Source organism: Dermochelys coriacea, chromosome 2 (genome assembly GCF_009764565.3).
Source record: "Dermochelys coriacea isolate rDerCor1 chromosome 2, rDerCor1.pri.v4, whole genome shotgun sequence".
Taxonomy (NCBI): domain Eukaryota; kingdom Metazoa; phylum Chordata; order Testudines; family Dermochelyidae; genus Dermochelys; species Dermochelys coriacea.
In genome coordinates this window covers 171,586,205-171,730,383 of record NC_050069.1, presented here as the reverse complement: position 1 = coordinate 171,730,383, position 144,179 = coordinate 171,586,205, and the positions used below count along the sequence as shown (strand labels likewise).

The following is a 144,179-nucleotide window of genomic DNA, read 5'->3' as shown; positions in this document are numbered from 1 at the left end:
AAGGCATCAGTTGGCAAAAGCAAATGGGACAAATGCCCAGTTTTGCCAAAAAAAGTCGTGACATCCAGGACAGAACTTAAAAAGGGGATTGTCTCAGCCAAAATGGGACATATGATCACCTAATCTTTATGGCCAGCTTCATCACTGGCCTACATCCCATTTACACCAGCACTAAAGGGGTCACAGGGCAGGTGTTAAGCCCACCCTCAAATAGCACTGGTTCAGTCTGTGTTTAGACCAGACACACACTGGACCCCCAGAATCTGAGAAGCAGCCACAAGCCAAGCATCCTAGCATCCATAGAGCGGGGAAATCAGAGTGGAGGGATGGGCAGAATGTGTGTGTTTGGTGGCCTACACTAGGCCTGGAGATGGATCAAACAGATGGAAGCAGGGGAAGGAGAGGGGCAGATAAGCAAAATCAGGGACTTGGGGGGAGGTCTAGGAGTCAGGGTTAAGAACTGTGGCAATACAGTGCTAGACAGTGGCAGAAAGGGGAGAAAACTTCAGGATAGGAAGGGGCAGAGGGCATAAAGTTACCATAAATAGGAAAAAATTATGTTAATGATGTACATAGTTGTGATGTTCAATTTTAATGCACATTTGAGTGAACAATAAAAAAGCTAATAATTGCATTTCTAGAAATATATTTAGATGCTTGTTTTTGAAGCAATGTTGAAATGTACCCAGAAATATTCCTTTTCTTACACCTTGTTACATTAACATTTTCTAAATTAGAAAAACTTGTTTTATTTATGTCCTTTGTTTATGTCATCTCCATTGTTATCCCTGGACCAGGAGACGGAGAAGTGTAGGTACAGCAAATTGTGATAGGCCAGCAAAAAAGTACCTAGATGCGGGTATGAAATTGTGATGGGAAGCAGTTTGTAACCCTATGCCCTAACCCTGCCCCTTGCCTTGTCATCAAAATCTGCTTCTAGGTAATAAGTGGAGGAAGTGGGGACATAGGGTAAAAATCAAAGGAGAGGTATGGGCAGAATTTGTGTAGGAGGCCAGAATTGCTCCACGAAGATAAAATCGGTGGAGGGAGGAGAAAGAAAGTGGTAGATAATTAATACGGGGCAGGGGATTCCAGAATAGCAGCAGAGGGAGAGAAAAATATCCCCAGACTTGATAGGTGCAGTGGGGCTAAAAATGATCAAACATACAGTGAGAAATATGCAACAGCTGACACAATAGGGTGCGGGTGGCAGAGGGGCTTGTGTTCCTCATTGGATGGCATGTCTCAATGCCTTCTCCTAAGGGTTATGGAGCTGAAGCTCCTCTATATCCGAAATGATGTACTGAGCTGCCCATGAAGACTTGTGAGATCTTCAAGGTTTGCTATAAATTAGGGTGAGACTCTTCAGGGGTCTAACATGGACCCAAAGAATTGACCCTGAAACAGGTTTATTAGAATTTGCTTTCAGGTGTCAGGTTGGGAATAAACTTTGACACTTTATACAAATCACTGGTTCTTAGTCTTTTTTTTTTTTTTGCATCTGTTCATTGCTTTAATGTTTTCCATATTTGCCTTGAGTCTGTGTTGCCCAGACTGAATTTAGTTACTTTTAAAAAGGTTGGCCCACACTCTCCAACTTGAGAGTACAGTTGGGAATCATTTTCCTGTAGTTTACACTTAGGGTAAAACATTCATTATGTATTTGCTGTTATGTTTTCAGGCCTTTTAGAAATTAAGAGTGATATATCCAAACCAAAGCACTACATCCAAACACCCCTAACCTATGATGAAGTCTGCACCTAGGTCCAAATGTCTTAGTTGAATCAGGACCTGGTCTCCTGAACTTTTGCAAACTGTGGATCTGAACTCAAACTTTATCATGTGGTTCCATCTCTAAAAATAAATACTTGTAAGATGTTTGTATCAACATCTTCAGCCTTTCATTTAGTGGCCTTTCAGCTTTCTCCCATATGAAGGTGTCATTATCTTATCACTCTGTTTTGAAAAATTGCTGATATTCCCTCTTGTAGTACTTCTGACACATATTATGTTCAATTTGTGCCATCCAAGTAATGTATTATAAGTAGCTTTCAGAGCTGGATTCTACAAATGTGACATACTAGCATCTAGTTTTATATAATATGGTAATTTGGCTCTTCATAAGGTCTTTTTACTCAGTGTTAGTAGTTGTATACATATATGGTCAGCTGTTGGTCACACTGAAACCTGGAATTGTGTGAAATAGAATGTCTTCCTAGCAATAGTGCAGGAACAAGAAAATGCAATAGCAGTGTATGTGCATATTTTATAGTTCTATCCACTAGTGTAGCATGTTGGTAGATTCTCTACAGCTACTGTTTTCCTGAAACTTGTGATGCTGTATGATTGTGCAATAGTAATGATAAAAATGGTCATATTCAGTTTCCATAAATCTTGTACAAAGTGTGTCATGTAAGGTGTCAATGGAAAAGTTATGATTTTCTAAGTATGATTATCATGTTTATATGCATGTATCATCTTTGTATCTCAAGATATGAATATTGGCTACGTATTGGTATCTTATACATGTGTTGTAATCTTGGGTAACGCTCCGCAGATAGCTGTCTGGCCCTAATGTAAATTCTATGTGTTGATATCCCTTTAAGAACACTCAGCTCACAATGAGCCACTGAAAAAATTTATCCTGCCCAGTAAGCCTTTCCTTTGGAGGCCTCAGAAGGAATATGGGCAATGGTTGCCTCTGTGAGTCATCAAAGCACATAAGGGCATGTGATATGCTCATGTGTCCATGGACTCCATCTTAGCCCAGTACTTTTCCAGGCACCTGAGCTGTGGACTTTGTTTGGGACAGTAAAATTCCATGCACATGGCAGAAGATATAAAAGGACCACTGGGATATCTCCATTTTGTCTTCATTTCCTGCTTCATTTCTCTGGACTGGATTTTTAAAAAGGAAAATTTGAACAAGGACTGATGACCTTTAATTGGTTTGGGTAATTCCAGAGAGACTTTTCCAAGCTCACAGTTTATTCCATCACTGCTTCAAATTCAATATAATGATTTTGCAATTGTTTGTATGTATATGATCTATTAACCATTTATAACTTTCTTCCTTTTTTTGTTATAAAACCTTTAGTTTGTACATACTAAAGGATTGGCATCAGTATGATTATTGGATAAGATCTGAGTTAAATATTGACCTAGCTAAGTGGCTGATATCTTGGGATTGGAAGGACCCTAGATCTGATTAAATTGGTTTTTAGTAACCACTCATCATAAAGTCTAGTGTCTGGGTGGTGAGCCAAGGCCTAGACTGTCTAAGGGCACTGCATTTTTGACTTCTTAATCAGTGTGGTGATATAGAAGTTCACTTTTGTTACTGGCTTGGTATAATAGAATAACCACCAGTTTGGGGTGTCTGCCCTGAATTTGGTATTCTTAGCTGTTACCCACTGAGGCACAGTTACAGAACTACAGTCTCTTTTTATGTCTTTAGGTTATTTTGATCTGAACAGATTCTTTTTTTTCCCTAATAAAACTGAACTGAGGCCAATGGACAACAAATAGCCCACAGGTTTGGGGTTCAAAGGAGTTAATTAGAGAGGGCTTCCTGCAGCAAGAGTCCACTAAATTAAAGCATAAGAATTGCATAGCAGGTTTCTCCTCATCACAGGGTGGCTCTATGTCTCAGAACTATGGTTCAAGGACCATAGATAGGTTGCTGGTACTCCCTTGGTTCCAGCTGTCCTTGTTTCCAGCTGCTATATCACACTAAAGAGAGGTAAAAGCACATTACTTTTACTTTTCCACACAAACAATTACAGTAGCTGCCACAGAGAGGTGAGGGAAAGTGATGAGGCAATATTTATTGAAATGTGATCAACATCATGAAAAAGTTTGAGAACCCAAGTCTAGCTTGTAACTCAGTCCAAGAACCCAGAGAAATGAACTGCATTTCACTAATTTGTTGTGCCAACACTACAAACTGGGCCAGCTTTAAGAAATCATTTTCAAGAACCAGTTTTGAAAGTGGTTTCTGGTAAGATGGAGGTATCTGGTCAGTGTGGGCAGGACAATAAAATTGTGCTTGAAATTGAATTTAACTCCTTATAGTTTTCTGGGATACTATAATTCCTTCCAGCTGGTCTCAGCCACATTTTCCTCATGAACCTTCATGGGTTCCCTGGCCATCCCTGTAATGAAACAAAACTTTCTGGCAGCTTTTCTACTAAGGGAAAGAATGTTAACTTGTCGATCAGGGTAAGAGGTCTATGATACCTGTAAAAGTTTTGGTTTTTCTTTCAGTACTATAGGAACTAAATTGTCTCCAATTTTTTTTGAGGGGCCTGATGATTCCATGTTCTTCCATACAGTCTAGTTCAACCTTTACTTAAAAAATAAACAAACAAACAAAAAACACCCCAGTCTCAATAGTATTTTTAAGTGTAAGTATATTTGCCCTTCATGGGGGGATGAAGGGGGAGGAGGAAGACTGGAGGAGCAGATTCACACTTGAACACATGCCCTGAGAAACTATTCCAGATCCTGAGTCTGGGATGATAGAGGAGGTTCATTTTCCTACTGCGAGTCATGGAAAGACTCTTGGTATTTCCTTGTTATCAGTTTTATTCATCATATGTAAACAAGTCCTGTCCACCTTGGACAAGAGAGGTCAAGAACAGTGGCAAATCTACACACTACACAAGGTAGTTCCACTTGCGGAACCCCAGATGAGATAGCATGTGTTGACCTCCTTTTTATCAGAAGCCTTATGTCCGATTTTTCCTTTGCATTGTCCTTGTACTCTGGCCCGGAAGTTCCTCCACCCAATGACATACCTTTCCCCACCACATGGTCCCTTTGGTTCTAAGTAATGAACATGGTTAAGCCCTGTGTCCAGTTCCTTTCCAATGCAAAGCAGCTCTTCAGTAAGGCCCAACCAATCCCCATCTCTAAGGCTATGTCTACACTAAGCAGCGTTTAGTGACACGGCTGTGCCGCTATAGTCGTGCTGCTAAAAGGTGCATAGTGTAGCTGCTGTTTGTTGGCAGGAGAGAGCTCTCCTGCCGACAAAAAATTCCACCCCTAATGAGCAGCAGAAGCTTTGTTGGCAGGCAAGCACTGCTGCCACCAAAGCACTGTTCACACTGGTGCTTTTTGTCGGTAAAACTTTTGTCGCTTGGGGTGTGTGTTTTAACACTCCTGAACGACAAAAGTTTTGCCGATGAAGTTACAGTGTAGACAAAGCTTTAGAAATGGGATTCTCCAGCCAATTAAAAGAGAGTGCCTTTTAAGGATTGTGATTGGATGTACCTGCAGAAGCCAGGTCATATATATTAAAATTTATTTTGCTTGGGTCCTTTGTTTTTATAGTGTTTCATGTAAAATACTCATTTCTGAATTTAGCAACATGCATTTCACTACCACCTTCACCACAGCAATAAAGTGAATTTGACACTTTTGGGTTGTGGCAGGGGGAAGAGGGAGGTGCACATGTGGTGGAAAGGGATTGGATATAATGGTAAAATTTGAACAAACTTTGCAGATTTCAGAGTAGCAGCCGTGTTAGTCTGTATTCGCAAAAAGAAAAGGAGTACTTGTGGCACCTTAGAGACTAACAAATTTATTAGAGCATAAGCTTTCGTGAGCTATAGCTCACTTCATAGCTCACGAAAGCTTATGCTCTAATAAATTTGTTAGTCTCTAAGGTGCCACAAGTACTCCTTTCCTTTTTGCAAACTTTGCAGAGAGTTCCAAAATTGACACTAGCAGCTAATGGGAAATAAGAGCTCACTCAACATTGTAGTTCGCCAAAGACCAGTGGCCTTTGTAGCGGGATGGACACCCGCTCGGGCTCAGAGGGGTTTAAGATAGCCCTGGGAGAGGGCTGGGGCAGGGGAAGAGCTGGGCTGATTGGCAGAGCAGCCACAGCTGGGGGCCACACCCCAAACACACCCAGCGGGCCTTATAAAAGCCAGGAGCAGAAGAGTACTTTCTCTCTAGCTCTGAGAGGGAGGGACCTGGCTGCAAACTGAATAGAGGACCTAGTTTAGAGCAGGGCTGGGGAAAGGCCAAGGGAACCGGGGAGCTCTGGGCTAGGAAAGCCCCAGGCTGCAGGCCTGGGAAGGCCTATTAGGTACGGGGGTTGTAGGGGCAGCCACGGGTAGGCAGAGGCAGCAGGTCCAAACCCAACCTTGCCGGTGATGAGTGGCTCATACTGCAGTTTACCCCAGGGCGTGGAGCTAGCTGGTGACTGGCAGGAGCGTAGCCTATGACTGAGGCAATGTAGGAATAGTGGGTTGGGGGTCCCCTGGGAGGGGGAGACCCAGAACTGTGGGGTACTGCTGGGGGCAGCACCCAGTGAAAGGGGTCCTGGGATCCTGGGAGGGACATGGGAGCCAGCAGCAAGTCGAGACACCGGCCTGAAGAGGGCGCTATGGAGGCTGGAATGCTAATTCCCTGAGAAGACCAGTAGGAGGCGCTGCCAGGGAGTTATTGCCTGGTTACACCTTTCATTGAAAATGTGAATTCTCCAAAGGAACATAAAAACTTTTGGCTCCTAAGTGAAAAAAGACTGGGTGTGTGTAAATAAACTGGGGGAGATAGGAAGAGTTTATCAAGGAAGGCTCTCATCAAAATTTAGTGGATGAGCTCAAGGGTTCCTGGTCATTAATGAATATCCCTATATTCATAGGTTTTACAGCTGTCTGGACTGAATGCTCACATTGTTGTTCTCCAGTGCATAATAGACTGATTACTTAATTGGTTCCAAACATTTTTGCAGAGTCTGAGACAGATCTGGTAAAAATTGGGTACTTTTTCCTACTATACCAGCCTCAGAATGGTACTGAATGGTTCTGGCATTCATCACTTTGACAGCTATTCCTTTGTTAGAGTAAGTAAGTATCAGTTGGACCTCCAGGCTCTTCACACAAAATGGTATTTGTATTCTGTGACATGATTATTTCTTCCTCTGTTATTCAGTCTAAATAGATTTTTCCAATTCTTGAATCTCCTGGTAATTCATTTTTTTTCTGCTCCTACCAGTTAGATTTACTGTGGAGTTACCCAGCGTGCATGCATTGCTTGACTTTTTTCTTACGGTTTCTATCTTTTTGTTAATGTATCAGTATGTTTTTCATTTGATACTTCTCTAGTCCTGCTCCAAATTCTTAGTTTCAATTTTTGTAATTATTTTTTTGTTGATTTTCATGAAGCAGCAGACAATGAAAAGTAAAAAAAGGTAAATGATTGTATATGTTTCCAAATACTACACACTTCACAGGATTTCCAATAGAACTGTGCAAATATCCAATTTTACAACTTTTCAAATCTAGAAGATCAGAAAATTTAAAAAAAAGCCCACCCTACAGAAATGTAGAACATAATTTGTCTTTTCTGGCAGTATCCTAGACAACAGTTCCACTGAGTGTCAAGATACCTGTATGGAACATCATTTCCATGTGAGTTAAACAGAAGTTGCATGATTTTTCTGTATAACTAATGCAAAATTTAGGATACCTGTGGCATAAACAGTTCATGAGAGAAGAAATGGTCACATTCATTTTAAGTAAAATGAGCCATTGCTCCTACTTCACTTCATCAATAGCTCATTATTGTTTATTTTAAGTGCCAAAAATATCCTCAGTGCCCACAGTTTATTGCAAGCCCAAAATTGTTCCCTCTGGATGGAAGATTCACTAATAAATACCAATAACCTTCAATTTAAAAAAAACAAACCTTTAAAAGTGAAGGGGCAAAATATAGTACAACCCCATTTATCTGATCTAATTGGGACCAGGATCAGATCGGATAATCAAAAATTTGGATAATCAGGAGAATGGGCAAAGAGCTTTCTATCCGTAATCTTAAGACATGGAGTTGCTTTTAAACTAACTGAACCTCCCTGTCCTCTCCAAAAGCTTTAAAACTAACTGATCCCCTCCCTCCCTTTCTTATCTAAGAACATACAAACGATTAGTTCTTGCAAACAATGTTTTGTTCATTTATTAACAGAAAAAACAGATGTGAATTTTTAACAAGTATTATCATTTTTACACTCTTTACTGTTTTAACAGTGAACATTATAGGGACCATCTACCAAGTCTGTTTAATGTTGTACAAAGCACCATCTCTATTTAGCTTGTTTACACATACCATCACAAACAGTACATTTTTGCATTTAAAAAAATGCTTTGTAAGGATTATCATTTTTGCATTAAAACAGCTCCCTTCTTTATTTACAGCACATACAAACCATTACTAGTAAACAGTACTAGTTTTTAAAAATGCAGAAATGATCACTTTAAGTTGCAACAGCAATACTAATGTAACAACAATAACAATATGTAATACGCATAAAGTATCAAATTAAAATCAGTCCTGTATACAGAACAGTGGTAGGTACAGCAACACTCACGTTTATCATGGCTGGAAAAAAATCTGACAGTTTGTGTTGTTTTTAGATGAGAAGTTCTCTTCTTCACTGCATGATCATGTAATGGCTTGAACAACTGTTCAGTGAGGTCGTTATCAGCCTGTTGCTCCAAGTACTGAAGGAAGACGTTTCTTGCTGTTGCAGCATCACAATAAGAAATTTTTTCCCGTCCTTCTTCCTTGGCAGAATCTTCACCTTCTTCATCGCTGTCAGCATGTAGTACCGTCTGTATGATTTCAGCATCTTCCAGTAAATGATGGCCAGGGACAGTACTATGTGTTTTCACTTTGTAGTCAGTCATTTTACAAGGCTGAAAGGACAGTGGTTACAGTACAGCTGCGATGGAGGTGATGTCAATTTCCCATATTCCTATGTGTGCGCTGGTTGTTCAGTTAATACGGAGAGCCGGATAATGGAGGCTCAGATAAACAAGGTTCTACTCTATGAGAAAATGTCTAATTTTGCTGTTTCTTTTCAGGTTTCAGAGTAGCAGCCGTGTTAGTCTGTATTCGCAAAAAGAAAAGGAGTACTTGTGGCACCTTAGAGACTAACAAATTTATTAGAGCATAAGCTTTCGTGAGCTACAGCTCACTTCATCGGATGCATTTGGTCCACCAAATGCATCCGATGAAGTGAGCTGTAGCTCACGAAAGCTTATGCTCTAATAAATTTGTTAGTCTCTAAGGTGCCACAAGTACTCCTTTTCTTTTTGTTTCTTTTCAGTTTGCCAAATTAAAATTGAAATGTATAATTTCTGTGCTTAAAATATGAACTGTTGATGATTCAAGTTGGGAGAGTGATTTAAAACCATATCTCTTGAGATCTTACTGCAATTTATTCTGTAGCCTTGTTTTATCTTTAGTTTTTGTTTATAATCTTTGGGCCAAACTTGGTTGTGCCAGTTTTGAAAAGCAGTCATTCTTACTGTGACTTGCTACACTCTCCTGGCTCTGCTATATTGATTTAGAAAATACAAAACAATTTTTCCCCTGTACTAAAGAGTTCCTCCTTAGTCTTCAGTAATTTGTATAAAGAAAAGGAGTACTTGTGGCACCTTAGAGACTAACAAATTTATTAGAGCATAAGCTTTCGTGAGCTACAGCTCACTTCATCGGATGCATTTGGTGGAAAAAACAGAGGAGAGATTTATATACACACACACAGAGAACATGAAACAATGGGTTTATCATACACACTGTAAGGAGAGTGATCACTTAAGATAAGCCATCACCAACAGCAGGGGGGGGAAGGAGGAAAACCTTTCATGGTGACAAGCAGGTAGGCTAATTCCAGCAGTTAACAAGAATATCAGAGGAACAGTGGGGGGTGGGGTGGGAGGGAGAAATACCATGGGGAAATAGTTTTACTTTGTGTAATGACTCATCCATTCCCAGTCTCTATTCAAGCCTAAGTTAATTGTATCCAGTTTGCAAATTAATTCCAATTCAGCAGTCTCTCGTTGGAGTCTGTTTTTGAAGCTCTTTTGTTGAAGTATAGCCACTCTTAGGTCTGTGATCGAGTGACCAGAGAGATTGAAGTGTTCTCCAACTGGTTTTTGAATGTTATAATTCTTGACGTCTGATTTGTGTCCATTCATTCTTTTACGTAGAGACTGTCCAGTTTGGCCAATGTACATGGCAGAGGGGCATTGCTGGCACATGATGGCATATATCACATTGGTAGATGCGCAGGTGAACGAGCCTCTGATAGTGTGGCTGATGTGATTAGGCCCTATGATGGTATCCCCTGAATAGATATGTGGACAGAGTTGGCAACGGGCTTTGTTGCAAGGATAGGTTCCTGGGTTAGTGGTTCTGTTGTGTGGTGTGTGGTTGCTGGTGAGTATTTGCTTCAGATTGGGGGGCTGTCTGTAAGCAAGGACTGGTCTGTCTCCCAAGATCTGAGAGAGCGATGGCTCGTCCTTCAGGATAGGTTGTAGATCCTTGATGATGCGTTGGAGGGGTTTTAGTTGGGGGCTGAAGGTGATGGCTAGTGGCGTTCTGTTGTTTTCTTTGTTGGGCCTGTCCTGTAGTAGGTGACTTCTGGGTACTCTTCTGGCTCTGTCAATCTGTTTCTTCACTTCAGCAGGTGGGTACTGTAGTTGTAGGAATGCATGATAGAGATCTTGTAGGTGTTTGTCTCTGTCTGAGGGGTTGGAGCAAATGCGGTTATATCGTAGCGCTTGGCTGTAGACAATGGATCGAGTGGTATGATCTGGATGAAAGCTAGAGGCATGTAGGTAGGAATAGCGGTCAGTAGGTTTCCGATATAGGGTGGTGTTTATGTGACCATCGCTTATTAGCACCGTAGTGTCCAGGAAGTGGATCTCTTGTGTGGACTGGTCCAGGCTGAGGTTGATGGTGGGATGGAAATTGTTGAAATCATGGTGGAATTCCTCAAGAGCTTCTTTTCCATGGGTCCAGATGATGAAGATGTCATCAATGTAGCGCAAGTAGAGTAGGGGCATTAGGGAACGAGAGCTGAGGAAGCGTTGTTCTAAGTCAGCCATAAATAAACCCATTGTTTCATGTTCTCTGTGTGTGTGTATATAAATCTCTCCTCTGTTTTTTCCACCAAATGCATCCGATGAAGTGAGCTGTAGCTCACGAAAGCTTATGCTCTAATAAATTTGTTAGTCTCTAAGGTGCCACAAGTACTCCTTTTCTTTTTGCGAATACAGACTAACACGGCTGCTACTCTGAAACCAGTAATTTGTATGAAATCATTTTTAAAAAGATCAGGGCAGGGTCCTTGTATTCAGATATTGAGCCACTTGGCTTTTATCTCCAGTATCTTTTATGTTCTTCCTGTTGAGTTCTTTGTCCTGTTGTTCAGAGATTCATCATTAAACTGCATATCCTAAAATCATAGAAGTAAGAAATGGAAAAGACCCAGTCAGTCATGTAGCCCATCTCCCATATCGGTGCAGGATTGTTCCCTACACTATGTTCTCCAGTATTTTGTTCAGACTATTTTTAAATGTCTGAACAGGTGAGGGTCTCACCCATTTCCCTTTAGAAGATTATTCAACAGCTTTATAGATCCCACTGTTATGATTTCTTCCTGATATTCAACCTTTAATGTTCTTAATTTTATCTCATTAATGCTATTTATATGCAGTACTTCCAAAAATGTCCTTCTTTTCTAGTGAACTTAAGTGTTGCCTCTTCAAACTTTAACTAAAATCTTGAATATAGGCTTTCCTTTTATTAATCATTTTCTTTTAATCTTGTATGTTTTCTCATCTAATATTTGTCTTTCAGCCTGTCTGTTTAGGGCACTGTCTCTGTTAATTATGATTGATTTTGAACAATCCTTTTACCTTGGCAAACTTAATTGTTGTCTCTAATGCCTTTATCTTTATTGTACCAAAGACAAATGCAGCCTATTTAGCAACCCAGCTGGTCTTTTATCTGTGTTAGTATTTGTAGTTGAAACTACTGTCTGTTCATTCTATGTCAGCTAGGAAAATATTTGGAAAAAAATATTTTCCCCTTCCTAGTCAGTGTCATTTAAGCATGTTGTAATTTTACATCCTCTCATAGGATGGACACACCATTCAAAAAAAGCAAAACTCAGCACAATATGGTTGCGGGGGAGGGGGAGGGGGAGGGGGAAGAGTTGGAATAATTCTTTCCTAGCTCTTGTTGCTGCAGCCTGTGACTCCCCCTATGGTGGTATCGCTCACAAGCTAAGCTGTGTTGGACAGGGTCAGTACTTGGACAAAGGAATGTAGGTTCAGAAGGATGTGGTTTTGATGATTCACTAGTAGGTGGAACTCTTCCTTTTCAATCAGTAGTTGAGCCAGTGCCCAGAGTGATGCTGAGGATCAGTGTGCTACTGGAAGGGGTCCTCTTTCAAAATAGGTTGCTGAATTTTTATTGAAATGTGAAACCGAGTTCCTGCTAACTTGTGATAGGTGAAAATCCTGCCCAAATTCCAAAATAAGTAATTATGTAATGCCCATATAACTTCCCCTTGAAGTTTCAGTTGTATTTGGTATTCTTCTTTACTTCCTTCTCCAAATTAGTGGTATTGTTTAGTGAGATTAAACAACTGCTGTATTCCATTATAGCGGAGGCTGGATTTCAGTGACGCAGAAAACAGATCCCCATATATTCTTAACCTACATTGCAGGAATGTGGATGGAGCTTCATTAGTAAATATTCATATCATGCTTTGAGATCCTTGGATGAAAGGGGCTATGACAGTGTAAAGTAGGTGGATTGCCTACCTCTGTGTGGGGAGAATAACTCTCCTCCCCAACCTAACAACACAGGAGGGAGAAAACTCTTTGATGTTCCCCTCTGTGTGGCATTTCCTCTACATTCTTCTGTTATAGGGTCAGGAGTTCAGTCCTCAGATTCCATGGATCTTGCAAGATCTAGCTTCCTGCTGACAGAGCTTCATCTGCCAGCAGCTGACTCTGGATTCCCCAGCATAACAGGATTTTACTGTGTAAAGGTGGCTCCACACCATAATTCATACACCTTTGGGCTTTGTGAACCCTTGAGGAGATTCCTCATGGGGTCAGTTATAGCTTTCTCCACACGATGAGCCTTTCCACTCCTGAGTAGAGCTGGTTGAAAAACATTTTATTTTTTTTTTCATAAAAGCAAAACTCCAAATTTTGGAGAAGAGAGGCCTCTCTCATAGATTATGAACTCCACTGAGACTCCTCTGTGGGATCTGGAGAAGGGGGAAAAGCAGTGTTCTGGGGGCTGCTGACCCTCCCCTTCCACATAGACCAGAAATATATCCATGTGCAATAGGTCCCCTTCCAGGTGCTGATCTGGAGGAACACGTGGGCCTATATTTTAGTATGATCTTTGCTGAAATCTGTATTTTTCTGTAAGTCTGTCAAACTTTGCGGAACTGGCTAAAGCCTCTAAATTTCACATGAACTGGAGCTTCAAAGAGAAGGCAATGAATTCTAGGTTCTGTATATCCTGGGAGAGCACATCATTTAATGAGACTTAGATAGAACAGCTTGCTAGAGCCCAGAATATATTGCAAGATGTGGGAACATGCCCCCATCATGAAGGCATGCCATTAAGATAGAGTTGAGTGCCGGGGGTATGTTGTTGAAGGTGAAGGAGAAAGCTGAGTGCAGTATAAATACCTAGAGATATATTGATTAGATAGAGCTGGGTAATCTGGTGAGCCTTTTGGAAATAGCCAAACTTAGAGTTGATGAGTTTCTATTTCTAAGGGGCAAGGAGGTGTAAGTTATTCACTGGCAAATGGGTGAGTCCAAGGGAACATATCCTTTGTTGGTAGCACACATGTTGATGGGACAGGAAATAGGCGTAAGCCATACCAACTTAGACTCCCTCTATATCTTAGAATCCTAGAATACCAGGGTTGGAAGGGACCTCAGGAGGTCATCTAGTCCAACCCCCTGCTCAGAGCAGGACCAATCCCCAATTTTTGCCTCAGATCCCAAATGGCCCCCTCAAGGATTGAACTCACAATCCTGGGTTTAGCAGGCCAGTGCACAAACCACTGAGTTATCCTTCCCACCAGAGAGCATCTTCAGATACTTTCTGATTCGGAATTTGTGGGTCAGTCTGAAAAGAATGTATGATAGGATCTGGTTGAGCCGGAATGATAGAAGGTGGAGACAAGTAGAAAGGGAGACCTTTCAGGGTTCAGATTGGCATTTGGACGTATTCAAAGCTTTTTTCATCGTTCGTAGTTTCCCTGTTTTTTTTTTTTTTTAAACATTTCCTGCATTTTAACAACAGCAGGATCTGCCTGACTTTTCTCTTTCATGTTGTGTACAGCTGGTACAGTTTAGTTTGATCACTTATTGATCTCCCTGACTCACCACCTTTCTCTCTGCATTTGTCTACACTGCAGTAAAAAACCCTTCGCATCAACTCTCAAAGCCCAGGTCAGCTGACTCAGGCTCATTACGTTCTGGTTGCGGTGCTGTAAAACTACCATGGAGCCCAGCCTCTGAGACCTTCCCACCTTTCGAGGACTGGGAGCCCAGGCTCTGCTGGAGCCTGAATGTCTACACTGCTGTTTTATATCCCTGCAACCTGAGCCTCATGAGTCTGAGTCCGCTAACCCAGGCCAGCCTTGGCCATGCTGCGGGTCTTTTATTGCCGTGTAGACACAGGCTCTACGACAATCATTGGTATGGCTTTCCTCCCAACCCCCTTCAAATAACAGAGAATAGAAGATGGCTTTCAGCCAACTCTAACTTCACACTCTTCACTCATCAGCTTTTCCAACTAGTGCATGCTCTCTGCATAGTCCTTGTACTCCTGTGAAGCTGTAATTTGAACACAGATTCTCTGGCTTTTCACTTCAGAAGCAATGATGTGCTGTTAATTAACAGACAGTCTGTCACCTCTGAAGTGCTCATTTCACCCTGAGACCAGGAGCGGTGGAAGCTTCCTAAAAGGGGGGGGGGAATCACTGATGCCCAAACCGTGGTCCTACCCTTGCACTGCCCCTTCTCCCTGAGGCGCCACTCCTGGCTGCCTCTTTCCCCTTCCCCTCCCCCCCCCCCAAGACCCTGCCCCTGCTTGCTCCTCTCTGCCCCTTCTCCCCCATTGCTTGCCCTTAAGGCCGGTAAAAAGAAGGAGGGCATAGCCCTCCCACTTTTAAAAGTGGTGGGGACATGACCTCCTGGCCCCTGTATGAAACTATACCCTTTCTGGAAACTGATTTCCTGCAAGAGAAAGTAAATCCAGCTTCTCCATCCCCATGCTTAATTTATTTGCCCCCCAGTACAGTATTTGTTACTTTTGAAAGAAAACTTCATGAAATGCTCCTTTGTGGTCTGGGATACCACTGCAATACTACAAAAGCAAGCAGCTGCATCACCTGAGGATTAGTGCCTTTGTGAATTTGTATTGCAAAAAACCTACAGATTATTCCACTCTGGAACCAATGTTATGAGACTGTGTGCAGTAATATCACAAGCATGAAGAGCAGTGCCATTGCCCTACAGGACAGGGATGGGTTAAAGATGTGGCTTGCATGAAACAGGAACCAATCTCCTTTTTTTTAATTTTAATTTTTATTTTTTTTAACCCCCAACTTAAACTTTTTTTTTTAGAATTGAGATATTTTGGTTACTTCTAAAGTACAGTTCTGCTCCAAGAAATGATGGTGGAAATGGCCCTGTAGGGTTCTGCTTCAGTGGTTTTTAGATTAAATGTAATCAAATGACGACTGATTTTTTTTCTAATGGCTCTGCCAGTGACCTGCCGTGTGATCTTGTGCCAATCACTTCACATCTCTGTTCCCTGTTCCTCTCCTTTGTTTTGTCTGTTTAGGACTTTAAGCATTTCAGGGTAGGGATTGTTTCTTACTGTAGGAACTGAGATTCAAGCTGAGGTTTTATTTCTCATTGATTATCACCAATAAGATATTCTATAGGCCCAAGTTTGCCCTTGATTTTTATATTTTTCCCTTACCAGTGCCTCTTACTGATGGGAACCTAGTTAACAATTTTAATGCCCAAAGAGGGGCTGATCTCGTAGTATTTCAGACCTAAATGGAAGGCGCAAGCAACTGAAATCTCACAACAGCCTGTTTTTGTGAGAGTTCAGGCCCAGTTTTATAGGTTTGAATAGTCATCCTTACTTCTGAGTATTCATTCTAGCTGAACCTCCAAACTATTCAACGATCACTCATTCTTGTTCAGTAATTGCATCTTGCTTTGGCCCAATTCATCTTTGATGGGTTGTATGACATTTTTCCACTATAGAGGAGATGAAGAACTAATTTCATTTGCCCTTGACATAACAAACCCTCCAAATAAAATGAGACACATGCATCTGATGAAGTGGGTATTCACCCGCGAAAGCTTATGCTCCGATACGTCTGTTAGTCTATAAGGTGCCACAGGACTCATTGCTGCTTTTACAGATCCAGACTAACATAGCTCCCCCTCTGATGCTTGACAAGATGATTGTGTGGAGATTGTGTGTAATATCTGTTTAAATGCTGAAATACTTAGGATTTTGTTTCAATATTGTGACTATCTTTTGTATTCTTTTCATGAACAAATTTAGTGAAGTTTAAACACATTCAATATCAGTTCTTGCACTTCATAATTCATTTTATGTTCCTGATGTGGTGGCTGAAAGAGATGGGAAAAATTTATTCTATCCCAAGTAATCCCAAAATTGATAGCTACTACCAGTGAAGCAGAGATGACTTGAAATGAGGTGTGTTTTATGCAAATAGGAGAAAGGAGAATAGTTTAATCTGCTCACCTAGGCAACAAATAGTGATTGATCTTGTATATTTATAGTATAAAGTGCTGCTCATCCTGAAGGATACTGAAGTGTTTTACAAATACAAAGAGGTAGATACATTTTCTAGATAATTGATATCAAAGCTGTGATTCACAGAACACTTGGAGGTGGTCTTTGGGGAGCTGGCTGGTCACTAGGCAGTGACTTTCCTATTTGTTTCCAGCTGCTAATTCACAAGATGTAGTCTGAGGAAGTTAACATTTTTATTTTTTCATATTAACTGCAACAAAGCTGTTATGTGGTCTTGATGGAGGGGACGGAGATGGTCTGCGCAAGCTGGAATTCGTAAGACACTAAGATGTGGCCCATGCCATGAAAATCTTTGAGAAGCCCTGCATAGGATAATATATTTGATTTTTAATTGGTGCTTAGATCCTATATTAAGGGGTGCCTTAGAAATTCCTGGAACAACAGAAATTTTGATGATTGTATCCTTTAAATAGTCCCTACGGGGCACAGGACCTATTTTATCAGTCTTCTCTTAGAGGCAGACAGATCTGCTCTGGATTTCAGATGTCTCCAAGAGAACTCCAAGCAAATGGAGATCTACATTATTAATATCCTGGTAGAAGGCCTAATCACTTTCACCATTAATACAGCAGCTTTTATGAGTGCCTGCCATTCACATTTTTGGTATAGATTTGACCTGAGGCAAGTAAAATGAAGGGGGTGTAGGCACAGCCAGCTCCAGGCACCAGCGTTCCAAGCAGGTGCTTGGGGCGGCAGTTAGAAAGGGGCAGCAGTGTTTCCGCGGTGCCGGCAATTCGGCGGCAGCTTCTCCCTTTTGCCGTCTGCAGCGGCAGGTTTTTTTTTTGTTTTGTTTTGTTTTTTCACTGCTTGGGGCAGCAAAAACTGTAGAGCCAGCCCGGGGTGCAGGCTATAGTATCAGTGATGGAGGTCATCACCGTCTGAGTCTGACCAATTCTGGTATAGTTTTTGAAGTCCTATGCTATTGCTCTTGTGCAGGCTTAAAATAAATAAATTAACCTGAGAGCAGCTGAACTCTGCAGAGTGGGTAAACAGCCTGATGATTCTGATCAGTGTTTGATCAAAGCCCACTGATAATTACTCACTTTGGAGACTATCCCCTTCACTGATATTGAGATCTGCAGAAGTCAAAGATTCTGTTTACTACCCAGCTATTTTGACTTTCTGCTGCTGCGTATCCAACTCCCTTAGGCTGATGAAGAGGAGGCAGCTTCGCCTATGTCTGGTCTTCCCTACAACACGTGTCCTAATCTGAACAGCTTCATACTTTAGGGAGTTTTAAATATAGAGCTGAATTTTACAGTTTGGAGCCAGTAAAACCCGGGATCCAAACATGAACTTCAGCAAGTGTGTATCTGTATCTCCCTTTGTAATTGAGTTCCATCTCTGCAGGATAGGACATGTGACATTGTTTCTGGTCCAAGATCCATGCCCCCCCACTCTATGCACACCAGTGGAGAGAGTGACGTTGAACCAAGAAAAGGGAGGCCTAGGAAGCAGCTTGTGAGACCAGGTATGTGGAGGTGGGTGATTATATTGTGGCTGCGTCACAGATTTTAGTAATTTTTTTTTTTGCAAAATTTTCCATCACTAACTTCCCTGAATTAAAAAAGCAATGTGAATCAAAAGCATTGCACACCAAAAGGACTCACTTTCCAAATTTTTACAATCATTTCTAATAGTTTATTAAGCATCATTAGCTTTTTTTTTTTTTTTTAAAAGTAAAATGTTTAGATGTTCAAGAGTGGGTTTGAAAGACAAATGAGAAGCCAGGGAATTGTATAGTCCTAATGAGTAGCTGCTGTGTAACGAGTGCAAAGACCACTTCAACTTAATGAAATTTTACTCTGACTACCCTGCACTAAAGGTTTGATAAAAATGTACCAAATTACTGTGGGGCAAAATAAAATTAAAAGGACCAAAAAAGTCAAAGCTCTGACATCACTGAAAGAACGTGCTCTATATACATGAAGCATATTGTACTAAGAGTAAGGGGAAGAATTTTTACTGTGGCTGTTTCCATTAACACCATAAATGTGTTTCCTAGATGAGAAATATATTAGCTCAAGTACTCAGGAATGCTTATTTCAGAGAGAAAAAAAAGCCACATCCACAATAACGAGAGCAAGAGCTTTTTTTCTCCATTTGGACCATTTTGATGTTACACCCCATAATGCTTTATGGGAATATGCTTATGAATGTGTATATGACATAACTGGAGTATGTCTTATGCTACCTATACCATGTAACATATCTCTGTAAAGGTTATGATCTACTGAATATATTCATCCTATTTGTAAGCATGTGTCATTTTTGTACTCGAAGTAATGAATACTGGCTGTGTACTTGCTTGATTTTAAGTAACCTTAGTAAAGCATTTGGTCAGCTTCTTGAGAAAGGAATATGCAAGTTAAGTGCCCAGTCAAGAAAAACTTAATGGACAATGGATCTTGGAAGGCTCCAATCCATGTAAGAAGTCTACTTGAGGACTTTCAAGATAGCATGTGAACTATGGCTGCTACCGGTAAGTTCTGAGTCATGCATGGACATGTGACTTGCCTTTGTGACTCCAACACTCCATCTTGGAGCTGGAATTCTACACGGGGAGGGGTATCCACCCACAAGATAGTCTATTTATAACCCCTGGGAGATCCCTCCATTTTGTCTTCAGCTGGCTCAAGAGAGAGCCTCTCCACCCCCAAGGAGACCTGTAAGAAACTGGAACAAAGGACAGTAACTATAGGGGGTATGAATGATTGCTGGACCCAGACTAGAAGGAGGCTAGTCTGTAAAAGAAGCTTACTGGAACATCTGTGAGGGTGATATTTTATCTGTATGCAGTTTCTTACTGTATTAGGCATAGACTTGAGTGTTTTGTTTTATTGTTTGGTAATTTACTTTGTTCTGTCTGTTACAACTTGGAACCACTTAAATCCTACTTTCTGTATTTAATAAAATAACTTTTTACTTATTATTTAATCCAGAGTATGTATTAATACTTGTGGGGAACAGCTGTGCATCTCTCTGTGTGTTAGAGGGCAAGCAATTTATGAGTTTACCCTGTATGAAGCTTATACAGGGTAAAATGGATTTATTTGGGGTTTGGACCTCCATTGGGAGATGGACATCTGAGTGTTAAAGACAGGAACACTGCTTAAACTGCTTTCAATTAAACCTGCAGTTTGTGGGATGTGGTTCAGACCTGGGTCTGGGTTTGCAGCAGATTAGGGTGTCTGGCTCAAACCAGGCAGGGCACTGAAGTTGCAAGCTGCCAGGGTAAGAAAGCAGGGGCAGAAGTAGTCTCAACACATCATTTGGCAGTTCTCAAGGGGTTTTCTGTGATACAACCTGTCACAACCATATCACAGATTAACAATGGGGAGAAAAATCAACCATCCCCCTACAGTTGAAGGAGTGAATCAGCTTGCCAGATTGATTATTATTTTTTTTTTTGAGGAGGGGGGTATCATATATTTATACCGCCGCTGGCATTTAGCTACATCTTAAAGGCTATACCATGACCTTTGCATATATGGTATTTAACTCAGATTTTCAAGTATTTTATGATTGAGCCAGATACTTTTCTGTCTGTATTAAAGATAATTTGCAAAGGAAAAATGAGCTTTGACTCCTTTTGTTACTTTATGATGCATAAAAAAGCCATAAAAATGTTGACTTTTTAAAAAGTGTGCATAATGTTTACCTTAAATACTTGTCTTGTCTACTCTCAAGATTTTATGGATGGTGACGAACTAGTAGGACTTCCTTTCTGGCTTTGAAGGAAGTTAAACATAATTGAGAGGACCACGGATTAGTGCTCAGAGCTCTTTAAAACTTTTTTGTTCACACTTATTTGATTAAACCATTTTGGAGAAAAGCTCTTTTTTTTTTTTAAAGATTAAAAGTTCTCCTACTCCTGTAATTAGGACCGAGAAAGCTGCTAATCTGTATTACTGAAGCCTCTGTCCTCTTGAAACATCAGAGATGGCCAGACTTTGACAATAAATTAATCACCAAGTAGGAACATCTTTTTTTCCCCCCTTCTATCCTCTAGGAAAAGAAAAAGCCCTTCTGAGTCATCTGTCCATCATAAAGAAACAAGAGGGACACAAACCTATTTTTTTCCTCCTTATTTGAAAATCTGGTGCCATCCACTCGGCCACACTCTGCATTATGGACACCCCCTATGGACTCATCCCAAGAAGAGGAAGGCATTGGATGAGGTGGTAGTAGGTGGGTGGCAGTGATTCTCCATCTGGCAGGTGGGGGGAGCATTCTCACCTTTTCATGAGCTCCAGGGGATGATGGGTGGTAACCACGCCTAAGTAGGGCAACAGTGCCTTTCCACTGGCTGCCATACTACAACCTCCTAAGCTCTGCCCCCACACCTGTGTAAGCACCTGTAGACACTGGTATAGCAGTGGGGGTCCCAACCAGGTGAAAACATGGATCCATTGGGCTGTGTGAGCCACCCCACCAATGGAGCCATTAACTGATGGGTAGTTGTGCATCCTGTGCAAAGCAAGGTGGAATGCAGCAGTTGATGCTTCCACTCCTGTGCCATTCCCCATCCCGTCTGGGCATAGATCTGTCTTGGTCTCACACTGCATCCCATATTCTTCAGAGTTGTATGATTATAACAATTATGCATCTGGTACCAGATGCATCTTGCGAGGTGTCACTGGAAAAGTTATGATTAGCTGAGTATGATTATCCTATTTGTGTGCATGTATTTTTGTATCTAAATTTATGAATATTGATTATGTATCTGTATTTCAAATGTGGTGACATCTACTAGGCAAAATGCTTCCAGTCTAAACAGCAGGTTGAGAAGGGCCTATTCAAGTTAATGGGCCATTAGGGGAAACAAAAAACCTTAGCAGAAGCTTATTCCCCCACCTGGTGAGCCTTCCTGAGAATGCTCTGGACAGCCTATGGATAATGGCTGCTATGACTTGGCAAGGCATGCAAGGGCATGTGACCAGACCACATGACACTGAACTTCATTTTGGTACCTGTATTTTTCCACAAGCTGGTCTGGAAACTGAGTTTGGAACAAAGGGATCCCATCATATGGAAAAGTTATATAAGGCGGGGAGTGACATCACTTCTGGGCTCACTCCAACACAACAGAACTCTTGGAAACACCTGAGGAACAAAGACTGAACCGGGGGAAGTGCTGGTCCTAGGCTAAAGGGATTTCTAGCCTGTGCATGGAAACTTGGTGGACTGCCTGTAGCATCAGTCAGTGTGAGAAATTGCTAATTCAAACCCTATCAATCTAGTATGAAAGACTTAGTTTTCATTTTTGCTTATTTGCTAGGTAATCTGCTTTGATTAGTTTGCTATCACTTATAATCTATCTTTTTGTTTTATGTTTTATCTAAACCATTGTGCTCTTAAGTGAAGTGTCTAGGGAAATTCTCAGCTTGGTTAACACAAGCTTGTTGTGCATATCTTTCCCACATCGATGAGAAAGAGTGAACTATATTAATGAGCCCACTTTGTACAGATCCCTGTGTAGGGTAAGATGGTATAATTCTGGGTTTATACTCCAGCAGGGGAGCTGGGAAATTGGCTGTATGTCTTTGAGTGGCTTAGGTAAAGCACTCAGGTAACTCAGTTGGGCGTGTAGCACCACCTGCTGTCATATTGGGTGAGAGAGGCCTGCCCAGCTAGGGGGTTAGAGCCCACAGCGGTTCCCACAGCTCCCTGACTGTACCCCGGGGCGACAACCCGTCACACTTGCTCATGCTTCTGTGGAGGACATTACACTGGTGGCCTTCCCTAGTGGACAACTTCCTCAGTGGATGCTTCTACAAACACACAGCTATGGCCACAGTAATCATCCCCACCACCACCCAAAAGCTGTCACCCTATGACTGCACAATACCTCTGATTTTGGGTGTTATGGGGGTAGATGAGGCAATATGGCATGCTTCCTGAAGTCTCTAAGAGCCCTGGAATGCTAATGATGGTCTTGATGCCACGCACTTCTTCACTGCTGGCAGCTGCAAAGTGGTCCAGGGCCCACAGCTAGTCTGCAAGACATCTCATGAAACTTGTCCCTGACCAGATCCTGCCACTTGTGCTTACACCTTGGTAGCATGGCTATCCACCCCAAAGATGACACATTGTTGGCACTATTTCTTCAGACCATTTGCCTTCTGGTGATTTCTTGTCTTCTGCCCCTGGATAACCTTGATGTTTATGATGACCATGCCAACCAACATATCTGCCTTTGCAGTAGACTAATTTATTGGCTGCCTGCTGTGGGCATTGCCCTTGCTATGTGGCTGCCTCTCACTATCTTTGTCATTCCCCTGGGGAATGGGGCTACTATGGCATCTTTTCACTTGATGTCTCTCATTTGCATCTACTTGTCTAGCATAGCCTACTGCACCTGGTAGTGTGTTTCAGCTGATGTATGGGTGTGGCTTATCCCAGCCCTCATGCTGTGTTTGGAGAGGGATGCCTGTCTTGTTGGTGTGATTCCGCATGCCTGTCATGCTGTCTGCTAACCCTCTCAGTTGTTACCAGGGATTGCTGTGATTTTCTGGCTGGCCATATGGGCTTCGGTATGTCCTAGCTGTAGTGCTTTTCCTTTAGTGTTTGTGGTCAGTGCAGACTTGGCCTCTGCCCTACCTGCCACCTCTGGGGCATTACTTGTGAGTACCTGTGTAGTGGGGACTGGCAACTGAGTAAGCCAACCTCGGAGAACAGCTGTGGGTTCCTACTGTGGTTCTCTCTATGATCCATAACTCTGTCAGCATCAGTGTATGCATTTGTGGTCATGTTGGGTGTGTGCAGGTCAATGGGAATGACTCCAGGATCAAGACTGGTTTGTCCCTCTGGTACAAGATTCTACTGTATTTCTTCTGGAGCCAGCCATGACCACTGTGGTGGCCTTTCCACCAGCCACAATCTGAATGTGATCCCTGACAGCTGTGAGTGTACTGCCTCACCAAGTTACAGAAGTTTGCTGTGTTGCTCAGTCTATACTGTATGTTGCATGTGCAGGTCCCTGATTTGACTCTCTATGGCAGCGTGTATAGTAGCTGTCGTGAGCAGTTTGATTTTTCTCCATCTCAGTGTGTGGACCTTACGGCTGTGCAGAAGGGTTAGGATCCAGGAAGGTTGAGATTTTCGTGGAGAAAGGGTATGTGTGCAGTTTGCTGAGAGGGTGGTGGGGAGCTGCACTGTGGGATTGCACAGGTGATGACAATTGCACAGGTGGGTCTTAGTGACCGCACATCTGGTACTGTGCATCCATGTGCTTTTGTTTCTGTGAAGCGGCTTCCAGGGTGCATCCTGGACTGTGGGACTGCTGAGCCCTCTGTCCCACCAACCTGGGCTGCCTCTTGCACTGTGGTGCTGTTGGCAAGCTACAAACCTCGGGCAGGTATTGCACTTGCACAGACTGACATTCATAGGCAGGGACACACCCAACTGAATTACATCACTGCTTCTCCTAGCCACTCATGAACTAACAATAGAGAGGCTCCAGTCAATTCCCCCCAGCTTTGCACTTGAGAACTGTACCTTCTTGCCCTGGTCAGAAGCCTGGCCAGTGTAAGTTCATTACCCAATCTGCCCCTCCCTCAACGTGGAGTGGACACACACTAGCCTTTGTAAACTTAACTAAGATTTCCCAAGCACTTCAACCAAAACACACTGCTTGAGGTAAAATATAAAACAGATTTGTTAACCACAGAAGGATAGATTTTTAAGTGATTATAAGTAGCAAGTGTAGCGATCCAAGTTGGTTACCCAAGAAATACAATAATTTCGCAGTCTAAGTTGTAGGATTTGAATCAAGCAGTGTCTCATCCTGACATATAGTAAAGTTCCTCAGTACACAAGCTGGGACTCTTTTCCAGCCTGGCATAACTCTCCCCAGTTCAAAGTCTTTGCCCTTTCAACATTCCTTCCAGGTGTTGAGTTGTGGGGGGAGTGAGGCCAAGCCATTATATCACTTCCCCTTCTTTTGCAGTTTCTTCCAGTTTGCTGGAAAGATCTTTTGCTATGATGTGGATCAAGCAGTCTCCATTGTATACCAGCTCTCTCAGGAAAGGTTCTTGGAAGAGTGTATTCCCTTCAATGGGCCATCAGTGTGCCTGGCTACTCCACTGTTGTATCCGAAAGGCTGGTTGTGAGAGTTCCCAACCTCCCAACATATTTCAGTAACACACACACACACATAGCAAAACTTCATAATTTCCCATCCAATGATAGCACATACAATACAACAGGATATTAATGTTCAACAGATCAAGACTTTTAAAATGATACCTCACAAGGCATACTTTATACAAAACATATCATAATTATATGACAGTGGTGAATATGGGTGTTCCAGGGTGTTGCTTTGAGGTACAAAGTGCCACAGTTTCCCTATGCTGAGACACACAATCCATGCTGCTGCGTGCTCTGCTTTCTGTGTCCTACCTGTCCTGCATTGTCCTCTGGCTTCTGTGTACGTGGTTTGGGTTTGCCAGGGAGCCTTGTTCATGGTAGGACTCTGCCTTTATAGGGCAGACCCTGACAGAGAGAGGGTAACTGGGCACCCTGTGTGCTGGGTAGTGACAGCTGTGTTGGTGTCAAGCCCTCTGTGATGGGCATGCTGCACCTCCATGTCTATGACATGTGATGAATGCTGGATGTCCTGCTTTAATGAACCTCCACCTGCTGGGTTGCCTCTTTATTATCTGACCTTTTTTCATTCAAGTAACCCTGTTTGCCCTGGTGAGGGTTGTGCCTGTATAGTAGGTGCCACTCTCTTGGCAGCTGGTGTTGGGGGACTTTAGCTTACCATGTTAAGAGGTTGCATGTCCATTCTGACTGGGGTGTTGCCATGGTAATGTTCTGTGGCATGGAGGTGACCCCATCACAATATGGCATCTGCATTCAATTTCCATGCTGTTGGGGTGCAAAGCTAAGTAAATAATTTTTGGTTTGGAAGCTGATTTTTTGATTTAGTGTTTGGGTGTTTTTCTTTCATTTTTTTTTTGGAGGAGGGGTTTAAAATAAATTATCTAATTTTGAAACAAAAAGTTGAAGTGCTCTGGTTTTGACTGGTCAAAATTAACCATTTAGACTTTTTTTTTTATTTTGAAGAAAAAATTGTATTTTTTTTCCAGCCAAAACTATTTGCCTAATTCACAAATAGTTTCAGTGTCCTGAAAAATTCATATTTTTGCAAATTTACCATCTTCTGAAACAATTTCACCCAGCTCTATTGGGGTATACGCCGTGCTCTGGGGTTGCTTGACCAATGCCTATGGTGAGCTAAATTTCATAAAGGGTCCGAGGAGGCAAACCTGGAGCTTGAGGGAGAGAGCCCAGGCACTGAGGGCTCACAGATTCGTAGAGTCCAAGGCCAGAAGGGACCATTGTGATCATCTAGTCTTACCTCCTATAGAACACAGACCATAGAACTTTCATAAAACATAATTCCTAGAGAATTTCTGTTTTAGAAAAACATCCAATCTTGATTTTAAAATTGTCAGTGATGGAGAATCCACCAAGACCCTTGGTAAATTGTTCCAATGGTTATTTACCATCACTGGTAAAAATTTACACCTTATTTCCAGTCTGAATTTGTCTAGCTTCAACTTCCAGCCATTAGATCATTTTATTCCTTTCTTTTTTGCTAGATGTAATAAACAATTATAACATATGGACTGTAATTATAATGTATGGACTGTAATCAAATCAATCCTTAACCTTCTCTTTGTTAAGCTAAATAGATCGATTTCTTTCAATCTATCAGTATAAGGCATATTTTCCAATCCTTTAATCATTCTTGTGGCTCTTCTCTGAATCCTCTCCAATTTATCAACATCTTTCTTGAATTATCGACACCAAAAATGGACACAATTCCAGCAGCAGTCGCACCAGTGCCAAATACAAAGGTAATATAACTTCTCTACTCCTATTTGAGAGTCTCCTGTTTATGCATCCAAGGATCATATTAGCCCTTTGGGGCCACAACATTGCACTGGGAATTCACATTCAGCTGATTATCCACCAGGATCCTCTAATCTTTTTCAGAGTCACTGCTTCCCAGGATAGTGTCACCTATCCTGTAAGTGTGGCCTACATTCTTTGCTTCCAGATATATACATTCCCATTTAGCCATATTAGAACACACATTTTTTTGCTTGGACCCAGCTTACCAAGTGATCTAGATCACTCTGTCTTCATGACTTGTCCTCTTCATTATTTACTAATCCCCAATTTTCATATTATCTGCCAAATTTATCAGACTTCATTTTCTTTCACATCATTGATAAAAATGTTAAATAGTGTAAGGTCCAGACTCAGTCCCTGTGGGACCCCACTAGAAACATACCCATTAGATGATGATTCCCCATTTACAATTACATTTTGATACCTATTAGTGAGCAAGTTTTTAATCCATTTAATGTGTGCCATGTTAATTTTATATCATTCCGGATTTTTAATCAAATGTCATGCTGTATTGAATCAAATGCCTTACAGAACTCTATTACATCTACATTATTACCTTTAGCTATCAAACTTGTAATCTTATTAAAAAAGATATTCATAGATACTAAGGTCAGAAGGGACCGTTCTGATCATCTAGTCTGACCTCCTGCACAGCGCAGGCCACAGAATCTCACCCACCCACTCCTATGAAAAACCTCACCTATGTCTGAGCTATTGAAGTCCTTAAATCGTGGTTTAAAGACTTCAAGGAGCAGAGAAGCCTCCCTCAAGTCAACCATGCCCCATGCTACAGAGGAAGGCGAAAAACCTCCAGGGCATATCAAGTTAATTTGACAGGATCTGTTTTCCATAAAACCATGTTGACTGGCATGAATTGTGTTGCCCTCCCTTAATTCTTTATGAATCGTATCCTGAATCAGCTGCTCCATTATCTTTCCTGGGATTGATGTCAGACTGACAGGCCTACAATTACCTCAGTCATTCCATTGATCCTTTTTAAATATTGGCACAACCTAAGCTTTCTTTGAGTCTTCTGGAACTTCCACAGTATTCCAAGAGCTATTGAAAATTAGCATTAATGGTCTTGTGGCGGTGGGATTTTTTTCTCTTCTGCGATGTATGCATCAGTTCTCCATTTGGGGGACGAGGGGCTCTCCCCTGTCACATGGGTGAATCATTATGCCTGGTTTCACACTGTCTGCAGGGCACTAGGGTCGCCCTGAGCCGTACTCTGTAATACCGGTTGACATGAACAGTACGAAGAGGAAAGTAGTAGGAGACATTTGGGCATTTCCTTATGCTGTCACGTGAACTTTGGTCTCCAAGTCTGTCAGGTCAATGACCTTCTGCATTCAGTTCCCTCGTAAATTGTTTTAAAAATGAAATACAAAACTCTATCTTTAAACTGTTTGCACAGCAGAGGGAGCTGAAAGTTAAAGAATGTATTCATTCTGTGCTAGTCTGAAAAAGTTCAGGACGTGGGTGGAATAATGCATGAGGCTTTTTCATTCCCGCTCTAGGAGATGATGGATATTTTATTCCACACTGTGAAGTGAGTCAGAAGATGTAAAGCCTAAGGTGCTAATGCAGTTTAAGTTATAATATGTAGGACAGCAGTGTTGAGTTAACATAGTGCTTGATTGTATTACTTTCAACTAATATTAATACCTCTTATCCTTGTGTAATCATATTCACAAATATCACTAAAAGGACAATTTAAATCAGAGGTTTTTGTATGTATTGAGAGACTTTTTCAATTAAATGTAAAAGTGTTTGTAAAACATCGTGTGAATGTTTCAAAACTCCTTTTTGTGTGTTTTTTCCTGTGTTGGCTTTTTAAATCTTGGTCTAATACAGTCAACTGTTTGTGCATGTTTTACACATGCAGTTTAGAAGTGTTTTTGAAAACAGGGCTGGGGAATTTTGAGGGGAGACTGGATGAGGAAAGTGGTCAGTGGAAACATGTGACTCAAAGAACCAGGCAGAGAAAAAGACGGGCTAGTGAAGGAGAAATAGAGCTTAGGAACAGGTTTGCAGAGTTGGAAAATGAAGAAGGGGCTCAGCAGGTAGTCGCTGAAGGTGGAAGGGTAAGGAAGAAGAGAAGAGAGGCTAGCCCTATAGAAAAAGGGGAAGAGTCAAGGGAGACTACACCAAATATGAGCCCCAGGAGGATACAGGATGGGTTGAAGAAGATTGTAAGGGAAAATAGGAATGGAAAGAACTTGCAGCCAGAGAGAACAGGGGAGACACTGGAGAATAGCACTGTCACCAGGAAAAGGCAGGTATATGTGATCGGGGACTCTTTATTGAGAAGAATACACAGGCCTGTAACTAGAGCTGATCCTGAGAATAGAAGGGTGTGCTGTCTTCCGGGTGCTAAGATACAGGATGTAGACCTGAGGTTGAAAAGGATCCTAAAGGGAGTGGGAAAGAATCCCCTAATTATCCTTCATGTGGGAACAAATGATACGGCTAGATTCTCGCTGGAAAGTATTAAGGGAGACTATGCTAGGCTGGGGAAGACGCTTATGGAAATTGAGACTCAGGTGATCTTTAGCGGGATCCTTCCTGTTCCTAGAGAAGGGCAACAAAGGTCTGACAAGATGATGACTGTCAACAGATGGCTTAGGCAGTGGTGCTATAAGGAGGGCTTTGGGATGTATGACCACTGGGAGGCATTCATGGACAGAGGTCAGTTCTCTCGGGATGGACTTCATCTCAGTAGGGAAGGAAATAGACTTCTAGGATCGAGGCTGGCACAACTGATAAAGAGAGCTTTAAACTAGGAATTGGGGGGAGATGGATGGGAGATGTCCAGAAAATCTCCACGCCAGATTTTAGCATTGAGAGGGAAGAAGATGAAGTAAGAATGGATACAGCCGTGGGTAGGAGAATGTATATAAGGAGTGAGGGCGGTGTGGATACTAGTCTAATAGGTTATACTGGATGTAGAATGACTGTGCCTAATAGGGTACAAAATGTGAGCGAGGCCAAACAGCAAAAATTAAGATGTTTGTACACCAATGCGAGGAATCTAGGTAACAAAATGGAGGAACTAGAGCTACTGGTGCAGGAAGTGAAACCAGATATTATAGGGATAACAGAAACATGGTGGAATAGTAGTCATGACTGGACTACAGGTATTGAAGGGTATGTGCTCTTTAGGAAAGACAGAAACAAAGGTAAAGGGGGTGGAGTAGCATTGTATATCAATGATGAGGTAGAATGTAAAGAAATAAGAAGTGATGCAATGGATAAGACAGAGTCTGTCTGGGCAAAAATTACATTGGGGAAGAAAACTAGTAAAGCCTCTCCTACGATCGTGCTTGGGGTGTGCTATAGACCTCCGGGATCTAATTTGGATATGGATACAGCCCTTTTTAATGTCTTTAATAAAGTAAATACTAATGGAAACTGCGTGATCATGGGAGACTTTAACTTCCCAGATATAGACTGGAGGACCAGTGCTAGTAATAATAATAGGGCTCAGATTTTCCTAGATGCGATAGCTGATGGATTCCTTCATCAAGTAGTTGCTGAACCAACTAGAGGGGATGCCATTTTAGATTTAATTTTGGTGAGTAGCGAGGACCTCATAGAAGAAATGGTTGTAGGGGACAATCTTGGCTCAAGTGATCATGAGCTAATTCAGTTCAAACCAAACTAAATGGAAGGATTAACAAAAATAAATCTGCAACTAGGGTTTTTGATTTCAAAAGGGCTGACTTTCAAAAATTAAGGAAATTAGTTAGGGAAGTGGATTGGACTGAAGAACTTATGGATCTAAAGGTAGAGGAGGCCTGGGATTACTTTAAATCAAAACTGCAGAAGCTATCGGAAGCCTGTATCCCAAGAAAGGGGAAAAAATTCATAGGAAGGAGTTGTAGACCAAGCTGGATGAGCAAGCATCTTAGAGAGGTGATTAAGAAGAAGCAGAAAGCATACAGGGAGTGGAAGATGGGAGGGATAAGCAAGGAAAGCTACCTAATTGAGGTCAGAACAAGTAGGGATCAAGTGAGACAGGCTAAAAGTCGAGTAGAGTTGGACCTTGCAAAGGGAATTAAAACCAATAGTAAAAGGTTCTATAGCCATATAAATAAGAAGAAAACTAAAAAGGAAGAAGTGGGGCCGCTTAACACTGAGGATGGAGTGGAGGTTAAAGATAATCTAGGCATGGCCCAATATCTAAACAAATACTTTGCCTCAGTCTTTAATAAGGCTAAAGAGGATCTTGGGGATAATGGTAGCATGACAAATGGGAAGGAGGATATAGAGGTAGATATTACCATATCAGAGGTAGAAGCGAAACTGAAACAGCTTAATGGGACTAAATTGGGGGGCCCAGATAATCTTCATCCAAGAATATTAAAGGAATTGGCACCTGAAATTGCAAGCCCATTAGCAAGAATTTTTAATGAATCTGTAAACTCAGGAATAGTACCGAATGATTGGAGAATTGCTAATATAGTTCCTATTTTTAAGAAAGGAAAAAAAAGTGATCCGGGTAACTACAGGCCAGTTAGTTTGACATCTGTATTATGCAAGGTCCTGGAAAAAATTTTGAAGGAGAAATTAGTTAAGGACATTGAAGTCAATGGTAAATGGGACAAAATACAACATGGTTTTACAAAAGGTAGATCGTGCCAAACCAACCTAATCTCCTTTTTTGAAAAAGTAACAGATTTTTTAGATAAAGGAAATGCAGTGGATCTAATTTACCTAGATTTCAGTAAGGCATTTGATACCGTGCCACATGGGGAATTATTAGTTAAATTGGAGAAGATGGGGATCAATATGAACATCAAAAGGTGGATATGGAATTGGTTAAAGGGGAGACTGCAACGGGTCCTACTGAAAGGCGAACTGTCAGGTTGGAGGGAGGTTACCAGTGGAGTTCCTCAGGGATCGGTTTTGGGACCAATCTTATTTAATCTTTTTATTACTGACCTTGGCACAAAAAGTGGGAGTGTGCTAATAAAGTTTGCAGATGATACAAAGCTGGGAGGTATTGCCAATTCGGAGAAGGATCGGGATATTATACAGGAGGATCTGGATTACCTTGTAAACTGGAGTAATAGTAATAGGATGAAATTTAATAGTGAGAAGTGTAAGGTTATGCATTTAGGGATTAATAACAAGAATTTTAGCTATAAGTTGGGGACGCATCAATTAGAAGTAACGGAAGAGGAGAAGGACCTTGGAGTATTGGTTGATCATAGGATGACTATGAGCTGCCAATGTGATATGGCTGTGAAAAAAGCTAATGCGGTTTTGGGATGCATCAGGAGAGGCATTTCCAGTAGGGATAAGGAGGTTTTAGTACCGTTATACAAGGCACTGGTGAGACCTCACCTAGAATACTGTGTGCAGTTCTGGTCTCCCATGTTTAAAAAGGATGAATTCAAACTGGAGCAGGTACAGAGAAGGGCTACTAGGATGATCCGAGGAATGGAAAACTTGTCTTATGAAAGGAGACTTAAGGAGCTTGGCTTGTTTAGCCTAACTAAAAGAAGGTTGAGGGGAGATATGATTGCTCTCTATAAATATATCAGAGGGATAAATACAGGAGAGGGAGAGGAATTATTTCAGCTCAGCACCAATGTGGACACAAGAACAAATGGGTATAAACTGGCCACCAGGAAGTTTAGACTTGAAATCAGACGAAGGTTTTTAACCAACAGAGGAGTGAAGTTTTGGAATAGCCTTCCAAGGGAAGCAGTGGGGGCAAAAGATCTATCTGGCTTTAAGATTCTACTCGATAAGTTTATGGAGGAGATGGTATGATGGGATAATGGGATTTTGGTAAGTAATTGATCTTTAAATATTCAGGGTAAATAGGCCAAATCCCCTGAGATGGGATATTAGATGGATGGGATCTGAGTTACTATAGAAAATTCTTTCCTGGGTATCTGGCTGGTGAATCTTGCCCATATGCTCAGGGTTTAGCTGATTGCCATATTTGGGGTCGGGAAGGAATTTTCCTCCAGGGCAGATTGGAGAGGCCCTGGAGGTTTTTCGCCTTCCTCTGTAGCATGGGGCATGGTTGACTTGAGGGAGGCTTCTCTGCTCCTTGAAGTCTTTGAACCATGATTTAAGGACTTCAATAGCTCAGACATGGGTGAGGTTTTTCATAGGAGTGGGTGGGTGAGATTCTGTGGCCTGCGCTGTGCAGGAAGTCGGACTAGATGATCAGAATAGTCCCTTCTGACCTTAGTATCTATGAATCTATGAATCTATAAAATGGGATAATTCTTTTCTTTTTGGCTACTCAGAGTCTGAAATTCCAGAAACATAAGCAGCGTTTAATTTGTAATTGCAATTAGACTTTCCTTGGGTGAAGAGGAAGATGACATGATCTCTTTAGAAATTCAGGTTGTACCTTGTATCCATTTAAAATTAATTGATTTAGTGTTGACCTCTAATCATCTGTCTGGCTTTCCATTTGGGCCTGATCTTGCAGGCTTCAAGATCGGGCCTAGTAGTTACGCAATTAAGTTCTATGAGACATCTTCTCCCTACTAGTGTGGTGATCAACTTTCCAATTGTGACTTCATATTTTTAATTAACTTAGTTTATTGGGCTTTATTGCATTTCAGACCATCCAGTTACTCTACCTAGTAGGCTGTAGTTTGCTACATATGTAGCCATTGGACTACAACCAATCAATCAGCCAATATCTCTGAAGGAGACAGAGTCATCAGTACAACACCTGCTTGGCCTGTCTTACTCTTCTCTGTATTATTCATATTCTTGCTCTATTTTAGAAATTTCGAGAGAATATGATAAAGATAGCTCTGGTGAGTTGGAATTTTTTTACATCTGAAGTTAAAATAGCTGCTTATCTCATCTAATTGAACTATTCAGAGTTTCTGCTCATTTGTAGGTTATTTACTTCCTTTCCATGTAGAGTTGGTTAGTTTTAATGGCTGTAAATTTAACTTGTCATGATCACCCTAGTGACTATAACACAACAAAAAAGATACTACTATATTATCTACTATTGTGGTGTGGATTCACACCCCTGATCAATAGAATTATATCCATGTTCATTTATTATAGTGTAGACCTGGCTTCAGGAGTATGAAAAATCCACACTCCTGAACACCGTAACAGTAGTATAACCTCGGTAGCATTCATCACCATGTCTTTTTTACAGGTTCCCATGTCCCATTTAGGGCTTACGTCCTGCCCTCCGTTCCCATTGGTGTCAAGGCTTGGTGCCATCGGCCATTTTGAATTTTTTTTTTAAATTATTTTCATGTTTGACTAGGGGGAAAGTTGCATGCTTGTGCTTTGATACATTTGGTTGATTGTTTAGAGAAAAAGCTTGAAAGAATAGAGTGAGAGAGCTTAAAGATTAAAAAAAAAAGCTTTGGTAAGGTTTAGAGGGGAAAAAAGGAAAGAGGTTATTAAAGAGAAGAAAGATTGTTTGGTTAGGTTTAGTAAGGAGAGATGATTTTAAAGGCCTAGTTTAGCATGTTATTAAAGAATTTAAAAAAAATGAAATAAATTTAAAACATTTTTTAAATATAAAGTTAGGTTAAAAAAGAACACATGGCAAAAAAAGGGAATTTTATAAAGTGGAGTACATGGTAAAAAGTATGAAGGAGGTTAATAGAAAAGCATTTAAAATATTAAATATAAGGATAGGTTAAGAAAAGAGCATTTAAAAAGAGTTAAATAAAAGAGAAACATATAAAGATAGGTTAAAAGAGAACACGACAAGAAAAGGGAAAAGAAAGCCCCTTTGCAAAGGGCAAAGATAGACAGCACATGGCTGAGTCAGAGAGAGAGAGATTACTTACCCTTGCGGCCCCTCCTGGGGAAAGAGGGTGCTTCCAAGGGTCAGAACCCCCTCAAACTAATTATCACCGCCTTTGGATCGGACCAATCGGATGATGTTCTACAGCAGCGTCATAGAATACATTTCCCTGAACCAATCCTACAGTCCCAAGATTTTTAAATAAGAGGCATCTCCCTCTCCTTCCCCTCCCTACCCCCTCCTTTAATTGCCTTATTCTTGTCTAAAAAACCAGACCCCGAGCATCTTTCCCACCATGTAGCACTTTTACATAGGTGCTTTAATAAAGATTAAAGATTAAAACCATCGCTTTGTGACTGCATGAAGCTCAGAGATAGGCTATCTGAAGAGCACCCCCACTCCTAGACTTTCCCCCCATACTTTAGCACTTGTTAAACATGCCATGTTTCATTATATACACAGTTTTTTTACATTAACATGAAAATACAACATTGACTGAGATGTAACATAACAAGACCTTTTTTAAGGATATTCTTTATGCAGTGAGGCCTATTTGAAGCATTATGTTTGTTTGTTTTTTTTTAAAGTTTAACATGAAAAAGCGGTATTGACTGAGCTGTAACAAAACAAAGCCCCTCTTAGGGATATTTTGTAGAAGTTTAGTGAACTAAAAAGGCTTAAAATTCTAGCCTATCCTTTAAAAAATACTGTTTTTAAAGTACCAAAACAGCAGCTGGGTAAGAATATGAAAACTGGCAATTGAGGGGAGTTTACATATGTGTTTTAATGAACCCCCCCCCACACAAAATTAACAAAAAAATAAACAAGATTCCTTTTTAAAGTTGGGTTTTATACCAAAAAAAACCAAGAAAAAAAATTATCTTAGCTGTTTTTCTCCAGAGACTAGGAGTCTGCTCCCCCCCAAGACTTTAACCCCCCCCCCCTTGTCTAATGTTTTTAAAAATCTAAATCAAGGACAAACAAATTTAAAAAAAAAGCCACAGAGATCAGGCCATAGGGGTAAGAAAGCTGTCCTGAATTTTAGGGGGAATGTTGATAACTCTTTCATTGAAACAGTTTTGTAGGCAGCCATTCTGTGTTAGTTGTTATGCTTTAGCACGGGCAAACGTTTGTCATTCGGAAGCACTTTCCCACTTTATGTGGTATTAGCTCCCCTATCCTATGGCCTATCAGAAATATTAACAAAAACAAACTTAAAGATACTTTGTGGCAGTGCCTGCAAAGCAACAATTACAATTTTGTTGATCATTATCTTGTCTAAACCCCTAGAGAATATATTTTTGTTTTGTTTTTATAAAACACTTTTTTATGCAAACTGTAACCCTAGATGCTGTACAGCATTAAATAATATGAAACCATAGACGAGAGACCTGAGACTGTTGAAATCAGATGGGTTATGATTAAGTCCTAATGCAGAGGGCCTGGGCTGGAAAATGAAAAGGTACAGCCGAAGCAGAAGATGGCATGATTTTAAGAGAGGTTCTGGGGCTGCTTTGCAATGGTCCAGATGGCCCAACAGCGTATATTCCTCATGCACAAACACCAGGACTGGATGGGATGGGTGGGCCTTTGTTAGAGGAACAGGCCACTCATATACCCCTTCTTGTTGTTGACAAACTGTAACCTAACTGCACACGAACTATGGGGGCAACCTACTTCCTTTTTGACGAACCCCACACCCCTTGAACTCCATTAAAACACGCTTCACACAGTTATTTTCAACTATTTTATTTTACAACATGCCCTGTTTTGTTCCCAAAACATGTTCTGTTAGTGTTTTTTCTTAGCAAGATTTTATAATTTGCTGAACTAAGAAGAAGTTCAACATTTCCCATTAAACATTTATCTGTCAGTTTGATTTCATCTAAAATGCTATTTGGGTCCTCGGCCTCTGTCACTTTGTCCACCAATTCTGCCCCTAGAGCTAAATCTTACTGGGTTAAACAGAGGCACTGCAGCGCATCCCAATGTGATGATGATATTTAACATGCTCTTCGTACAAAAACTACTGCTAATTTCTTTAATTTTACAGTTCACATCATATAAAGGCCAGTACACGCAGTCATGATGCCTCTGACCGGGAGCATCTATGGCACACCCAGGAAAATCCTCATTTTGTTTCTCTCTCAGGCAGCTCTTGATGATTCCATTCACAGCCTCTCGTACAATTGCATGCATCACGGTTTTACGGTTATGAACTTGCACAGGCTTAATATTGAATTTCTCCCTCAACTTTAGATAGTACAGGCCTATAGAATAAGCATCCCCCTCTGTTTCAGCATTCTGTTGAGCATCTGGTTTTGGGTCTGGGCAAAAACAGATCGGGCCCAATCCACTTGACCCTTTGGAGCTGTCGGTGTCCAGAACTTCCAAGCCCTCTGAAGAACCATTGCTCAGCTGCTGAAAAAATGTAAAGACATACGTGTAAGGCATCTTTGTACTTTTTCATAACATGATTTTAAAATCTTTTACACCGTGTATCAAGAGACCCCTTCCATATGCAGCTTTTAAAAACAACAAACACCAACAAATGCAGTATGTCTCTGGGCAGGCTTGATCCAAAAGGCTCTAGCTAACTGAGCACCAGTGATCGAGTCCTTGCCAAGCCATCCCTTGAACGTTCTTACATACAACATTCCTGTGCCTCGTCTCCATACAGCCCTTTGTTTGAATCATTTAGGTTCTCCTTCCCTGGGTCCGGAGTCTCAAACAAATCTTGGCCCAGTAGTCTGGTCTCTTGTTTCTCCACCGTGTCATTCTTGTGGGTACAGACATTATTAGCTATCCCTGTTTCCCCACTCTCATGACCCATCTCAAACACTGTTTGCCACAACTGTGTGTTTGTTTCTTCAGGTCCCATAGCAACAACCGTATAACATCTCTTTATGAGAGGCTTGACTGCTGGTGTTGGCCAGAGCCTTCTAGGTGCAGTCATCTTTAATCATCAGACCCATTTAAATAGAAGTTCCTCCTTACTTAGGGAGGGAAAGCAACAGCAGTCCTAAACTATTGGCTAAGAGTATCGTGCGGCCTCAAAATTTCAAAATGGCCGACAGTGCCAAACCTCAACACTAACGGAAACAGGAATGGAGGGCAGGATATAAGCCCTAAATGGGGTGTGGAAACCTGTCAAAAATACATGGTGATAAATGCTATCGAGGTTATATTACTCATAGCTATGCTAACCAAACTCCCAGTGTGGGTGTAACTAGGTCAATACAAGAATGTTAATGTTTCTGTTACTGTTACCATTGCTTGGGGAGGTATACCTACACCAACAGAAGGGTAGCTAACACACACAAGTTTTTCAAACAGGAAAAAGAAAAAAGGAATTTTATGTATGAATTATATAGCAATAATGCATAGTGTTGGGGACAAAATCTCTTTAGATCTTTGTCTGTAAATAAGCTGAAATGTTTAGAACTTTGCATAATGTACTGTAAAGGGATTTTATTTGTGTTTAAATATGTCGGGGTAATCTTGTGGCAAATACTTTGGGAATTTGGGACTGTTTTCATCAGTTTGAGTAAAGAGGTGTAAATTGTGCACAAATTGTTGTTGCTTTGGGGTGGTAAAGATTTAGTGATAAAAAAGAGGATTATTTGTTACAACAGAGTCACAACTGTGTGAATATAATAGCTAGTTGAAATCACTTTAATGCAGACATGCGTTTTTTTTTCTATTTCTTATTTTAAAAGGAGAAATACAATAGTCTTGTTTATATAAATCTGAAAACATTTAAATACACTATGTTGCAGCCCACATTGTGTACCCGAATCACTTTATTTGAACTGGTAATTCCTTATATTTGCATAGTACTACTTCTTTCTGATCTTTTTTTATGGAAGATTCTCATGAAAGTACTGAACCAGCTTTATCCTGCTTAGTTCACAGCCTGAGAATATGTCTTTCATGTGTCTAAGAAGGCTAATTTGTCCATTTTCATACAAGTAAATACAGGAACTGATAGAAGATCACAGCACAAGGTGGTTTAGTAAGATCTTAGAAGTAGAATGATTCAGAAGCAAGAATAGTCTTACTATCAAGCTGGAAGTCAGAACTCCTGAGTTCAAATTAAATTTGGGTAGCCTTTATTTTCTATTCTAGGCTGCTGTGTAGTGTTTGTTTCACCGCAGAGCCAGCTGCATTACAGAAGCCAATAAAATGATCCTTTTATATCCCTTACTGATAGTGCCAAGATGGTGTGATTGAATTGTTAGTAGCTTTTATCCAAAAGTCCTTATATGTAATTACAGAATATTTTTATTGTTAAAACATTTCCCATCCCATCTCTCCCATTTTCCTCATTGACTTAACTTCCTTTTATTCTAACAGACTTCAATCACTTGTGGAACAGTCTGCAAATTTCTCACTGGCATTCTGAAAGGCACTACAGCAGCCTATCATAACAGCTTTTAATGCATTTTCTATGTAAAAAGCCCAATGGCTACAGCATTTGTGATAGTGAATAAACTCTTTACTATCTTAAACAATTATGAATGAATTTTAGCTTTATTTGATTGAAGATGAAATATAATTCTATGTAGTTCATTAGGCTATCACTTTGAAAATTAAAACATGATTTATTTTCTGTGCCTGAGCCAAGTTTTTTTTTTTTTTTTTTTTTTTAAGTTAAAGCTTCTGCCTGATGTAGAAAGAGAAGAATAGTCGTGTAAACAGGAGGAAAGGATCATGGTGCTTATGACACAAACAAGAGAACAATTTTAGGATGTTTCTTGCTGCAGGAGGAAAAAAAAGTGGGAAATAACTGCAAATCTTAGCTGATATGGTCTAGATCTCAGGTGCGTTGTAAATATCCTCTTTATAGCACATAAATAACTCATCAGTTGAGTTAAGACTTGTAATAATTAGTATTTCCAGTACACTGTTCATCTGCAATTCTCAAAGCTCTTCACAGTGTTGGATGGTGTTCCTATTATAGAGTTGAGAAAAACAAGGCACAGGGAAGATAAGTGATTTGTCCAAAGCCGTACAGTGGTTCAGTAGCAGAGCTGGTGATAGAATCCTGTCTGACTCCCAGTCCCATCCTCTTCTAGACTGTGCTGCCACGCTCAAGCACTCAGTTAACTAGATGAGTATGTCTGGGAGAAATCAGAAGACATTTTCCATGGACGGCCCTTGACTCTGGAATTCACTCCCCCACCCAGTAAAACAAAGATTGCATGTGTTGACTTTCAGGAATGTTGCTTGACTTCTCTGTTTGCCTGGACTTTTCCTCTGAGGTGATTTGAAGAGAGTAGATGAGGAAGGGGTCAGAGCAGCTGTTTTTAAAGTCTTTACTATCACTGGTGGTTGACCTTTTGTGTGAAAGGATTAATGCATTTGTTTGGTTTGAAAGATTCTTTTTTTCATGTCCTAGAATGGCATCATTTTTATACACTGGAAAAATTAATATATGACAACTCCTTCCTCTCTTGTTATAGCAACCAAGCTAAGACCTGACCAGTCTCCCAAGTTACTTTATTTGTTACAGGAACCTCCAACTGAGACATCCCCTCTCTTCCCCACACATCTGTTCTGTTTTTCTTTGCTGTCAGAACTAAGAAGTCACAGTTGTGAATCCATTTTTACTACCCACAGTTGCTGGCTTTATGATGCCGAGTATCTAAATGTCTCTAACATTATTTGCCTCAATCAGTGCTTAATTTGTAATGAAAGAGGTGCCGGGGCTCAAGAATTTTTTTACATTCATAACTGATGCAGCAAGCCCAGGAGTGCTGGGGCTATGAACTGCCAAGCCTAGAGGTGCTGGGGCTCAGCCCTGGCAAAAATTAAGCACTGATCTCAATACACTTCAAAATATCAAAAATAATAAAAATATTTGAGGGGTATTCCCCCCGTAATTTAAGGCCAACATTTTCTGCCTACAGTTAGGCAGCCAGATCGTATTTTATCACCTTTGGGAAACTGGCCTATTTTTTTCAGAGGTGCCAAGAGTTCACAGTCTAACACCACTGAAAACCAGGTCACTTTTATATTTAGATACTTACATTTTGGATTTAGGTGTCAACTTTAGGCATCAAGAATCCACTGAAGTGAGTGAGGCTTTGCACAGGTGCAGGGATCTTCTCATATGTTTCTTCTTTCAGGAAAGGAGTCTAAGTTGATTTGAATGTTTGTGGGTGTTTTCCCAGTCTGTGTCTGTTTCCATCTGGGAATCAAGATATTTACATACAAATCTATCTTAATTTTCTCTCTGCTCAGACCAGATCGTAGAGGAGAAAAGAATTTAAGACTATAGAATTTGTTTTGCTTAAAATTCACATAATTTTTAAATGCATACAAAGTCTTTGAAGAATATTTCTCTTTGGTCATAGTAGTAGACCATTTATCATTGTGTTTGATATCTTCATAGCATTTGCATTCTTCCTTTCTCTGGTGTAAAAGACTTGGATAAAACATTTGTATGAAATTATGCAAACAGAGTTCAGAGGAGAACACAGTTTTAATTACCTGTTTATGTCTCTTGTTTTTTTTTAAACTTGTAGAACAGAAAAGGCATGCTTTCAGAAGCACTAAATGGGAACCGAGAGTTTAAAAAGTTCTGTGCAAATTGACCTATTTTAGCTAAAAATAGCAATGAGGTGAACTTAGGCCCAGTCTTCCAGCCTTCACTCCAATGAGTAGCCCAATTAAAATCTATCTTGAAAATGTTAATGTACCTTTGGATACAAAGAAAATGATTTATTGGCCCCAGGGTATAGGGAAGTAAAATTTACCCTTCAGTACCAGATGAGACCATCAGTCCATCTAGACTAGAATACTGCTCTGTCAGAGGCGAATGGCAACCCAGCGGCTTCCACAACATGCTAGATATAATCAATTTCTCCCTGATGTCCACAGTGGATCAGCTTAACCCTGGGCCCTGAAGCATGATATTTCATTACCTTACCTGGCATAAAAACGAGGAGTCCGGTGGCACCTTAAAGACTAACAGATTTATTTGGACATAAGCTTTCGTGGGTAAAAAACCCACTTCTTCAGATGCTTTTGCCCAAATAAATGTATTAGTCTTTAAGGTGCCACCGGACTCCTCATTGTTTTTGTGGATTCAGACTAACACAGCTACCCCTCTGATACTTGTTAGCTGCCATAGCTATAAGTGTTCTAGTGGTCATGAAGTAAATAAATAAATCCCACCATTTATTTGACTTGATCTTGTGTTATGTCACAATAGGTCCTTGGAAGTTTGGTGTTGGAACCACTACCAAGCTGCTATGCTATTACCATTATTTTATTGAGAAGTAGGACTAAAAGTCAGACTTCCAGAAATGGGATTGGAGCATTTGAAAATGCTGGATGGCGCTCACTGTGGTGGTGATCTGTCAAAGCAGTACTTCAGGGAACTATAACAAATTGTACTTTTGGGAGTACTGCTATCACATATTGTCAATGGAGGGGTATGGAGTTATACATGGATAATTGGTATTTGCACGATCTCTCATATCCTAGTGCAATAGCTTTTTACTGTCATGTTGTTGTTACTGAACCGTAACTGCACAATATAAACTTCATTTTTCATGAAGAGGTAAATTTCATAGAGCTGTTGATGGGCATGAAACATTATTAGTCTGTGTCAAGGTTCCCTCCCCACTCTGAACTCTGGGGTACAGATGTGGGTACCCGCATGAAAGCCCCCCTAAGATTATTTCTACCAGCTTAGGTTAAAAACTTCCCCAAGGCACAAATCGTTTGTCCGTGGTGGGTACGCTGCCATCACCAAGTGATTTAGACAAAGAATCGGGGAAAGGACCACTTGGATTTCCTATTCCCCCCCAAATATCCCCTCAAACCCTTACACCCGCTTTCCTGGGGAGGTATGAGAATAATATCCTAACCAATTGGTTACAAAGTGAGAACAGATCAAACCCCCTGGGTTTTAGGACATTGAAAAAATTAATCAGGTTCTTAAAAGAAGAATTTATTTTAATAAAAGGTAAAAGAATCACCTCTGTAAAATCAGGATGGAAGATAACTTTACAGGGTAACAAAAGATTCAAAAACACAGCAGAACTCCCTTTAGGCTTAGTTTCAAAGTTACAAAATACAGGAATAAACCTCCCTCTAGCAAGATAATCTAATGCGCCTTGCCTTACTTTCTTAGTCTTTTTGCAATATTGAGACTCATTTTAGGATGGTTTATAGGAGAAGGAGTTGTCTGACCTGATGCGTCTCTGCTTCCCAAGAGAACACACAAACAAAGCCTTTCCTTCCCCTCCTCCCCCAGATTTGAAAGTATCTTCTTTCCCAGTTTGTCCTTTTGGTCAGGTGCTAACCAGGTTATTTGAGCTTCTTAACCCCTTACAGGTAAGGAGGAATTCTAGGCTATCCAGAGCTGTATGGTTATGACAGTGAGTGTCAGGATGGTAACTGAAAGCCCATCTATAACTAGTTACATCACATCAAAGGTGCTAATCCTAAAGCCTTTTTGCTCACAAGGTGTTCACAAATACATCTGCTTCTAAGAATTATTCATTTTTGTTCAGTTTGCTGAAAATGTCAGTTTAAGCAGTTAGCTGATGAATTTAAAATAGCTTCACTATCTCCAAGTTAGTGCACCTTCCTCTAAATTTCCTCTATTGTTCTGCCATAGGGTTTTATTTTGCATTATGCTATTTCAGAAGTAAGCTTAAAGTGGGTGGGAACGGGGGAAAGATCTGCTGAATTTTACAAGTTGAAAACAATTACTTTCATAGAAGATATTTGCTGCGTGTTTTGCGCAGTGACTTTTCCACTCTGAAGCAGATAAAGGGAATGAACATGTGCCCAGAAACACTAGGGCCTTTGATATTTCACCAGATATGCTTCCATCCAGGAGAAAATAGTGGCATGCACACACTAGCAAGTTCAATACAATATCTTTACAGACTTAATTCCCATAGTTATATTATAGTACTGAAAACTTAAAACCTTTAATGTGATTTGTTTACATTTTCCATTTCTCTCAGCTTGGAGAACAAAAATTGGAGAGTCAATTTCACTTTTGTTTACAGTCAATTTCACCTTGCCTTACACCTGCAATAAATAGCACTATGCTGCAATGTTTGGCCTCTCCAAACACTGCTTTGGCCTCTCCAAATTGTTTTGAAAGGCTGTTTCCCTGGCAGAGTTTCCAGTCAATTGAAACATTACACACACATCATATTCATAAAAATAAACGTATACACAGGCACACACATAACACGCACTATATTATAACATTAGGTTTTATAAAAGTTTATTTTTTAAAAATTCTAAATGGTGTGGTTAATCTGACCTTATCAGTGACAGCGACTTCATGCACTATTGAAACTTCAACACTATCGAAATGTAATTCCCTAGCTGCTATCTTTCTGCTTATCTAGAAATACTTTCCGGCTGTGTGTGAAACTGAACAGCATACATGGTTTTTAGTTGTCTTGCTAGGTCTCCAGGAAGGCTCTCCTTGTTACTTTGCCTCCTGGCATTTTTAAATCAGGAAGCTAACTTCAAATGCTTATGGATCGAGAAAAACAGGGTTTAAATATTGATGAAAATGAGCAATGTATGTCCCCCCCAGCCCCCCGTCATGCAGAGATGAAATGGCAGCATTAAAATACATCCAGCACTTGCTTACGGCTACTGGCAGTTCTGTCCTGGGATATATATTTTGTAAAAGTGTAGCGGCTGCCGATCTAAAGGTATTAAATTTTAACTAACACACTGGCATTTGAGACAACATGTTGTCCATGAGAAAAGGTGTCGAGGAACATATCTCAACAGAAGTTTAGCTCACGCCAACTATGCGCCGAACAAGATGGTACCTGACCTAGTCAGCCTATGGGTGAGAGTTGCCAAAGAGAAGAGAGAAAATGCCCAAACGTCCCACTTTAAAGGAGAGGTTTGCGACTGCAACGTTACTGATGAGTGGGCAACCGGGGCCCGCCCCTTTTCTGTGTGGAAGGGGAGACTGACGAGAATACGCTTAGGGCAGGCAGACAGCTGGACCCACAAGCCGGCGGAGAGAGACCCAAAGGCACGCTGCAGATTATCACCCCAGGAGCCACACGAAGAGAGCGAGGGGCTCAAGAGGCTCAGATAACACGCAGAGACAGACACCCCCCGCCCCACCCACCCACCCACCCACCCACACACACCGCCCTAGCTCCCTGCTGGTCAGTTTCACTCTCGCCCCAGACAGCTGTGCGGGCAAACGCCTCCGTTGTGGGCCTCCCCCTTTCTCCTCCTTCTCAGAAACCTCCCGCTGCGCGACACTTCCCCTCGGCTGCCCTGGAGGATCCCAGAATAGCCACAACGACACCCTCCTCCTCCTTCCTCCCAGTCCGAAGGCGAGCCGGAGAAAGGGGGAGGAAGAAACAAGGCGGGGGTGGGCAAAAATGGGAAATGGAAGTTGGAGTTGATTGGTGCTGCTGAGAGGCTGATGATCGCCTCTCAGGGTAGGGAGAGGGAGGAGGAGCGGAGCCGGAGGAAAGCTTGCGGACGCCCACCCATCCACCTCCAGTTGCCGCTGCTTATGCGTTGATGCAAAGGAATGAAGAGGGGTTTCCTGACAGGAAAGCGTGTGGTTGATCCGAGGTGTGCGTGCTGGTGGCTGCGGGCCTGCCGCCCTCTTTCCTCCCCATGCGGGCGCTTTCCCCCAGAGGCTCTGAGTCCTGGCTGCTCCTACTGCGGGATGGAGACGCATGCTTTCTGGCTAGTGCAACTTTTCCTTTTTGCGCTGTGCGGTAAGTAGCTGGCTTGCAAGCTGATGCTCGGAACATCTCGGGCAAATGATCAGTAAAAGCACCTGGAGAAGTTATTGGCACTCCTAACTTACTAGCATTTATGAGTCTTTGCTGTTCTAGGAAGGTGTTTTGTCTTAAATCACTTAAAGCATTTATTATATTGCCCTAGCAACAAAAGCGTTTAACGTACTGGTTTGTGGGTTTCCCTTAGAAGATAAAAGGAATAGATTTTTGCCAGGTATCTTTAGCTGAATGTAAATGTGGAAATGTAAACCCTTTCTACAAGTCCTCATTCTGCTGGAGAAGCAGAGCCCTTCCAGAAAGGTGATTTCAATAAGGGTGTTTTCTCTCTGGCATGTAATAAAATCATACACAACCTCTCCCTCCCTAACTCCCACCTCACTTAAATTGTTCAGTAACAGTTTGAGTAAGGGAGCCTGAAAAGAAGCCCTTCCCTAAGGCATTAATGAGTTTGTGGACGTCCTCAAGGAAGATGTGCAGGGTTGTATTTTGTAAGGTTAGTGGCTTTTTAGTGTCATAGGCATTTTTGTGAGACTATATTAGCTGAAGTCTATTTTTAATGTACAGCTCCAGCAAATGAGGTGAAAATCAAAGACTAGGGAAAGGAGACTGGGTTACAAAAGAATAGATCGTCTGTTTGGGGAGAGGATTTTTCTAAGAGCAGAAGGAATCTCTTCCTATGATATCAAGCACTGGGAACAGACCTCTGATAGTATCCTGGTGAGAAAGGAGAAGCTGTCTCCAGCCCTCTCCTTGTTTCCCCACACACGCCTTATCAATTAGTTACAGCGTGAGAGATGTGTACATTTCGCCCAGGGTGTTGGTGATGCCGTGACAGGCACGGAACCACCTCCTTCTCAGCCATGCAGCAGATGGCTGCTGTAAGACCCAGAGAACAAGAGTGAATAAATGTAAAAATAAGATGCCAAATCCTGAAAAGTGTTGAGAACTGAATGGGGTTAGCTTGATTGTGCACGCAGGAACTGTATGGCTTTCTCCCCCTTTCTTCTTCCAGTGATATTAACTAAGGGAGTAAATTTTTCTGTAAAATAATCATCTTTGCCATGGTAGCTGGCTTCTTGTAGATTTGGCCAATTCCCAAAGTCCTCACTCAGGCACAGTGCTCATTTTCCTTGAATGAGAGCTGCAAGATTGGTAACTTAGGTGTTGACCACCAGCCCAACATCCTGTAAGCCAATTTTGCCAGGAGATGAGTCAAGAAATACATCACTATATATGCTCACTTTCCAGGAAGAATGAATTAATTAACTTCTGAATTATATTCATCCTTTTCACACTAGCTTCAGTGTGGTCTCCCTCCCCCCTCTTTGGGAAGCAGGGAATTTTCATGGTCTGGAGGCTGGATGATTCTATTTAGGATTTGCTCAAACAGCTACTAGTAATTGTGCAGATACCTTTCAGATTTTTCTCATTCTTTAACTTCAGTTTACATTATGTTGTTAATCATTGAGATTTCATTTTCCCCCTTGTAGCTGTCTTTAGGAATTCAGGATTTAAAACCTTACAGTCAAATCCAAAGTTACTGACCGAGTCTTATTCTGATCTTATTTACACCAGTGTGACTCAGGTGATCACAGTGGAGTTACTCTTGATTTACATAGCTGTAAGTGAGAGGAGAATCAGGCTCAGAGTATTTAAAAGGGTATTCCAAGTACTTTATAGGGGATAAAACCTTGAAAGACCAGAAGTTAGAGCTCTTTACATGAAAAGGCCTCTAAATAAGAGGAACATCTGGTTCTGACAATTTTCAGAAATGAAGGCTCTCTAGTTACTTTTTTTAAAAGCAAAAAATGTTAAGTGTTCATTTTGGTGGCTTTTTCTCTCAACATTGTTTGAAACCTACCTTATGCAGTCAAATGTTTTGTACATTTCCATTTAAAATGCATTTCAGAATACAAACTTTCCTGACACCTAATGGTCGATTTTCTTCACGGATGAACGCGGAGAAAGAATCAGTTATTTTTTGAGTATGAGAAACTTCCAGCATTAGACTTTGCAATGACTCTCACAAGTGAAACATGTTTATTAAGGATTTATTCCCAGACTGAGGACTACTCTTCCTGTACCTCCAACAATTACACTCAGCTCTCACCAGAGACACTAACAGGGTATAGTCCCAGACAAGAGTTTCTTGCCTAGGCCAGTTGCTCACCTAACTGAATGTCACTGAAGAACCGATTTTCATTGTGGTCTACAATGGATTGCTTTTGGTCAAAAGCGAAGGGATGGATTTTGCACGAACAACAAAGATCTAAATGGAATCAAACTAATTCCCTGATTTCAAACAAACTTTTTATGATTACTAAAAAATTCACAATGTGAAATCTGACTATTTTAAATATTACTCAATAATTGTCATAAGTGTAAGCCAGCTACAGTTAAAAGAAAAGGAGTACTTGTGGCACCTTAGAGACTAACAAATTTATTAGAGCATAAGCTTTCGTGAGCTACAGCTCACTTCATCGGATGTGAAGCTTATGCTCTAATAAATTTGTTAGTCTCTAAGGTGCCACAAGTACTCCTTTTCTTTTTGCGAATACAGACTAACACGGCAGCTACTCTGAAACCAGCTACAGTTTGCACTGATTCTTCTGACAGCAAGTAATACAAACATGGTTCCTAGCATCAGTGATTCCCTAGGGATATTGACTTTAATTGAACGCTTTGAACCATGGTTGTTCCTCCTTGTTTTTATTTCCATATGATCCAGTTTAAACACTGACCCTTGTGCCCTTTCTCTTTCAGTCAAATGTTGTTATGGTTGATCAGTCAATGCTCCTGTTAAATTACTCAAAGTGTATATTTTGAGAGCCTGTTCTGCACATCTATTTATCTTAGTTAATTTACATGGCACCCATTACCTTAGTATATGAGTGCCTCACAGTCTTTAATGTATTTTCATCACAACATCCCTGTGAGGCAGGGAAATGCTATTATCTCCATTTTTTTTTTTTACAGATGGGGAACAGAGAAGCTAAGTGACTTGCCCAATGTCACAAATGGAGTCAGTGGTGGAGCAGGGATTTGAGTGCACAGCCATTTAACAGTCCAGTAGCATATTTTACAAGAGTAATTGTTCTGGCAACCTTTTCCAAACATTTCCCCCTCCATCCTGCAAAGATGGTTGCTTATTAGTAGTGCTGTGTCTATAGGTAAGGATGAAAGGTGCTATATAAGTGTAAGAAGTTATCATTTATAGTGAAACTTCATATTTTTTTAATTGTACAGGCATCTGTCTCAGCAAATCATGTTAAAGCAGAAATGTGGTAACTATCATGATCTTCAGTACTTTAATGCCCAGATCTCTAAACATTCTACAAAGTTGTAAAGTATCATTACCACTATATTTTACAGCTGGGAAACTGTAGCACAGAGAAGCTAAGTATTTTGCCAGAGTTGACCAGCAAATCAGTGTCAGATCTGAAAACTGAATATGGCTCCCACTCTTGTATCTCATGCTCTGGACTACAAATCCACACTGCAATCCACAAATCCACAATTATCACTAGAGATGTATAAAAAGGACCCAATCCTGCAAGGTACTTGTGGGGACTCTGTATTTACAAAAGGCACGCAAGTTCAACTCCATGTAAGATTGGATTCTAGTGAGAAAGAGAAACGGATGAATGATTTTTAAAAAAATTGATTAAAATTGAAAAAAAGTTCCATATCATCTTACTGATGAATCTGGCCCACTGTTTTGTGGATGAAAGGGTTGGGATGAAGAGAGTGTAAATCAGCGTGGGAACGACATGGAATACAATAGATCAGGTGTCAGTCAGTTAGACATAAGTATGAGTCTGTGTGTACTCTTAAAATGAGAACATCTCATTTTGAAACAGACCAGACCAGGTTAGCAATACACTACTCTGCCAAAGCGCTGCTCTTGTTTGTTAGGCATCCTGCATGTTTTCAAACAGCAATCAACAGGAAATATGATCAACAGACACTATTGCCATCACTTTTGAAGCAAAGCAGACAAATGCTGATGCAGCCTATGCTTCCAAGTTGCTGTTAGATTCTGGCACAGCTCCACCATACTTCACCCTTTCCATCTTCCTTTCTCCCCCTCTTCCCCTCCCCCTATAATCTGAAGATTTCTAAGGTCTACCCAGACCCAAGTGTACCTACGCATACTCATTACAGTTAAGGTTTCTGGAAAAAATGTACTGTGTTCATGAGAGAGAACTTCTGAAAGGTACATGGATGTGCTGTGGGTGGCAGCAGAGAGCATCAAATATTCGAGCAAAACCATGCTGGTCCCAGGAGTCAAGAAGAATGACACCTACAAGATTAGAGGTACATTCCAGATTAAAAATAGGAAATGGAGGGACACACACAAATTGGCAGACTGATTCTGATCCCATTACACTGATGCAATTCCACTGAATTCAGTGGAGTTACTCCTGATTTACACCAGTTTAAGTGAGACCAGCACTTGGCTCTTGCTCTTTTTTTTTTTTTTTTAAACATGGAAATGAAACTGTCTCGTAGTATGTGATTTAAATAAATATATATGTTGTGTATATACACATACATGCAATTTTATAAGGGTATTATTGTGGCTGAGTTCCTGGTGTAGGATGGCATGTCTTCAGTAAAAAGTGCACTAGCTGTGGTGGTTCTGCTTTTTAAGCCATATTTCTTTCTTGTACTGCCAAATTGATATTTGTTTGAGATGCTGTTTCTTTCCACCACCTCAGTGCTGATTACAGAGCTTATTCACTGGCTGCCCTAATTGCAAGTAAATCAAATTCCACCATAAAAAAGAAATTGTGCAAAGGGGTCAGCGAAAAACTTCACTTGCTAAATACCATTTGTGATCAATCTGCAGCTGTGTTTTACTTCTCACATCTCTCTCTGGTAGCAAACTACCTTCCCCCATAGTGCTTGTCCACATACACATTTCTATTGTAACAATGACACAAGTCTTAATTCACACTTTTGGTGGAAGTCTGTGCGTGGACACTTTCTGATTTAAAAATAAGAATCCTATTTCAATAAAGAACAAAATTGAAATAGGATACTTATTCCAAAATACAATTTAATTTTGAAATAAGAGTGTCCATACAGACTGGCACTGAAATAAAAAGGTTGTTATTTTGGCGCAAACTTATACAAATTTATTGTAGGCCAGCCCTAAGAAAGCTATATAACTAGCCCCAGAAAAGAGGTGGGAATGAGGGAGAGATCTTGATTTTAGTATGACTTTTGGCATACTCATCATGTTCTCATAAACTAGGAAAATGTGGTCTAGATGAAATTAATAAAAGGTGATTGCAAATCTGGTTGAAAGGCCATATTCAAAGCGTAGTTATCAAAGGATCACTGTCAGACTGAGGGATGAATCTAGTTGGGTCCTGTAGGGGTCTGTCTGGGGTCTGGTGATCTTCAATATTTTCATTAATGACTTGGATAATGGAATAGAGCATATGCTTATAAAATTCGCAGACGACACCAAGTTGGGAGGAGTTGCAAGCACTTTGGAGGACAGGATTAGAATTCAAAATGACCTTGACAAGTTGGAGAATTGATCTGAAATCAACAAGATGCAATTCAATAAAGACAAGTGCAAAGTACCACACTTTGGAAGGAAAAATCAAATGCACAGCTACAAAATGGGGGATAACTGGCTAGTTCGTAGTACTGTTGGAAAGGCTCTGGGGTTACAGTAAACCACACACTGAGTATGAGTCAACAGTGTGATGCAGTGTGAAAGGCTTATATCATTCTGAGGTGTATTAACAGGAATGTTGTTTGTAAGACATGGGAGGTAATTGTCCCTCTCCACTCAGCACTGATGAAGCCTCAGCTAGAGTACTGTGTCTAGTTCAAGCACCACAATTTAGGAAGGATGTGGACAAATTGGAGAGAGTCCAGAGGAGAGCAACAAAAATGATAAAAGGTTCAGAAAACCTGATCTATGAGGAAAGGTTGAAAAACCTGGGCATGCTTAGTCTTGAGAAAAGAAGACTGAATGTTTGTCTACACTGCAATTAGACGCCCATGGCTGGCCTATGCCAGCTGGCTCAGGTTGTGGGACTGTTTCATTGCAGTGTAGATTTCCAGGGATGGCCTGCAGCCTGAGATCTGGGATCCTCCCATCTCACAGTGTCCTAGAGCCTGACTCTAGCCCAAGCCTACAAATCTGCACTGCAGTTAAACTGCCCCTCAGCCTGAGCCCAAGTCAGCTGGCATGGTTCAACTGCGAGCTTTTAATTGCAGATATACCCTAAGGGAAACCTGATAATAGTTTTCAAATATGTTAAGTGCTGTTACAAAGAGAATGGTGATCAGTTGTTCTCTATGTCCACTGAACGTAGGACAAGAAGTAATTGGCTTAATGTGCAGCAAGGGAGATTGAGGTTAGATACTAGGAAAAACTTTCTAACTACAAGGGTAGTTAAGCTCTGGAATAGGCTTCTAAGGGAAGCTGTGGAATCCTCATCACTGGAGGTTGTTAAGAGCAGGTTGGACAAACACCTCTCATGGATGGTCTAAATATACTTGGTCCTGCCTCAGCACAGGGGGCTGGACTAGATGACCTCTTGAGGTCCCTTCCAGCTCTACATTTCTATGAGTCAATAGGAAAAATTAATGTGAGCCAACAAAAGGTTTCCTAAAACTTTGCAGAACTGCTCTAAGATAATATCTTGACTTAATGTTTTCCCTGAAACTAATCCAGAAAGTACCAGGGAGTAGTTTGTTCTTCCCTGAAGTGAATTTCAAATGTGTGTGAGCTGTTACAAATGGTTCAACGGCCAGAGAGGAAGACAATCTCTGTCTTGAGAACAGCATGACCTGATCTCATTGGTGTCCCTTAGTAAGGGCCTTCATTTCTGATGGGAATTCAGAGCTATGTTTGCCAAATTCTCTGTGACTTTTTTTTTTTTTTTGCATCCTCTTGTCTGTTGAAGGCTACATGTTTAAGGATCTATCCTTTTATTTTCTGTATTTTCTCTACTTTATCTTAAAGTAAAGGGTATCATGTTCTCGGTGTGTTGCCCACCTGTTTTCAGTTCTGGAGAAGCGGTGACTGGGAAAAAGGGATTAATTGCCAAGTTGCTGGTCTGAGCATATTGAGAACTGCTGGATAAGTCGACAAGCAGTGATGCTGGAACAGTTTTTATAGGGGGAGTGCTGAAGGAGGAAACCATGGATTGTTGTTACTACTTCAAGCCACAGGGTGTGGCAGCAGCCCTAGTTCCAGCACCCATGCAGACAAGCCCTCCAGAAATTCTCCTGGCATGGTCTAAGGGCAAGCAAGGCCCCAAAAGGACCATGGACAAAGTCCCTGATCTTTCAGCCTTTCAAGTCTTTGGTTTCAGAATAGCAGCCATGTTAGTCTGTATTCACAAAAAGAAAAGGAGTACTTGTGGCACCTTAGAGACTAACAAATTTATTTGAGCATAAGCTTTCGTGAGCTACAAAAAGTGAGCTTCAAAGTGAGCTGTAGCTCACGAAAGCTTATGCTCAAATAAATTTGTTAGTCTCTAAGGTGCCACAAGTACTCCTTTTCTTTTTGTAAAATCTTTGGCTAAGTCTTTATGGGATTGGGCACAAGAGAGCAAGAATAGCGAAGTTGTTGACATTCATGCACATAGTCAGCAGCAGACAGAATTGGGGCTGTGTGAGTGGCAGAGTTGTGCACTAGGGAGTTTTTTGAAGGTTGGGAGGAAGAAATTCTCCCGAGCGGCCAATGCAGCAGCGGGAGTTTGCTGCTCCAAGGCCAGTCCTACATTCTGAGGGCTGAAGTAGTATTTGCAGCATCTGCCTGCCCTGCGCTGGGGTAGAGGGATGGCCTTTTGACCTGGTCGTCTCTCAGCCCTATCACCGAATCTCTGCTGCTTGGCCGTGCACAGGGAGTGTCTGTGGAGCAGGTGTCTGGTTGGCATGCAGGGAGAGCAACCCCAGCGTGGGCCTCTGCCCACTCCCTGAGCAGTAGAACCACTCCAATTTTGCTGCTAACAGAGCTCTTCATGTCACAGGAGAGATGTGGCCAGATGTTCCCTATATTGTATTATTAGATTACTGCCTTTAATAGCATAAATGTGCACATTCATATAACTGCATCCTTAATATTAATGCAGTATTAGGCTTGCACAGTTATAAAAAACAAACTGGGAAATAGAAGTTAAAATTCTTATAGCAACATTAACTCTGTAACATGGCACATGCGTAACCTCACCTATTCCTGTTTTACTGTTAAATGAGCAGCCTAATATAGTGTTGTTAAATATATACCATAAAACAGGAATGCTCAAACTCCCACTTATGCCATAGACTTTGTGTGACCTTGGGCAAGTCACTTAAGCCCAGATCCTCAAAGGTATTTAGGCTTCTAACTTTGACTGATTGCAATGGGAGTTAGGAGTCTAAATATTTTTCAGGAAATGGATCTTAGTCTCTCTGTGTCTCAGTTTCCCATCTGTAAAATGGGAACAGTAATACTTATCTACCTCACAGGGTGGTGCGAGGATAAAGACATTAAAGACTGTGAAGAGCTTTGAGATCTACTGATGGAAAGTGTGGGATAAGAGTTAGGTATTATTATTGTTAAACTTAAGTAGTAGCGTACCACACTGAACATTGAAACCCACCTGGCATTCCAACTTCATTTTGATCAGCAGACCTAGAAGGGATTTTTATTCTGATAAATCAACCTGCATCCCATCTGATTGGCGTGCATCTCACCAACGCTACATGTTCCCACAGTGTGAAAACTGCTGCCACAGAATACACACTAATGAGCAATGGGGCAGAGTGAATATTGCTGGAGGAACCTCGGGCCTGATTCTCCTTCACTCACGTCAGTGTAAATCAGAAATAATTCTATCAAAGCCAATGCAATTATACCCACATGTAAGTGATGTGACAGAGAATCAGGCCCCTTAAAACACTTGAATTTCATGGCTTTCTTTATTTTAGTTCAATGATTTGAATGTCATATGAATGTAGTTTTTTGTTGTTTGCATTTGATTTTAAGAGTGGAAGAACATTCCTGTGCTTAATCAATAACATTACCTTTTCAAGGCTGGAATTTCCAAAGTGGTCTAAGGGCATCAGGTGCCCAGCTCATGTTGTGCGGTGCCCTTATGGCTCTGACGCAGGATTGGGATGTTGTAAAAGAGTTTGGGTCGTCGGCTTAAGATCTTAGATGTTGCCTATTGAGCAAGCTTAGATGTGGGATTGTTTTTCCACCCAACCGCTTTGTAATTTATCACCAGACCAATTTGTTTTAAAAACTTGTTTGTAGACATAGGCCCAGATTTGTAGGTGTGGCTCCACTCAGTCTTTCAGTGCATAACTGACCTAGGAAACTAGTGCCCAGAGTTTTAAAGCTATTTAGGTGTCTAGGTCCTATTGAAATAAATGGGAGTTAGGTGCCTAAATACCTTTAAAATTGGGCCCCAAGTCTCACTTTCAAAAGTGATTTAAGTACTGAGGAGTCCTTAAGTCTCATTGAAAGTCAATTAGATTTATGCTCCTAAGTGCTTAAGATGCCTTTGAAAAAAAGACTTAGGCTCCAAGTCAATTAGGCATTGCAATGCAGAGCAGAGCAACACCTAAATACCTTTAAAACTCGGGGGCATGCTCCAGAATGAACACTTCCCTGGGGATGGGGTGGTTATTCCACCACTTGCAGTTTTTAAGTCAAGACTGGATGTTTTCCTAAAAGTTCTTCTCTAGCTCAGACAGCTGTAATGGGCTTGACGCAGGAATTACTGGGTGAAGTTCTATGGCAGAGGTGGGCAAACTACAGCCCACGGGCCACATCTGGCCCACGGGTCCCTCCTGTTCAGCTCCTGGCCCGGGAGGATCGCCCCCAGACTCTCCCCTGCTGTTCCCCCTCCCCCCCCGCAGCCTCAGCTTACTGCGCCGCCGGCGCAACGCTCTGGGCAGCGGAGCAGCGAGCTCCAGGGGCAGCGCAGCTGCAGAGCCGCGGCCTGATCTGGTGCTCTGTGCTGCACAGCGCGGATGCCTGTCCTGGTGCAACCGAGCTGCCAGCCACCCGTGCTCCAGGCAGTGCGATAAGGAGGCAGGGAGCAGGTCGGGGGAGGGGGTTTGGATAGAGGGCAGGGGAGTTTGTGGGGTGGTCAGGAGCCGAGGGTGTGCATAGGGGTTGTGGCGGTCAGAGGGCGGGGAACAGGGGGGTTGAATGGGAGCAGGGGTCCCCGGGCAAGGCAGTCAGGAAGGAGGGGGTTGGATGGCGTGGAGTGTCCGGGGATGGTCAGGGGACAGAGAGTGGGGGGGGGGGTAGATGTGGCTGGGGTCCCTGGGGACCTGTCCGGGAATGGGGGGTTGGATGGGGCAGGAGTTCTGGGGTAGCCGTCAGGGGGTGAGAAGCGCGGGGGGCAGGTCAGATAGAGGGTGGAGACTGGGCCATGCCTGGCTGTTTGGGGATGCACAGCCTACCCTAACCGGCCCTCCATACAATTTCAGAAACCTGATGTGGCCCTCAGGCCAAAAAGTTTGCCTGCCCCTGTTATATGGCCTGTGTTATCTAGCAGGTCAGACTAAACCATCAAATGGTCCTTTCTGGCCTTAAAATCTAAGACTCCGTATGCTTTCAAAGTTCAGCCATTTTTAGTTCTGTTTGGAGAAAAATGGTTGATTCATTTTTTGGGGAGGATGGAGAAGTGCCCCTGCTTCTTATTCTCTGGCTTCATATAACTCAGCAATGGCTAAAAGGGCTTCCTGCAAACTTTCACCAAAAAAATTGCCTTTTGTCTGAGATCAAGCATAGAAAATGTCAGTTCAAGAAGATCACTTTGGGGCAAGTGAAAGCACGGAGATTACAGATGCTGATTTGCAGCCTTAATTATAGCATTTGTACCAAACATATCTTGCATTGTGAAGAGAGATAATAAATACCTGGCTCAGAGTGTGTCAACACTTCCGTTCTAAATCGTATTTGCCAAGCTGAAACTTTGCATTCAATCAAGTGACCAGAGAGCTTATGGATTAATCCTTTTTCAAAGCAGTCAAGGCTAGAGTAAAGTGCATGCTATTAGTGCTGTTGATAAAGAATTATGAAAAGTCTCCTGCAACAATGCAGGGAGTTTGGCTACCTTAAACTAAGCAATCAGTTCCAACCCTGTTATCTGTGGCCCAGCTGTAAAATAGAAGTTCTAAGCCTAGGTGGGAATAACATAGGTACACAATTAGTTGCGATGCTTTTTTGAAAAACAAAACATATTTTTGCTTTTGATTTCTGACTTCTATACAAATGTATATTATTCTAGTACAACCAGACACAAAGCTTCTTTTAAAATCTGAGATTTCGTAGACATTTTAACTATTTAATCTACACTAGTGCCCTATGAGAGTTTGAGGAAAAATGTTTGAAGATGGTTTGGATATTGCATAAAATGAAGTTGCTGTGCAGTAATTATGGTGCTTGATGATACTGCTTTGGATCAAGGGATCACTACCTTTGAGCTCAAAGGAGAAGCCATCTCAAAGCCTGTCCTTGAAAGCAGACTCACTTCTGTTTTCCAGCCTGGTCTTTAGGAGCTGGAATATAAGGCATTGGGGACTCTTGTACGCTTTCACTGAGTTTGGATTACTTCCAGGGATCCAGGGAAAGAACTGTATTTCTTGTTTTCCCATATAGTGTTTATTTTTTTTGTTTCCCATGCATGTTCATTGGCATCCCCCCTAACACAGCCCTTGTTTCCCACAGTTTACAGTGTGGCTGCAGATCATCTTCAAATAGAACGTCTTTTTGCACTTGCGCTGGGTGGTGTTGTACATGTTACCTTCCTTCTGATTTTTTTCTTAATAACATGTTGAGATAAAATATAGCAGAAAGGTAAATTGACAAAAGCAAAGAAAGCCACAGTTTAAAGGTGAAATACAGACTAAGTCATCTTGTTCCTGTAGGTATAACTTAAATGCAAGAAGATGTTTATGGAACACTTAACTGTGAATGGCCTTGGTTTTATTATTTTCAGTCATATCTGTAATAAATCTGCAGTGTAGTTCTTATGCATGAAGATAAGGAGGGGGGTAGAGGAAAAAAAGTGACAAGATTAACCCTCCATCTAATGTCTCTTTGTCCTGTAGTGTTGTCTTCACCACTGAAATTTTTAAAATGAACTGGTGGTATTTTGTGAAACAGGAAGATCAAAGAAAATATAGAGCTTTGAACCTTTGCCTCCTCTAAAAAGAACCATCACAACTTTCCCTTCGTGGGGAAACTCAATTCCATTAGCCCCAGTTCTGCCCTCAGCTGGACACGTGTAAATTCCACTGAAGTTAATGAGTGACACCATTGTAACGGAATTGGGCTCTGTCATTTGGGCTCAAGTCATTTCATACACTTGGGTTCTCTTTTGTGCAAATGAGAATTGTTGCAAAAACACCTGCTCCCAATGTCACTTTAGTATGTTAGAGAGACAAGGTGAGTGAGATAATAGCTTTTATTGCACCAGCTTCTGTTGGTGAGAGAGACAAGCTTTTGAGTTTACACAGAGCTCTTCCCTTGGGGCAGGGACCTATTGCTTTATTTATTTATGGAGTGCAATGCATACCTACCATATGATGCTATATAAATAACAATATGTGCCAAGGTCTGGGATCTGGTTGCTACTTTGTAACTGCCATGGTGAAAGTACTGTTCTGTCATAAAAAGTCTTACGTGCTCATATGTGACCTGACAACCTGGAATTCAGGACAGAACGCTTGGGCAATTTAAAGAACCTCAGGCACAATTATTCTCTTATGGTACATATGGACTTTACTGGAAAATTGACTTTGATGAAATCACATCAACTTTAGGACATTTAACCTGTTACTGGTTAGCTGCATGAACAGGCTGTAAAAAGAGCACAAATAAGCTGGGGGTGGGCGAGGTAATCAGGGTCGTAATCTTGTTGCAAGGAAAAAACATTTCCCTGGTCTCCTGTGATATCAGGATCTTGATTTAAAGTTTCTGCTTCTCTACGGAAAAAGAAGTTTTAAACATCTTTAAGTATCCCGTGCTATAAACACTTCCTCAGGAGGGAGTGTGCTGTGACCCTCATATGTGAAACTTATGTGGGTCACTTCCCCTTCCCAAGGCTTAAAAAAAAAATAAGCTCATTTGGCTCTCCTATGCAGTTCCTGTGATTAAAGTCCTTCTTTGCCTTGAGGGACTCATACTGTACTTGCCATTTACAGGTGAATAGATGTCGAATTAAGCCAGTATTGGGCTGACCTTTATATTTCCTTATTATAAGTAAACTTTATGCCACATCACCTTTGCTTTAGTCTTTTCATGCTTCTTTGGCTAAAGACTGCGTAGCATCACACATGCTAAAAATATTTGCTTCCTGATAATCATGTGGTGCATTATAGATTGGTAAACTAAGAGTCATATTATTCTAGAGTCCCATGATCATCTTCCATTGCAATCTGTGGACTGAAGGCATAAGCTCCATAGGAATAATTTAGATAGCTGACATTTTTTGTACTCCACCTCAGCTGTTACCTTTTTTTTTTTTTTTGCATGCACCTTAACCATAATGTTGCACAACCACACCTCACATACACCTTTTAGATAGAGATGTTTGTCACTATAACACACTACATTTGGACAGAAACTGTTTCTTTGAGACAGAGGGAGCTGTGAGCTAGTGGTCCTGGCACAGAATTGGGTGTTAGAAATGCTTTATCCCTAACCTGATACTGACTTCCCTCTGTGGTCTTGTGTAAATCACTTAACATACTCTTCTTTCGTTTCCCTGCTTGTAAAATGGGAACAACAAAAAAAAAAAATACTTCACAAGGATGTGATGATGTATAAGTTCAAATGCTTGGAAAATAAAATATCCAAAATATAATGGTGTCTTTTCAAACCCTTGGCTTTTGCCCCTTTTTTGGTAAGGGCCTAGTATAACAATCATGCCCACGTAACCCTTTTGCTGCCGGCATCTACCATAGCAGGACATGGCAACCTGTAATGCACTTGCTGTTAACAGCTTACTGAGGACTTTAGCACCTGGATATTACACTGATTGGTGTTCTATAAAGGTCCGTGAAAAGATTTATTATGTAGATATGGGAGCACATATGGCAAAATGCATCTCCATCTTAGGCAGCACTGAAATGGTTAAAGGAGTAGCACTTAAGATAATCAACTTTTAGTGCTCCAGTCACAAAAACAAAACAGAAAATTTAACTGGTAAAGGAAGGTTGTTAAGATTGCCAGAAAATGTAACTATCCAGTGACTTTTTGATGTTTTTGTCAAACTATATTTTAAAAATTAGCAGAGCCATCCTAAAAATAAAGGTATCTTAAAGAAATGAATCTATTAAAGAACAGTTTTGGTATAAAACTGGATGGACAGGAATGGTGTCCCTAGCCTCTGTTTGCCAGAAGCTGGAAATGGGCGACAGAGGATGGATCACTTGATGGTTACCTGTTCTGTTCATTCCCTCTGGGGCACCTGGCATTGACCACTGTCAAAAGTCAAGATACTAGGCTAGATGGATCTTTCGTCTGGCCCAGTATGCCATTCTTATGTTATGTTCTAAAAATTAAACATCCAGGCATACTCTTGAAAAATTCTGCAGAATATAATAGGGATGAAACCAACAGAGTTCTATAGAAGCTACACTAAAAACCTATATAATGTAATGGAAAATCTCTTTCTACAGTTTTTTAAACTGTCCTTTAAAATTCTGTAGCTGAAATAGAATTTTGCATGGGATGGTCCAAAATCCTATAAGAATGTCCTCATTTTAATTAAATTCTATAGAACTTTTCCATAAGGTGCATGTGCACTCAAGAATTAGTGTTTGTAGTTCAGTGGCACTTAAAGATCCCAATCAGGATCTAGGACTCTGTTGTTCAAGGCAACACATGAACATAATGAGAAACACCTATATGGCCTTAAAATTGAATTGAACAGCTTATGATGAGCCAAGATCTAAGTTTAAGATTTAAAGTTTCTCCCGCAACACAACCACTTGCAGATTACAGCACTCTGCAGACAGCTGCAGGGTATGCCAAGGTAACATCAGTGGGCATAGGGTCAGGCCCATTATGTTGTATGGGAAACATGGATCATTGGTCTGTGGTCTTGTGTGGTAAGCAAAGGAGGAAATAATCCCCCTTCCCCCCACATTTTATTTGAAATTATAATTATCTGTATTTTTAAAGTGCGTACACATTTTTTGCTAAGGAAAAATTCATCCCCGTGCAAAGAGCTTGTTTAAGGATCTTCATACCATTTTGCACCCTTAATGTGTGATTCTTGTGTATCACGCAAGGGGCCTGTGCACAGATGTGAATTCAACAATTAAGGAGTGAATCATAGAGTCTCAGGGTTGAAAGGGACCACAGGAGGTCATCTAGTCCAACCCTCTGCTCAAAGCAGGACCAATCACCAATTTTTGTCCCAGATCCCTGAATGGCCCCCTCAAGAATTGAACTCACAACCCAGGCTTTAGCAGGCCAATGCTCAAACCACTGAGCTATCTCTTCCCTCTGTGTTTGCTGTTTGCCTTTTAACAGGTTTACACTGGGTCATGTTTTGACTAGTTTAATTCTCTGCAATTCTGCACTGCTAGACTTGGATTGATGCAGACCTCTTGGAGAGAGCACCATAGACTCCCTGCATGTGGTGCAGCCAAAAGCAGTTCCTGATTCTAGAGCTCAGTTATACTTTTGAAACAAAGGGATTTTTTTTCTTTATGGAACAGTGTTCCTCTGGGAAGGATTTGAACTATAGTTCCCGGGAAGGTTAAAATCTACTTGAGAAGTAATCTGTATAATTGTTTGTGTCATCCATTTAAGAACGTGAAGTGAGTTTACTTCATGCAAATGATACTGATATTAAATAATTAGTTTCTCTGCCAGCTACAGATTAGTTGTTGTGAAGACTGTCACTTTATAATTCTTTCTGTAAGAATTAATTCATCTAAATGTGAATAAGACAGAAAAGTTATGATGGAATCATAATTTAACATCTCTGGTTAAATTTTTATTGCTGAGTAGGGGATTTAGATGCACAGCTCCCATGATAAAATAGAAATTTTGTGTCTATAACTTACTAGTCACCTTTGAAAGTCTCTGCTTGGAACAGTAACAGAGGGTAGAGCCCTGCATAGATACCAAATTTATATTATTAAAATATATCACTTAGTAGTTGTTTTTCATACCACCTCTACAGGAACAAAAATTGATTGGGGGAAGTAAATAAAAGAGCCAGGTAGTAGGGCAAGGGTCAAAGCAAAATGGTTTTTCATTTAAACCTGGATCTCCACTAAATTCTTCGTAGGTTTGTTTTCTTTCTTTCTTCCCAGATTTTGGCTTAGTCAAAATAGTAAACTGGTAACACCATCTCTGTCTGCATTCTTTGCATGTGGCCTACAGACAATTAACACTAACTCACTTCCCCTCTCTGTGCCTCAGTTTCCCTGTCTGTAAAATGGGGGTAAATGATGCTCACCTGCTTTGTAAAACATTTTGAATTCTACCAATGAAAGAGCTATACAGAAGATAGGTATTATTATTGTTATTATTAGAAAAATACAAAGCAGATTGGGGATATAGCCCAGTTCCCTCCAAACTCCCACTTCTAGTGAGCACAAACCACTCACTGTGGGAAATATGTGATCCTTCTTTAAAGTGCTGACCCTAAGGAGAGTCCGCTTACATATGGCTGTGAGGTAATGAGAAGTGAGTGCTCCTCTGAGCAGCCTCTGAACCTGTGCTAGGAGTAACCCCCCCAGAACCGAAGCCGCTGTCTAGCTTGGATGTGGCCTTGTAGTAGGGGCAGTATACAGCAGGGGTGAAGGGACCTCCTCTAGAGCACAAGTTCACTACACCTGCCCTTATAGATTTATTTAACCTTTTCCCTTTTGTCCCTGTTCACTCTCTGATGTAGGATTTCCCCTCCCCCCCCCACAAAACTATTTTAAATTGTGCCTGAGCTATTTCTTTCATGTGCTATATTTATTACAGATTCTGTTTGTTTCCGACTTCCTTTCTTTGTGTTGTGCTCCTTCCATTGCCCAGATTTCTGAGCTTCATTTGCCTCATTTCCTTTTCTGCTTTCATAGTACATTATCATTATTCTCTCTCTTTCTATTTCTCAATAGTCTGTTCCTCTTTATAAAGGACAAACATATAATGGACAGTTGGTACTAATGAGAACAAAAGATGACTTTCTGAACCATGCACAGGCACATATAATTTGGGTTATTAAAATTATTGGAGGTGGGAGGCAACCTTTTTGTTCTCATAATGTCATTTTTCCTCCCAGTACTGTAACCTTTGTACATGTCAAAAATAAGGACGTTTTATATTAATTTTCTCCTTGAGGTTAGGCTGCCTCATAACTGCTTCTCCTATTACACACCCATGCACCAGATATATTTTCTTATCTTATTTAGCACACAGGGACTTAGTACAGGCTCAGTTTTTTAAAGCTGAGGTGGATGCGGTGGCACATATTCACTTGTACCCACCTATTTTTCGGTGCAAATAGCCAAAGTATGCACAAATGTCAGGCATATATGCAGGTAAACGTCCCACTGGGTACCTTTGCCTCCCTCCCCCTTACCTCTGTTGCTTTCATCTTAATTTAGACTCGAATCCTTCAATGATATCCACACAGTAGACCCCCCCCCTCGCAAGACTTCCAATGTTGCACCATGCATGCAATGGTTTCTGCCTCCTCAGAACAACTTCCAGGACTAAGGCCTCAGAGTATAAGTTCTTCAGGGTGGGGACTTCGCACTCTTGTAAATAATTTGCAGGCAAGTGATGTATTGGGCCCAAAGTTGAAGCTACTATCAGACCCTGTGACCTCATATGTTTTTGTAAAGTGCCATACTCCTCTATGGTGCTCCTTTTAGGTGCTGCTAATCATAACGATCAACTGAACCATTAGTGTCATTTTTAGTTGCTTCTGTGATGGAAAATTACAATCTTCAGTCAAATCTTTGGCTCTTTGATTCCCAGCTCTAATTCTAAGATACCTCTTAGTCTTCCAGAGAGTTGTCCACTCTCCAAAGGCCTGTGAGGAAGTTGGTGCTACACACCCAGACCAGGGTGACATTTCAAACAGAAACATTTGATTGTAACTTTTGTAAGAATCCAGTAACACGGCTTGTGCAACTCACTGCTGACATGTTCGCTTAACACCCAAAACCCATGCTGGAACCTGCTCTGCTCACCAGTGCTATGTGCGGCCAACCTTTCATCGGAGAAAGAGTGATGGAAATACAGCCCTGGCATTCCAACCAGTCATGTATAAAACGGAAACTTAACACCAATCTCCCTCCCTCCCATACTCATGCTGATATTACTTCTGAGTTTTACACTGACTGTATGCCTGTGCCTACTACAGTCATCAATGATTGTATTGGAATATAATGTAAGAACACATCCAAGGGAAGTAAGCTCAGGCATTAGTGACATTCTAGCCCTGCTACTAGGAATTACTGTAGTGCAAAGTTTTTGTAACAGAAACTGAAGCCAGGTAAAACTAGCTTGGCTTTGGGTTTTATTATGAACCTTCCAATTTGGGCCAGATTCCCAAGTTTTTCAGGAAAACTGGTTCACATTTCATGCAAAACAATTTAAAGTTTAGGCAGAAGTAAGAGCCATTAGTTAGACATTGTGGGCAATGCTTTTTGATATTGTTACATTGTAAACATAAATTCCCAGACCAAACGGTTTTAGTACAAACACTGGGGTTTTCCAGTAAAGGAAATTCTGAATTCTTATGAAGACTTGAGAAGATGATGGTTTCTATTTAAGCTCCAGCAAGCCACCTGCATGTGGGCTTTCCCATGTTGCCTGGACTTTTACGTGAGAGTTCTGATTGCAGGAAGGTTGAGTTTAATTCATTTTTAGTGAACTATGACAGGTTTCTCATTGCTTCAGCCCCTTCAGGTTGCATGTTGACTCTTGTGAGGTCATCCATTTTCTCTCCTACTAAGCTAGAGTCACAGTCTCCCTGATCAAGATTTTCCAGAGTGACTAGTCATTTTGGGTGCCTGGGTTTTTGGGTGCCCCACTTCAGACAGTTTGGGACTGATTTTCAGAGGGTGTACGCTCAGATTTTTCTGAAAATAAGGGCCCTTTAAGGAATTCTTAATTTGGACACCCTTAATCATGAGTGACTTTTGAACATCATGGCTGTTGTACTGAGCTGTCTCATGCTGAGCTTGATCTATGTTACAAAAAGTTATTTTAAAAAGCACTTAATCCTCTAAGATGAGCAAGAAGTGGATTTTCAAATTAATCCACTTAAAGTAAAAAATTAAATGAATTCTATGACTGACAGCTGTGAAAGCTGAAGTTCTCGGTCTGGGCTCAGAATAGGTACAACGTAGGTGGCAGCAGGACAAGCTTGGCAGTGCTGCCCCACTCCTAACCTGGAGAGATCTACAGATGGGAACTTAGCCTTCATGGTCTGTTCTCTTCTGATGGTGCAGATGATGCCAGTTGCTAATGTGAGGTGATTGTGAACACGTGTAGCAGGAAAAGTACCCACCCCAAACAGCTGATCAGTGATTGAATATTGGTTACTACTGACCTGACTAGAACCAGGTACCTAGACATGAGCAAACTGTTGAAATTCTCAGCTGTGAGTGAGTACACGAGGACACAGTTGTTTGTAGCCTGGGAAAGATTTTTTTTTTTCCTCTAGCTGTTTCAAGCAAACCTTCTAGTACAGCTGAGATGCAAACAGGTACTTTGAAGACCAGTCTAGCTGTTGCTGTGTAATGACATAGTTCGAAAAACTAGATCACAATGTACAACTTTTGAACCCCTCTGGGAAGGGGAAGAAGGGCTTTACTCTAGGATCAGCTGAGACGCTCTGCTCAACACTAAGCCACAGTTCCCTTAAAATAAATGGGAAGCATTTGTGAGAGAGGCAGAAGCTAGATTGTTTTACTGTCGATTCCCCCACCCCCTGTACCTCCCACTGCTTATTCTTCCTCCTCAGATGCTCTTTAACCTGAGGGCCAACTACTTTTCACTGGCTCCTCAGTGACACCCATTTGTAATGACAGTGCTCATGAGTAGCCCTAAAGCGCTGTCTCTTTAGTGAGCTGTGTCCAGGCTGACTGGATGGGAGCTCATGTTGGAAACATCAGTCATCATCAGTTTTCACTTCCATGAGCCTGTTCCAGTTTTCTCTCTAACATCTTGCAGGTTTGTGGTTGTAGGTCTAATCCATTTCTCAGGCTTTTGCTAAATTACGATTCAGTCTTATCAGGTGCATCGTCTCCGTTTACAGCTTAACATCTTAATGTTGTTGGTAAATGACAATTAGGCTCAGAAAAGCATTGTAAAATCACTGGCTATGTTCAGCTGTTGATGTAACCCAGGCCACAGCCTGGGGTGGTGTGAAATAGGTCTGAAAGGGCATTCACAATGGTGCAAAGTGCCTGAAACCCAGATGTACTGGAGGGCTGGCCTTAAGACATCCAGTGCAACTCAGAAAGTGGGCTGCGGTGCCTGGGGAGAAGATGTTCCGGGGCTCCCAGGAAATGGATTAATTCAGGCATCCACTGGGTAGCCACTGCCTGTGGGATGTCTGTGGAGTCCAGTCACAATATAAAGCTTGTTTTCCTTGGCAGAACTCTCACTGAGGGCAGCGGTATAAACACTGCTGTCTCTCCTCCTGGGATAATTCTCTCTGGACACAGTCCCTGGCACAGAGGGCTGCAGGGTGAATTTTGTTCAATATCTGGATGTTTGTATTTTCCCATCATATTTGATTCATTTATAAATTAAGCCAAGATGCATCAGGGCAAATCCTCAGCTGGTGAAAGTTATCATAACTCAATTGGACCATGACAATTTACATCAGTTGAAGATCTGCTGCATTCAAAAATCCCTTTTTAAAATTTTTGTATTGTTCTAATTTTTTAATCAAAATGTTGAGCTGTACTCAATTCAAACATCTTACAGACGTCTAAGAATATTACATCAGCACTATTATCTTTACCAACCAAACTTGTAATCCAACATAAAAAGATATTAAGTTAGTTTGACAGGATCTATTTTCCATAAACCCATGTTGCTTGGCATTAATTATGTTACCCCCCTTAAATTCTTTATTAATTTAGTCCCGTGTCAGCTGCACCATTATCTTTTTCAGGATCAATGTCAGACTAACAGACTTATAATTACCTGGATCATCCCATGTATCCTTTTTACCTATTGGCTCAAAATTAGCTTTCTTCCAGTCTCCTGGAACTTCACCAGTGTTCCAAGACTTATTGAAAATCAACATCAATGGTCCAGTGGGTCCTCAGCCAGGTCCTTTAAAACTCTTGGGTGCAAGTTATTCAGACCTGTTGATTTAAAAAATTCTAACTTTAGTAGTCTGTGTTTAATATCTTCTGGAGATACTAGTGAAATGAAGAGAGTGTTATATGACTACATCATCTATATTTTCCCCAATACAGAACAAAAATATTTATTGAACACTTCTGCCTTTTCTGCATTATTATAGATAGTCACATATGTGGAAAAACCTGTATAGCATGAATTAGATTTTTCAGCCATCTTAAGTCTCATCAGTGACTTTCCCCCTGTCAGACATCATCCTTGTATTGAGGGATAGCTGCTGCTGATTGATAATTCTACTATTTCTAATTGGTAATGGACCAATACCATTTCTAGGATTCTTTATCTGCTTAATATACTTAAAAATTTTGATCTTATTGTCCTTAACTCTGCTGTCCCTTTGCTTCCCTTATCAATTTTCTACAGCTTCTGATTTATATTTACTACTGTTAACTTCTCCTTTCTTTCGTTTGTTATTTATTGTTTTTAATTTTTTTATAGTTGCCTTCACTTCCCCTTTAAACCAGGCCGGTTAAAAAACCTAGAAGGATATACAGTTAACTTTGTTGTTTGCAGTGTTGTAGCCATGTGGGTCCCAGGACCACATCCTAAAATAACTCTTTCCTCCACCCCCACTTCAACTCAAAGTGGTACTAAACCCTGCCAGAACAACAGATGCAAAACCTGCTGACATATCTCCACAACACACTGTGATGATCAATACACCCCATAACACACCTTTCAAGATCCATGGCTCCTACACATGTGGTGTACCTTGTACAGTTCACTAAGTGTCCCAGTAACAACTATGTGGGCGAAACCAGACTATCACCATACTCTTGAATTAACTCACAGGCAAACTAACAAAAGACAGAAATACCCCATCATCCATGGGCAAACACTTTTCACAAAGCTGTCACTTCATATCTGACCTCTCAGTCCTTGTCCTCAAAGGAAACCTGCACAACACCTTCAAAAGACAAGCCTAGGAACTTAAATTTATAACTTTACTAGACACTAAAAATCATGGTCTTAAAAAAGACAGTGGATTGATGGCTTATTACAACAACCTGTAACCCTCTTTTCATGTCCTATGATTGGAAAGATGTAAATAGGCCACTTCACCTTGAATGGTCTCTGAGAATATGTGTTGACTATTTATGCTAAACAATCTGTTCAACCTTGTATTTAGTTGTGATGCTCTGAGTACCTTTCCCAGACCTGAAGAAGAGTGCTATGTAGCTCAAAAACTTGTCTATTTCATCAGCAGAAGTTGGTCCAATACAAGATATTACCTCGACCACTTGTCTCCTATAAAATTAATATGGCACACATTAAATGGATTAAAAGCTGGCTAACTGATGGGTCTCATCATGTAACTGTAAATGTGGAATCATATCTAATGGGTGTGTTTCTAGATCCTTATATTATTTAACATATTTATCAATGACCTGGGAGAAAATAAAATCACTGATAAAGTTTGCAGACACAAAAATTAGTGGAGTGGTAAATAATGAAGAGGACAGGTCACGGGTACAGAGCGATCTGGATTGCTTGGTAAGCTGGACCCAAGCAAACAATATGCTTTTGAATATGACTAAATGTATACATCTGGGAACAAAGAATGTAGGCCATATTTACAGGTTGGGTGATGCTATCCTGGGAAGCAGTGGTACTAAAAAAGATCTGGGGGTCCTGGTGGATAATCAGCTGAACATGAGCTCCTAGTGTGATGCTGTGACCCCAAAGGACTGGATGCATAAACAGGGGATTCTCAAGCTGAGTAAAAAGAAAAGGAGTACTTGTGGCACCTTAGAGACTAACACATTTATTAGAGCATAAGCTTTCGTGAGCTACAGCTCACTTCATCGGATGCATTTTGAGCTGTAGCTCACGAAAGCTTATGCTCTAATAAATTTGTTAGTCTCTAAGGTGCCACAAGTACTCCTTTTTCTTTTTGCGAATACAGACTAACACGGCTGCTACTCTGAATCAAGCTGAGTAGAGAGGTTATTTTACCTCTGTATTTGGCAGTGGTGTGACTGCTGCTGGAATACTGTGTCTAGCTCTGGGATCCACAATTCAAGAAGGATGTTGATAAATTGGAGAGGGCTCACAGAAGAGCCATGAGATTGATTAAAAGATTAGAAAACATGCCTTATAGCAGGGATGGGCAAACATTTTGGCCCAAAGGCCACATCTGGGAATAGAAATTGTATGGTGGGCCATGAATGCTCACAAAATTGTGGTTGCAGTGCGGGAGGGCGTGAGGGCTCTGGTTGGGGGTGTGGGCTCGGGGATGGGACCAGAAACAAGGCATTCAGGGTGTGGGAGGGGGCTCTGGGCTGGGGTGGGGGGGTGGAGTGCGGGATGGGGGTGAGAGCTCTGGCTGGGGGTGGGGGCTCTGGGGTGGGGTTGGGGATGAGAGGTTTGGGGTGCAGAAGGGTGCTCTGGGCTGGGATTGAGGGTTTTGGAGGGCAGGAGGGGAGGCTCAGGGGTGCAGGTTCTGGGCAGCGCTTACGTCAAGCGGCTCACAGAAGTAGCAGCATGTCCCTTCTTCAGCTCCTATGCCAAGGCATGGCCAGGTGATTCTGCATGATGCCTGTACGGTGTCTGCAGGCACTGTCCTTGCAGCTCCCTTTGGCTGTGGTTCCTGGCCAATGGGAGCTGAGGGGGTGACCCCCAACCCTGCTCCCCGGCTGGAGCGAGGAAAGCCCCAGACCCAGCTCCCTAGCAGGAGCTCAAGGACCAGATTAAAATGGCTGTCAGGCTGGCCCGTGGGCCATAGTTTGCCTACCCCTGCCTTATAGTGATGGACTCAAGGAGCTCAATCTATTTAGCTTAACAAAGAGAAGGTTAAGGGATGACTTGATTACAGTTTATAAGTACCTATATGGGGAACAAATATTTAATATGGGCTCTTCAGTCTAACAGAGAAAGGTATAAGCTGGTCCAATGGCTGGAAGTTGAAGCTAGAAAAATTCATGAAATGAGATGTAAATTTTTAAAGGTCAGAGTAATTAACCAGTGGAACAATTTACCAAGAGTTGTGGTGGATTTTCCATCACTGACCATTTTAAAATCCGGATTGGATGTTTTTCTAAAGGATACTAAGGCTGATTCCTCACTCTGGCACTTTGAGTGCAGAAGGTGGGGGCCTGCAAGGATTCTAAAAATTAATACTGGCCACTCCAGGCTTGTATTAAACTCCCAAGGTTACAGCTTTTCTCTGACCTTGGATGGGTAGATGTTGCCACCACCCAAGTACAAAACCCCTTTGAGAACTCAGGAACGTGCACTTGGGAATTCCTTCCTGTGGGGTATCCTCAAGCCCTTTCACCCGCTCTCCGGAGAAGAGCTGAGAAAGAAAAACAAAGGAAATCAGCTGTTGCCACCACCTAATTAAACAACATGTGTACAAACCTCTTAGGAAACCACTGGCACTTTACGGCGCTGCAACTTTCTCCCTCGGGGTGTGAAAAACCAGCCCTATGAGCGCTGCAAGTTTCAGCGCTGTAACGTGCCAGTATAGACAGTGCACTAGTGCTAGAAGTGCGTTCCTAGCTATGCCCCTCGTGGAGGTGGGTGTTTTAGAGCGCTGGTAGAGCTCTCTCCCAGTGCTCTGCTGCAATCACATAATCCATGTTAAAGCACTGCCGCGGCAGCGTTTTAATGTTGCCAGTATAGACAAGCCTGTAGTAAGCTTAATAAGTCTTCAGTTTGAACAAGTTCATACTGAGTTTGAAAAGTTGAACTTTTAGAAGGAAATTCAATAGTTATGAAACTGAATCTGCACAGATGGGAAAGTCACAGAACCTCATGCAAACTCAAACCAACAAGTTTCTCACAGCCATCACTGTAACACGTTTCTAGGGTAATAATGTATAGTATGTCTTGGCATTCCTGCATTATTTGTATGTCTGCCCTCCTCTCTCTTTCTAGATCTAGACTTACTTATTTTTTCTTGTTTAATTCATGAACCAGAGCACTTGACTTAAATTTGGTCTTAGGACACAAAATCTAATCCTGTTCTTAAAAATAAGGAAAATTTTATTAAAAACAAAAAGAAAGAAAATACATTTGAAAACTCAGGCTATTGCTAGATTTAAAAAAAAACACTTACAAGAATTAAGTATTAAGAATAACCTTGAGGTCCAGCTTAAAGGTTACAAACCAAAAACATTTGAGGTTAGCACAGAGGAGTCCACAAGCCATAAAGAAATAAACCTAATAGTGTCTTCCTAGACATTTCCTGATCATAGAGTCTCAGGGTTGAAAGGGACCTCAGGAGGTCATCTAGTCCAACCCCCTGCTCAAAGCAGGACCAATCCCCAATTTTTGCCCCAGATCTCTAAATGGCCCCCTCAAGGATTGAACTCTCAACCCTGGATTTAGCAGGCCAATGCTCAAAGCGCTGAGCATTGGCCCTTTTGATCAGGTGCCCACTCCCTTTCTTTTACCTATGGGAGACTTTTTAACCCTTTACAGGTAAAGCAAGTAGAGAACAGCTACTTAGAGGGATTTTATAGCTAACTGGCTGGTTGGTTGTCCATAAAAGGGAGCTACTTCCCCTTTTCATTTATCACAGATACATTCTAAGAATTATTTTGCGGTAGAGTCGGGTAGCCTGTGTTATACAGGAGGTCAGACTAGGTGATCACAATGGTCCCTGCTGGCCTTGAAATCTAAGAACTGAATCTATGTACTTTTAAGTAAGAGGATAGATAACTAAATTTTGCATATTGAACACTAAATGCTCAAGAGATAAATTTAATGTTTAATTACAAAAATGTAAATAAACAGCATGCTGCATACCTACTTGTTCCTGTAAGGTCAGTCTTCTTAGCATTTAGCATTAAGATAATATGTGGGTAATGGTATATTGTGTATATTGTAGAGGGGTACAGAATTTTGTAACACTGTATCATAGCTTATGTCTTACAAATCACAAATAACTCTTGGCTTGTAACCATGTCACTTGAAACTGTAAACCTGCTTGTTTTTACAAACTACATGGTTCCAGGCCAATACTTGGACAGGACAGCACCAGGGAAGCTATGGGTTCTTTCGGAATGGAAGATGGTGATTTAGTAAGTGTCATTTTCACCTCTAATGCAACATTGATCCAGCACCCCAGCATGCTGTTAAGGGGAAATCATTGTTGGTGGATTGCTGTCTTTAAAAAGAAAAAGAAAGCAAAGGTCTTCATTAAACATCTATTTCAGAGTAGCAGCCGTGTTAGTCTGTATTCGCAAAAAGAAAAGGAGTACTTGTGGCACCTTAGAGACTAATAAATTTATTAGAGCATAAGCTTTCGTGAGCTACAGCTCACTTCATCGGATGCATTTGGTGGAAACATCTATTATTAAACATCTATTGTCACTTTTTGTAAGAGTAGAGATATTAATCTCCCTATCCCATCCAAATACCAATTTGGGTAATTATATTCTGTCTACCTGACGTCCATCTTTAGTTTCAACTGAATAAAATATTCACCTCTAGTCTTATACTAGTTTTGTTGTGCAGTATTACATTGCTAGGTTTCAGTCCAGATGTAGCTGCATTTCTGTAGTGAATAAAGGGATCTCATTGGTTTCTAAAGTTCACTTGTGTGTAGAATATGTTTGTATCAGTGCTTGTCAAATGCTTTGGAATTTTTTGGGAATTAAAGTGGAATAAATATAAGAAGTTATGGCAATATATTAAAACTTCTTTGATAACAGAAGAATAGGGAACTAAAATTGCTTCTGTCCTTCAGTTAATGAGAAATGGGATTGAAGAGAAAGTGATTTTTTGGAGTGGCAAAGACAATACACCACAGGACACACTATACGGGGTATTACAATGCTACCATTATTGAGGAAAGAACTGCATACACAAGCCAGATAAAACAAGAGGCACGTCACACATCCTTTGGGAAATATATAATTCTCTAAAATCATTGAGTCTTGACAGAAATTGCAGCTTCCTGAAGAAATATTTAGGCAAGAGAGAAATATCAGAATAACCTTCTCTCTTATGAACTTTCAAAAGGTATGAAGGTCATTATTGGAAAAGTGTTTTGGGGCACCTTTAGTAGAGATTGACATTAGAGTGTCCAAATGCTATTTTAAATTTATATGGCAATTGAGGTACTATACAAATAGTACTGTGGGGGGGGGGTAAGCCAGTACATAATAAAACCATACTCCCATGAAGGAGTTCTAGTAATAACATAAATTGTAAGAGTGAACCATGAGCAATTTGTCAATGTCACCAGGACCCAGCGATTATAGCCTCACTTTCATGATTATAGGGCAAAAATTCTCCTCTTGTACATCCACCCTGTTAATTTCTATATTGCCCTAGATCCTAGTGTAAAACTCATGTCAACATCAGTAGGAATTCTGTGTACAAGATCAGAGTGCAGTGTGTGCAATAAAAGTCCATGGTGCAGCTCTGAGAATAGGATCTCATTCTGGGGGCATGCCTTCCCTGCCGGAAAGATGTGTTTTTACCATGGGATAACCAATGTGCATTAGCTGCCCTGCTGTAAAATCCTAGTAAAGATAAGGCATTCTAGTAGTTTTACTATGAGGTAAATAGGCAAGGTCAACCATGGGGTGGGGAGGTGGGATCTAGTGTTGACCTCACCTACATCACTGTAAAAACTTCAGTGCTTTGTCTCCACTAGGATTTTACAGTAGGATACACTTCACTCATCCCACAGTAAAAACACACTTTTTTTTTTTTTTTTGGCAATGAAAACAAAGCCTTGATGCGTATGATTTTTAAATGTGTGGTAATAAAAGAACACTTGTTTCCTTATTGCTTATTACTTTCTCCTGTCTCCCTGGTCGTTTTTCTTTTACAGCACCTCAGCATCTCCAAACCTGCCTGTGATCAGATTTCTAGCATCATTTGCTAGAGAAGGGGAAAAAATCCTCAATTAGATGCGTGCTATGCAATTGTGGTGTGATTGATTGATTGCCTCCTGGCCAGAGGGGGTGGAACTAGGTGATAATCCATTAGATACCTGGGCCTTATAAGGAATCTAAGGGAGCTCAGTTGAGGGGGAGATTATAGAGGAGTCAGGATTCTCTTTCAGGGTACAAGAGAAGCTCTTGTAAGGAAAGTCCTGAGGGAAGACTGTGAAAGAAGTGAGGGGATCTTAACATAGCCCTAGCGAGGGGCAGAAGGCCCTTTTTGTTGATGGTGGGATTGGAGCTTGTGATGTTGGACTTTTGATATTTCAGGAGGGAATGAGACTGGAGAATCGTCTTGGCTAGAGGACTGGGCCACAGAACACAGACAAAGAATGAGCCTATGCAGCATAGAGGAAGTTGCTAAAGGGGGCACTGGAGCTGCAGATCAGTGCCAATATTGACTCCTGATGCAAAGAGATGCTATGACCATCAGTAGAGATGGTTATGCTGCCACTTCCCACTCCCTCTGTCCTGTTGCTTTAGCCCCATCTCCAATTCCAAACTAATTGACCCCTTAGCCTCCAACTTCTGTCCTGCTTACTGGTAACCACTGTAGCTTCTATTTGCATATGTAGAAAATAAAACTTAGTGGCATCTGTGATTAAACCAGCAGCCAGTTGGTGTGTTCAATCTTAACCTCTTTTTTTTTTTTTTTTTTTTTCAACTATTGGTTCAATCAAGAATATTTATGAATGTATCTTCATGATCATTTACTAGTGAAATACGACAGGATCTTTGAACACTTTAACTACACTTAAATTAATTTAGATAATACATATAACTAAAGTAAATAGTCAATTAATTAGTAGGATTTTTTTAAGGTGGAATACTGGACTCAGCCCTTCCTAAAAGAATGGCATGATGTTGAATCACAAGAAAATCATCAATCGTGTCTCCTATTTTGGTCTTCTGGTTAAATCTTTGTCATCAGAGGCATACATGATGTTTCTAAGTCAATAAAGAGTGAACCTCAAGAGGTTTGAGGTCCTACATGAACGTTTCTAGATTCTTTTGGTTGAGAATAGGCACAAAACAATCTATTTTGTGAGACTTCCCATATTACTTTGTTTTGGTGAGGTCAAAAATGCTATTAAAGTTCCTTTTCATTTGACTGATGGTCTTGTGTTTAAAACATGAGACTGAGAGCCAGGAGCTGTGTTCCATTGCTGGCTTTGCCACAGTCCTCTTGTATGACACCAAGAAAGTCACTTAACCTCTCTATGCTTGGGTTATCCCACATGTAAAATGTGGATAGATTCTTACCTCCTTTAGCTATTATTTCTTATGGTAAGCTAAGTTCTGACTTACTTGCAATGGTAATGTGAGGAATACCTCACTCATGACTGCTAAATACTTGGAGACCTTTGATAGAAATTTATAAAGAAGTGTAATGTAAGATTTCCAGAAGAAATCAGGAATTGTAGGGGTGAACTTGTGGTTGTACATCAAAACTTTGGTTGCTTGGGAGTGGGTAGTTTTATTCAGCCCAGAAAATGTTTACTTAATCTCATAACACAGTTGCCTGCAATTGATAAAGCATATTTTAAAATGTAGATTTAAAAAAGTTGGTGGGGAATCCGCTGTGTTTACCATTACATTGCCAGACTTGAAAAATATGTACTGCTTTTACAAAACAGATACAAATCTTAGGATGTATACTGGAATCTCACATCCTTATGCTATCAAAGCATCCTGAAACTTGCATTCCTGTTCTGCAGAATTCTAGTAAATTCTTGTCCAGTAGAAGTTTGTACTTGATCATAAGAAAAGTTTATTCCATAGTAGGTGCTGAATTCTTCTTAGATATAAGTGCACAACAATTCTCATTGAATGGATTGGAGGTTGGGCATGTATTAACAAAGGTAGAATTTGTATCTATGCAATTTGAGCTATGTTCAGACCTCCCACACTGTGCAATCCATCTGACTTCTGTGATGTTGCACAGGGAGGAAATGAAAGCAGAACATAGCCACTTGCATGAAGTTACTCACTTAGTTTCCTAAAAAGCCTGTGTGATTTGTGTAGATTAAAAGACAGATAAAAGGGGATTCTTTTTAAATAAATGTTGAGCAAATGTTAATCTTCCCCTCCCACTTCTAATAAAAATAAACCCTTATGACAGTACTTAGGGCATGTAGTGACTTGGAATGTTCTGTTGAATCATTAACTGTGATCAAGATTACTTATGTATTATATCTAATACTACACAAATTTTCATCATGCTGGAATAAAACCGAGAAATTCTAATCAATCTCTTCTTTTTTTCCCTTCTAGTTAATGGTCTAATGACACTTGGATTAACAGGTGAGCTTTTAAAGTTCTAAAACTCAAACATGTATTACTTTTTTGTTAATGAAAGCCCTTTAAAAATGCACACACAAAACCACAACGTAAATAGGTTCAGCTAGTCAACTCTACACACTTTTGTCCATTAGCAGTTTGCTTTTAATTTGGAATATATCTGTCAACATGTCCTAGTCTTTAACCAGTCTAGATAGTGATGGGAAAACTTTAAAATGCAATTTGGGTTTGATTTATCTAAGAAACTTGCATATCAAAAACCTGTGGTCCAGGAATCAGACTGAAATGACTGTGTGATCAGATTCTTTCATGAGTTGTGTCCCTTTAGTTTTAGAAGATATGAGCTCATCAGGATCTATTCAATTTTTCTTCAAATCACACATGTAAAAATATTTAATCTCTGAACAAATCCAACCAAAAATATCAGTCTACAAAAAAGAAAAATTGAACTTGCTTACACAGCCCACTTAGGCATCTGAGTAAATAGATAGATTTTGTATTGTGCCCTGAAAATCAACAAATTTAGGTTTTATCAGATCAAAAAATGAATTGCCTTTCAAGTTAGACTCCCCCCACTTAGAATACCCTGCCTGTAGCGCTCTCCCACCCCACAGATTTAGTGAACACATCACTGCTGATCTCCGGTTGTCAGACGCATATTGTCACATCAGTTTTTGAATTTGCTCAGGGCTAGTGTTCATCAACATTAGCAAAATTCTGATGCACAATTTACCACCAGTGCTGCTCCACAGACGGCTGGAAAAGTGGAAATACTAGTATAGACTGAGATTAGGTATTTGTTACCATCATTTTGTCTAACCCTGATCAGAGCAGAATTATATGACAGAGTAAAAATCCTAAACTCAGCTTCACAGCTTCTACAATAACTACTACCAGTGATAAATTATGGGTTTGAATTTTTCTAATGCAGAAAAAGCCTTAGGCCTGGTCTACAGTAGGAATTGAAGTCGAATTTAGCAGTGTTAAATCGATTTAACCCTGCACCCATCCACACGACGAAGCCCTTTTTTCCGACTTAAAGGGCTCTTAAAATCGATTTCTTTACTTCCCCCCCGACAAGGGGATTAGTGCTGAAATTGGCCTTGCCGGGTCGAATTTGGGGTAGTGTGTTGCAATTCGATGGTATTGGCCGCCAGGAGCTATCCCAGAGTGCTCCATTGTGACTGCTCTGGACAGCACTCTCAACTCAGATGCACAGGCCAGGTTGACAGGAAAAGGCCTGCGAACTTTTGAATCTCATTTCCTGTTTGGCCAGCATGGTGAGCTGCAGGTGAGTGCAGAGCTCATCAGCATCGGTGACCATGATGGAGTCCCAGAATCGCAAAAGAGCTCCAGCATGGACCGAACGGGAGGTATGGGATCTGATCACTGTATGGGGAGAGGAATCCGTGCTATCAGAACTCCGTTACAGTTTTCAAAATGCCAAAATATTCGTCAAAATCTCCCAGGGCATGAAGGACAAATGCCATAACAGGGACCTGAAGCAGTGCCGCATGAAACTTAAGGAGCTGAGGCAAGCCTACCAGAAAACCAGAGAGGCAAAGCCCCAAACATGCCGCTTCTATGATGAGCTGCATGCTGTTTTAGGGGGTTCAGCCACCACTACCCCAACCCTGTCCTTTGACTCTGTCAATGGAGTGGGAGGCAACACGGAAGCAGGTTTTGGGGATGAGGAAAATGAGGATGAGGAGGTTGAAAATAGCTCACAGCAAGCAAGCCTAGAAACCGACAGCCAGGAACTGTTTCTCACCCTGGCCAGTACCCCCTGAACCCACCCAAGGCTGCCTCCCAGACCTGCCAGGCGGAGAAGGGGCCTCTGGTAAGTGTACCTTTTAAAATAGTATACATGGTTTAAAAGCAAGCGTGTTTAATGATTAATTTGCCCTGGCATTCACAACCAGTACAGCTACTGGAATAGTCTGTTAACGTGTCTGGGGAAGGAGCGGAAATCCTCCAGGGACATCTCCATAAAGCTCTCCTGGATGTACTCCCAAAGCCTTTGCAAAAGGTTTCTGGGGAGGGCAGCCTTATTCCATCCACCATGGTAGGACACTTTACCACGCCAGGCCAGTAGCACGTAGTCGGGAATCATTGCAGAACAAAGCATTGCAGTGTATGTTTGCTGGCGTTCAAACAACATCCATTCTTTATCTCTCTGTGTTATCCTCAGGAGAGTGATATCATTCATGGTCACCTGGTTGAAATAGGGTGCTTTTCTTAAGGGGACATTCAGAGGTGCCCGTTCCTGCTGGGCTGTTTGCCTGTGGATGAACAGAAATGTTCCCCGCTGTTAGCCATGCAGTGGGGGGAGGCAAAATGTGACCTTGTAACGAAAGCACATGTGCTATGTATGTAATGTTAACAGCAAGGTTTACCATGAAAGAGTGTACCCATTGTTCTATAAAATGTCTCTTTAAATACCAGTGTCCCCCTTTTTTTTTTCCTCCACCAGCTGCATGTGTTTCAAGGATCACAGGATCTTCTCCTTCCCAGAGGCTAGCAAAGATTAGAAGGCAAAAGAAATGCAGTTGTGATGAAATGTTCTCTGACCTCATGTTGTCCTCCCACACTGACAAAGCACAGACGAATGCGTGGAGGCAGACAATGTCAGAGTGCAGGAAAGCACAACATGAATGCAAGGAGAGGTGAAGGGCTGAAGAGAGTAATTGGCGAGCTGAAGAGAGGGCTGAAGATGATAGGTGGCAGCAGCGTGATGACAGGAGGCAGGATTCCATGCTGAGGCTGCTGGAGGATCAAACTCCTGCAGCTCAACCATACACTGGAGCATATTAAAGGCAGCTGGAGCACGGACCGCTGCTAGCCCCTGTGTAACCAACTGCCCTCCTCCCCAAGTTCCATAGGCTCCTCACCCAGACACCCACGAATGTGGTGAGAGGGGGGCCTCCAGCCACTTCACCCGAGAGGATTGGCCAAGCAACAGAAGGCTGGCATTCAATAAGTTTTAAACTTTTAAAGTGCTGTGTGGCCTTGTCCTTCCCTCCTCCCCCACCCCTCAAGGCCACCTTGGCTATCCTTCCATTTGTGTGATGAATTAATAAAGAATGCATGAATGTGAAGCAACAATGACTTTATTGCATCTGCAAACAGTGATCAAAGCGGGGAGGAAAGGGTGGTTAGCTTACAGGGAAGTAGAGTGAACCAAGGGTGGGAATGGAGGGTTCATCAAGGGGAAACAAACAGAACTTTTACACCATAGCCGGGCCGGTCATGAAACTGGTTTTCAAAGCTTCTCTGATGCGCAGTGCGCCCTCCCGTTCTCTTCTAACCACCCTGGTGTCTGGCTGCGTGTAACCAGTGGCCAGATGATTTGCCTCAACCTCACACGCCAGCATAAACATCTCCCCCTTACTCTCACAGATATAACAGCAAGCAGTAATAACAATGGGAATATTGGTTTTGCTGAGGTCTAAGTGAGTCAGTAAACTGCGCCAGCGCACTTTAAAGCATCCAAATGCACATTCTGCCACCATTCTGCACTTGCTTAGCCTGTAGTTGAACAGCTCCTGACTACTGTCCAGGCTGCCTGTGTATGGCTTCATGAGCCATGGCATTAAGGGGTAGGCTGGGTCCCCAAGGATAACTATAGGCACTTCAACATCCCCAAGGATTATTTTCTGATCTGGGAAGAAAGTCCCTTCCTGCAGTTTTTGAAACAGACCAGAGTTCCTGAAGATGCGAGCATCATGCACCTTTCCCGGCCATCCCATGTTGATGTTGGTGAAACGTCCCTTGTGATCCACCAGTGCTTGCAGCACTATTGAAAAGTACCCCTTGTCGTTTATGTACTTGCTGGCTTGGTGCTCTGGTGCCAAGATAGGGATATGGGTTCCATCTATGATGCCACCACAGTTAGGGAATCCCATTGCAGCAAAGCCATCCACTATGACCTGCATATTTCCCAGACTCACTACCCTTGGTATCAGCAGATCTTTGATTGCTTTGGCTACTTGCATCACAGCAAGCCCCACAGTAGATTTGCCCACTCCAAATTGATTCCCAACTGACTGGTAGCTGTCTGGCTTTGCAAGCTTTCACAGGGCTATTGCCACTCGTTTCTCAACTGTGCGGACTCTTCTCATCTTGGTATTCTGGTGCTTCAGGGCAGGGGAAAGCAAGTCACAAAGTTCCATGAAAGTGCCCTTACACATGCAAAAGTTTCGCAGCCACTGGGAATTGTCCCAGACCTGCAACACTGTGTAGTTCCATCAGTCTGTGCTTGTTTCCCGGACCCACAATCGGCATTCCATGGCATGAACCTGCCCCATTAACACCATGATGCCCACATTGCCAGGGCCTGTGCTTTGAGATAAGTCTGTGTCCGTGTCCTCATCACTGTGCTGACGTCGCTTACTTGCCCAGTTTTGCTTGGGCAGGTTCTGGTGCTGCATATACTGCATGATGATGCGCGTGGTGTTTAATATGCTCATAATTGCCAAAGTGATCTGAGTGGGCTCCATGCTTGCCGTGGTATGGCGTCTGCATGGAAAAAAGGCACGGAACAATTGTCTCCCATTGCTCTGACGGAGGGAGGGGCAACTGACAACTTGGCTTACAGGGTTGGTTTACAGGGAATTAAAATCAACAAAGGGGATGGCTTTACATCAAGGAGAAACAAAAACAACTGTTACACAGAGTGGCCCCCTCAAGGATTGAACTCAAAACCGTGGGTTTAGCAGGCCAATGCTCAACCCACTGAGCTATCCCTCTCCCTGCTAGTCTAGGCAGGACTGAATCTCTATTAAACTTTTCAAGGTGCCCGTGACAGACCTCACCAAAACAATTGTCGGCCATTGATTTCACGGAGGGAGGGAGAGAGGGACGGGGGAGCAAACGAATACAAAACAAATCTGGTCTATTTCTTGTTTTGATCCACTCCATCTATCTTTTACATCTTAGGCTGGCAACAGATGGTGCAATAGGACTGCTAGCCATCCTCATCTCCTGGCTGCTTGGCAGAAGACGGTGCAATACGACTGTTTGCAGGACTAAAGAGAATGAGCTGGTCGAGTCACTCCTATTTATGTCCCTGTGCCCATGACTGCCCAGGTGCTTCTGACCGACCTCACCGAGGCGGCCAAGGGCACCTAGGACATTATGACAATGGTTATCAGGCCTATTGCACTGTCTGCTGCCACAAGGCAATGAGCTGCTGCTGTGTAGCAATGCAGTACCGTGTCTGCCAGCACCCAGGAGACGTACGGTGGTGGTGAGCTGAGCGGGCTCCATGCTTGCCGTGGTATGGCGTCTGCACAGGTAACCCAGGAAAAAAAAAAAGAGTACTTGTGGCACCTTAGAGACTAACAAATTTATTAGAGCATAAGCTTTCGTGAGCTACAGCTCACTTCATCGGATGCATTTGATGGAAAAAACAGAGGAGAGATTTATATACACACACACAGAGAACATGAAACAATGGGTTTATCATACACACTGTAAGGAGAGTGATCACTTAAGATAAGCCATCACCCACAGCAGGGGGGGGAAAGGAGGAAAACCTTCCATGGTGACAAGCAGGTAGGCTAATTCCAGCAGTTAACAAGAATATCAGAGGAACAGTGGGGGGTGGGGTGGGGTGGGGGGGAGAAATACCATGGGGAACCCATGTTTACCTGACTCTAAGCTATATGCATTCTATTACAGATGGATCCATGATCAAAGTCCCAACAATTGCAGACTCCAATACCCATGCCATTCTCATTTAGTAATGTTCCTGTCTGACACAGCATCTAAGACTGTAAAACAGGGTTGTTTTTTTAATTGAAAAAGCACCTGGACTTGGTGGTAAAACATCCTTGGTGACAGGACCAGATTGTTAACATTTGCTGTTGTTATAGCAAATGTTAACTGAAATAACTTTTAGGTGAAAGAGATGAAAAATCCAAACAAGTGGCAACCTTAAAGAAGCTCTTGGTTAAGTAGCAGTAAAGAGTTTTTCCACAGAGGAAAGCAGGACTGCAGATTCTCTGAAATCATAGACAATGCATCTCTCTGGAGCAAGATGGCAAGTTCTTCCTAGCACTGACAGGAGCCCATTCCTGAAATGTAACTCAAAAATAAAGAGAAAGCAAAGGTTTCCTCCCCTTCCTGTGTTGTAAACTGGGTCCAAATAATAGTTCTCCTTTTCCTGGCTGCAGAGGGAAAAAGGCACAAGTGTGAAAGTCTTCCACTTCCTGATCTACAGATCAGATCCAAATAAAAATCCTCTTTTCTGCGGTGTAAGTAGGACAACACAATCTCTTCTCAGGACTGTGACTTCTGACTTTCCTCCAACAACTGGCTAGCCCTTTCCTTGGCTTCTTTCATACAAATAAACAGGGTCCTGTTGCACAAGTCCTACCTGCGTCCACGTGCCAGTCACATAGGGCTCTCTCTGTCTGATTCCATGCTCCTGCAGAACTGTCGGCCTTGGCTCTTACTGGGTAGCCCCAGCCAATCTGCCTTCCAGGCCTCCTGGGACCTTGACAGCTAGTAAACCCCTGTCTTCAGTCAGAGACTTGTCTAATGCTCTGAAGGTCTTGGCATTCCAAACTCCTGAGATTCTACAGGGTGGAAGTGCTCTCATACATAATAGCCTATTTACAAATCATAGTCCTAAACAGTGCCAGCCCAAAGGTATTTTAGAGCTAGCCAAAAGTGTAAGCCCAGGTTAACTATTTTCTTTTCTGCATCGCTATGTGCTTATAACACCTGTGCCAACTAATGCTAGCCAATCCCTCTAAGCCAGTCCCACGAAGAAAAGAGTCTTCTACCCCACCCTAGATCTGCTTCTACCCAGTCTTTTATTGGTGACAATTGATTTTAAAGTCCTTTGTAGATGAGATGTGCAAACATTCCTGGTGTTAAAAATATTATTTTATAGCTACAGCAAAACAGTTAGTTTAATGTGTTAAAGCTTGCCAAATGCTTTCCTAATCTATACTCTGACCCAAAGCAAATCTATGTGGTCAATCACTCCAATTTGTCTTAACTAATAAGGCTTAGAAATACTATACGATTGTAAATGCGACAGGATAGTTCCCTCGATGCTCGGCTCCTAAAGACGATGCAATATATGGTAACGTGGCTCAGTTGGCTACCTCTAGCCCAGAAGGACATGCATGAGTTCAAATCCCACACCAGGATTTAGGCTCACATTCCATGATGTTACTGCACTTAGTTATTATTTATTACTTTTTGTATTTAATTATTCCAATGATTCTACACAAGTGGGTGGGGAAGGGAGTGTATTGCACTATTTAGAGTTGTTGTATTTCCAGATGTGGCTTTACTGTCCATCTCTAGCAGCAGCTGGAAACTGCAGCTCTCATGGTACTTTTCCAAGACCCGAATCCAAGTGTCATGGACAAAATTCTTCCTCTCAGTAAAAAAAAAAGTTTCTAATTCTTTTGGTTTTGTGAATTAACATAAGCATAGTCACTGCTGCCTTTGTCTGCCAGTCACTGTAGTTCTAATCTATTCCTTAATAAAATAGTTTGATATATCTAGAGTTTAAAGGCTTGAAATATAAAAACATTTTCTATTTTAACTGTAATATCTATTGCATTATAAATAAACTAAGAAGGATTTTTTTTGGATAAAGCATAGGACTTTTAGCCAGAACACCTGGATTCTATTCCTGGTTCTAGCACAGACTTTTTATGTGACCTGAGGCAATTCATAATGCTCTAAATTCAGTTGTAGTATAAGTGGTTCCCAATTCCCATTGACTTCAATGGGAACTACAACATCTTACACCAGATCTGAATTTGGTCCTAAATTTCTTTGTGCCCATTTTCCTCATTTACAAAATGGAATAAATAACAACCCGAAGTGGTGGTATGTGACGTTAAATTCATCAATGTCTGTAAAGTCCTCTGAGGTGCTTGAATAGAAGGGGTGAAACCTTTGTAAGTGCAAAGAGTTGTGCAGAAAATAATTCCACATTCATGTTCCTACTATCTTCAGTGTTTTGGGATTAAAGTACTATCTGACTTGTTCTAGGTGCACGTCAAAAAATGATAGTCTGCAATGAATCGCTCATGTTAGAAAAGTTGCCCAGATGCGGAAAATCCTTTGAAGAGATGATGAAGAAAGTGGACTCTAAAAAATGGTGCAACCTAACGGAATTTATCACGTAAGTTTCATGCTTTTGTCTTTATTATTTATCACTTAAAGGTGTCAACCTTTCAAAAAGTCAATTGCATCAAGTGTCAGGAACATCTCTATAATTACCAAGGATGTGGTGATTCCCCACTAGAATCAATTTGGACACCAGTTTTTTTTATTTTGTTGGATTCAAACTCACAAATATGGAGCCAAATCCTGCAAAATTTGATGGGAATATGGAGGCAAAACTTGTATTGAAGTCAAAAGAAAATATTAATCACACTTTTTAAAGTTAATTGGAGTTCTGCCTGAGTAAAAACGACTGGATTTGGCTCTTTTTTATTGCAGCAACAAAGAAATATGAAGAATGGCTACATAAACTGGCAGCTCCATACCATTCTCATCTGCTTCAATCCACCTCACACCACTCCTTCTGGTTATCTGAGATTTATATTCAGCACTTAATGGATACATTATCTAGTACCTGCTGAAAGCAGATGTACCACATCTTTAATATTTATAAATTACTTATGTTCCAGATAAAGTTTCTAACACTGAAACCCATGTACTTGATTTTCTATTGCATAGGGCTAAACTGTGGCTACCCTGCTCCAGGAGCAGCCCAGGAAATTGATTGGACACAGATTTACAATCTACCTTATAGTTTCTCCCTGCTCATGGTGTGTGTGTGTGTGTGTGTGTGTGTGTGTGTGTGTGTGTGTGTGTGTGTAAACATAGCCCGCACCAGCTATGTGATGAGGGTTGTGAGTGTGCGAAGATGGCTTAAAGCCACACGAAGGTAAAATGAGGCACCATCTCTGACTTGAAGAGCACCTACTCTAAAATATATTAATAGAGGTTAATCAATAGGCTGCTTGTTGTTGATATTGATTTAACATATGTCAACTGTCTTACTGTATCTATAGCAAATCCAGAGTTCAACACATTTAAGGCAAATGTTCTCTAAATCCAGAGTTTTCTCATTTAAGTTACTAATGCAAGGTGTATTTTCAAATACAGCTACTCCATTCTCCTTATTGACAGCAATATTTCATGCTGTCATTTGTTTGTGTAGCCCCTGCCCCAAGGTGGGGCTCAAGCCTTCTTCCTGGTGCCTGCTGCTAGGTGTGGCTTCTACCCTGTTGGGTCCTGGGTTTGTTTTCCTATGCCTGGTGTCTCTACCCAGTGTGACCCGTCACTGTGCCTGAGATACGGGGTGATGTCCTTTGGAAGTAGGTATGTTCGTGTAATGTTGAACATGGTTTTCAGAAGTGCTGGCTATCCACAAAGCCAATTGAAATGGATGGGAACTGTCAGGGTTCAGCACCTCTGAAAATCAGGTTCAGGTGAACTAGTTCCAGCAAAGTAAGAATTAAACAGGAATGAACATTTTCCCCCAGGTCTGAGATCAGGTTAAATTTCCCCTTACTCTGGCTTTCTGGCCACTTATGGTAGCATATTCTCTTCTCAAATGGTCTCTGATTCACTCCCCCATCCTATGACAAGTCATCTGTGGGGCTTGGAGAGACCGGAGTGGTTCTTTCCCCTGCCTCTTTGGTCACCAGTAGATAAGCTATCTGAAATGCAGCTTCTCTTCTGTGTCCTACAGCGGCAGCTTGCCAAGTGACACTTTGGGGCTTCCCGGGCATTTGTATCCTGACCCACACTGAAACCTCAAAGTGAGTTAAAATGTCACTTGATCTGGCAGCCAGGGGTGGCTCTACCAATTTTGCCGCCCCAAGCAGTCGCTGCCGAATTGCCACCGCGGGACACGTACTGCCACCTCATTCTCAGTGCCACCCCAAGCACCTGCTTGGAAAGCTGGTGCCTGGAGCCGGCCCTGCTTGCAGCATATTAACCACCTATCTACCATCTTCTGTTAGTCCTTGCCTTTGCACGCACAGGGTCATTCTAAAGATCACTTTTTAAAATACATACATTCCTTCAACTCTTAGGGCATGGGTGAAATCACTGGGGGGGAGGGGTAAGAGGGAACATGCCTCTCCCACTCAACTTCTTATGCTCTTGTTTATGTCCCAGAAGTGTGTAGAATTAATGCATTCCACTGCTGGCTCCAACCAGTTTTTTCTAATGTAGTTGCTCTCCTGTTCTAAGACCAAATCCATATAGTTGGACTGGGCATTGGGGACATGTGTGGGAGGTGGGTGGAGCAGGAAGAGGAATCGACTTGTTCCAGGTTGTGGAATGACTGCAAAAGGGCTCCATGGAGCCTACTCCCATCAAGTACCTGGAGTAGCCTGCACAGCCCTATGTGATCCCTTTTCAGCAGCAAGAGAGATCAACAAAGCAGCAGAGCTTCTGGCGCCACTCCTCCCCTCTATGTATGTCCTACCCACACATTCTCCTAGGGCGAGGTAGAGCATCACTCTAAACTGGGCTATATGGTATGCAAGGGGGTTGCACACTCCCTGTACCATTCACTTAGTCCACAGCCGCCACCTACTTTCCCCTCAGTGCAGCAGAATCTCTCACTGGTTTTGCTGTTGTGGAACCTTGGTAGTGATGGAGGCGTGGGCTGGGTTTCTCACTTAATGAAGAAACTTGTTTCTCTAACCCCAGAGGTCCATACGTGTTGTATTTGGAGGGTTATATTTGATACACGTTAGCAGTGTGACCAGCATTGCCAACTGTATGTCCAATTATCCCTAAACTATGTTGACACTTGAAAATGATGGATCTGTATAGCTTTCTTCTCTAGGACTAGGCAGTAGATATGCTTTCATGGAGGAGCTGAGAGCCTGGTGAGTTCTGATGAGTTGTTGTTTGACTTCCCTATACTCTCTCCATCCCCTTCCAACTCTCAACTTTTTATACTATGAATATAAAACTAAATGCTTTGTGCCCAGGCTAAAAATAAGCTTTCATTCTATGACAACTGCACAGTTGGATGGCTGCACTATATTTTCTGCTCATCTGAAAGATTTAAAAACAGGAAAAAGGAAGAGAAAAATAAAGGAATAAGAATTCCACTGAGTTGGCATTTATTTTGAAAAATGGTGAGGATGTGAAACTCTTTAAGTGCTCTTTTGCCTGAGGAAGCCAAACCTGTGGAAGCTGTGAAATAGGAAGCCTTCTCAGTGGAAAGGCAGAGGGCAATAAGTTGCTTGTAAGGCATATAGAAGAAACTGTGATTTGAATTTAGTTGTCCTTCCGCCATTAAATAGGCAGGAAGAAAAGTATCTTAAATATACAGAGGAATCCTTGTCTCCTTCCAAGGCAAGTTTGGGAGAATGTATCTTTATGGTGTAACCTTGGGTATGTCCTTGAGATTTCAGATTCTGTCATACGGACAAGTGTTGAAAAGATATGATACTGGGCAGTCTGACACATTGGGGATCTTGGTCTCTTCTTGTTCCCATCACTATAATGGGAAGTTAGCTTAGTTTGCCGCGATCACAGTATAGGTATCATTGTTATGGATTAGTGTATTTTGCAACTTTGAGCATAAACCTTCAAGTTCTGGAGGTTGAGCATTGCCATTAATATAGCTAATGCACTTTTGCAAGGAAGTATCTGTTTTGATTTATATCTTAATTGCACAATTTCTAATTAAGGTCTCTTCTGAACTGAGATATTGCAGAGATGTTTAGCACTTTGCAGTAATACCCATTTTATTATAAAGGTATACTGGCATGCTACAAAAAGCAACAAATTAAGGGTGAATTCATGCACTTGGTGGATCTATTTCCTTCTCTAACATTTTCCTCTCCCTACATGGGTAGCAATCTCATTGACACCCCCAAGGGAGAAATGTATGTATGCAAAAAACATAGTGTTGGAATCAAGATCCTGACATATTTTTGTAAAAAGGAATTTAAAATAAGCTGTGGAGCAATAATTTAACATTTTAACTCAGACAGGTCATTTTTTCATCTTGAAAGAGACACTGTCATTCTGCCCTTCCCCCCAACGGTATGATCTGCATTATAACTATGTTATGATCTGCAGGGGAAAATAAACTACTTTGAATCAGATTCTGATAACCTCATGTTGACTAATATCTTAAATTAATGGGACTACTTGCAGAACTCAATACTATTCAACATGAATAAAGGGATCAGAATCTGGCACTGTTTATGCAGGATCAACAGGCGTCCTTTGCTGACTTTGCTAGAGCTGTTAAAATATTTCTGAGAGAGATTTTAGAAGGCACCAAGGAGACTCAGGCTTCCAATTCTCATTAACTTTCAGTAGGCATTGGGTGTTTAATTGCCATAGAAAACCTCTTCTCCTATCACACCATATATCTTTCCAATATCAGATCAATTATGTTTGTGTACAAAGATTAATTTTGTCTGACAAGCCACCCTTGCTGAACGGCTATATTCATTTTACCTGAATATACAACACAGTGGGAGAAAAGTATCAATCTTTTCCAATGTAAAATGATACAATATGCAGGGAGGAATTATACTGTAAAAAAAACTTTCTAAGAAAGAATTTCAAATATGAGCAACAGAAAGACAAAGGGGGAAAACTCTTTAAAAACGTATTGGATGGATAAAATATTTATTGGCAATTTCTGGTGAAGACTGCATGCTCTCCTTAAAGCAAATTCAGTGTCAGCTTTAGCAATTTAACCTGTAGTCAGAGGAATTACACGATGCTTTGACCTCACTTCATAGGGTATGAAAAAAACCACCATGAGCTATAAATTAAATGTTGTCCCCTCTCTAGCTCATCAGACAGAAAAGCCTTGGATGATGAGAAAGTTATGATAGTCAATTTTTTATTTGGAGTGAAGATACATAGGATAAACTTGTGAAGAAATGTCATTTTTGGTGATGGTTTCTTTTAGCTCAAATGTTTTGCTGATAAGCCTGCAATATATACTGAAGCCTGATTTCAGATCTCCTCTCTAATGGTAAAAATGAGTCATGGCACAGCAATCAATGGAATGAAACTAATGTAAATCCAATGTCAGAGGAGACTTTTTTTTTTTTTTGGTAGGCATGTTGAAAAGGGTAGAGCAATTGCTGCATTGCACATTACATAACAACAAACCTTTGCTGGTAAGAATGGCCCCGAGCTTGCAAAATTTGGATCCCTATCAAAAGTTTGAAGGTGTTTGTATCTGGGGTTCTGATTTTGGCCCACCTTTGTTGGATTGTGAAGTAATTTTGTGTCTTCATGGTAAATAGTTATGCACAGTGTTGTGACAAGGTGACATAGCACTTATTACATTTACTGTTCGTCCAAAATGTCACAAAGCAGATTAGAGTGGCTTTAATTTGCTTTGTCTTAATTATGATCCTAAGTCTTCTGTTAACCTCTAATATTTGGCTGCTTCACTTACAGTAAGCTTTACTTTTAACCTCCAATCTGACTTTGTCTTAGAAAGAAAGAAAAACATTATTGTCAACTGGTTTTAAATATACAACTTGCTTGACAGATGCTTTGAGAGAGATTTGACCAAAAATAGTGAATGGTTTTGTAATAAAAAACACACCTTGACAAGTTTAATAATCAGTTTGTTTTCCTGTGTATCCTTGTAGATATAGTAACTGTCACTTACATAACCTTTTAACTCCTAGCAGATAACCAGCTAGTCTGAACTCTTCTGTTGACCTCCTTTTGAAACTGAGCAATAACAACAACTGTATAGCATTGCAATACATAGAGTAACAGTTTAACACAAAGCTGGGGTTTTTGCACCATCTACTGATTGAAGTATTAGCTGTACTAATCATCACAACTTGCACTGCTAGACAGAATCTCTTCACTGATGGATTGTGTTATGGTGACCACAAGTCCCTTAGAACACTCAATGCTCCTGACTTGTAGAGTCGACTGTAACCTAAAATAGAACTAGATATTCAATTTGTGGAGGGCATTTGACATATTATGAATATGATTTTTATATTGTATTTTTCCTATTTGATTTTGTACTAATTTATATTTGATGTACAAAATCAATTGTAAATGTACATGCGATGAGTCTGTAAATAGTATGCATATACATCTATGTATGTACACATAAAATTTTCTGGAGGTAGGAATGTATACTACATATTCTAGAATACCCATTGGTATTTACAGGGTAATATTTGACTTAAAATATATTTTTATTTAGAGACATTTAGATTACATTAGATAATATAGTGGGGGAGGGCAAGATGAAACTGAAGCCATCAGGGATCTGAGCATGTCCACCTGGGTTTGTTTTAAGTCTGTTAATTTTTTTTGTTTTCTGTTATAAATATACTTTGAAAGACACATGATATTTAACTATAGATCTTTTTGTGTAGCTGACACTCTTAGATGCTCAACTGAAGGCATAAATTCATTAAAAACTAACCAGTACCTAATATATATAAATATAGACCATATTCTAGAGATGTGGTTTTACAGTATCAACAGGGAAATATGTATCTTTAGTATAAGGTTATATATCTTAATATATCTTTTAAAACTTTGTCATGAATTATCAAAGCCCTGGTCTACACTACGAGTTTAGGGTCGAATTTAGCAGCATTAGGTCGATTTAACCCTGCACCTGTCCATACGACCAAGCCTGTTTTGTTGACTTAAAGGGCTCTTAAAATCAATTTCTGTACTCTTCCGCAGCGAGGGGGTTAGTGCTAAATTCTACCTCGCTGGGTAAATTTGGGGTAGCGTGGATGCAATTTGACGGGATTGGCCTCCGGGCGCTATCCCAGAGTGCTCCATTGTGACTGCTCTGGACAGCATTCTCAACTCAGATGCACTGGCCAGGTAGACAGGAAAAGCGCTGGGAACTTCTGAATTTCATTTCCTGTTTGGCCAGCGTGGCGAGCTGATCAGCACAGGTGACCACGGAGTCCCAGAATCGCAAAAGAGTGCCAGCATGGACTGAACGGGAGGTACTGGATCTGATTGCTGTATGGGGAGAAGAATCCATGCAGGCAAAACACTGTTCCAAAAGACGAAATGCCAATATATTTGCCAAAATCTCCAAGGGCATTTTGGACAGAGGCTACAACAGGGACACACAGCAGTGCCACGTGAAAGTTAAGGAGCTGAGGGAAGCCTACCAAAAAACAAAGGATGCAAATGGTCACTCCAGGTCAGAGCCCCAGACATGCTGCTTCTTTGATGAGCTGCATACAATTCTAGGCGGGGCCACTACCACTACCCCACCCCTGTCCGTGGACACCTGCAAGCAGGGAGTCTCATGCAACAGGGATGAGGATTTTGTGGATGAGGAAGGTGAGGAGGAGGAGGCGGCTAAGGATAGTGCACAGCAGGCAAGCGGAGAATCCCTTCTCCCCGACAGCCAGGAACTTTCATCACCCTGGAGCCAATACCCTCCCAAGGCTGGCTCCCGGACCATGAAGCCGGAGAAGGCACCTTTGGTGAGTGTACCTTTGTAAATATAATACAGGGTTTAAAAGTAAGGGTGTTTAATGCTTAATTTGCCCTGAAGACTTGGGATGTATTTGCGGCCAGTATAGCTACTGGAAAAGACTGTTAATGTGTCTGGGTATGGAGCGGAAATCCTCCAGGGACATCTCCATGAAGCTCTCCTGGAGGTACTCTAAAAGCCTTGGCCACGCAGTGGGGGGAGGCCCGTTCATGCTGAGCTGTTCGCATTTGGCTGAGAGGGATCTTCCCTGATACTAGCCATGCGGTGGTGGTGGTGGTGGAGGTGGGGGGTGTGTGAAGCACATGTGCTATGTAATGTGAATCGCTTGATTCAGTGTGAAATAGTCTTCCCTTTGTTCTCTAAAATGTATCTTTTTAAATACTACTCTCCCTTTTTTCCTCCCACAGCTGCAAACGTTTATATGCTCCCCCTATCATCTCCGTCCCAGAGGCTAGCGCAGATTAGAAGGTGAAAAAAAGGCACTCATGATGACATGTCCTCAGAGCTCATGCAGTCCTCCCGCACTGAAAGAGCTCAGCAGAATGCATGGAGGCAAACAATGGCAGAGTCCAGGAAAGCGTTAAATGAACGCAATGAGAGGAGGGAGGAGCACGCTGAGAGGAGGCAGGATGCAATGCTGAGCCTAATGGGGGAGCAAACTGACATGCTAAGGTGTCTAGTGGAACTGCAGGAAAGGCAGGAGGAGCACAGACTGCTGATGCAGCCCCTGCCCTCCTCTCCAAGTTCCATATCCTTTTCACCCAGACACCCAAGAATGTGGGGTGGGAAGGCTACAGGCACCCAGCCACTCCACCCCAGAGGATTGCCCAAGCAACAGAAGGCTGGCATTCAATAAGTTTTGAAATGTAGTGGGGCCTTGTCCTTCCCTCCTCCCCTCATCCACCACCCCACCCGATGCTCCCTCCTCACGCACCCCTCCTGGGCTACCTTGCGAGTTTTCCCCCTATTTGTGTGATGAATTAATAAAGAATGCATGATTTTGAAACAATAATGACTTTATTGCCTCTGAAAGCGGTGATCGAAGGGGGAGGTCAGTTGGCTTATAGGGAAGTAGAGTCAACCAAGGGGGCAGGTTTTCATCAAGGAGAAACAAACAGAACTGTCACACCGTAGCCTGGCCAATCATGAAACTGGTTTTCAAAGCTTCTCTGATGCGCAGGGCACCCAGCTGTGCTCTTCTAATCGCCCCGGTGTCTGGCCGTGCGTAATCGGCTACCAGGCGATTTGCCTCAACCTCCCTCCCCGCCATAAACGTCTCCCCCTTACTCTCATAGAGATTGTGGAACACACAGCAAGCAACAATAACAATGGGAATATTGGTTTTGCTGAGGTCTAACCTAGTCAGTAAACTGTGCCACCGAGCTTTTAAACATCCATATGTACATTCTACCACCATTCTGCACTTGCTGAGACTATAGTTGAACTGCTCCTTACTACTGTCCAGGGTGCTGGTGTACGGCTTCATGAATCATGGCATTAAGGAGTAGTCTGGGTCCCCAAGGGTAACTATAAGCATTTCAACATCCCCAATGGTAATTTTCTGGTCTGGGAAGTAAGTTCCTTCCTGCAGCTGTTCAAACAGACCAGAGTTCCTGAAGATGCGAGCGTCATGCACCTTTCCTGGCCATCCCATGTTGATGTCAGTGAAATGTCCCTTGTGATCCACCAGTGCTTGCAGCACCATTGAAAAGTACCGCTTGCGGTTTACATACTGGCTGCCAAGGTGGTCTGGTCCCAAGATAGGGATATGTGTTCCGTCTATCACCCCACCGCAGTTAAGGAACCCCATATCAGCAAAGCCATCCACTATGACCTCCACATTTCCCAGAGTTGCTACCCTTGATAGCAGCAGCTCAGTGATTGTGTTGGCTACTTGGATCACAGCAGCCCCCACATTAGATTTGCCCACTCCAAATTGATTCCTGACTGACTGGCAGCTGTCTGGCGTTGCAAGCTTTCAGAGAGCTATTGCCACTCGTTTCTCAACTGTGAGGACTCTTCTCATCTTGGTATTCTTGCACTTCAGGGCAGGGAAAAGCAAGTCAAAGTTCTATGAAAGTGCCCTTACGCATGCAAAAGTTTCGCAGCCACTGGGAATTGTCCCAGACCCGCAACACTATGCGGTCCCACCAGTCTGTGCTTGTTTCCGGACCCAGAATCGGCATTCCACAGCATGAACCTACCCCATTACCACCATGATGTCCAAATTGCCAGGGCCCGTGCTTTGAGAGAAGTCTCTGTCCATGTCCTCATCACTATCATGATCGTGCTGTTGTTGCCTCTTCGCCTGCTTTTGCAAGTTCTGCACATACTGCAGGATAATGTGTGAGGTGTTTACAATGCTCACTACAGTAATCTGCAGGAGAGGAGAGTTGCAGTGGAAACGGTGGATGACGACAGTTAGCAGTCGTACTGCACCATCTGCTGACAGCAGTATGGCATCTGCATGGAAAAAGGGCGTCAAATGATTGTCTGCTGTTGCTTTCATGGAGGGAGGGGCGACTGATGACATGTACCCAAACCACCTGTGACAATGTTTTCGTTCCATCAGGTATTGGGAGCTCAACCCAGAATTTCAATGGGCAGCAGAGACTGTGGGAACTGTGGTACCCACAATGCAATGCTCTGGAAGTCGACACTAGCCACGGTACTGTGGATGCACTCTGCCAACTTAATGTGTTTAGTGTCGACACACACAATCGACTGTATAAAATTGCTTCTTAAAAATCGACTTCTATAAATTCGACCTAATTTTGAAGTGTAGACATACCATAAGAGTATACTCCTGGAATGTGAGGGAACTTTTAATCAACCTTCCAAAAGAATTAAAATCCTGAGATACCTCAATTAAAAAAAGTGTCAAGTAGCTTTATTGCAGGAAACTGATCTAGTAGAAATAGATACCCACATAATCAAGAAGAGGTGGGTAGGTGTTGAGTATCATTTATCACTGAATTCTAAGAGCAGAGGAATATCCATCTAAATTCATAAAATCATAACTTTTCAATGTATACAGTTTTGGTCTGAACCTGAAGGAAGCTATGTTCTTCTTGAAGATGGTTTCAACTTAAAAAAGTTAATTTGAGGAAGCATTAACAATCCAAGTGGAGGTAATACTGAATTTTTCAAAGACACTGCAGACATTCTTTCTAACAAAAAAGACATTCCTGTAATAATGGGAGGCAACTGGAATACTACACTAGAAAGATATCTGGACTATCCAATTACATGAGACCCACCTCTCAAAGCACAATAGGCCAGTCATCACTATTAATGAATTAACTTGAATTAAAAAGTATCTGGAGACTGAGACACCCCAAGGAGCATGACTATATATATTTCTCTGCAGTACATTCATCTTAATCCAGAATTGACTTTTTTCTTGTGTCTTCAGAACTGATTCCAGCATGTCTAGAAGCCGCTATTGATAATATATTAATTTCAGATCATGTTCCAATTGTACTTAGCATCAATGCTGGTTACATATCATTAAAATGTTCTAGGTGAAAGCTGTTACAAAATGATGCAAAGTTTTGTTCCATAGTTCATTCAGTCACCTCTAATTTTGTACAAGAAAATAAGCACTCAGTTACCTCAGATACCCTCCTTTGGGAAACTCTGAAAGCTACTGTAAGGGGTGAATGCATAAAGTATACTTCCCAAAAAAAGAGAGAGACTCAAGTTACTAGACTCTTAGGACAATGAAATAGATAAGTTGCAGAGATAGGTTTTCATTATTTGGTTTAGTCTTAGGCTATGTTCTGTAATCAACGCCAAATATAAATATAATGAATGCTTTTCCAGCCATGTCGAATTTGCACTCAGTGGGGTCAAACAAAGATATTATGAATGGGGAGATAATGCAGGTAAACTACTTGCCAGAAGACTTAAGATGGAATTAGCCAACAACGATATTTCTTCCTTAGTGCAAGAAGATGGGAGTGCCAACCTTGAACCAACAGATATCAATTTAAATAATCAATTTAAGCATTTATATCAAATTTTATATAAATTAGACAATCAATTTCACTCTAATAAATTTGATCATTTCATTGAAGGCCTACTTTCTAATACCTTCACTTCAGAACAAGTGTTGTTTATGGACAAAGATGACACAACACAAGAGATCAAACAGGCTATAAAAATATGAATTCCAGCTAGGCCCCTAAGATGGATGGCTTTCCGGCACATTTCTGCAACAAATTTTGTAATCAGCTATCTTCTATTCTTTCAAAGGTCTTCACTGAAACATTCCAAAAAGGAACAATGTCTTGTAAGATGAGAACTGATTTAATTACTTTAATATTAAAGAACAAAGATGGCTGCAACTCCCGCCCATATCTCTGTTGAACACGGATTGCAAAATAATTGCAAAAATTTTAGCGAGACAACTGAACACCATGATTCCATCAATTATACAGATCAGTTTTGTTTCATTAAAGGAAAACTGGCTGCTAATAATATGAGAAAAATCACTCACTTGATCCAGCAAGCTCAGATGTCAGATGTTCTTTCCACAGCCTTATCTCTAGATACACAGAAAGCCTTTGATACGGTTGAATGAGCCTAATGGCTGCCATAAAAAATTTGGCTTTGGACCAATATTCCTGAACTGGGTCAGTGTATTATACAACTCTCTCCTCGCTTCAATATCAACTAATGGAATTATTTCTCCCATTTCAACTAGAAAGAGGGACACACCAGGGATGTCCCCTCCTGACCCTCCTTTTTAAGGTTCCTCTTAAACCACTGGCAATGTATATATGTTAGCATGAAGCCATTGAAGTTGAGTTTCTAAACAGGAAAGAATACAAAATCAGTTTATTAGCTGACGCCATTTTTGTATGATTGAAGAATCAATCCCATCTCCTCCTTCTATCCTTACTGGGGAGACTAGAAATAGCCAGAATGAATATCTGCCCAATAGTGACTCCATATCATTAGCCTGTTGCCTTTCAAGGTTTCTCTCTTGCTCTTTGGGCAAATAAATAGGCTTATCATGCCATTTATATGGAATAAAAAACAGCCTCTCTTGTCACACAAGAACCTTAAAAATCATGGGGTTGCCACATTTGCATCTATATTATCTAGCATTCCAAATGCTTCCTATTGCAAGGTGGTTCCTCTCCAGTAGCTCTGTATACACACCAGCCTGGTTTGAGATTGAAAAAAGCTTAGTTATGCCAATTGGTTCCCTCTCTTCTTTTATATACCCACAACCTTAAGGAAAAATCCAATCTTTGCATCTACATGTGACATCCTGCAATGTGTTAAGATGATTACAGCAGCCAATCTTACTAATTCTTTTCTTGTACCACTATGGGATAACCCCTACCTCAGGATCCTGGCAAACTCCACACTTAAGACAGTTTGAATAGAAAAGGGATTAACAAAAAATAAAGACATAATACAAGACGTCAGACTGGCTTCCTTCATTTTATGTGCAACAAATACAGGCTACTGCTAACTCACAGTTCCTTCTTTCAGCAGCTATGCTCAAGGATTCATGCAAGGATAGCGGACAGTTATTCTGTTTCAACTCTCTCACCTCTAGAAGAACATGTTAAGAAACATGGAAACAAAGGCACTTTGTAGGAATTACTTATAGGTGGCTTAATGCTTCGCATTACCCTCCCAATGTCAGTCTCAAAGAAAAATGGGAAAGAGGACTTAGCTTTACTATCACAACAAAATGAGGATATATGGCTTAATGTGAAAGATGCGTCAAGTTCTTTATCCTTACGATTCTTCCAGAACAAGATAATAAACAGGTATTACTGGACTCCAGAATATTTGTTGAAAGCTAGGTTGGGAACACACAGTGAATGCTGGAAATGCAAACAGCTCCATGCCAACCTTTCATGCATCCTCTATACCTGTCAAAAAATGCATGTGTTCTGGAACACCATATTCTCTCAACAATGTTGTGTTGCTATTTTTTTTTCTTCTCCAGCCTTATATATGTTATGGTTGCTGGATGAGTTGGTATTACCAGTTAAGAAATGGATTGCTGTAATTATTTTAGTGGCCAAAAGAGTTATTTTGAGAAAATGGAAATCTGCAATTCCTCTCTCATACACAGACTGGCTTAGTGAGCTCTCTACTACTGCGTTAGTGGAAACAATGACTCTGTGTAATAGAAATGGTTGGAAAAAATATGAAGATGTCTGGTCACACATGAAACTATTGCATGCCTTTTGCAGTTTAGTAGATATTAGTCCCCAACACTCATAAGTTATGTTCTCACTTATTTATCTATTTAGTCACTTCAACAATTGATGGACCTCTACAGGTTCAGAGTTTTGCTTGTTTGGTTGGTTTTTGTTTTTTTCCAGGTTTTACAAATAGTGAACACTGAATTTTGTTATTTATATGCTATTTCCATCTTGTGCATGGATATCTATGTTTTGTTTCATTATGTTTATATTTTATATAAAAACAATACAAATAAAGTTTAAAAAAGAAGAAAATGCTATATGTATGCATATTTTGTTGGCTGGCAGCTATGATGGGAGCAAAGATACATTTGTGTACATGCCATGCCATTTGTAACAGTTTCAATAATAATGTGTGCCATAAAAAAGGAATTTATAAAAGGCTTTGCTAATTTAGAAGTCTGTATTTAGCAGCTGATATAATCAAATCTTGCTGTATTACTGTCAGCCTTAGCGACTGGTTCATCCTGGACTGCATACCTCTAAGCACAAAGTTGTTTGGAAGTTTATGAATAAGCTAGTATTTTTCCAAACCTGTCTTATCTCAGCACACGTGGCTGTGATATTCTCTACTGCTGTCATTCCCAGAAGTACTCATGCTAAGGTGGAATTTTTGAGACTGATGTAGACCCTGTCGACATGGACAATATTTTAGTGACATCTGTCATTAGTCGGATATCACCACTTCAGACTGTGAGAGCCTAAAATGGAAAAGCCTGCTATCGGGTATTCTTTATAAGTAATCTTAATATAGTTTATAGTACCTTCTTTCTCAGGGGTGCATCCAATAATGCCATGCAGTGACAATGCTTCAGAAGAAAATCTTCTGAAATGAACATACATCACAGCATGAGCTAAGTAGCTTCTCTAGTGCTGCATTGGCATAATTGCTGGAAGAATCGCTTATCAAGCAGGTCTATAGGATCAAAACCATTGTGATGCTTACTGCAGTTCATAGGGAAGCTATGGTGGGAAATACCTTTATTGTCCACTGACCACAAAAACACCTCTGGGTTTAGAAGTATGTAAATCGTTTTTCTACTCTCCTCTGCCTATTAAGGATTTCCATACATACTGATCACAGATCATATGAATACTGTAAGATGTCCAGTCAGCATCTTTTCTTTCTCTTAATGTACTTGGGTAACATTTTTTATGTCTTATCATGCCGATAAAATTATATAATTGAATTCCCATATGTGCTTGTGTGGTTGGGGTTTGCCATTTGAAGAGTGCAGTCTAAGGCCAGGTTCTCATTGTATCAGATAGAATGGGAGCTTGCTTTCTAGCAGCAGTCACTAAATGCAGTAATTGGTAATAATAATTCAAGAGACAGAAAATAGTGCTGAGGTGTAATTCCCAATGTTTCAGTCCAATAACCAGTTCTTTAGCAAAGATATCAGTTCTTCTAACTTTTTATTGCTATTGGACTGAAATATAGGAATGTAGGATTTGGTTGTGATGTTTTTTCTCTTGATTTAATCATGTATTATATATTTCAGTGCAAGGTATAATTCCCTATCAGTTATTTCTAGCCTCGGCTGCTATTGCAAAAGTCATCTTGCAAACATAAGAGCACATACCAGTTACCCAAAGGAAATATCATTTTGGGTTATGTCAGCCAGGCAATTACAATAGATCTGAAGGCTGAGGATAAAATTATATTTGTTGCAGACAGGGAAGCAGCAAGACACCATGCCAGAGTATGGTGAAATGCAGAGGCTGCAACTTTATTAAAATATTAGCCAATTATCCCCAAACTACCTGCCAGGGCCATTTCAGGGCAGAATTTAACTGGGTGCCCTGGCCCTGGGTGGTAGTTTAATGGGTATGAAACAATGTTCCCTTTATACCCCTAGACCTGCTTGGGGACCCTGCAAGAAGCTAGAGTCCCAACCTATTGTTCTTATGACACCAGAGAAATGAGATGAGCCCCACACTATGCAAGACATGGAGGCATACCCCCCTCACTATGCAGGCCCTGTGCCCAAGCAGCGCATTGGGTTACTTGGACCTCACATCAAACCATTTCTTAGTCCACCAGCTGCACTGGAACCCATCAAAATTGTGATAAATATACTGTAAATCCCTAGACCAGACCTTTGGTGCTGGATGGAAGATGAGTCATTTGTCAATTTGCCATATAGCAAAACCCATCCAGAACTCAGTTAGAATGTGGCAATCAGCCTAACACTATGGTTTCTTAAGAGATTCAGTATGCCCAGTAAAGGTGGGAGAGGGTGGAGCAGAAACAAAAGCCAAATTGCAGAGGGCAGAAACCACCTCTCCTTCCTCACTCTGCAGGTGTGAGCCAATCAGCTTGTCTGCCCTAATCCCAATAATTTAATAGCAGCAGGAGCAGGTGGGGGAGAGGGAAAGAGAGAACTGGCTCAGAGTTTAAAAAGTTAGAGCCAAGCCACTTGCCCCTCCCTGCCCCTGAGGAGGAAGGAGGGACCAACAGGAGTTCCCCCAACCCATCACTCCTGGGCCCACCAATTATACACACCAATTAATGAGTGAGCCTTGGTGTGTATTACACCAGCAATCTGGTGAAGGAGTATGTATATTGAAAAGAAATGGTTTCTCCATTTTAGAAAACATTTTTCTTTGGTGTGATCAAAATTCATCCTATGGAATCGGTTCCAAATAACGTCCTACAAATCTGGTGTCCGATCCAGAACAGCTGGCCACAGAAAGTTGTAAATTACATCTTACTAAACTCCCTAGGCCCCAGAGAGTTTTTCTCCTTGACCAAGGGTAGGTTATGTTACTACTACTCCCTCCTCTGCATTATCTGTCAGGTTGGGGCAGCTTTACTTCACACTTGGTTTGTATAAGAATTCTTCCATTTGGAGCCACTGAGGGAGACACTTAATTAACACGTTCCTTGTCCACCCTTGTCATTCCTCATTTTCTGCCAGATCCTACTTATGGTGTGGCCTCTGGCATTATTAAGACTGCAGTGTATTGGGCTACTGCAATCTCATGTCCCATGAAAATTTAAGCTGGGGAGATAAGGAGTGAATGGTAACAGAGACTGTAGTATCATCAGTCCGTGCGCTCACTTCTACAGCGTCATGCCTCTGGCTCTTCACTGGGACAGATGATGTAGAATCCTCATCTCTCTACAGAATTAAACTGCATTTAGGGACCTTGCTACCTGCAGAATGGGCAGAATATTGCCTTTAGCCTGGTATTGTTATGAAGACAATATTCCTACAAGTGTATGTGTAAGACTGATTCACATCACAGTAATTGTAAAGCTAATGGGGTTATTTTTCACTAAGATTTGGTCCTAGGTTTTGTGCTTACTCCAGTAAATCACTTTATTTTCTATGTAGTCTCAGTTTAAACTCCCCAGAGCACTTTACATCAAAATAAATTACACATGGAGAAACAAGTTAGGCTAAATAAAAGCTAAGATAGGTAAATTAAATTTGAAAACAGTGGAGGAAATCTGCCCTTATCCTGCACTGATCTAGAAAATTTCACAAAGCAGAGGATCCAGCAGGGGAAAGTAAAAGCTCCAAACAGTGTGGTCCAGACAAATGCTGTTTTCAGAAGTCTATGGGAAACAGAATAGAATAATCTCCCTGGGACACATGGGATCAGTGTTATTTAAACAGCCTGGGGAAGAGGGGAAAACTATGGGGTGAATATTGAGCAGAGAGCAGTTATAGTGAAATACAAATACAAAGAGTTTCTCTGGGGGGAAAAAAGGAGCAGAGAGGAAAAAGATTGAATTAAATATATACTGGTATGGCATAACCCACTTTGTCTGCTTAGTTTCTGGTGGGATAGAGGTGGTTCTTCTGTCACTGATTAGGGCTGTCAAGTGATTAATCATACTGCTAATAATAGAATACCATTTATTTAAATATTTTTGGATGTTTCCTACATTTTCAAATATATTGATTTCAATTACAATGCAGAATACAAAGTATAGAGTGCTCACTTTATATTTATTTTTTATTACAAATATTTTCACAGTAAAAAAAAAGAAATAGTATTTTTCAATTCACCTAATACAAGCACTGTAGTGCAATCTCTTTATCATGGAAGTTGAACTTACAAATGTAAAATTATGTACAAAAACCCCCTGCATTCAGAAATAAAACAATGTAAAACTTTAGAGCCTACAAGTCCACTCAGTCCTACTTCAGCCAATTGCTCAGACAAACAAATTTGTTTACATTTGCAGGAGATAATGCTGCCCACTTCTTGTTTACAATGTCACCTGAAAGTGAGAACAGGCGTTTACATGGCACTCTTATAGCGGGCGTCGCAAGATATTTACATGCCACATGTGCTAAAGATTCATATGTCCCTTTATGCTTCAATCACCATTCCAGAGGACATGTGTCCATGCTGATGAAGGGTTCTGCTTGATAACAATCCAAAGCAGAGCGGAACGATGCATTTTCATCATCTGAGTCAATTGCCACCAGCAGAAGATTGATTTTCTTTTTTGGTGGTTCAGGGTCTGTAGTTTCCGTATCTGAGTGTTGCTCTTTTAGGATTACTGAAAGCATGCTCCATACCTTGTCCCTCTCAGATTTTTGAACCTTGGGTCGAGTGTTGTAGCTATTTTTAGAAATTTCACATTGGTTTCTTGTTTGTGTTTTGTCAAATCTGCTGTGAAAGTGTTCTTAAAATGAACATATGCTGGGTCATCAACCACGACTGCTATAACATGAAATATATGGCAGATTGCGGGTAAAACAGAACAGGAGACATACAATGTTTAGCATATTTGGCACATAAATACCTTGCAATGCCAGTTACAAATGTGCCATGCGAATGCTGTGTTCTCACTTTCAGGTGACATTGTAAATAAGAAGCAGGCCACAGTATCTACCGTAAATGTAAACAAACTTGTTTGTCTTAGCAATTGGCTGAACAAGAAGTAAGACTGAATAGACTGGTAGGCTTTAAAGTTTTACATTGTTTTGTTTTTGAGTGCAGTTATGTAACAAAAAAAAAAATCTACATTTGTAAATTACACTTTCATGATGAAGAGATTGCACTCCAGTACTTGTATGAGGTGAATTTAAAAATACTATTTCCTTTGTTTTCATTTTTACAGTGAAAATATTTGTAATAAAAATAATATAAAGTGAGCACCGTACACTTTGTATTCTATGTTGTAACAGAAATCAATATATTTGAAAATGTAGAAAAACATCCAAAAGATTTAATACATTTCAATTGATATTCTATTGTTTAACAGTGTCCTTAATCACAATTAATTTTTTTAATCACAATTAATTTTTCTGAGTTAATCGTGTGAGTCAACTGTGATTAATTGGCAGCCCTATCACTGATACATAGCAGATGATTCACTTTCACTAGAAAAAATATGTGGTCCATTTTTATTGAATTCCCTTAATTGATTGACCTTACATAACAAAGGAGCCCTCCGTAAGTCTGTAATTCTAAAATGCGTTTGAAAAGTTTGCATAACCCTGAACTCTACTGGATTGCCCCATTCTTTGAATAAACTATTCAAATGCTTACAGGCAATTACTGGAACTTCAGAGTTAATGGGTTGTCAAGTCAGAAGCCAGTGAAGGTCAGATAGAAGTGGGAAAATGTAATTAAATTTTTTAGTCCGTGTTATAATTGGAGCTGGAGAATTTAAATAAACAAGATGATTTAAGCTGCTGAAAGTATCAGGAATGCTGTGGGACAAAATGCAACTCCAATGCTATCTGATGTGCCTTTGAGAGGGGAAAAAAGGTTAATAAGGCCACTAAATGTAAATGCCATGCATGAGCTAAGCTTGCATTCAGCAGTTGAAAGGGATCAAGAGTTGGAAAAAATAGAAGCCACCAAAGAATCAGAATAGTTGAATTATTATTTGTATTACAGTAGCGTGAGAATATTGTAGTCCAAATGTGGTCCTATAAATGGTAGCTGCTGTTTAAACACATCTTAGAGAATATCTCTGCCCCTAGCTTACTGTCTAAGTTAAAGGGCTAAATAAAACCAATTAATGACCCATATTTTCCAACCTTGACAAGTGAACACATGTCAAAATATGGAAATAGTCATTAAAATGATAATAGGGACCATCATAAAGTGCCACATAAAAAAAGAGTTCTGAATCCAAAATAAGTTTTATTAATTTTAGCTTAACTTTAACTTCAGCTATGCACATGACTAACTAAAGTTATTAACGTATAACGCATTGCTAAAGCCAGACTTGATCTAATCATTTGGACAAAACCTGAAGTTTTTGCTCAATTTTAAAGTCAATTGGAGTTTTGCTGGTGTCAAAACTAAGTAAGAATTTAGCATCTGGCTTATAATTAGTTCAGTTTATTAAAAAATGACTAATTTTCAGAGGAACATGGTTGACTATGAAGTAAAGGAAAAAGATAACATAAAATTAACGGAAATACTAAGCATGCAGAACTACAATGTAACCTAAGATAAGCTCTTATTTTTGCTTTCAGAAAATTATATATCCATGGTCCTTTTAGTGAAAGCTGTTGACTAATTGGCCTTGTTGGCTAAGTGAGCATGGCAGAGAGCTCTTCAACTCAAGATATTGGCTTTTGGCTATGCCTTTTTATCTCCTCCATTGACTACTTCAGGAAGTCTGACCTAGATGCTGGCCTCTGAGTGCATCCAGCTGTTGGTTTTATTACATCTGTGAAAGGGTGGCAAAGAGTACAAATTTCAGATATGACCACCGGCTTCATTCTGTAGCCAAGATGTGACACAGTTTCATGTGTAGCGAGTTTTTCCCTTTAATTACATATTTAACAGCCAAAAAATGTTGGCTTTATTCTAACAATCTGCAGATTCAGTTTTGGAATGTTACTACATAAGCTGCTGCTGCTTTTTTATCAGAGTTACTCCTATGGAAGATAATAACAAAACAATATTAGGCGTGTTATAGGATCATGTGCTTAATGAAGGCTTCAAAGTTTTTTTTGTAGGGCTCCTGGTACAATGTAAAACACTTGTTATTGAGTGACTTGCACACTGTGCTTTTGTACCTACAGTAGTATAGAGCAAAGGAAATCACACTCATCACCTGGTGCCTATGTTTGAACAGTGTTGGTGTAGCCTATTGGGGGCCCTAAGCAGGAATATTTTTTGGGCTCCCCCAACACATACTAATAATTAATAGGGCAATTGCTTAGTCTGCTTATGCCTAGAACCACTGCGAATATCTATAGGTATAGCAATACACATACATCTGTTATCGGTATGCTAAATCTTAGATAAAGTTCTGGTAAAAATGTTGCAAATCAGGAATCATGGCAATGTGACTGAAACGCACTGCAGTAGTATTCTTAACCATATTAGTGTCCATTAGGTGGATGTTCAAAAAGGTTGCATATTATTGTAGCTCCATATATGTCCAGTACATTTACAGTGAAACGTTTGATGCTCGGGTATTAACAATTTAGGGACTGCCGTGGTATCTGGTATCTCCCCTCATTTTAGTGGGCTGATACTCTTCTGGTGGTCTGTGTCATGTTGAGCGCACAAAGGCAGGATGCAAGGAGCAAGGGGGCAGAAGTGGTTGCACCATAAATAAATGCTTCTTTAGTAACATCCTTGGGGGGACACAGATAGACAGCACTACTTCCAGGGGTGTTGTGAGACCAACAGGGTAAACCTTGTAAGTGCCAAGACTGATGCTGAATTAGGGAATTACAGTTCTAACTGTGGTGAATCCACCAACTGGTCTTTGTGTCAATATCAGGACTGATCACCTCCTCCCTCCTGATCACCCATGTAGCTTACATGCTGCTTTCTCAAGCCGAAGTTTAAATGTTGATCCCTCACCCTGTGTCCTCACTTCTTCCCTCCTTTTCTTTACAAGTGTCAATACTCATGGACATTTTATATTCAAAAATCCTCATGAAAATCCTGGAGGCCATGACAGCAATTACAAAAGGAGAGTGGTACTAATTACCACCAAGTACTTATTACTTTCCTTTTGCAACACATGCATTTGTTTTCCAAAGTGAAGAAAATCAGTTTATAAATCAGTTAGGCAAGGGCAACAATAATAATTGATTAATAATCATCATCATTATTTTATTATAAAAGTGAGTTTAGTGTTGGAGCAGTCATGCTCACACCATGCTGGCTGCTGACAACACCCAATTCTTTATCACAAAAGGCATTCTGCAAGACAGTCTTTGCAATCTGTAATTTAAAAATTAAAAAGAAAGGAGCCCTCACCAGATTTTAATTCTGTGCTTTGAAATGACCCAAAGTTCAATCTGTGAATACATAAGCTCCCAGCACTGTATGGAACAGGCCATTCTAACTAAGAAATAAATGTGGAGACATTTTCAAAGTGCAGCTGTACTCTGAAAAGGGACTATATGAAAATTACATTGTGGAGTTTCATTTTTATTTTTCTCAATTATTTCCACATAAAATGTGCTTAGTTTACAAGCAATGCTCCCTCTAATTTTTAACAGGCTGCGCAAAACATTTCTTCTGTGCCACCGCCAAAGCAAAAAAAAAAAAAAAAGAGCTGCCACCAAAGCCGGAGTGCGTGCGGTGTTTCGATGTGTGGGCCGGGTTTAAGATCTGTGTGCACGCGCACAGCTTAGAGGGAACAGTATTTACAAGTAAGAATATTTTTTCCCCTCTAACTGCTGGCCCAACAATGTCAAACTAATTTCTTTATTTCTCCCGTGTGAGGATTCCTTCTTGCCTATGTAGACAGGAAATAAAGCACGTTTTTGGTTTCATCCTGGTAGAGACAGAGGCTGAAATATGGTTCCTTAACATGGTTATGATTTATTTCTGTCTGCATAGGCAAAAGGAAAATGTGCTGTAATACAATTGAACCATGACTGCAATATTGGACAAATGGTTTCAATAGTCTAAGTGGATATAGGAATCTGGGTAGGCAGGAGAATTTTTCGTAAACTGGAATTGCAAACCGACCTGGTTTCCATGCAAGAATACTGATTTTGACAGGTCTGTTCCACAGCTTGCAAATGAATTATGCAGGTAACTAGATTCCCAAGTTCCTTTTGGGGGTTTAGCAATGCCATATATTCATGATGCTTTATGTTGATATGATGTTTTCAAATTGTGATGCAACATCTGGAGGTAACCAGGGGACTCTGGTTGGTTATCCTTTCTGTTACTCTGAATAATTCTCCAGCCATTGTAGGGTCCCATAGAATATTTGGTTTTATTTAAATTTTAGAAGGTGTCATGGTTTTTGGGGTACCCAGGATTGTGAGTCATCTGGTTCCCCCTCCGCACCCTTCATTGAGAGGGAGTATTGCTTGTGGTGGCTGGTCGTTAGCTCCCTACCACCACCAGCCTATCAGCTGCTCAAGACCTCTCCTCCAGCTGGGCCAGCCCTGCCTTTGCCTTGCAGTTAACAAGAGGTGCACCCCAATTCCTGAGATCCCTTGAATATTTGTCTGTGATATCCAGCCCCTGACATTAGCAAATCCCAGAAATCCCAGATCCTGTGCCCTTAAGCAACAGTGCACCCCAGTTTTACCTTAAATCACTGCTTTCATAAAATGCACAGCACTTGTAAGCACTTATAATAAACCATAAGAACATTTATTTAAGAGAGAAACAAATGGTTCCCATATAAAACAAAATCATAAAGCATGAAGTAGGGACTACACTTATAGTTAATAGTAGTAGTAATAATAGTTACTTTCCAACCTAATAAAGAGCTTCCTTGCCTTCTCTGCCTCTTCCCACCCCCCAAATTTCAGTCTCTTGCAGAGCTGGCTGGCTTTCCAGGAATCAGGATCCAATCTTTCACCCCCACTCAGCAAGGTGTCGCCTTAGCGAATGGATGCAGAGTGTCTGTCTCCACCTTCTGATATAATGAATCAGTTTTTGTCTTTATTCACAGGCAGGGCAATCCCCTATTTGTTATAACGTTCCTTTTTAATCTCCAAGTGGTTTTGATTGTTTGCAGTTGACTCTGATGGTTTTCCATTGGCTGTTCTGGATTGGCGCAAGAATAGACAACTAAACCTTGCATTTACATCACCAGCTAACCAAGGAGGGGATGACAACTCCATCCCACTTGAATGGGCCATCACCGAGACATATGATTCTCTGATGACTAACTTCTACTCTAAGACCATGAGGCATAATTTTCAATTTAGTTACATTATTCCTTAAATAATACTCCTACATACATCTTGCAATGATTATGAGTATCGATAAGTTATAAGTTTTCAGTAGAAATGTCACATGCTGCTCGTTATGGATAAAAACCATGAAAGTTTTGTGTCAGGTGTAGTGAGTTTGTCAGGTCTGAGACAGGAGTTGCTTGTAAAGAATACAGAACCATTTGTCAGTTGGCACCAGTGGCTGCCTCTCTGTCACAGAAGGCTAGATCTGAAAAAAGTTAGATTATATTGTAATCTTCCATACAAGTATCTGTCATGAATAGGGAATCCATATTTTACATTTCCATATGGTGAATCATGTAAGCATGTAAAAGTCCTAAAACCTATTACTAATATTGTCAAATCAGTAAATTTATATGTCAATGCATTCCTAAATCCAGTCCACTGCTGTAACTTGACAAGATGTAGAAGACAGCAACACTTTGTTGAACCTCTTATTTTATAATGGTACTGTCATTGTTCTGACATTGTCATTTCAGAAGCTTCATGAAACCTGAAGAGTAGTTTATATACAAACTCTGAGTCTGTTGCTCAGTTCAGCAGCATGTTGTAGACCTAGCCGCAGCATAAACTAGCTAAACCTTACTACAGTTTTTCATCTTTCTCTAATTTGCATGCTTTTCAGCTTCAAACACAGAGAAATCTGGAGATTTCTCTTTACAAAACTTCTTTGAGATCATTGTATGTGCTATGTGAACAGTCAGAGCAGAAATAAAGCTCTTGTGGTCCAACCATTCTAGGGTCGGACTTCCAGGAGCTCAGATTTGGCAGACATGCTGTAGCTTCAGCCCACAAGAGCCTGCAGTCAGGAAAACCATCCCCAAGGAATGGGGAGAAGGAAATGTGATTGGAATACCCTCTTCCCCTTCGGGGTAAGTGTGGCTCTCATCAGAGCACAGGAGACTTCAGGTCTGGCATTGCAACGTGATGGTGATTGCATTTTGCTAACAGTCATTTTCTTGATCCTGCTCAGCTTGGCTTCACCAAACTTTTTGGGGTATTATCCCTCTCACAGAAGAATTAACAGGAGGGAGCAGGAAGCAAGTTCACTGAGGTTCTACCTGCCGAGATTTCTTCAAATCATTAGAATAGATTTACCCCTGTCCTCCTCACCCCCCGTATGAGCAGAAAGGTAGAGTTGGGTCCTCGGATACCTCCAGCTCTGCTGCTGACCTCAAGGAAAAATCTCCAGTCTGAACACTGAGCTATCCATCACAGCTCACCAAAAGCTCATCTGTCTTTTAATATGAGTTTTCAACTGTTCAATGCTCTTTTCAGCTAATCTTGGAATTTGTTGCATTCCTTCATTATGAATAAGTGATTACAGAAAAGAAATTGAAATATGACACTTGTACTATATAGCACTGAGAGATCGTCAGTAAAAAAAAAAAAAGGAGATAATGTTGGGTATGAGACCTCCCTCTATGGTAGTGAAGTCAAGGTAGGACAAGGCCATTCTTTCTGTTTACCTGATTTTAGCCAAGACAGCTGTCAGAGACAAGCAAGTAGGCATCAGAGGCTAGTGTCTGTAAACTGGACTCCTGCCTGCTTGTGGCAGAATTAGTGGTATCTTCAGGCACTCCTCTTTTTTACAAAACTTGGCCATCCCATTGGGGAACAAATAGCATGTGATCTTTTTGCAGACTGTTCACAAGGAGAAGAACCCAATCCAATGAATAAAATAGTTTGCAACAAATAATTTAACCAGCTCTAACCACTGATTCAGAGAAGCACTTTTTGAATAAGTTATTGGAAGGGCATACCAGCTGAGAGTCCAATGATTCATGAGACTTAAGTGGTTTATGCAAAAGGCAAGGCTGATTTTGTTATGGTGAGTCAATCAAAGAAAAGGATCATTAAGGAACGAAGTATTAAAGACTATTTTATAAGGGCAACGTGATTTTCTTGTTTGAAAATCTTTTAGATGGTAACATTTCACATTACAGTTTGTGTAGACTTGTAGCTGTTATGCAAACTAGCTAGCATACCTGACATATTTTAAAAGCAGTAAAAAATATTTAAGAAAATAAATCTTTGTTATGAAATGAATACTTGAGACAAACTTTTGATCTAGTTTTGTTCTGTCTGGAAGACATAGTTCCTGCATTATAGTGCTGTAAATCAATCAGCAACAAAAAGAAAAGGAGTACTTGTGGCACCTTAGAGACTAACAAATTTATTAGAGCATAAGCTTTCGTAAGCTACAGCTCACTTCATCGGATGCATTTGGTGGAAAATACAGTGGGGAGATCAACAACAAATATATGATAACCCAAATTAGCTGTGCAAAGGCATAGAGAACTGAGTTTTATTGCTTCAGCCTATATGAGGTGTTAACTGTTGGCAGCACAACAAAGTAGGAGGAGTTAGTACTTATTTGTTCAACGTTCAATGCCTTGTTTAAATGATAAAAGTTTATTATATAATGATTGATTTTATGTGGTTAATTGACAAAACTCCTAGTTACCATTGCAACACAGTGTATAGTTCTGTGAGAACGTAAGCTCCTCACCATGAAATGCACTGTGATTCAACCACTGCTCACAATTTTTAAGAGATTGCTTGATTTCTCCAATGTATTGTGTAAAAATATATATTGTTGGCTGCATAGAAGAAGTTGTGGACAATTTATAAAAGAAATTAGTTACTTTTAGAAATAAACTGACATCCAAAAACTGAAACCAGTTTTGTAAAATTACAGACAGTTTTTAGGGTAAGAGTTGAAAGTGGAAGTAAGAGGAGGGCTCCAAATGCTAAACGAATAGCTTGTATGAAGTGTAGTTGTAGTGGGTCCCAGCATACTAGAGAGTCAAGGAGGGCGGGGTTGAGGCAATATATTTTAGAAGTTGGTCCAATAAAAGATATGTAGCTCAAGAATTAAAAAAATACTTGTTTCCATGTTCAAGAATCTGTTACTTGTTTTTCTAGATGTAAACCTATCAATGTTTTTCTATTGCATACATTTCATTGGCTATGGACAGACTTCAAAGAGGAGCATTCTATACTATTTAAAGAACGCATCATTTTATAACATTCGAAAGGATGGATTTTGAAAGGGGAAGGATGGTGTTTTGGGATTAAGAAGATCTGGGTTCTATTTATGGCTCTGTCACAGAGCCGTGAGATATTGAGTTAGTCATTGATCCTGATTTTTGTCCGGGGAAATAAATTAATAGGCAGAGAGCCAGTGAGATGGTATATGATAAATGTATCACGCAGTCACAGAGTCAGTAGTTTATCACATTTGTAATTTACCACATGGATGTTCCCATCACATTTGTGAGGCTTATGAGTATGCCTACACTATGGAGACTACACAGGCTTAGCTACATTGGCGAAGCTATACTCACATAACCCTACAGTGTAAATGCAATCTTGATGGTAGCTACATTGACGGAAGCATTCTTCCATTGACATAGCTGTGTCTATACGGGTCAAGGATGTGGTTTTTCATACCCCCTCACCAAAGTATTTATGTCAATTTAATGTTTAAGTGTAGCGCAAGCCTTAATATATCTGCATGTGTGCATCTATATAATATGTACATAGGGCTTTGGGATTCTTCAGGCTGAGAGATATTGTTTGTGTGTAAGATATATTTTGTTATAAAAGATGGTCCAAAAATAAGTGTCTGTGTCTTAGGCGAATACAGATGAGGGTGCTTCTGGTTCTCTGAGTGAATGATCTACTTTCAGGAAGGTTTAGATGTACATATTCATAGTGGAATTGAGGTAACTTTGTTTTTTTCATCATCTGAATAGGAATTAGATAAGGATCAAAAGCAAAAAAAAAATTACTGGACTGATCAGTGATTAAAAATTACCAAAGACATTTATTGGTCTCTTAAGTAACCTTCATGTCTATCACAAATGAGCATGCAGAATGGGTAGGAAACTACAATCAGTTTGGGAAGAAGTAGCCAAAGCAGGGACTGCTGCTTGGGAGAGAATGGGGCTCAACACCCCTCCCCATAGAATCCTCCTGGACCCAGAATAGGTCCTGTACTGATTGGCTGTTTGCTTCAACCCTCCCCCTCTTCCTCAATCTCTTCACCTCCATGTCTCTCCCTTACCCTCAACTCTCCTTCCCTATTCCCATCCCCCCCATTCTCTACAATGTCCCCTCCTCTTTCCCTTTAGCTAATCCTCTGCTAACTAAACCCACTTATATATCTTATATATCTATAGCTATAGCTAATGGGGCTAACATGCTGTTTGTTGCCATCACATTGTTCACTTTGCTTGTGAGTTTTGCCCATTCTCCCACCTGGTGTCTGTCTTGTCTATTCAGATTGTCAGCTCTTCTGGGCAGGGACTGTTTTGTTCTGTATTTGTGCTGTACCTAGCACAATGGGGTCCGGGTTCATGACTTGAGTTCCTAGGCAGTATGGTAATACAAATAAGAATAAATAATAACTACTGGCTCCTCTGCCTGCTTCAGCTCCTCTGCACTGAGCTCCAGAGGTGTCAGATCAGAACAGAGCAGCCACTCAGCACAGCAGGGTATCAGTGCAGGAGATAAGGGAATGCATCTCTACTTCACTGAGTGGGGAAAATGGATGATGCATATGCTTGGGTCTGGAATGAATTGGAAGGGGGAGAAGAGGTGACGAGGAAAGTGGGGAGATAGTTAATAACTCTTAATACTACCCCAATCAACTATTGACATGTAGAGAGACTAAGTGGGTGAGGTCATATCTTTTGCTGGACCAACATCAAGTCAGACGTGAAGAAGACCTCTGTGTATCTCAAAAGCGTATCTGTTTCACCAACAGAAGTTGGCCAATAAACAACATTACCTCATCTGCCTTGTCTCTCTGATATCCTGGGACCAACAAGACTACAACAACTTTATTTACATACAGTAGAACCTCAGAGTTATGAACACCACGGTAATGGAGGTTGTTAGTAACTGAAATGTTCGTAAATCAGAACAAAACATTATGGTTGTTCTTCTAAAAGTTTACAGCTGAACATTGACTTAATACTGCTTTGAAACTTTACTATATAAAAGAAAAATGCTGCTTTTAACCATCTTAATTTAAATGAAACAAGCACAGACCCAGTTTCCTTATCTTGTCAAATCTTTTTTTAAACTTTCCCTTTATTTTTTTTAGTAGTTTACATTTAACACAGTACTGTACTGTACAGTATTTGCTTTTTTTGGGTCTCTGCTGCCTGTTTGCATACTTCCGGTTTCAAATGAGGTGTGTGGTTGACCGATCAGTTCGTAACTCTGAGGTTCTACTGTATATATATATATATATATACAGATCTCCTGTGTAGAGCACTCTCATAACAGTGGGTGGTGGTGGGGGGGGGTGGGGAGAGGGGAAGGAGGGGAGATATCCATATTATGCAAATTATATGGCCCAGAGCTTCAAAACACCTTTGCAAACCTAACATACATTTGAAAAACTAAGCACTTTTTTCCATATTCAGCTGTTCCCCCATCTAATTTTCATAATATCCTTTAAACCCCTTTTCTGTAACAATCCTATTCCTCTAATCCTGAACTTTTGCAAGCAGATATTTCACTTTTTCCTGTTTATGAATTGTCCATGAGCAGGCTGCAATTTTTAGGAATTTGTTTGTTATTCAAAAATGTAAGGATTTTGTATGAACAAATTTCAGTTGTGATATAATATTCAAGTTGTATGTTTGGTCATCTGATTCTCAAATTGCATTATTTCTATTCCCTGATTGTATGACCAAATTCATATAAATAACAACCTCTGTCTCCCCAAAATTAATTAAATTTTGTGATTAAATTAATTCTGGCTACATACCTGAAATTCACTTGCTATGTACAATCAAACAAAACCTACCTCCTAGAATACTCACAAAAAGAAAATAAGAAAGACATTGTTGGTCAGTTTTATTTAGAAGCTTTGGAACTGTTTGTGGATGATTTTTTTCTCTCTGTTCACCAGCTCCAGTGGAGATATTTCTCAAAGCATACACCTGGCTGACCCATAATTTATGTTCCACAGATGGATATGTTCACTCAGTTTCTCTATTATTTTCAGTGACAAAACTTTACAGCATCATTTCTTAAAGTGCTTGTGATACTCTGGACTAAGTGAAGTCTAATAACAGCCATGTCCCCAGCAGATGACACTTTAATGTCTTTTTTAAAAAATGGGATCTGAAAATGTATATTTGTGGATGATAACTAAAATGAGTGCAGAGATACATATATTAATCACTGGCTCCCACCCCTTCTTTTCCTCCCTCTGTGGTGTTGCCTCTGGGTCAGATCAATGACTCAGTTCACAGGTGTCTTTAGGGTTGGAGTTCCAGCTATCAGTAGTGACCTGGATCTAAGCCAAACTCTCTCTGCTTGACTGTCAGTTCTGCCAATATTATCTAGATAGAAAGACAACGTGTAGAGTTGCGAGGTGAAATGGAAAACATCTGAGAAATGACAAACTCAGTCAGAGCAGTCATTAGGTGTGGAGTACAAATCCCCATCCCCCTTGCAGCTTTCCCACAGATGTTATAGGATTAGATTAAAGCCTGCTGAATTTGGATTTTTTTAAGGGGGATTGTTGTTTTTTTAGTATTACAGCTGAAAATGAATCTTTTCAAGAAAGATAGCCAACAGTCTCAACAGAAATGGAAGATAACAACTGGCGTGCAAAAATGGCACATTTTTCACAAAAACAGGTGGTAATTTTGTTCCAGGATGTGTGAGAAATTTCACTTTTCATGTCATTTTCACTTGAAAATAGGAACACGAGAGCAAGTGGGCCCATTTTACTCAGCCATGTGGAATAAAAGTCCTTTGAAGTGCACTGAAGTAACTTGGGATAATCAATCAAAGCAGAACTGCATTAAAAATGGATTCACGCTGAGCAAAATTGACTTTATATGATTATTAGGCATGTCTGTAGTTTATTCACACCATCCCTGATAGTTACTATACAATATTAGTATGTGACTTTATCAGAAATATACAGAAAGGAATCTCTTCACCAAATGATTCACTGGAGATTTAGCTCTCAATGAGAGCTACAATTACTAAATATCCTGAAAACCAATGGCCAAATAGAAACCACTTTCCCTCCTTTCTCTCTCCTCTTTCCTTTTTCTTTTTTCCTCTCTCTCTTTCTCAGGATTGTGTGAGTAGGGCTCAGGTTTTCTTTGGCTTCTGCCTTTTTTGAGATAGGTCATTTTGGTTTATTTTGGATGTACAGGCTTTGTCTGCCACCCAACATGGAGAAAGTCAATATTTTGGAATGAAACCCTTGAGCTTTGGATGCACAGACATGATTTTTAAACACTTGCTTCTGGAAAGTATTTCTGTAAAGAAGTGAGGGCATGAGTACTCTTAGTAGGAAAGCTTATTGGCTGTAATGTAATGTGCAATATAGTTTTTGAATGAACAAAACTCTGTGTGTGTGTGTGTGTGTGTGTGTGTGTGTGTGAGAGTAACAGTTTGTCAACACGGGAAAGTTAACCCGAATTCACTAACAGTGTGAATTAAAAGCAGACTAGTTAAACTGCATTAAGTCCCTGTCTGGATACTCTCATTCAGGATTAAAGAGGTCTTAATGCAGTCTACCTTAATTCAAAGGTGAATAGTGTTTTGCCTTAAATAAGTTTGAATGGGAGAGAAATGGGGAAGATGAGCTCACTGAATTTCTGTGTTCTGGCTTCCTGCTGCTCAGCCTATTGAGCGAATAAAAGTTTTCTCAACGAGACCAAAGGGAAATGCAGAGTTGACATGAAAGAAAGTTTTCCAGCTCTTTTCTGGTTTTGTTGTCACCTCAGCATATTATGAAGTAAAACTCTACACCTGAGTTTAGCAAAAAAAAAAGGCAGAAGAGGCTGCAGCAACAAATGACTAAAGTGTGTGTTTCCTCCAGGAACAGCGCTGGTGGAGTTCTTTCTGCTTTGTCTCTTACTTTTCCCACATGATTTCCAGAGTGATGAGTACGTTTACGTGTGAATCCTCAAATGTTAATGGGTACAGAGACCGAAGAAAACACATGGCAGTATTTGAATATCTGCCACAGAAGCACATTCATTTCTTTTCCATGAGAAACACGTACCGGTGACTTGAATCAAATCCTTCTGCTGATTGACTGGAGGGACAGAAGCTTTTCTTAGTCATGGGCACACATTTTCAGAAATGTCAAGCCTGGTTTATTTGGGTTGAAAGAAGTGTATAAATTCCACATTGCTGGGGAAGGGGCTAGAAAGGCTCTGAGAGAAGAGGTTATGCAACCTCTTCACCCCTGCAAATCATGCATGGTAAGAAGGAGGCTTTTAAAAAGGAGGAACATGCAGTCAAGGGGGGCGGGGAAGGACAGCCAAAGCTGGAAGCTGTGGGAGTGGCTCCTGAAGCAGCAGGGAGAACTCCCATGCTGGAGACCTCCTGACAGAGAGAGCCTGATTCAGCTACCCAGCCACAAGGACTCCTGTAAATCTGCTACATAAGCTTCCCCAAAGTAAAAGTGGGTATTGCTGGCCTTTTTCTCTTGACTTGGCCCTGGGAAGAGTTTATTCTTAGCCATATTGAAACATTTGCTTCCCTTTTGATCCCTCTCTCCCTCCCCATGGTAAAGAAATATAAGAAGGCTCAGAAGGGCCGGAGCCCACCACAAGGGCTAAGAGATAGGGACCTGACTTGGTTCCACCCAAGGTTAATAACTTGACTTGTCCAGAGGCTTCAACTAGATGGGGGAAGCTCCCAAGGAGATTTTTTTAGAGGCAGGTAATTAATTATTCATGCTGATTTTTGGTCAGTTCATTTTGCTTGATGTTTATGCTCCTGTTGGCAAGGAGACAGAATATAACATTGAAGGTCTGAAAGATCTTTCAGCAAACTACCTGGCATATGATGGTTTGATAGCAGGGATATTTTTAATTGTGCAGCTGATGACGGGACTGACAGAAATAATTAAGAACTTTACCTATTATGTTTTAACCAGCTGTCTTCTGCTTGGCAAGTCAGTTGAGATGTAGAGGAGTTTTAACCCTCTGATGAGACAATATACTTGGTGGTAGATAGCAGTACTAGTTGTTTTCCTTTAGCAAGGCTGGATGGGCATTATGTCTTAAAAAAAATTCCATAAATATATTGCACTCTCCCTAATGGGTTCCCTGATCATAGTCTGGCTACTGTATTTTATTTTGTCCTCCATCCATAAACATTGTCTATACTGGCACATTAAATATTAAACTTTATATATAGTTTATTGGACTGTTTTAACTCTTTTTGTGGAGAAAGGACCAAATCCACATACTTCTCTGAGGTGGTGGTGGTGGGGATAAGGTTCCTTTAATATATATTTGTTAGCAATAAATACAACAGGTATCACTGAGCCCACACCCAAGCATGGAAGAGTTAAGGAGGGGTGTCAAACTCATTTCATATGGTGGGCCTAAACTGATATCCTGACCCTTGGCATGGGACACATTTAGCAAAAGTTATCAAAATAGAAATAGATAAAGATAAACCAGGCTGATAATTACTTACATTTATTTTAGATTTTAGTGACTGCTTCTGCTGCTCCCTGATACTTGGCATCTCTTAGCTAGAACCAACATCAACATCTGAGCAAGTGACTAGGCTGAGGCTAGCCTGAGTATCGAGTTCAGGTGTGTGTCACTTAGTTGAGAACATAGTTTAGATTAATTGATATTAATGATGGAGAAAACTTGTTCACATGTGTATGTGTTCCCAAACATGGAAGGAATTCTTGATGCAAAGGACTTCAGTTTGGGATAATATTATCCTAGGTATTGATGAAACTCGGGAACATCAATACTAGAAAATTTGCCCCAGAATGTCACACTGCAGTTCAATAAATTCCATTTAGAGCTTCTCTAGTACATCACGCAGACTGACAGAAAATGGTGTGCTGAAAATTGTAAACTCAGGTTCCTGAAGTCAGAGAATTGTTCTTAAAATTGCTTTCTCAGTTCATCAGTTTTTTTCCATGTCCCTTTATGTGATATCATCAAACTGAGTCCAACAGTGTTATACAGTGATTTCAAGATGGGAACATGTGCCAAGTTATGCTGGGAAAGTTGCTTCTCCCACAGCTGAAACTTAATTTCAGATGTTGTCATATATTCTGTCACTGCTTGGTTGCACCCCTGCATCCTTGTGTTGAGTGAGTTCAACTGCCCTGTAATATCTTCCATAAAAGCAAATTGTTGAAGCCATTGTCTGGTACTGAAGTGATATCTTTCTCTTTCTGATCCATGAAATGTTGGATCTCACCACACAATTAAAAAAAAGTGCTGCAATGCAACTCCCTGGCTTAGCCACCGAACTTCAGTGTGATATAGCGGTTCCTGATGAATGTCACTTTTTCCCGACAGCTGGCTGAACTGGTGGTAGTAGAGACCCCTAGCTCAAATAAAATTCACAGTTTTATCATGAGTCATTTTTAAAGAGAAGCTTCTCAATGTAAAATGCAGTGAAAACTGCCAAACTACTGGTTTATGGTTGGTAGTTTGCTATTTGACCTTCAATTTTATCACAATTCCAGCTTTTTTGCCCTCCATTGCGGGTGGCCAGGCTCACAGCTCTTTCCAATCTACATCCAGTTTGTTCAGAGCTTCCACCAAGTTGTTGAAGAGGTCAGTTACTGTTGTATTTGCTGTTGTGTTTTTCATCAGCACCAATTCTACTAGCACCTTTGCTATGCATATGTTCTCATCAACTCCATGAATGAATGCTGCTAGCTGAGACATGTCACTTACATCTGGGCTTTCATCAATAACAGCTGAAAAAAACAGCAAGGGACTTTGCTTTTTCCTGGAGTTGACTGTTCAAATTCTCAGCTAAATCATTGATTCTTTCAGTAATTGTGCTTCTTGAGAGGCTGATGTTTGCAAAAACTTGCCACTTATCTAGATACACGATTTTTGCAGCTTTTAGCATACAGTTTCTCAAAAATTATCCTTCAGATACTAGTTATGATGACACAGCTATTTCATGGACAGTCACACAGCTCACTTTAACAGCAACATCACTTATATGATGAGTATTAATAAGCACTGATTGATTTAAATGATTATGCTAAATTCAGTGTATTTATCTTTGTGTAATTTTCCTGTGTACTTATCACATTTCTCACCACGGCTTGCTTTATCTTGTCTTTGAATGCGGCATTCTTTTACCACAGCTACGTGTTGCTTACAAATCAAGCATATGGGCTTTCCATTCACGTCCACACAGAAATATGAAATTCTCCATTTCTCTTGAAACCCAGCACACTCTTGATCTAACTTTCTCTTCTTGGATAAAGACACGGCGGCCACTTGTCACAAGCTGAATAAAAAAACTGAAGGAAGGGAAGGGTAGAAGCAAGGGTATCACTGCTTTCTTTCTTTCTTTGTTTCTTTCTGTCTGTCTGTCTGTCAGCCACAGTAGACATTCATCCTTTGACTTATTTAAAGTTTCCTTTTCTCTGACTTGCTAGGTTGGTATCTGCTTTCCAGCTGCCAGGTGAGTGTTCTTCAGTGCCATTTCCCCTCACCTGGATCCATTCAAGCTTCTGCCGGACTTGTGTCTCTCTAGTGCACCTGAAACACAACTAAGTGATTCTACAACTGTATGCGAGGTTTTGCTGGATTGCACTGGAATCTGGACTACGGGGGTGTAATCTGTAGAGCACACCAGTGTGCTGCACTCTAACTCTTGCATGTGGACCCTGCTGGCACGCACTAAATGTTCCTTAGTGCACATTAATATGCTCTTGTTTGAAACAAGACTGTATCTGTGCACACTAGCAGGGTCTACATGGGGAAGTTAGAGTGAACCACAGTAGGGCAACTCTACAAATCACACACTCATAGGATGGAGTCTGGATTCATGTAGACAAGCCAAAAGATCTGACAGCCCTGAGCTAGAGAGAATTAAATAATAGAGACAGAAAAGGCACTTGATGAGTTCTGGAAGTATAAGAAATGGATCTTGATGGAGTTGGATTGCAAGACCCAAGGTGCTCTTGTTAAAGGTCAGTATTAAGGAGGTTGAAGCATCCGCTCAATATTTCTTGGGGCCAGAAAAGAAAAATGCAGAGTAGAAGATAACATGTGACAATTGCACCTTTGGAACCAGGGTTAAGTGAACCTGTGAGGATCCAGATATTAGCACTAAGAGTACTTGGACTTGAACTCTGCAGAGGCACACATCAGTCTAAATCTAGCAGTATCTTGAGGATCTCAGCTTTGCAAGCAGAAGGACTTGAAGAGGATTGAGCTATTCAGAAACTGACAGCAGCCCTTTGTGAGCTGACTACCAGAGACTCTCCTGGCACTGGTGGCTTTTCTGCAGAGCTTTATAAGGCATTTTTGGTCTTCTCTGGGATGTGATTTAATGCTGGTCTGCATGGAAAGCAACAAGGAGAGACATTTGCCTCTCTCCCTTATCGCCAAGAGGGATAGCTCATTTGTTGTTCTCACCCCACACCCCAAAGAAGATATCAGTGAGCTGACAAACTGGAAACCCCTACGGCTGCTGTGATTGTAAAAAGCTTTTCCCAAAGACCTAGGGAAATAGTCTGAAAAAATTTATTAGCTCAGAAGTACACCTTGATCAGACCTCTTGCATCCTCAAGAGGCCTGTTTTGTCTTTTAAACTTCTTCAGGGATATTAATCATTGTTTGAAGAAAAGTGTTTTATCCCTACCCCCGTGGAAGGGGTTCAAGGGCTAATAGATCTTGTAAGCAGAGTAGGTGCTTTCTAGCTGCTGTCTCTGCAGAGGCTAATTCAATTGGAAAACATTTTTACTATGGATGGTTGGCATTCACTTTTCTCTGGCAGGTGGGGAGAGGACTGGTGTTAGGTTTTGATCCAGGGCGTTTTATGTTAAACCTTGACAGATTTGGTGGTGATGCATTATCTGTTCTACATGAAAGTGTATTCAGTGCTTGGAGACTTTTGAAGGTTAGGAGACAGAACAGGCTTCTGCAGTTACTCGGGCTACTTTTAGGACCTCCTTCTGATAACTCTGTTCTAGCTGTTGACAGCTCTAATTCCAGGAGTCTGATCTTCTGTTTCCTTAAAGCAGGTATAACTCAATTGTAGCACATGATAGATTTAAAAAGTGTTAATTGGATCGTAGCAGATGCCTTTGCTGCCAGGCTGCAAATTAATTCTGTTCACTGTTTATCAAAGATTTTGTTAGTGGTAATATCTGCCCTTCCCAGAGACAGCAAAGAGGAATTAGAACATTGTTTCTTAGCAGTAATTGTCCCTGAGAAATTTTTCTTTTTCTCACAAACAAGATCGTTTGTTGATCAGTTTACTTACAAAACAGTTTATTTCCAATAATCTTTATAAATTATCTTTGGCATGAAGCACCAGTTTAGCATAGTGGCAGAGACTATGCTCAGATGCTTCAAACCTGAGCTCTGGCAGTAATTCATTTCACTGACACGAGGGGAAAATATTGCCATTACATTGTCCCTTTTCTAAGACACCCTGACACTGTGTACTTATACCGTCTACCCAACGCTTTCAGGGACACCTGCGATTGTCCTAGTCATCCATTCCTGGTTGTGGATGTAAGTGACATGATTTATGCTCCATGACAACATTCCTCTCTCTGAGAATCCTCATCTCATCTTCAGGTGGTATTTTCATTCTCCACTGACCAGCAAGCACCCCAAGTTCACTCCTTGGTGTCCTCCATGCTATCAGCTCAGTGATATGCTCTCTTGCTGTGTCCTTTTTGCAAAATGTGCTGATGTCCTTGATGTGACACAGCAAATCAAGGCAGAATTCAACCCTAATTTTTGTAACATATTCACCATAGAGCATATTCATTCCTTAATTTATACTTCAGTTTTTGCTGTTTGGTATTGAGTCCGTAAAGTGTTTTGGGATAGCTCGCATCAAGTACTCCATGCAAGTTAAATGTAGATTGTTATTTATTTATTTATTTGTATTATCATAGTTATGAGGAGCCAAGACTCATGGACAGGTCATATGGTAGGTGCTGTACAAACACAGAACAAAAAAGATGGCCCCTGCCTCAAAGAGCTTACAATCAAAGTATAAAACACGAGACAACAGGTAGAGACAGATGGAAGAATATAAGGAAACTATGAGACAATATTGATTAGCATGATACACTCTTGTATGAAAACACTAGCCGTCATCAAATGAACTTACAATGGAATTTAGGCCAGAATTCTTTAGATACCTAAGTGCATGCTTAATCTTAAGTATTGACTTCAATAACACTACTCACATGCATAAATTATAGCCCATGAGTGCTTTCAGGGTCAGGGCCTTTGCCAGAGCTGGATTTAGGCGCAGGCAACTGCCTGGGGCACCAGGCTTGGGGTGCACTGGGCTTGGGGTGCTAGGGCAGGTATTCAAAAGTTTAACAAATGGATGGGGGGGCACTGAATATGCTCCTTGCCTGGGGCATCATTTAGTCTAGGGATGGCCCTAGCTTTTGTAGTGAACAAACGCACATCTTAAGTTATAGTGTCTTTTGACAACAGATGGCAGCTGTTTTTAACACTTATTTTGTATTATCATGAGCAATTAAAATTTTGTTTTCTGAGAGTTAATACCACAAGACGTCTTTACATTGTCTGAGATGATCAGGTCCCTTGCTGACCTGATTCTGTCACTCCTTTACAGCCCCCAAAACTCTACTTCTTCATAATCCTTCAGTGACTGTGTCTAACACTATTCTTAAATATAAAAAGCCACATTGGAAAAAAATGGCACTGGACTGCATGTGTAAAATGCATATGCACAGATAACAGGTAATTGGTATAATACCTGTAAAATATAGTTGGGTGCAATTTGCAAAATAGGCTTGTGTATATAAATACCTGCTTATGCACGTGTAACTGGAAATGTTACTTCTGCAACATAGCCATCTGTTTTTGCATTTAGCCCAGAAAGACAAAGCAAGGCAAACAGGGAAAAATATGACAAGCGTATGAGTTAGTTCCTATTTGGGTAGGGTGCTTGAGAAGTCAAAGTCAGCAGCTGCATTGCAATCTTTATGTAGAATGTTTTCCTTTTAGAGATAGCATTCTGTGCAGTTAGCACATTCACAAATTAGCCAGGAAGGAAAACATATATATTGGAACAATAAGAATTCAACATTTAGCCTTCATGCACATTGTTCGGGTTCCCTCAGTTTTGTTGTATCTGACCCTGCTGATCAGGAGATGTCGTCAACAAATATGTCAGACTCCTTTTCCTCCTGTTGTTAATTTTCATTTACTTTCAGCTGTGCTAGTATGCAAGAAGCAATGAGACAACAGATGTCCTTGTAACAATGCAACTTATTAATACTGGGCAAATGCTGCTATGACATTCCTCAGGCTTTCAGTAGTGTTGCTTTGAATACATTTGGAAGAGGATGAGACTGACAAAGCACTGCATCAGCCATCCTGGTATTGCGGCAGTCCTACTTACTCAGTCTTCAGAAGAATGAAAATGGAATGAATGAATGAAATAAATATTTTACCAATAAGTTGTGGTGACTTCTAGTGACCTCAAGGATCTTAGTAGTGTAGCCAAGTGGAAACTTTCTTCTAGCTCATGTAGTTGTGTTACTGATTCAAACTGCAGTAGGAGCAGAAGTCTCAGTCTGAAAAAGGTATCTATCAGATTAAAGAGACTAAGTTTAAAACTGTTCAGTGGGCCATAAATGTGGACTCCTGATATATATTCATTACATATCTTTCACAAAGCTATCCAGCCTTGATCTGAGGACATCAAGAGATGGAGGATCCACCACTTCCCTTGGTAGTTTTTTCCAGCAGTTAACCACCCTCACTGTTAAAAATGTGCGCCTCATTCCCAATTTAAATTTCTCTGGTTTTAACTTCTAGCAATTGGTTCTTGTTATATCTTCCTCCCCTAGATTAAAGAGCCCTTCAGTACTTAGTATTTCTTCCCTGTGAAGGTATTTATACACTGTAATCAAATCACCCTGATAGTGTGATTTGCTTTATTAATACATATACTAGTCTTGAAATGAGATGGTCAAACAGCATGCAGGGCTATCCCTTCTTCAAGGAATTTCAGCCCAACACCAATGCCTAAAGAATAGACTCTAATCAGGACCCACGGCAGAGAGCAACCTCTCTTGCTGCTCACATAACTCCCTTTCTCCACTGAAGCTGCATCCACACAAATCTTGCATAACCTAAAACTAACACAGCACAACATGTCTTCCCAACAGTCAAAACTTGCTTCTGCACAAAGAAAAAGGAAGTGGAAGACTATATGTAACAGTGCAACCTAGTGATGCCTATTTGAAACATTATATATCACATGCTCGAGCACATCAGCAAAATGTGAATAGTTGGATAAATCTGGGTGCTTTCAAACATGGAAGAACGTATCATCTCACAAGCAAGTTAGGAATTTAACTAAAAGACTACCCTCAATTTATTAAAGAGAGTCATTCCTTTCAGTACATCAGGCTTCATCCTGTCATACGGAAAGAAGGAGAGAATGTCTCATGACACCACTCCATGGTCACAGGAATGTGATGCAAGAAGCTAGACTTTCCACTCACCACAATAACAGTAACCCTAGAATAGATATCTTTTGTCAGTAATGGTTTTCAAGCCCCAGCTTCCTTTTCGGTGTGCCTGGGTATGTGGCTCCTGAGCATAAATTGAAAGTTTCCTCCCATTTTTCTGAAGAGGTGATGCACACTGACTGGCCTCCATCTAAATAAAAGCATTAATGACCCCACATATACAGAAATCATGAACACTTCCTTGAGTGTGACTGAATTCAGAGGTCTGGTGTATTGTTCATTTGAATTATTTCTTTCCCAGCTCAATTCTTTATTGCAGACCATACATTTTTCCAGACCTCAAAATAAAATTTTTTATAAGATGTTGTGGGGGAGGGGAGAAAGAGACTAGATGTGAAAACTGAGTTCTAAATAGTTGTGGCAGGATCACTAATTGTTAAATTCGCTTTATCTGGTTGCCTTTACTGCCTTCTTTTTGATTATTGAATATACATTTATTTTTGTAGGCTTTTCCCATTTTTTTTTACCATGGCAGAAAACATGTACCATAGAAATTAGACAGTCATTTCAGCAGAGAGTCTTGGATGCTATTTTTCATATAATTATTTACAACTTTCACTATATATAGATTCATAGATACTAAGGTCAGAAGGGACCATTATGATCATCTAGTCTGACCTCCTGCACAACGCAGACCACAGAATTTCACCCATCCACTCCTGCGAAAAACCTCTCACCTATATCTGAGCTATTGAAGTCCTCAAATCGTGGGTTAAAGACTTCAAGGAGCAGAGAATCCTCCAGCAAGTGACCTGTGCCCAATGCTACAGAGGAAGGCGAAAAACCTCTAGGGCCTCTTCCAATCTGCCCTGGAGGAAAATTCCTTCCCAACCCCAAATATGGTGATCAGCTAAACCCTGAGCACATGGGCAAGATTCACCAACCAGATACTACAGAAAATTCTTTCCTGATCTTTATGATAGGTACATGATGTTTAACCCATGATGCTGTGGGGAGTCTTGGGAGGTCAACAGTCTTCCAGCTGGAGTTGTGCAAAACTTACAATGAAACACAAAATTCACTCCAGTTTTTCTATCTATTCATTGAGTTTGGGCTGGGTTTTGTGTGAGCCTAGGTTGACTTCTGGTTTGGGGTGAAAAACACATCAAACTTGATAAATTTGCATGGGGTAGGACTAGGAACAAGGCAACCTTTGGTGGTTTCATTTGAGCTTTGTTTCAAGTTTCTGAGTTAGTTCAACTGAGTGTGTGAACTTTCTCAGACCTAAATGAATTTGAACAAACTCTTTTTGGACGGACTCCATCAATCCCCCTTTTCATCTTAGCACAAGACAAATACAGAGCAGCCTCCTCTATCTCAAACAGCAGGCAATACTGAGAAGTCATGATTTCAGCTTTTATGTAACACACAATTGATAAGGGCTTACAGATGCTTTCTCTTTTAAAATCTTAACCACGCATGTTGAAAGATAATTTGTCTTACATAATGAGGAAGCTCAGCTGTTGCTGTAATTAAGAATGAGAGAATCTGAATAGGTGCAGATTCAAGGTTTAGCCACAATGTTTGGTGGAGTGTGAACCTGACATGATAGTGTTTATAAGCTCTTTAGGACTAGGGTCCTGTCTGCCTCTTTGTTTTGAATCATGCCAGGCTCCCTGATGGGGTTAAGGCATAAATAATAAATATGCTAGCTCAGTACAGCCTTCATTCTGGGGCTGGGTTCAGGTGGTAGCAGGAGAGAGCCCCAGCCTCAGAAGTGGCCAGTTTACTTCTCCTTCCTGTGTTCTAGGGATGGCTTCTCTTTGTGGCTTGTCCTCTCTTGCCACTCATACTCTTTGGATGGACATCCAGAGCCTGGCTTAGCTGGACTGTCATCATGAGACAACAATACACGATATTCTGATTTAATTTAGCACATTACAAACGATGGTTCAAATGGGTTCATGTTTTCTTTTGCTCAAATGTGCAGATTTGAGTCTCAGTTGTTGCATCTGATCACATTGCCAGGGTTGACTCCCGCATACTTGATGGTGACTAATTCTGTTTTCATACATGGGACATTACTTAGCTACCTAGTCCTGGGGAATGATTTGTCTTTTTTTTTTTTTGTGTTTAAGAACCTGGATAGATATATTTCAATCTATTACTACTTCTTTTATGGCCTGGATTATTCAGTGATGCCTCTGGATGAAAAGTTTAAATGAGGCTCTCTAATTTGCCATGGACTCACCATGGGCAACATTTCCCCCCCGGTATGTATGGCAGATGGAGTGGCAGGAAGATGACAGCTGTGCAGGGAGTCTTTCACTTTGCCCTCCAGCTCATCCATTCAGAAACAGAACCAAACCTAGATATAGCACTTCCATGGCCAGCTGACGCCCCTGGAAGGTATAGGGCTTGGTGGTTCAGAACTCCCAGTTCCCTGAAAACATTCTGCTTTCTGGCAGGAGGTACTGGGAGAGTGCACAGTTCTCCTTTTTGAAGAGACTGTGAGGAGAACTGCTGAGTGTACTGCTTCCAGGCCTCTTCTTTCTGCCTGAGCTGTTTGACCTTGCATAGGCAGAATGGCTCAATAAGCCTCACATTGAAAACCACCACTCTGCTCCCACATCCCTATCTAGCTCCAGAGCAATGGTAGAATTTAACCCTAACTAAGGATACTTTTGAAAGTGCTCAGCTGTGTCTGTCAGTGAGGTCTCTGTGCTTTGCTTTGGAAACCATACTACAACGTGCATATCTGCTTCCACATGAAGAAGAATGTTCTGTTTCATTCAGAGTTGTGAATGGGCCATAGAATTGGGATAAGGGTGAATTTTTTTTCATTCTCATTTTATTGTCTTATTTAAGAGGGGATCCAATAGCAGAAGCAGCCCGACATATTTAACTAGGCTGGGGTTTCTTGTGGGCGTTCGACACCTAATTCCCTTAGGCTCTTTTTTAAAAAGACACCCCCTTACTTAGCCTTAGTGTTGCCTAGTGGATAAAGCACTAGACTGGGACTCAAGAAACATGGATTCTAGTCTGCTGGTTGACCTTGGGCAAATTGCTTCACCTCTCTCTGCCTCAATTTTTCCATCTGTAAAAAGGGGTAATAATACTGACCTGTTGCTTTGAGATCTATGAATCATAGAATCATAGAATATCAGGGTTGGAAGGGACCTCAGGAGATCATCTAGTCCAACCCCCTGCTCAAAGCAGGACCAATCCCCAATTTTTGCCCCAAATCCCTAAATGGTCCCCTCAAGGATTGAACTCTCAACCCTGGGCTTAGCAAGCTAATGCTCAAACCACTGAGCTATCCCTCCCCCCTACTTACTATGGATAGTAAGTGCTCTATAAGAGCTCGACATTATTAGTATTTTATTATTTATGTTTTATTTTACTTACATACAAACATCAGTAATAATATTAACTATTGAAATGGTGCATATAAAGGGGATGATCTCAAATACCATTCATCTTTACCTAATATATTTCCCCAGTCTCTGTTTAGGAAGCAATGATTTTGTTTTAACTAAGACGACATTTGAAACTGGGAGTCTTCAAAAGCTATTCAGTCCCCACTGCTGTTTTTATTTATTTCTTCTTCCTTTGGTAGTGTCTGGTCTGTCCCCCACTGCAAGGATGCTTAGATGTGTGGGTTGTTAAGTACAGATTTTTGATGAAGCAATGCAGAAACTAATCTGAATTCATGCCTTTTATAGCAAAAGTTGTAGGAGATAGGGCTTTCTTTGTTTTCTGAACTTGACAGCCTTACATGTTTTCATGCTTAACCTGTTACCTGTAGCTTGTGCAGCACAGCAGGGGGAGTTGGAGAAGAGAGACCCTTTGTTGTATGCTTACTTACAACATTGGTAAAGCACTCAGATCCCACAGTGATAAATTGGAGCGGGTTCAGAGAACAGCCACCACAAGAACGATTAAAGGATTAGAAAACATGCCTTATACTGATTGAGCTCCTTAAATCTATCTATTTAGTTTAACAAAGAGAAGGTTAAGCGATGACTTGACTGCAGTCTCAAGGTACCTACACGGGGAACAAATATTTAGTATTGGGCTCTTCAGTCTAGCAGAGAAAGGAATAACAATCCAATGGCTGGAAGTTGATGCTAGACAAATTCAGACTGGAAGTAAGGCATACGCTCTCAAGAGTGAGTAATTAACCATTGGCACAATTTACAAGGGTCATGGTGGCGTCTCCATCAGTGGCAATTTTTAAATCAAGAGTGAATGTTTTTCTAAAGGATATGCTTTATGAATTATTTTGGGGAAATTCTATGACCTGTGCTATAAAGGAGGTCAGATGAGAAAATCACAATGGTCCCTTCTGGCCTTGGAATCTATGAATGATGAGCATAGTATAAAAGAGTTTTTCCAGGTACGGTCAGATAAAATTCAACTATTTGCCATGGATACTTACACGATCCCCAACACTGCAGTATTTGAGTACCACACAGCCTTTAATGGGTTTATGTTCACTATACCCCTTTGAGGTAGGGAAGTATTATCCCCATTTTACAGATGGGGAACTGTGGCACAAAGAGATTTGGGGCCAGATTTTCTAAGGTATTTAGGTGACTAAAGATGCAGATAGGCGCTAATGAGATTTTCTGAAGCATATAGGTGTCTCTCATAAATTTCAGTGGTAGTTAGGCACCTAGGTGCTTTTGCATCTGCTTATCTGCATATTCAGTCCCTAAAATACATTTAAGCATCTGACGTTAAGTGATTTGCCCACTAAGTCTGTGGGGGAACCCACATCACACAGGGAGTCTGTGGTGGAATCCACACATCCCAATTTTGTCCGGAGAAATAAATTAATAGGCAGAGAGCCAGTGAGATGGTATATGATAAATGTATCACGCAGTCACAGAGTCAGTAGTTTATCACATTTGTAATTTACCACATGGATGTTCCCATCTCATTTGTGAGGCTTATGAGTATGCCTACACTATGGAGACTACATAGGCTTAGCTACATTGGCGAAGCTATACTCACATAACCCCATAGTGTAAATGCAATCTTGATGGTAGCTACATTGACGGAAGCATTCTTCCATTGACATAGCTGTGTCTATACGGGTCAAGGATGTGGTTTTTCATACCCCCTCACCAAAGTATTTATGTCAATTTAATGTTTAAGTGTAGCTCAAGCCTTAATGTATGTGCACGTGTGCATCTATATAATATGTACATAGGGCTTTGGGATTCTTCAGGCTGAGAGATATTGTATGTGTGTAAGATATATTTTGTTATAAAAGATGGTCCAAAAATAAGTGTCTGTGTCTTAGGCGAATACAGATGAGTGTGCTTCTGGTTCTCTGAGTGAACGATCTACTTTCAGGAATGTTTAGATGTTGATGGGTAAGCAAGGGGGTGACTAGAACAGACAGAAATGGCCTGTGCAAAAGTAGTTTGGTGTTTGCATTCAGTTCCCAATAGACAATCGCAAAGGCCCTGCCACAATAGCAGCTAATTGGCAGCCTCAGCAGAGAGGATAAATTGAATAAGCCATGGAATTTGAACCATCCCTATCCCTAGAAGTGTTACATCAGGGTTAGAGTTGGGGAACAGAAGTGGGCAGTGTGGGGGGCAAGTCTGTAGGGCCACTGCCCATGCTGTTCTGTATATAAATTGGGTACTCCATTTTTTAGGGTTCCCAATCATGCAGCTTATGCAAGCATTGTGTGGTACACAATTTAAATGAACAGCCCCAACAAACAACCCCCAAGCAATCCATCTGCAGGGGGGCTCCAAGAAAAAGGAACAGAATTGCTGCCATTCTGATTGGCTAATGTATTTTTAATTTAATTTAGTTCTAATTAATCCTCGTCCTTCCCTCTGCCTCTCTCCTTCCCTTCTCAGCCATCCTCACATTTTCTATGAAATTTTCTGGTCAAGGTTCAGGAATTTGAACTCTTTTTCTATTCTCAAAACTTTAGTCTCTTTTAAATGACTCTGCTTTCTTTCAGCATTCAGCTGAGTAACATCTCCCCTCTCACTGTCATATTTTCTGTGCTCTGTCAAATGTTAGTATTACCATAATATTGGCCTGTAAAGGACCAGAACAGACTTTCTTAAATAGTACCAAATGCAGTACTCAAACCCATTTTCAGTCTTACATGTTAAGTTCTTTCTAAATTCAAATAGCGGGGTGGCTGCTGTGTGCCAGAGTATATTTGATTACAAATGATCTTGGTTAAAAACAAACAGCATTAGTATGCCTCAGAACTTTAAATAGGCTTGAAACAGAAACTTAATTGCAATCTTAACTAAGGGTTGACTAGTGGCTGCTCTGTCATCAAAACTGGTGTTTCAGCTGAACTTTCAAAAGGCTGTGGTTTGAAAGTGAACACAGGTGGTCTACAAGCAAATTATGATTTAATTCTGCTGTATTTAAAGCATTGTCATGACTTAAGGAAGTCATGACTTAAAACTAACATCAGACAAACCTTGTCTTTTCCTTATGTTGGCATAGGGCATGTGGAAGCTGAAATGTCTTGTTGCAGGGAAATTTTTATTTATCCTGTTTTAGCTGTGAAAGACATCTATAGTGTTTATGTTTAATCAGCCACACGTGTAACCCATGTTGACACAGTGTGGCTCTTATTTCCCTCTCGTGGCAGGACCACATATACAGGTTTATGAATCTGCAGATATCTCTAAACTCATAGTTCTGGGCCTTTAGCTCAAGCAGTTCAGGATACTGATTTTAGATCCAGGTGTCATGGCTCTGGTCCCCACAGATAACTTGACCAGGAGCACTGTTACATAAAGTAACTATAAAAAATATGTAAAAATATACTGATTCAAGGCACCCACTAGTTAATGAAAGTAGTTTTTCTCTTAAATTAAGATTCAATTGCCCTGGGAAGCCAGATGATTTTTCTCTGCTTATTTAAATTAAAAATACTTCCTGATCTTTGAAAATATTAATTTTAGGATTAATGGAGGTGAACTGGACACAACTATTTGTTCTAGAACTTTCCAAGACAGGACATATATGTCTCCTAGTTTGTTGAAAGATATGCATTGCCACTATTTTAATTTTGAAATAGGTGTAGTTTAGAAGCCTGAGAAATCATGGGTAATATATATAATAAATTAGGGAGATATTTGTCTTAACATGGACATTTATAATACAAATAGTGTGTTCAGTGAACCTCTGTGTATCCTAAAATTAATGTTTTCAAATATCAGGAAATATTTTTAATTTAAATAAGCTAGAAAAAAAACATCATCTGGCTTCCTAAGGCCACAGAATCTTAATTTATAGTTTTTTTTAAAAAGTCTTTGTTTTCCCCATCAGGTTGTGGCATAATTAGGAAGAAGGGTATAAAGCTTTCCAAATTCTTTAATTGACTAGTGTGTGCCTTTAAACAGTATATTTTTACATATAACTTTCTTGATGCATTTTTTTCTCCTAAAAACTAATTCCAGATTCTTTTTTATGAAGTAGCTCAATCCACTCCCTTGCTTTGGATTATTTGTGCCCCTGCAGCATTCGTGAGAAAGCTTTGTATCTTGTGATAAAGAAACAGTTTGCATAACAATTTAGAAAATAATAGCTTCAAACTAGATCAAGATATCGGCTCTGAAGCATTTGAGGCAGTGTCACGGAGTCACTGGGAGATGCTCTGGAAATACTCCCTACAAAGCCAGTCAGGTCTCTGGGGGAGCCTCCTCTTTCTGAGCATAGTGTCTCCAAGGCAAGAGGTTTACACAGCTTCGACCTTCCTGGGTCTGACCTCGGAGCACTCAGCATCCTCTTCCACACTGTGTGCTTCCTGCAGTGAGTCCGCCCGGGCAGGGCTCCTGGGGAAGCCAGAGGGCCCTGTCTCCCAGCTCCGCAGTCAGATGTGACTCTCAGCCAGCTGGTAAAACAGAAGTTTTATTAGTTGACAGGAACATAATGTAGGACAGAATTTGTTAGTACAGAAATCAGTGTCTTTCAGCCAAGTCCATCTTCGGGGGAGGGGAGCCCCTGAACCCCAAGCCAGCTGAGCCTGACTCGCTTTCAGCTGCCTGGCCCCTTCCCTGCCCGTTGCTCCTCCTCCGGCCTTTGTCTCACTTCCCAGGCCAAAAGTCACCTGGTCGCATCCCCCTCCTGGGTCTCAGGTTATGAAGGGGTGGCTATAGCATCCATGCAGACAGCTGGAGCAACCCCCACAAAGGCCATACATGCTTATTTCCACCACCTAGACATTGGTGCAATATACAAGGAAATGGAGGCACACACAGCATTCATGCCAAACAGTAAGACTCACATAGGCTCACATACAACATAACAAGGGAAAATCCCCACTTTGTCACAGCCAGTCTCATCATAATGAAAGGAGGGGGAGTGCACCTGTAGCACTGCAATGTTATAATCCCTAACTCGGCTCCAAGAAGCAAAGCAAGCCCTTGATTTGGAAGGCAAGGGGATGGGACTGACTAGCTATGCTTAGCATTCCAGGCCATCACAAGTATTTTAGTATGTTCTTTTCTTTGTACATTTTGTTGGAAAGAAATAATGTTATGTCACCAAGGGCTACACTGTGCCATTAAAGTATGGGACTGAGTGATGGGTGGTATGGAACTGCAGTGCCACAGAGAGGTGGCCTGGACATAAGTTATTGGCCAGTATTGCTCCTGTGTCACTCCTTAGATTGATGCAGTTGCTTACTCCTCTGTAGCGAGCCAGTTCATCCCTGCCCTACTTTGGAAGGCAAGTGCCAGTCAGGGTGCTAGCCAGGAACAGACCTGTATTCAGGGGCATTCAAGGGTGCAGATGGGGTTTACACACCCACAAAGGGTCCAGCCATAATCTGGCCCCAAAATGACAGATAGCCAAGAGTATATCTATAGTATAGCACATGCAGAGGTAGCCTTGGTCTACACTTAGTTAAATTGACTGAGCTGTGAAAAATTTCTTGCCCCAGTGCTGTAGTTAGGTTGCTATAGCCCCCATTGTAGATGCAGCTAGGCAGGAAAAATTCTTCCTTTGGCCTAGCCTCTCAGAGAGGTGACTAGCTCCAGCAATGGAAAAAAACCTTCTGTCGATGCATGAAGTGTCTATGGTTCAGTGGCACAACTGTGGCACTGTCATGGCTGTAATGAAAACATAGCTGTAGTGTAAACTCCCAAGCTGCCTGAGTGGTGCGCCTCACCTACAGGAACCATGTTTTGTGTGGAAAGGACAGGTCAGTCTTCCATTCCACCTCTGGTGTTCTCTACTACAACTACCAACCAGAGTGCTAATTAGTTACACTTGTGATGTAGACCTGTGTCCATAGGTGTTGGAATGAGGACTGCTGGGGGTGCTGCCTAGCTTGAAGTGTCCCTAGCTTGAAGTGAATTCCATTAGATACAGGGTTTACAATTTGGGGTTGAATGGCTCTCACCATCCATACTATAAAAATTGTTCCAGCACCCCTGTGTCTACTACTACAGGAACTTACCTGAGACAACCAACTCATTTCACACAGGTCAGGGCATAGCCATATATCTGATGGTAATGACTGGGGCTAGTGGTCTGTCAGGGTAAGTGATAGGAAAAAAAGAGGGAGAGTTCTTCAGGGGAGAAAAAGGCAAATGTAATGAATTTATATAAAAGAAGGTGAATTTATGAGTAGTCTCATTTAAATCAAAATAGCCTTTCTTTCAATAAACTGTTCAGACCCTTTAATAGCCTCTAATAGTTTAAACCACTTAAAATTGGCACACTCTTTCGATAAACACTGTTATTTGCAAGGTATTATCAACCTCCTGGCATCACGGAATTCAATTTTGTACCCAAAATAACTCAGCCTTGGCAATTCTGCTGGGGATAGAGTGGTGGCGGCTCTTCCAATACATACCTCTTCTCTGCCTCAACTGCAAAGGCAGCAGCTCTGTAGAGCTGACTCTTAAGCCAAATAATCTTCTATGGGCCAGATTCTGATCTTCCTGGCAGGATTGGGGCCCTGCCACATGAAAACACTGAAGGAGGTGTGTAACTTTATTGACCTCAGGAATCCCATTGATGTCAGGGATGCCCAAAGACTGATCAAATACTGTGATATAAGTGTGTACAGCATGATCTAGCAAAACAAGACATGCCATTGTGATGGGCTTTAAAGCGTCTACAGTGTTAAAAGGTTATTAGATGGTTTTTAAACATTTTTTATTAGGCAAAAAGGAATGTTTTGATTCAAATAATACAACCTGTAATTTCCCCTTTTTCATGACCTACTCACTTCTTTTCATATCATTTACCAAGTCACACTTCTAGCCCCAATCATTTGTTACCATCTGATGGTGGTGATAACTCTCATGGGACCGTTTGTGCATAACTATGCACATACTTAAGTGTTTGCAGGATTGGGGCCTGCAACTGTTTACACGATGCAATACCTTTTACTCCTAGTTTATTTACTCCTGATTTACACCAGTGTGTAAGAAGGTGAGAATTAGATCCTGCAATGTGTTTTTTGGAGGGTTTTTTGGGTCAAAAACCTGATAAATCATGGAATCAGTGATCTCCCACAACCACATGACATACCACTGGCCCTTGTAAATATTCTGAATCTCCTCTGACCTAGTCCAAATCTAAACATGTGATCCCTACTTGACAAGTGGTGTTTAATAAAGATAATCACCATGATACAGCTCAGGCAGGTTTGAATGCAAAATCCAGTGGCTAGTAAATGCTGATGTTTTAATGCAATCCCTCCACTGCTAAATTATCTTTTACACCATGATACTTAACTAGTATCAAACATTTTTCTTCCTGATTCTACCCTTTGCTGAATACAGGCGCTTCTGTTGTTCAATAGACATTGGGCACTTGGTATCAGAGATGTTGCATAAATGAAGAGCTGCTCTTTATATTTACATATTCCCCTATATCTTTAGGTATCTGACAACAGTTTGGTACTAAATTTTGTATATGAAGATTCTCAATTAGGTTTAGTCAACCACTTTTCATTCTCTAGCGGCCTGTTCAAGTGTAAATATCTCAAAAGGAGACCAAGTGTATTTATGATTTTCAGACCCAAGTGTGTAAATCTGTCATAATGTCATCCATAATTTAATGTAGTAACAGTCAACTATACAGTAAGATTGTCTCATTAACCTGGCTGTTTTTCACTTTCCTGTTAATTTCCTTCCCTGTGCTTTGTGGAGTTTTATTTTCTTCTGGCTGAATTCTATGTACGTGATACATAATGGAAGATATGATTTAATTAGGGAAGTACAGTCTAATAATAATACCTCACTTCTTATATAGCACTTTTTAATGTTAGAGCTCAAAGTGCTTTTAAAAGGAGGTCAGTATTATTATCCTTGCTTTTCAGATGGGGAAACTGAGGTACAGGCAGGGAATTGACTTGCCCAAGTTCCTGCAGCACGTGATCTAGATTTGTGTATGAGGTTGCTCCTTTTGGCCAAAGGGAATCACTTTATCTTTGGTGGTGTTTAAGTGAAGGAGGGTGAGATGCAGCCACAGATTCACTTGATTAAATGTTCATATGAAAGAAATAGAGAAGCATTCCACATCTTTACAGTGTCTGCTTTGTCGAATATAGCTGTGGAATTGTAAAACAGAAAATTAAACTTTCCTTGTGTAGTGATGGGGAAACCTAAGGAGATAATCAACTGAAAGGTTGGATCCTTAATTTAAAGTTTATCTAAACTATTCACACCCTTTAATTCTGCAACATTTGGCTAGGAATCACACAAGAAGAAGCTTTCTTGTGAGTTTTTTTGGTATTTCCTGCTTCCACTACAGTGGAAATAACATGAGACCAGCCTTTCTCATGGTATGATATTTATAATTATTATTATTTCAGCACTTCTGGTTCTAGTTCTGGCAGGGACGTGCAAAAATGAAAGAATAAAAATTAAAACTTTTATCTGAATATTGTTTTGAAGGGAAGCTGTTATTTTTTTCACACTGGTTTAGCAATTCCTATTATTGGGTAAATGGCCTGAAACATATGAGCTTTTTTCTTCTGACAACCATAAGTTTTTTTTGAAGGCAAGTTGAAAGCATTGTGCTTAGATATTTGTTATATAGTTGTTTCTAATTTGAATTCATTTCTAGCTTGAATTCATGTTAAATGAAAAGGCACATGGTTGGCCAAATTCATTCCTGATGTAATTCCACTGAAGCAAATAGAGTTGCAACAGGGATAAATTTGTACTTTGTCACCTGATCACCTGATCTGAAACCCATTTTTAGTTATGTGACTATGTAAGGATGACATTTCTAGGTTGGAGCTGTGTTTCCTGGGATGGAGACTCATGTATTTGATTAACATATACTGTTAGTTGTGAGGCATGAAGTGTTTGGATTAATTAAGAAAATTGGTACACAGATGTCAGTGCTGTAACTAGAATTTCAAGCAGCTGTTTTTAGAGGTGCAGGTAGCCATGGTTGGGGTGATTATAGTTCATCCTATTGCCCTCGGGATGTAATGCTTAGTGTGGCCCATGACCAGGACCGGCTCTAGGCACCAGCAAAGTAAGAACAAGCTTGGGGTGGCACAATTCCAGGGGCGGCATTCTGGTCACCTTTTTTTTTTTGCTTGGGCAGTTGCGCTTTCGGAGCTTTGGGCGGCAAATTTTTTACTTGGGGCGGCAAAAAACCTAGAGCCAGCCCTGCCCATGACTAGGACTCCAAAGTTCTACAATACTACTAGTACTACTTATATATAAACTGAAGGTTAGCTGAATGAGGAAGCTTGTCCACTCTGAGGAATACAAAGAAGGGATTTTATTTCTCTCTTAATTTAAGAGTGCTACATGAGAGACTTCAAGAAGAACAAAAGAAGAGACTGTCTCTAGCAAATCCATTCCAAGACTTAGAGTAAACCCATAGAATGCTGAGACAGGACTTTGGGAGTTTATTCATTCTGTAATGTGTGAATACTAAGAGTGGAAATATGATCAATAAGCTCATGGCTTATGTACCTTGCTATCCAATTTTAGAGCCTTGATTTAAAGAACTCCCAGGGAGCTTAGCTAACTGCATGCATGCTGCATGTGTGATAGAATATTATTGGATTTCTCTGCTAGTTTGTTCAGTAATTCCAACAAACAAATTTGTGGATTTGTCTGATGTGGCTTGACACACAGTACTGTACATGACACATCCCAATCTTCTATTCCTTTGCATGGAGGTTCCAGAGAACACTTTATCAGGACAAATGCACATTTCTGCACCAGTGAATATAAATTAAACAGTAATCTGAGACTGCATGTATGAATATTCATTAAAATTTCACCATAGGCAAAAAAAAATCACTGAAAATTCATGTTTTCACGTCTTTCAAAAAATTAACCATATTGCAGTTGTGATCTGAATTATTCTTTGCTTTCCGGAAAGCCTCAAGTGCAGAAAAAGAAAAGCTATTTGTGCTCTGAAAACAATATAATTGTTTTGCGAATATGGCAAATGTTTGAGAACTTGCAATTTATTCCAAGGAGGAATTTGGCGATTTTTGTTGCTGTGAAAAGCTGTTTGCTAGCATATATTGGTAATAACTTCAAATGTGACAAAATATGCAGTTTCTCATGAAAGCATACACAAGTATTTAGGTTAATGGAGTATTACTCACAGACACGGTTCTCAAGTAGTTCAGATTTTTCCTTATCTTCAGTCTCACAACTATGTGTTGCAAAAACAGTTATAATGTAGGTAAAACATTAGTATTTTAAGGCATGAGGTGTTAAGTAAATGTTCTGCAGAATTCTACTTACGATAACATGTGTGAGCGTGGATTGGCTTTTAGGGATTCAGTCTTTTGAACACACTATACCAAACCTAATTATTTTTATCTTACTATTTGGGAGAACTTGGCAGCTGTTTAGTTCAATTTCTTTGGACTGTATTAGACTTCAAATACAAAAGCAGTGGGTCAATTTTTGCTGAAATCATTACAACACTAGTGAAAAAGTTCTACAGAACTTGTAAAAGAATGATAACTTTTCTATAGAATTTGTAAGCCATCCTGTAGAATTTGATGGTAGGAATATAGTACTTAGATTTATAGAATAATTTATATTCACTATACATACCCATTCCTGCACACCTCAATTATTATTAAGTACTATTGTCTATTAGGGGGCAGTGTGTAGCCCAATGGATATGGATTGGGGCCCCGATCCTTCTAGGTATTTAGCCACCTTTCTGCCTTATTAAGAACCTAAATCCTCTATTAAGTTGCCATTGACATTTTCAAAACTATATCTCAGCTGCTGCCTAATTCCATAGATGCCTAAGTCCCGAAGGTGCCTAAATTTAAACTTGTTGGCATTTGTAAAGCCACCTAAGTGCTGTGATTGCCCTGCTGCTAACAAGCAATTCAGAGCCTTTTCTCAAGCCAAAGCCCTGGAAGCCCCAAAGTGGAGTCTCAGACTAGGTGGGGGAACAATAGTCCTGCTAACAGGACCTGATCCCATAGGTGGGCTCTACAACTGCCTAAGTCGGATACCTGTCAGACTTCACGGCAGGAGGGAAGAATGCAGGTCATCAATATGTGGGGCTTGGGGAGCACAGCTCCTGCACAGAAGACACATGGGGGCATAGGGAAATGTAGGGTGAGAGTCAGAGAGCAAAAGACATGGTTTTGGCTGCTTGGACATAGGCTAACTAAGCAGCTGATCTGGCTTAGGCACCCAGCTCCATCAGAGGGTTTGTGGCTGAAGATCCCAAGCAGAGGGAAGCACCTATCTCTGGTTCATCAGCCTGGCACACTAGGCTGGCCCCTTAGGGTATGCCTACGCTACGTCCAGCCCAGGGTAACGGGCTTAGGTTAGCGGGGCTTGCACTAGTGCTCTAAAAACTGCTGGGTAGACAGCACTTTGGAGTTGCAGCTCAGGCTGGAGCTTGGGCTTTAGGGCCAATCACTGTCCCCAGTCGTCAGAGCTTGAACTACACCTTCAAATGCTATCTACACCGCAATTCTTAGAGCTCCAAAATGCTGGGTAGACATATGCTTTGGCACTCAAGCCCCTCTCTTCACCCCATTCCTCTCCTTGCTGTTTCAGTCCCGGCTATCTGTGGTGGCTCACAACTCAGCTTGCTGGCATCAAAGGCTGCCTTCCTTATGTGCCTAACTCTCCCCATGCATTGTCTGAGCAGCCTGGGCCTAACTCAGGGCTGATGATTCCACTAGGCAGAGGGGCATTGAGTGGAGCATCACCTCAGCACTTTTAAGGACCTGAGACCATGCTTCTATTCCTGGCTCTGTTACTGGCCTGCTGGGTGACCTCAGGCAAGTCACTTAACCTCACGGTGCCTCAACTTCCTCATTTGTAAAATGGGGATAATGATCCTGACCTCTTCTAAGTGCTTTTAGATATAAGCACTATACAAAATTATTATTATGATCTCCAGGATTTTGGAGTAATTTCTCTGGAAGCATCCTTACTATCCATGGATATCTATTTCATTTCTATAGTATACTAAATTTCTATAGAATCCTATTGGTTTCATCCCTATTCAATTATCTACAATTTTCCATTAGGGATTCCATTGTTCAGAAGGTGCACTGAAACATAGTCAGACAGGGGAAACAACTGAGTTGTTGTATTCTTCTTCTGGTCCTTTGGGAGTGTCTCTTCCATATACAGCTAGTCCTCTTTAGATTCTAATTTAGTCCAGGACATAAAGGATGGAAGCTACTGGAATGTTTGAAGAAGGTCACTATTAAAATAATTAGAGGATATTATTTGTCTTTTATTTTTAACTTCTTTACTGTTAGTGCCCTGCTGCTCTCAACCATCAAAAAAGCTTCCTTTTTTCTTCTTAAAATGGTTGTATACTCTACTCAGCATTTCTCAAACTTCATTGCACCATGACCCCTTTCCGACAACAAAAATTACTACATGATCCTGGGTGAGCCCTGCCGCTCCATGTGTGTTTGTGTGTGTGTGTGTGTGTGTGTGTGTGTGTGTCTGTGGAAGGGGGGCAGAGCCCTGCTGCCCCAGATTTAAGCTCTCAGGCTTTGGCTAGCCCCGGGCCTCAGCGAGTCTAATTCTGGCCCTGTCAACCCCATTAAAATGGGGTCGTGACCCACTTTGGTGTCCCAAACCACAGTTTGAGAATTACTGCCTACACTCTCATGCTCGTGGTGATGTGCCAGCGCATCTGGGTGTGGTCTTACACTGGCCCTTAAATGACCTGGTGTTTGCATAGGAAGCTACAGGCAGTGATTTAGAATTTAGAAACTGTGCCAGCCCCAGTAGGAAGGGGAAGGGGTAGGAACTTTGACCTGTGCCTTTTTACAAAGCTGCTGTTTTCTCCTATGCACATGACGTTAAGAAGGTAGCCATAGACCTTATCCATGTAGTGTTCTGCCCCTACATGGCAATAACATGGCAATGTCAATCCTTATACAAGGGAGTGCAATCCTTGACCCCAATGCTGAGTGGTTCACCTCCACTACTGCACAACCTGGGATTAAGTCACCATCAGTTCCCAGGGGCGTTATTTTCCTATTGCAGGAAATGTGTCATTCAAAGGCAATTACTGAACTCATGTATTGGGTGGAGGCAGGGGCTCACCAACAATAGTGCAGCACGCTGTTCCTGAAGGCATCAGTCTCTCATTCCCTTTGAAATAGTTTTACTAAGTCACACATCATTCAAGGGAACATTGCAAAGTACAACAGACAATAATTCCTTCCTTCCCCTCTCTATATGCTGTCCAGACACAATTCAACTTCTTAATTTCCTCTTACCTCTGGCCACGCTACCCCTTTCCAAATCATGTTGGCTCACGATCCTATCACAACAATCTTTCCAAATATTCAATTCAGTGTTTCCTTGCTATAAGCATAGCTTGGACTCATAAATACAAACTTTGGTTACTTTTGAACATTATGTGCATCTTTTTGTATGCTCTACAGTGCTGAAATTAAGTGCTTTGTGCTACTGGGTGTAGCAGATCTCTCTTAAGGGTGTAGACAGGCATTAGAGTCTAACTCTGATGCGGGACAGGTTAAGATTAAAAAAAAAGAATGCTTTATTTAATTTTTATTTGCCCATTTTCTGATTATTGCATCCGTGCACAGCAGGACTGAAATTATTATTCAGCAGTTCATGATCTCATGCTGGGACTGCAGTTGGCCTCAGCCTCCTGCCCAACAGCAGACGATGCATGAATTATTTATAATTCACTCACAGTTTGTTGCAATTGCCACATTAGATTTTTATGGGTATTGTTGATACCTTTGCCAAGGGAACTGCATTCTATTTCTACATGAGTTAAAATGAGAAGATGAACTACAGGCCACATTAAAATCACTGGGAGCTTTGCTATTGGCTCCAGTGGAGCCAGGATTTTACTTAGCCTGTTTTAGAAGCCTGACCAGAGGACTAGGAGTTAGGAATAGAGTATTCTCAACTCTGCCTCTGACTCATTGTGACAAAGTGCATGTGGTCTCTCTAATATCCTGGGAACAATGTGGCTATAACTACACTGCATCTGATTCACTGTGTCATCTCTGGCAAGTCGCACACTGCTTGCTTTTCCAAGGTGCTGAACACCCAGAGATTCAATTTATTTCATTCAGCAGAAATATCTACACTGTAGGTACAACCATATACGTTAGACATGATAACCATTGTCAATTTTACTAAAACCCATATAAATCAAATGAAAAACACCATGAGGTTGAGCAGATTGTCAGACAAAGATCCTATACAAAGGCAATGTCAAAAACACTTTATTGCAAAATGTTGTCCAAAATTACTATTTGATAAACCATGTTTTAGAACAAAAAAACCCTGGAATTCCAAAAGGTTTTTTATCTGGTGAGAAAACCAGGGAGAAGATCTATTTACAGCCCATCTGAAATATCTAAAAAAACCCCAAAGTACAGCAGACTAATTTTTTTTTGAAGAGAAACAAAATAATTTTTTATTCAGACTTATTTCGATTTTCTTCTCTGTCTAGGTATTACGACAACTTCAGCCTCTGCACAGAACAGGAAGCCAGCGCCGCGAGATGCTTTTGGCCAAACCGACTCGCACAGGGCTTCATCATTGGAATTCATAAACAATTCTTTTCAAACTGTACATCAGAAAAAGTCCCCTGGGAAGATCCACCGGATGAAATTCTCATAACTCTGATCTTAATCCCAGTATTGCTGATGGTTGCCATGACATCTCTAGTGGTGTGGTGCAGTAAGAGAAGTGACATTCTAGTGTAAGACATGCCTCCTGGCTTTTCTCATCCCATTCCTCTCTCTCTCTCTCTCTCTCTTTTTTTTTGCGTAAAGAAAAGAAGAATCAGAAATATCAGATCTGCAGTGTTCTAACCTGTCAGGTACTACGGGAAGAAACTGTCCTGTATTCAGAGAAGTGTTCTGCCTCTACCTAAAGTCAATGCTTCTATATTGCAGGTTTTCAATGTTGCTTACGCAAAGACACCCCCCCCCCCCAAAACCGATAATCACAGCTAATGTGTAATGGAATTCACATTCAATTCTGGATAATGGGAGACTTATGATGGCAAGTGAATCTGCTAACTTCAGCAGAAGTAAAGTTTCTTACCCAAAGTTAAAGCTTGTCAATAAGCTTAGTTTTCCAGTATGTAAGTGTGTATATACACAATGAGTGATTAATTTGTAATATTGACAGTGGGGATCTTTTGAAATTTTTATGCTGGACACTTGGTTTTCATTCGTGAACCTTGTGACTTGAATGGAAGTTTGTCACCAAAGGAACTTAACATGGATGTTGCTGAGGAAGAGACTCTTGGTGGTGAATAAAAACCACACACTATCAAGGACTGGAAGTATTGTCTTGGTAAGAAACAATTCATATGGCCAGTGGATTATCCTTGTGGAGAAGAGACTGTGCTAGGTTAAGTAGTTTTTAAAATGTCCTTAAAGATGACTTCTTAGAGCTTGCTGACTTGAGAACACACTCCAGGAAGGATGCAGGCTTTTCCCCAGAGGTGGAAAATGAGAGGAAATGGGTTGACCATGAATTTACCAAGGGCTGGTGAAGGAACTGTCATATACCAGACCCATCATTTTATTTTTTTAATTATTACTCTTATGTTGATGAGTGTATTCACTATGTGCTCCTCATTTTCACTTCACGCTGAATCTTTTGTGATGTCTTGTAAATAAAAAAAGATAAGAAACTATGTTAATTGAGGTGCCTTTCAGTGTTTGAATACTTCATTTTTCATCACTTACAGAATGTGGAAGCTTATGTTGTTAACAGCAAGGCAGTTTGAATGATGCTTGGAATTGACAGAGGGCAGAGAAATGGAAACGGATTCCATTCAACAAGTCTATATTCATCATATTCCTCTGTAATAAATAGATACAGAATGCTCCAAATAAAATAACTTTAGTCCCTATTGTAAACTTTTCTTGTCTGTCACGTGAAGTGTCCTCCCAGCCAAATATTCCATTTTTACAAGTGTTCAAGATCTTTTGCTCATGAATATACATTATACCTCACACACTTAAATAAAGTACAGCTAGCTGTGTCTTCTACATGTATTAGTTAGATAGTCTTCTTTAAGATTTTGATCTAATGGTTGGGATGCGGGTCCATGTGAACAAAGTGTTGCTGGGTCTCAACACAGAAGTGCTCCCTTCTCCCTATATGAAAATTGTATATATGTGGAAAGTTATAGTACCTATAGCTATATATCTTGGTTTTCACACTCTTTCCCAATATTTTAACATAATGCAGATATGCTTGCATTCCTATTGTATTACTTATATTGGTAGGAATGACTGGTTATGTCAGATATTTCCGATGAAGTGAGCTGTAGCTCACAAAAGCTTATGCTCAAATAAATTTGTTAGTCTCTAAGGTGCCACAAGTATTCCTTTTCTTTTTGCAAATACAGACTAACACGGCTGCTACTCTGATTCCTATGTATATTGTAATAGATGCTGATTCATTCTCTTCTTTGATGCTAAGAAGTTAATATTTGTAAAATGTTTGAAGAAGAAAAGTGATATGAATTAAACATTTATTATATTTAACATAAAGGTAAGAAACAGCTATTAAGGAGCCTGGTAT

At 40.8% G+C, this 144,179-nt stretch overlaps 1 protein-coding gene across 3 annotated transcripts; it reads left to right on the top strand.

Moving 5' to 3' along the window:
- The first annotated feature begins 44,568 nt into the window (after nucleotides 1–44,568).
- On the top strand, nucleotides 44,569–143,777 carry RAMP3 (receptor activity modifying protein 3). Of its 3 annotated transcripts, XM_043508674.1 has the most exons (5): nucleotides 44,591–45,147; nucleotides 75,733–75,762; nucleotides 83,782–83,914; nucleotides 142,084–142,335; nucleotides 143,338–143,777. In XM_043508674.1, the coding sequence occupies exons 1-5, from the start codon at nucleotides 44,955–44,957 to the stop codon at nucleotides 143,378–143,380; spliced, it is 651 nt and encodes a 216-aa protein (XP_043364609.1). In that variant the 5' UTR covers nucleotides 44,591–44,954; the 3' UTR covers nucleotides 143,381–143,777. The 3 variants fall into 3 exon arrangements, with proteins under 3 accessions (XP_043364610.1, XP_043364609.1, XP_038249330.1); XM_043508675.1 differs by lacking the exons at nucleotides 142,084–142,335; nucleotides 143,338–143,777 and adding an exon at nucleotides 108,386–108,536 and having other exon boundaries at nucleotides 44,569–45,147; XM_038393402.2 differs by having other exon boundaries at nucleotides 44,592–45,147; nucleotides 142,084–143,777.
- The last annotated feature ends 402 nt before the right edge of the window (nucleotides 143,778–144,179 follow it).

Coding starts and splice junctions, on each gene's coding strand:
- RAMP3 (XM_043508674.1), top strand. CDS start 44,955: ATGAAGAGGGGTTTCCTGACAGGAAAGCGTGTGGTTGATCCGAGGTGT. Junction 45,148..75,732: donor TTTCCTTTTTGCGCTGTGCG/GTAAGTAGCTGG, acceptor TTTCCCTTCTAG/TTAATGGTCTAATGACACTT. Junction 83,915..142,083: donor AACCTAACGGAATTTATCAC/GTAAGTTTCATG, acceptor TTCTCTGTCTAG/GTATTACGACAACTTCAGCC.